The 127,972-nt window shown below is 45.4% G+C and overlaps 2 protein-coding genes across 4 annotated transcripts; one reads left to right on the top strand and one right to left on the bottom strand.

The window, feature by feature from the left end:
- Positions 1-18,983: 18,983 nt before the first annotated feature.
- On the top strand, positions 18,984-23,913 carry LOC115092166. The gene is made up of 2 exons (XM_029602786.1): positions 18,984-20,714; positions 22,521-23,913. The coding sequence occupies exons 1-2, from the start codon at positions 19,647-19,649 to the stop codon at positions 22,527-22,529; spliced, it is 1,077 nt and encodes a 358-aa protein (XP_029458646.1). The 5' UTR covers positions 18,984-19,646; the 3' UTR covers positions 22,530-23,913.
- A 15,115-nt stretch (positions 23,914-39,028) lies between these two features.
- CKAP2 (cytoskeleton associated protein 2) lies at positions 39,029-122,708 on the bottom strand. 3 transcript variants are annotated; one of them, XM_029602783.1, is made up of 9 exons: positions 122,508-122,708; positions 114,897-114,975; positions 108,908-108,974; positions 100,072-100,847; positions 93,576-93,786; positions 92,597-92,767; positions 62,450-62,516; positions 50,542-50,812; positions 39,029-39,495 (listed from the first exon to the last, which is right to left on the bottom strand). In XM_029602783.1, exons 1-9 carry the CDS (start codon positions 122,572-122,574, stop codon positions 39,258-39,260), a joined length of 1,947 nt encoding a protein of 648 aa, XP_029458643.1. In that variant the 5' UTR covers positions 122,575-122,708; the 3' UTR covers positions 39,029-39,257. The 3 variants fall into 3 exon arrangements, with proteins under 3 accessions (XP_029458643.1, XP_029458645.1, XP_029458644.1); XM_029602785.1 differs by having other exon boundaries at positions 114,897-114,970; positions 122,508-122,654; XM_029602784.1 differs by lacking the exon at positions 122,508-122,708 and adding an exon at positions 121,366-121,429.
- Between the last annotated feature and the right edge of the window lie 5,264 nt (positions 122,709-127,972).

The following is a 127,972-nucleotide window of genomic DNA, read 5'->3' as shown; positions in this document are numbered from 1 at the left end:
CTATCTCCTCAGTAACCCGCTGTTTTGCCACGGCCTTAACGTGTTAGTTTACCGCCTCCCCCTAGTAGGCGTTAGTGTAGTGTAAAAAACATTGCTTACCTGCCCTGGTCCCATCCGGTCTCCGGTGTAGCCCCAGTCCGGTCTCCTGCAGCCCCGTCCGGTCCCCTCCTCCCGAAGCAAAAAAAAAAACGAAAAAGTAGCAAGGCTCGGGCCTGCTACGGTAGTCCCTTCTCCCTTCCTCCCGATTTCGCCAAAATCGCACGGCCTCCCGAAATCGCACAGCCTTCTCCCTTCCTCCCGATTTCGCCAAAATCGCACGGCCTCCCTTCTCGACTTCCTCCCGATTTCGCCAAAATCGCACGGCCTCCCTTCTTGACTTCCTCCCGATTTCGCCAAAATCGCACGGCCATTCATCCAGGCAGAGGGGGCCAACGACCGCCGGCTCCCTCTGCCTGGATGACCGCACAGCCCCCGCCGGAATGAATGCCCGTGCGATTTTGGCGCTCATGCCATGAGCGCCAAAATCGCACGGCCATTCATCCAGGCAGAGGGAGCCGACGACCGCCGGCTCCCTCTGCCTGGATGACCGCACAGCCCCCGCCGGAATGAATGCCCGTGCGATTTTGGCGCTCATGCCATGAGCGCCAAAATCGCACAGCCATTCGCCGGAATCGCACGGCCCCCGCCGGAATGAATGCCCGTGCGTCGTGACGTCACGGCAGTCACGTACTACTCGTTTGATACGGGTTTGACTAAGCAAACATAAATCACGCTTACTTGTTTCTGATTGGTCACGGCAGTCACCGGCTCCCTCTGCCTGGATGGACGCCCGTGCGAAATCGGGAGGAAGGGAGAAGGGCCTTGCTACTTTTTCGTTTTTGTTTTTTTTTTGCTTCGGGAGGAGGGGACCGGACGGGGCTGCAGGAGACCGGACAGGGGCTGGACCGGAGACCGGACGGGACCAGGGCAGGTAAGCAATGTTTTTTACTACACTAACACCTACTAGGGGGAGGCGGTAAACATATTTTTGGTTTTCTGTTTTTTACACTTTTTTACACTTCCTGGTGCCTGTCATTTCAAATGTCATTTGAAATGACATTTGAAATGACAGGTACCAGCGCACCCAGGTTACTGTATAGGCGCTGTACTCAGCGCCTATACAGTAAAATGGGTTGCGCGGGCATAACCCTTCCCTATCGCTTCACAGCCGCGGCATGCATTTGCATGCTATTAGAAGAGAGTATCAGGCGCTAGGTCTAGAGAACTGTGCGTGCGGGGAGGAAGGGTGCGCTTGACACTGCCGCACTGTTTCTACCGCGGCCTTACTGTATCAACCCGTAGGTGAACTTAATAGCAGGTAATGGACTTCTCCTCCAAGAACTTATCCAATCCTTTTTTAAACACAGCTACACTAACTGCACTAACCACATCCTCTGGCAACAAATTCCAGAGTTTAATTGTGCGTTGAGTAAAAAAGAACTTTCTCCGATTAGTTTTAAATGTGCCCCATGCTAACTTCATGGAGTGCCCCCTAGGCTTTCTACTATCCGAAAGAGTAAATAACCGATTCACATCTACCCGTTCTAGACCCCGGTGTCAACAACCACTAAAACCACAATTCACTACAGGAACTCTTGCTCCATAGAAGACCTAACCTCCCACCTCTCATCAGAACTCTCTAACCTCGACCTCTCAGATGCAGAAACAGCCATCTCTACATGGCATAGCATCACAAACAAGGTGGCAGAAGAACTATGCCCCTTAAAAACTAAAGAGCTCGACCCATCCTGTAAAAACAAAAAACCATGGTTCACGCAAGAACTAAAAAACATTAAACAAGAACTGAGAAAAAAAGAACACACATGGCGAAAGAGACCATCCAACGCCTCACTAAATGAATACAAAACCCTCATGCACAGTTACAGAAACATCATCCTTCGCACAAAGAGAGATTTTTATGCCCACAAAATTCACAACTTCTCCTTTGATGCCAAAGCGCTGTTCTCATATGTCTCAGAGCTCACAAAACCCACTTCCCCAGTTATCCCTGACGATCAGGCTCAATCCAGATGCACTGAACTGGCACAATTCTTCGAAAACAAAATCCTTAAGCTAATAACACCCCTGGCTACACACAATATAGAACCTCCTTCTCTCTTCTTGCCCCCCTCCAGCCAGAAAGCAAACCTAGATTTATTCGAAACCACTTCCTCACTCGAAATTGTATCAATTCTCAAGAAAATGAAACCCTCCACGCATCCAACAGATGCCATTCCTTCGAAATTACTTCTCACATCCCAAACATCATTGCAAAGCCCTTAGTAGAGATCATCAATTGTTCGGTAACCCAAGGATTCGTTACTGACACATTGAAAATAGCCACCCTCAAACCTCTCCTCAAGAAACCAAACTTGAACCCAGCAGACCCAGCCAATTTTCGCCCCATTGCTAACTTACCGTTTGTAGCCAAAATAATGGAGAGAATAGTCAAACAGTTGTTGGAATTCCTAGAAGATCACAAGATTCTCACAACAGCGCAATTCGGATTCCGTAAATCCCTCAGCTCGGAATCCCTCTTAATCTCTTTGACAGACAGAGTACTCTCTGGACTGGAGAAAAAGACCCCCTACCTCCTGGCACTTCGATATATCTGCAGCATTTGACACTGTAAAGCACTCTATCCTCATCTCCCAGCTCTCAGATATAGGCATCTCTGGATCAGCCCTCGAATGGTTCAGATCATTCCTTAACAACAGGACATACAAGGTCAGAATTAGCAACAAGGACTCTCACCCGGTCAAGTTCACTCTCGGAGTCCCTCAAGGATCATCTCTCTCCCCAACCCTGTTTAACATCTATCTTCTCCCCCTATGTCAGCTCTCTCAAGTCTACAGATCACACACTTCATATATGCCGATGACGTCCAGATCCTGCTACCAATCACTGAATCCATCTCCAACACCATCAACTACTGGAACAAGTGTCTACAGTCCATAAACTCCCTCCTCACTAGCCTCAAATTAGTTCTCAACACTTCAAAAACGGCGCTCATGCTGATCTCCCTTGATGACAATTTTCAGGCCACCAACAACCTAATCACACCGTTAAGGTCCACCCCCACACACGTAAGAGACCTAGGCGTTACTATCGACAATAGGCTGAATCTCAAACAATTCATCAAAAACACCACGAAAGAATGCTTTTACAAGCTACACATTTTGAAAAAGCTGAAACCTCTCCTTCATTTTCAGGACTTTAGAACAGTCCTCCAAACAATTCTTTTTTCAAAAATTGTTTATTGCAACTCTCTGCTAATAGGCCTCCCAGCTGTCACTACCAAACCACTACAAATGTTGCAAAACTCAGCTGCCAGGATTCTAACCAACTCTAATAGAGGTGAACACATCACACCTATTCTAAAGAACCTACACTGGCTCCCCATTAAATCTAGAATCATATTCAAAGCCTTAAGCATAACACACAAGACCATTCATTCACAAACATCGCTAGATCTGAGCGACCCACTTCGTCTTCACGCACCACTGAGACCCATCAGAACCAGCTATTTGGGCACCTTATATACACCTCCAGCCAAGTCACAGCTCAAGAAACGAGCTTTCTCGACTGCCAGCCCCTCTCTTTGGAATGCACTCCCCACGGACCTTCGTCTAGAAACCTGTAATCGAACATTCAACAAGGAGCTTAAAACTTGGCTTTTCACTAAAGCCTTCACTTAAAGGTCTCCCCCTTAGGGACTAACTTACGCATTTCATACTCCAAGACGCTAGATGCCGCATGCTGTAACCTTAAATCCTCCTAATTAGTTAGATTTTATACTGTTAGTTAGGCCATAAATCAGAACTCTAAACCTTTATTGGTTAGCTGATATCTGTAATAAGTTATAAGTTATCTGTAATAATTTATTTTAATTTTAAGGTCTTTCTTAGCTTATCTATTAGTTCTGTTATAAGTTACAAGTTATATGTAATAATTTAATTTAATTTCAACTTTTAAGGTTTTCTTATCTTATCTACAAGTTCTTCGAAGTTAGCCCTATTAATTGTTCCTTACTGTTCGATGTAATTTCCAACTTAGTTCTATGTAAACCGACGTGATATGTACCAATACATGAACGTCGGTATATAAAAGCCTTTAAATAAATAAAATAAATAGACCTCTCATGATTTTAAACACCTCTATCATATCCCCCCTCAGTCGTCTCTTCTCGAAGCTGAAAAGTCCTAACCTCTTTAGTCTTTCCTCATAGGGGAGTTGTTCCATTCCCCTTATTTTGACAGAGAGCTAATTTACTTATTTTTAGACACTTCAGCTACAAATGTAGAGCCTTTCTTGCAGCTCAAATTTCCATTGGGTTCCTTACTTTATCTAGAAGTGGAAAGATGCAATAGAGTTAAGATTTTATCTGGCTAGTCCTGTCCCCCTATCCCTTTACCACATCCCTTCACAACAGGCGATGCTGGTTTAGTCTCTTCCTCCCCTCCTTGGAGAATCTGACAAAGTGAAAGGCCCCCCCCCCCTCCCAACACACTCTGCTGGAAGGAGAAGCAGATCACAGCAACAAGAGAGACCAGGAACTGGAAGTTTTTCATGTACAAGCGGGATATCAGTCACCAATGGGTTATGTCATCTGACAGCATCGCGTTGGGCCTGATCAAGAGTTGAAACTTCTCGAAGCACCAGACACTGGTAGAGAAGATCGGCACCCAGGGTCCTTAGACGCTGCATACTCCTCCTTCCCAAGTCTTCTGGCCGCTGGCATGAACATTTGGGTCTAAATCATCTGCCCTACTCTAATATGTCTGAGGCAAGTTCTCACAAAAGGGTTGGCCCATTCCATCTCTGTCCTCAATACAGTAAGATGTCATAAGCGAGGGACCTACACAATCTCTATCTTCATTGCTTGGGATCTCATCATGACTCTTCTAACTGCAACATGTGCAGTTGCATGTCTCCCAGCGGGCCGTTGCTACAAGGATCTTAAGGTAAAGTATGAATCATTGCATGTAAAGACTTCAAAACGAAAGCCGTACTCTTCTCCACCTCATTGGAGTAAGTCACGTTGCTTGAGTGGCCACGACTCAAGGGATCCTATTCTTCACTGCCGTAGTGGACGTTACCCGTAGACTGTGCAGGCCCCATCGTTCCTCCTACAGTCAGTCTCTCACAACTGAAGAGCGATCATGGCTCTTTTCTCACATTTCCCTATACGCCAAAGAGCCTCCATCTCTGCCTGTACCTCCATGTATTCCTCTGGACACAGGGATTCTGTATTCTAGGGCCCATATAAGCTCGAACCTCGGCATTCGTGTGCCCACTGCACTTCTGGATGGAAAATCAAAGGTCTCCAGTCCTCAAAGTGCCGAAAGATACTGTGCACGCACCGATGTGCTTGTGCCAGGCGAAGAAGGAACCTATGCCATTTAAGGTGCCAACTTCAGCACCAAGGCACCACATGCATTAGTTCCATCCAAAGTGCTCAAAGTTGCTGCGCCAGCAAAGGCACTGAAGGACATATCGTCTCAGGCGCCTTCAGGCTCTGCACCATCAAAGATGGAGAAGAGCACCACGCCATCCAAGGCGCCTAAGGAGTCAGTGCTATCAGTGGCGCCGCAGACTCAGCCAGACACTGCACCAAGAGAGGTGGCACTGTCACCCTTCCCAGGGCCCTCCCAGTATCATTCTCTTCTAAGTTTACTGATGTCAGGGCAAGGATAGTGCATATTGCACCTGTGGTGTCTCCTTCCGATTTGCTCATGAACCACCTCCAGGATTCCGGGCTATGTTTCCCATAGAACCTGTTCTTGAATAGACCGAAGACTGCTTTGCTCCTTTGGATCATCTGTCTGATTAGTCTCATTCTCATCCCTACTCCGACAAGGACTAGAAGTCGCCAGAAATCATTGGCAGACTTTCGTCATGCATTTCTTCTTGGATACTCCGAATCCTCTAGCATCCTCTGTTCCTTGCACACCACCTACACATTTAACACCTGTGCCTACTACATCTCTCTCGTTACCTTCACTACATTCTACAAGGCTTCCGGACTGTGATAGGCTTCAGCCATCCTCTCCCCTGCTTCCATTGAAACCTAGACTGCAGTCTAGGTCACCAGACTCTCTCTGCTCTCCAGTCTGTTCTTTAGTTCCAGCCTCACTGGCTTCCCTGGATCTTACTGGAGGTTTTATGCCCCAGACAGTTCTACCTCTTCCCTATTCCTGGCCAAGCTGGCTGCTACAAATGGTTTTAAGCTATTGGGGCAAATGGTATTGGATTAAATTTACGAAGCCGTGTTTCAATTTCTGCACTCACCCAAGAAAACCAGAGCAGTTCTGATCGAGGATGCCCTCCTGGATGCTGAAACAAATTTGGTCTACCCCCTTCACAATTCCGCTTGTCCCTAAATCAGTGTCCTCTAGCTTCCATCCATGTGGGGGCAGCATTGCTTAAAGCAAAGAGGTCCTTGTATTTGGCCTCAGCCCCTCCAGGGAAGGACCCAACAGGCAAGAGTTTGCCAGTTGGTGGTCCTAATTGCCCGCATTGCCTCTCACCAGGTGAAGATAGCTCAATATCTGTACAACCTCTTATGCCAAATCCAAAATGTTACCTTGCAACTTCCTGAACCAGTGTCTGCTGAGGCCCAGCATACACTGATTGGGTTTCATCATCAACTTTCCAAAATCTCATCTACATCTGACCAGGTGCCTGATTTATTGGCATGCTCCTGGAAATGTCTGTTCATACTGTTCTTCCTCTTCACCATGGCCTGGTCCTTTGCAACCTCTTCAGTCAACTGTGGAGCCACTAATCAGTGTCGGCTCGTCTATTCCGCAAATTGCTAGGTCGCATGGCATTTATGATTGCCGTCATTGCCCTTTCTCGCCTCTACATGCCTTGTCTTCAGTGACACCTCTGCACTGGATCCAGCTCCTTCAGCTTCTCACACAAGCTGCCTGTTCCTCATCTCCTTCTGGAACTTCACTGATGGCTCTCACACAATTTTCTCTTCTTCAGGAGTAATCATATGCTGCCAGTGGATGTCCTTCTGATGACTGATGCCTCCCAGGTGGGTTGGGGGGTGCATTGGCAGCATCTTACCAGATAGGGTATCTGGACTCCATTGGAACAGAGCCTTCACATCAACCTGCTCAATATCATGGCAGTTCACCGTGTGCTTCTGACCTTCGCACCATGGTTCCTTACCAGTCTGTCCAGGTCCGTCTGGACAATGTACTATCTGAACAAGCAGGCTGGCACTGGCTTCCTGCCATTATGTGCAGAAGCACTTCTCATCTGGCGATAGATAAATCCCTCAAGGAAGGGCCCATCTGTGATCTACCTACTATGGAAGTCAAATGTTCTTGCGGACACACTGTAGTCACCTAAAGCCTCACGAATGGTACCTACACCCGGAGGTTGCCAGTCACCTTTTTCTACACTGGGGCCTTCCTCAGGTGGACCTGTTTGCCTCTCCCATGAATCATCAGCTGCCCTAGTGCTCTGCAAAACTGCCAGCCTGAATACACTGTCCCAGGAATCATTTGCCATTTCCTGGTCCAGTCAGCTCCTATATGCATTTTCTCCCCTCCCTCGTCGCCAAGACCCTCAAGGCTTCATTGACCAGGCTTGAGTGATCTTCATCACTTCAAACTGGCTCCAGGAGGCCTGGTTTCTTTGGCTTCACTGTCTGTGGTGCCACCACTCCTCCCCAGACATCTAGATCTCCTCACCCACAAGGGTATCCTTCTCCACCCCAATCCAGGCAGTCTCAAACTCACAGCATGGCTTCTACAAGGGTCTTGACTAATTTTCTGGGTCTGCCTCTGCAGATTCAGGACATTCCCCTGGCAGCCTGGAAACCTTCCACCCAACCTTCGTATTCCTGCAAACGAGAACACCATAAGGATAAATGCTTCCATCTGGTAATCCCTGACACCTGTCCTCTCTCTCTGCTACTATGCTATCTCCATCTCTCCAACTCTGGATTGCAGATCTCCTTGGTTAAGAGTTCACTTGACAGCCAGTTCAGGATAAACATAAGAACATAAGAAATTGCCATGCTGGGTCAGACCAAGGGTCCATCAAGCCCAGCATCCTATTTCCAACAGAGGCCAAACCAGGCCACAGGAACCTGGCAATTACCCAAACACTAAGAAGATACCATGCTGCTGATGCAATTAATAGCAGTGGCTTTTCCCTACGTAAACTTGATTAATGGATGCCGCAGACTTCTACTGCACCCACATCTTCTACAAGGGAGAGAGTCATCTACATCCTGCACTGGAACCATTTTCTGAGGCATCCTGCTTCCACGTCTCTGTCTGCTCCATGGACAGTACCTGCGGCTGTATAATAGAGATATTCCAGTGTGTCCGCTTTCTCAGGAGTCTAGCCTATTGCTGTGGTTCCCCCCACAGGGCCCCCTCCCCGTGGGAGGAGTCATCACCACACGACCAAGAGTCCACAAATATGTCTCAAACACAACAGGTAGAAAGGCACAGATCTGGGGATGGGTATAAAAGAATTGCAAAGTTCTTGAATATCTCTTGGAGCACGGCCAAGACAATTAAGTGGAAGGTGTATGGCACCACCAAGAGTGCCTAGATCAGACAGACTCTCCAAACTGGATGATCAAGGAAGTTGATCAGGGAGGCAACCAAGAGGCAAATGGCAACTTTGAAAGAACTACAGGCTTCCATGGCCCAAAGTGTGCATGTGACAATATCCCAAACACTCCTTAAACATGGCCTGTATGGTATGGTGGTAAGAAGGAAGCCATTATTTTAAAAAATCTCACCTTGAATCCCATTTGAAGTATGCAAATGAACACTCAGGGATACTGTAGCCATGTGGTAAAAAATTTTTTTTTTGATTAATCTAAAATAGAACTTTTTGACTTGAATGCAAAGCATTAAGTTTGGTATAAAACATTACCCAGAAAGCATCATCCCTACTGTGAAGCATGGTGGCAACCAGTTTGGGGTTGTTTCTCATCAGCAGGGACTGGAGCTCTTGTTAGGAAAGAAGACAATAAATGGAGAAAAGTATTTGAGGAAAACACACTTCCATCTGCAAGAAAACTGAAATTAGGAAGGAAGTTACTTTTCAGCACGACAATGACCCAAAAATAAATAGCCAAAGCTAAATGGAGTGGCCTAGTCACAGCCCCAATGTCAACTGAAAATATATGGCATGACAAAGATTGTTGTCCATCAGTGCTCCAAGGAATTTGACAGAGCTTGAACCATTTTGTAAAGAATGGTGTAAAATCTAGGTGTGCAAAGGTTGATTGAGATCTATGCCAATAATCACAGCTGTAATTGCTGCTAAAGTGCTTTTACCAAGTATTGATTCAGGTGGAATGGAGACTACTCAAAGGGATTTCAGTTTTGTATTTTGGATCAATACATGCTTTGCCCCAAATTTATTTATATTATTTTGTATACCGATATTCTGAATAACAATGTTATTTATTTATTTATTTATTTATTATTTTTATTATACCGAGTTTCGTGACTTGCATCACATCAACCCGGTTTACAATTAACAATGAGTGTAAGGCAGAGAGTAACAATGTAAACAATATTCCCCAATTCAAACTTCAAATACAGTAAAACAATAGTAAGGATGTGAGAAAGTTACAATAAAACAGGGAAAATTAACTAGGATCCAGAAAGGGGGAGAAATAAGACAAAGTAATATTTACATTTCAGCCAAAAGCATCAAATAATATAGTTGTATAGCAAAATAAATAAATATGATAAAGTTGTGAAGGATGCTACTATGGTGTTGAATGAGGGTAGGTGGTTAGTGGATTTATATTTTGAACCAGTTTTTGAATGCGAGTTGGTGCTGCTGGGTAGAGGTTTTAATCGAGACCTGGGAATGCTTTTTTGAAAAGCCAAGTTTTTAGTCTTTTTCTAAATGTTAGGGTGCATGGTTCTTGCCTCAAGTCAGGTGGAATAGAGTTCCATAGAGTTGGACCTGCTGAAGAGAAAGCTCTGAGACTCAAGGATTTATGTTGGAAGGTTTTTGCATGTGGAATCTGGAGTGACTCTTTGTAGTATTCCCTGATGGGTCTGGCGGATGTGTGTTTTTTAAATGGGATTTGTAGGTCAAGTTGAGTGTGTTGGTGGATAGCCTTGTAGATGATATTGATGGATTTGTACATGATTCTGTAGTGGATCGGTAACCAATAGAGGTCTTTGAGGATAGGGGAGATGTGATCGATTTTCCTTGAGTTTGTAAGGATTCTGGCTGCTGTGTTCTGTACCATTTGTAGAGGCTTGGTGTAAGAGGCTGGGAGGCCTAGTAGTAGTGAGTTGCAATAATCTAGTTTGGAAAAGATTAATGCTTGCAGGATTGTTCTAAAGTCCTGAGTGTGGAAAAGTGGCTTTATTCTTTTCAGGATATGTAATTTGTGGAAGCAATCTTTGGTGGTTTGGTTAATGAATGGTTTGAGGTTAAGACGGTTGTCTAAGATGGCCCCTAGGTCTCTTACGTGAGCGGTTTGAAGGAGGGCTGGTGGCTTTGAATGTGTGTTGTTGTTTTCCGGAGATATGAGTAGGTATTCCGTTTTCGAAGCATTGAGGACGAGGTTTAGGCTGGTGAGTAGATGTTTGATTTCTAGTAAGCAACTATCCCAGTATTCCATTGTTTTTGAGATTGATTCTTTTATGGGGATTACGATCTGTACGTCGTCTGCGAAGAGGAAGTGTTTCAGGCTTAATTTTGTGAGTAGTTGGCAGAGGGGAAGCAGGTAGACATTAAAGAGTGTAGGTGAAAGCGATGAGCCTTGCGGCACCCCTCGGTTGGAAGGGTGATATTGGGATTCTGTATTGTGAATTTTGACTCTATATCCTCTGTTTTCCAGGAATGTTTTGAACCAGGTTAGTGTAGCACCTGTTAATCCAATGTTTGCCAGTTGTTTTAGAAGTAGGACATGGTTGACGGTGTCAAAGGCCACCGAGAAGTCAAGGAGGATTAGTAAAAATGCTTGGCCTTTATCGATTCCGGAGATGAGGAAGTCCGTGAGTGAGAGGAGTAGAGTTTCGGTGCTTGCGGCTTTGCGAAAACCATATTGGTTTGGAGACAGAATACTGTGGTCCTCTAAGTAGTTGGATAGTTGAGTGTTTACCAGTTTTTTCCATGATTTTGGCTATGAATGGGAGGTTGGAAATAGGGCGGAAATTGTTGGGATCGCCTGCATTTAGATTTGGTTTTTTTAAGAGTGGTTTAATTGAGGCAGTTTTTAGGTCGTCTGGGTAGATACCATGTGACAGGGAACAGTTTATGATTTCGGCTAAGGTTTTTGAAATAGTATCAGGGATGAGAAGAAGCATTTTGGAAGGGATTTGATCAAATGGGTGAGATGAGGGGTTCATTGTCTTCAGCACCGATTGTATCTCTGTGCTTGTGATGGGTTCGAAAGTGTTAAGCGGAATGTCTTTGTTTGGGAGAAAATATGCGTTATCTGGGGCGGTAGTGTTTGGTATCAGCTGGTTGAGGAGGTCAGATATTTTTTTGTTGAAATGAAGCGCCAGTTCGTCTGCTTTAGTCTGAGATAGTTCGGGTGGTATATCAGGAATGATAGGTTTAGTGAGACTGGAAACGAAGGCGAATAGAGCTTTTGAGTCAAAGATGAGGTGGTGCACTTTAAGGGCATAGTAGTCTCTTTTGGTTTTCAGAGTGATGGTTTTGTATAGGTGGAGTGAGCGTTTGTAATCCGAGATTGAGGCCGGTGAAGGGGCTTTGCGCCATTTTCTTTCTTTCTGCCGAAGTAGTTGTATGAGCTTTCGCAGATCATCATTAATCCAGGGTTGTCTTTTGGATGCATTTGAAGTCTGTTTTTTGGTTGTCAAGGGGCAAAGAGTGTTTGCTATTGATTTTGTTATTTTGGACCAGGATTGGAGTGCAGAGTTGGGTGTAGAGACATCGATGAGAGGTAGATCTGGGGCTAGAAGTTTGCTGAGCTGTTCCGAGGTGCAAGGTTTTCTGTATAGGAAAGAAGGTCTTGAATCTAGATTAGAGTCTGATCGTGGTATAGAAAAGCTGGTGGTGATTAGAGAGTGGTCTGACCATGGAACTTTTTTGCAATCTGGTTGTTTTGTTTGAGAAATACCGGAGTTTGTAAAGAAGAGATCAAGCGTGTGGCCTGCTTTGTGAGTGGGTTTGTTGATTTGTTGTTTGAAACCCATCGCTGACAATGCGGTGAGGAAGGCTTCACAGTTTGTTGAGCGAGGGATTTTGTCAACATGTAAGTTGAAGTCACCCAGTATTATAGCAGGGGAGTCCAGGTTTAGGTGTAAAGTTATGGTTTCGAGAATAGGGGAGGTGTCTGACTCTAGCAGGCCTGGAGGGGCATAGACTAGAAGGATTTGGAGATATTCTGATTTGAACAATCCTAATTCTAGTTTGGTAGCTGTGTTGATAGGGTAGTGTGTGAACCTTAGGGATTTTTTGGCTGCTAAGAAGATACCCCCTCCTCTTTTTTTTTGTCTTGGGATAGAGAAAAAATCATAAGTCTGTGTTGGTAGTTGGTTAATGAGGGTGATGTCGGTGGATTTGAGCCATGTTTCTGTTATTGCACAAAAGTCTGGGGTTGTGTCCTGTAGTATGTCGTTAAGTATAAGTGTTTTGTTGGTGAGCGATTGGGCGTTAAATAGGATGATGGTGAACAGGGTGAGACCTAGGAACTGTGTGGTGGGGGAAATCATGATTGGGATGAGGGATTTGTAGGTGCGTGGGCGGTAGTGCATAGTTGATAATGTGTGAGTGCTGCTGGAGTCTGGATGGCTGCTTGATGGAAGCTGCTGGATGCTGGATGGGTGTTGCTGGAGGTTGGATGGGTGCTGCTAGAGGCTGGATGGGTGCTGCTAGAGGCTGGATGGGTACTGCTGTAGGTTGGATGGGTGTTTGATGAGTGCTGCTGGAGGCTGGATGGGTGCTGCTGAATGCTGGATGTGTGCTTGATAGAAGCTGCTGGATGGAAGCTGCTGGAAGCTGGATGGGTGCTGCTGGATGCTGGATGGGTGCTGCAGGGGGCTGGATGAGTGCTGCTGGAAGCTGGATGTGTGCTTGATAGCTGGATAGGTGCTGCTGGATGCTGGATGGGTGCAGCTGGAGGTTGGTGAGTGCTGCTGGAAGCTGGATGTGTGCTTGATAGCTGGATGGGTGCTGCTGGAAGCTGGATGGGTGCTGCTGTAGGTTGGATGGGTGTTTGATGAGTGCTGCTGGAGGCTGGATGGGTGCTGCTGAATGCTGGATGTGTGCTTGATAGAAGCTGCTGGATGGAAGCTGCTGGAAGCTGGATGGGTGCTGCTGGATGCTGGATGGGTGCTGCTGGATGCTGGATGGGTGCTGCAGGGGGCTGGATGGGTGCTGCTGGAGGCTGGATGGGTGCTAGAAGGGTATTATTGGTGGCTGTGTGGGTGTTGCTGGAGGCTGGATATCCCTTGCCTGTGTGCCAATGTTGAGGTAAGGGAAATTAGAGTAGGCCTTAGTTATGATTCCTGGGGCTCCTGGGACTCTCCAAGGGGCGCTCTAAGGGGCAGGCCCCTTAGGTCGCGCCCCTTCGGGCACGCAACGCCGGCGGTAGTCGCCTCGATTTAAAGTTCTAGTTGGCTCGCTCTGATAGGCCTAGTGCCTCTCCAGGGGCGCGGCTGACTCACCGGGTGTGTTCAGTAATTGCTGTCGGCGGGGATTCCTTCCACTTTTATTTTTTTCAGTTTCTCCTTTTTATTTTCAATTTTTAATTCGGCTGCCTTGTCAGAAAATATCTTAATATTTTGTGCTTTATTGATAATTACTTATATTTAGTGAAGTCAGTAATCAATTAGCCATAAAAAAAAACATGTTAGCATTTAATACCCATAAGCCTTTACTTTTAAAAGCCATGACATCGGTCATGGCTGTGCTGAAAAAGCTTCAGCACATAGCTTTCACCTTTCCCCTACTTAAAACCTCAAGATTTCACCTTTGTCCCACTTTCAGACTTTGAGAGTACAGTTGTTTACCACTTTCTCTTATCTCAAGTAAGAAAGCACCTGCATTTTATGACATTGAGCATCCTAACGCAGGTGTCATGATTGACCACCCTAAAAACAGATGGCCAGCCAATTAAGCGTGACAGAAGGGAGTGAAAAAGATTTTCTCTTAGAACTACAAAAGAAATCCAATTAAAAATCAAAAATGGGCGAAGCTATAAACAGAATAAGAATAAATCCTATATTTTACTGTTCTGATATGAAAAATTGATTGAACCATAGTCAAGGTCTTCTTCAAAGGCTAAAATATAGATGTGTTGATGGAAGTGTAACAGCGACACTGGATCAAAGGGTCTTAAGTGTATAAAACAGTGGCAGTTTGAGGGAGAGGGAGAGGTGCTACTTAGACTTTCTTCGCACGTGATTGAGAGAGACACAGAGCGGGGTGCTTCAGATAAATTGGTAAATATAATTTTTATTCAAGTATATGAGAACCTTTAAATTGCTATTGTTTCTACATTGGCAGATGTATTAGAAATGTATTAATTTCTAAAAAAATGACATTAATAGACATTTATCTGATATTAATAATTTCAATTACTTTTTTAATGGTTCTTGCATTGATTGTAGGATATACTCTGGTAAAGTTAAGATTTGAACATAAAAGTGATTCTTAGTCATTTAGAGATATTTATTCATGCCTTTCTGTATCTGTGAAATAAAGAAAATATTTTTACAATAAACTGACTGGTTTATTTATGCATGATGTGCTGCAAGAATTAAAGGTTAATAAAAAATTTCTGTGGTAGATTCGAACACACCTCTGAAAGTAAACTTTTTGTCTCAAGGCAGAAAGGGTAGAGAAATAGAAGTGGAAGTGGGATATTTTATCCAGGCAGGATTCCCTGGTTTTAAATTCTGCTAAGGGTAGAAGCCTCAATACTTCCATTCAAAATTTACCACATGGCGCCCAACGTGGTTTAAATCTCCTGTAGAATTAAACATTATTTTCCAGTCTTTGTACTTCTGCCTTTTGCAGCAGTTTTTATAATTGGTTGCAATGGCTGACCCTTATAGAATTAGAGCTTCTCAAGAAGCAACGTTCCGTAAGTGGGTTGAAGCCAATCATATCAGGGAAAATCAGTCCTTTGTCCTGCATTTACAAGTGGCCAGTGACTCGTCACCGTGCTTTCATGTTGACATTTGTCGTTTAAAAGCTCTTACTGCACAGGGCAGACACCAGGGGCTAAATAGAAGAGCAGAAGAGGATTTTGTTCCTTTTGCTCTCCCTGATTGTCAGATGTCTTTTTCACTTGGTAAATGCTTATTTGTAGAGAATCCGGTAATTCCGGTTTCTGAAAAAAGAGGGGGCTTGGCGTTCACTGAACCGCGTCCGCCTCTTGATGCTATTTTGTCCTTTGATGCCCCGCCTGTGGATCAAATTCCGGCGGGGAAGAAGAATGCGTTTTACAATGCCCTATTGCACTGCTTTCAAACGCTCAGAGATCATTACGGACAAACCTCGTTTTCTTTGGGGACGCCTGGAGAATTCGGGGCCCGTAGTGAGATTGATCGAAAAGCAGATAGAGTAAGGCGGGCTTTGGGGACGCTTCCAGCTGATGTTAATTTGATACCTGAACATCTGGCCACTAGACTAGTCGCGCTTGAAGCTGTCACTGGTGCCTGTAATTCTCGTACCAGACATTATATTATTTCTACTCTGATGCCACAGAATTTGGTTCCTCCCCCCTCATTCTGCGAAAGTTGGGGGACTTATTACGGGTGGACTTATCGTTCGATCTTTGGGAAACCGTTAATCACAAATCTCGGTGAAGTGCTGCGTCATATTTTACAAAAGTTTGGTATTTCAGCTGCATATTCTCTTGGCATGCTGGTTACTATGAGTAATTTTGATCAAGTATGGGAGATTTTAAAAGACGTCATGCCTGACACCTCTATTCGTATTGATCTTAGTAATCGTTTAAGTGCATTGGCCCCGGCAGATCGACATGAGCAGTTCCCATTCATTATCCAGCAAGTCTTCGAGGCGGCTGGTCGTCCATTAATCCCTTCTAAGCCACTTAAACAGGCTCAGCCAGGGTCTGACAGACCCAGGGAAAGGGGCAGAGAGATCCAGCGCACTCCGCCTGAGAAAGCTTCCAGACGGGTGAGTTTTAATTTCAGAAATCCTTCTTCCCAGGATAGAAATCAGAGGGACAATAGGGGGTTTGGGAATTCTAGACAGGATTATACACCCCCCCCTCCACGAAATCCCTCTAATACTGGGTGGGTTCCCCGCTATCCTGTGAGGGATACTCGTGGGACCCCTCCTGCCCGCTTTCCAGCTCCTGAGAAACCTCCTGCGGTGTCCGGAGCTGTAACTAAGGCAGACCGCCCTCCCCCTTCTTCTCACAAAAAGCCTGTGAAGCGAGCCACTTTCCATGGCAATGCTGGCTCCACGTCTAAACCCCCTGTGGATCCAGAATAGGGAGCAGGGTGATCTATTTGTGGGCATGATGGACTCAGGTACTACAATTAATATCCTGACTAGAGAATGGGATACAATTCAATATTTAAATGAAAATGTCACAATTACTATGTTTGCAGGGAAGCAGTCTCAAGCTCCCTTAGCGACTGTAGAAATCTTTTCCCCTTACTTCAAAGGGTCCCGTACCATAAAAGTGGCATGTTTATTTGATGAGGAGGATCCTTTCGCAGTTTATTTCACACAGGCTGCTGTGCCTGTTTTGCCTTCTATGATGTTGGAGGACCCCCTTTATGGCTTTGAGGCTGTAAAAGCTTCAATTTCTCCTCAGCTCAAATCCATCATTGGAGAGGCTGAGCTGCAGAATTTGTTTACTGAATGGCTTAAGTTAGGAGTCGTTCAGCTCTATCATACCCACACTGGTTTAGTGCAGACCCCTAAGCCGATAGAGATAGTTTTAAATAAGCCTTTCAGTCCTCAAAAACAGTATCCTGTCCATAAGAAATTCTACAATGATTTAAATATTATTATTTCTCAGAAACTTACTCAGGGTGTTTTAATTGAGGAATATTCTGAATTTAATTCACCCCTCCTTCCTGTGCCCAAACCAAATGGGAGTACTCGTATGGTCATTGACTATAGAGTACTTAACGCCTCTTCTGAGACAGTTGCGGCTCAGACGTTGAATCCTGCGTCTACAATTGATAATTTGCCACGTCCTAGGTGGAAAGCCACCTTGGATTTAGCTAATGGGTTTTGGAGTATTCCGATTAGCACTTCCCCTGTCACTGCATTCACATTCAGGGGTAAGCAGTATCAGTATACCAGGCTCCCTCAGGGTTTTAAAAATTCCCCTGTTTTATTTTCTGCTGCCGTTGAGGAACTCCTTCAACGACATAACATTGATAATGCTGTTCCTTATGTTGATGATATATATCTGGCTTCTGATAAGCTGGATGTGCTTTGGGATTCTGTAGTTCAACTAATACAGGTACTGGGTGAGGAAGGCTTTGTAGTTAATTTTGCCAAAGCCAGAATTGGTTTTGAGGAAGTTAAGTTTCTGGGATTTTTAATCGGGGTGGCAGGTGCTAGCCTTGCCCCCACCCTCCAAGAAAAGATTATATCCTTCCCGGTGCCTAAGACATCTCGCCAATTGCAAGTAATCATGGGGACACTTAATTTTGCACGTAAAACTGTGCCTAGTTTTGCCTCATTAGCAGCCCCCTTGTATGATTTGCTTAAAGGAGATGCCGTTGTGGCACGTGATTGGACTGCTGTTCATTCTGAATGTTTGAGAGCGCTGCAAGAGGCTGTCAAAGTTTCAGCCCCTTTGGCGCACCGTAAATCATCTAAAGATTTAGATGTCACGTTGCAGGTTTCTGATTCTCATTTCTTGGCTACAATCAGTAACCATGCTGAATCTCAGCCCATATGTTATATTACACATACTTTCTCTCAGCCTGAGAGGAAATTTAATATTGTGGAGCGTACACTGACGGCTGTCAGATATTGCCTGTCTAAAGTCTCTGCTCTTGCTCAGGGTAAGATTATTCATTGTTATACTGGGATTCCTCAGTTACAGGCTGTCACTCGCCATTCCCTCCCAGAGAGTAGGGCTCTCTCCACACGCTGGGTGCAATGGCGTGCTGATCAATATAGAGACGATGTGCAATTCCATTATCAGAATGGTTTGGCTGATTCTGACATTATTTTAACTTGTGAGGATCTTTGCTTAACTACTGAGACGGATAGGCTCCTTCCTCCTATTTATCGGAAGGTTCAATTGGTAATTTTTACTGATGGTTCTGCCACACCCTCGGGTGACTATCTTACTGCATTTTTTGCTGGTGCGGCTAATGTTATTTTAACTCCTAATAAAAGGGGTCAGTGGAAAGTCTTTGCCACACATACATGGCGATTAGGTGATATGAGTTCACAGCAGGCGGAGCTGATTGCCTTTCAAAAGGCTTTGACACATATTGAGCAAACGCCCAATTTGGATCCTGAAAGATCCGTTATGGTTTGTTCTGATTCTACATATGTGGTGTCTGGGTTTAATTCACATATGAAAGTGTGGGAAAACAGTGACTTTTTAGATGTTACAGGCAAGCCTATTGCACACAGAGCTCACTGGAGATTAATTTTTTCTATTTCACAGAAACTTACTGTGCAGGTGCTTGTCTTGCATGTGCCTGCTCACCAGACCGTGGGCTGGTACTCTCGTTACAATTCTTTAGCAGATGAAGCAGCTAAATTGGCTGCCTCTCAGCAAGAGATAACTGTAAGGGCACGTCTTGCTAGGCATGGCTCCTTACATTTGAATGCGGCTACTTTGTGCCAGCATTCAGATGGGGTTTTGACTAGAAGTCAGGCAAAGAAAATGGTCAGTGACTGTTTGGATTGTCAGCGCACAAATCCCAAACGGACTGGACACCCTTATGTTGAAGGGACACTTCCACGGGGTATTAGACCAGGGCAGGTGGTCTATATGGATCATGTTGGTCCCCTTACTTCTTCCCGTGGTTACAGACATATTTTGGTTGTGCTTGATTCCTTTACTGGCTTTGTGTTTCTATTTGCACAGAAACGCATTACTGCTATTGTAACTGTTAACCGTCTGGCTATTGTATTTGGTATTTTGCCTTTTCAGTTTCTTTGCACCGACGGCGGTCCAGCCTTTAAAAATGCTGAGGTTGAGACCTTTTGTGCTGATCATAGCGTTACTCATCGATTCTCCTACCCACATCGTCCAGAATCTAATGGAATGGTTGAAAGGATTAATGGTGAGGTTAAGCGTAGTCTGCAAATTTTTGCTTTGCAATCTACCCCCAGTAATTGGTACCTTCATCTTCCGGAGATCCAAATCCGGATTAATAGTACCATAACTGCCAATCATGAAGCTCCCGCTATGTCTCTCTTTGGGTTCTCTATGCTTGAAAATATGGCCTCCTCAGATGCTATGGTTACTTCTGACAAGGCCTCTCGGAGTCCAAATCCTTTTCAGATTGGTTCCGTAGTTTTGAGCAAAACGCATGTTCGTGGCTCTTTAGAACCATACTGGTCTAATCCCTTTATTGTTACAGAACTTCTAGGTGACTCGGGACTGTTGCTTTCTGACTCTGAGGATCCAAAGAATAGGAAAGTTGTGTCCATTAGAGATGTCAAGTTGGTATCCGAGACAATGGGGTTTTCCGGTACCAGAGCCTCGGTTCAACCCCCAGCCTCTGCTGCATCCGCAGTTTCCGCTGATGCCAATGGGTCAGGAGGATCTGCCGCTGCCCAGCGCTCCCAATGCTCCAGCAATTGATGTCATTCTCAGCGGTGACATGGCTGTGCCTACCCCGGAGCAGGAAGATCAGGTCGTTCTCAGTGTAGCTTGTCCCGCATCTGAGCGTCCTCCATGTTTAACCCGCTTCCAGCAGAAGCTTCTGCTTGCATGCTGTATGGTTTGTTCCCCAATCAGTACCTTTTTGCATGCTGTGTTTCTTTTTTACAGACCTTATTGTAAGTATGTTATTGCTTGCTGGGTGCTTTTAATTATTGCATCTCCTATCTCACTATTTTATCTCTTATCTAATACCCAGCTGCATTCCACCTTTTCTCCCGCAGCTTCACAGGAGCTCCGTTATTCACACTCACATGTCAGTAAGCGCTCACCTTCTGAGCCTTTGTCTCTTCTGGCAGTGCCTTTGCCTTCTGGTGTTATTCTTGTTCCATACCATGGCTGGCTGGTGCAAGATCCTGTTTTATTGCATATTGATGTTCCTTTCAGGTTTTACACTCACCAGGTTTGGCAAGGCATCTCTCCGGAGTCCCTGCCTGCGGGTCTAGAGTCCAGACTTGTTGCTCTGTTTCTGCAGCTGGAGCGTTCCTCCCTGCAGCTTTCTTCCATCACTTCGGAATCTCCTCTTGATGGCTTCCGTGCAGAGTTCTGTTCGATTAGATATCAAAACTTGTTCCTGGGTTTCAGAGCAGTGAGTGTCAATCTTACTGGGATCCTTGAAACTCCATCCTGGAAGCTGCAGCACTGCTCTCAACCACATATTGGTGCTTCTGAACAGTTCCAGCGGCTGTTTGCCCTTCGTCCTTGTTTTCATAATGGATCTTGTGCCTGCATCAATCCCCTTTCGAAGGTGCCTCTGGGGGACTCCTTGTCTGGCTCTAATTATGAATTTTCAGGTTTGATTAAAGGTCTCATTTTCTCCTGGATGGACATCTTTCCTGAGGTAACACTTTCTTACGCTAATTATTCCACATGGGGGGGAGAGGATACAGGATTCCCCCTTCCAATGATTAAGGACTCTCTGTCTTATGTTTGTAGACTACCTTATGAAATTCTGTTTTTAAATAGTACACATTATCATGTCTTTTGTGATGAATTGCCTGTCTCTTTTACACATTGGCGTGGAATTTCTTTTTATAATTTATCTTTGTGGAATAATGCGTGTGGGAATAATCCATTCTTTTGTACCCGTTCCTCGTCCACCCAGACAAATTGCTTTTGTTGCCCTAGTTGGCAATATCAGGTTAATCTTTGTAATAAAAGGTTTTCTAATAGGGTATGGGGACCCTTCTTTACTCAGGAGGCTAATTTTTTTCAAAATGCACCTGTGCTAGGCCGGTCTTTGACCGCTGCCTGTATCAGGGGTTTAGCTGAGGGGTTAAATGACACTCAGGTTACTTCTGTGTTAGATTTAATTGTACAGACAAAATGGCTGAATGACTCATTTCCCTTGCCCGCTTGGGTGATGAGAACAGCCAACAGAAAGCGCAGGAATGCTTTGAAACAGGAGGTTCAAAATACATTCCTTAATCTTAATGATAGAATTAAAACTGCTATAAAAGGTATTCAATCCAATGAATATCAGCTAAGAGCAGGTATTTTTCAATTAAGGGATTACTTAGCTCAAACCTTACAGTTAGGGATTGATGCCATATCCACAACTGATGAGAAAATACAGGTTCTAGCAAGAATAGAACAGCTTACTCACTTTATTGATGGTCTTACTTCCCCAAAACCCAAATGGGGAGACCTTCAATTGGGAAAAATATTAGAGGAAATAAACCTCACAGCTGAGCAAATTCAGTATGCCCATGTTGAGGCTTCACAAGTTATTTTGCAGGTCAGCAAACATGAAATGGGAAAAGAACCATGGGCAACCTTAGGTTCAACCCTAGTACAAGGGGTCAGACGTATCTTTCTCCCAATCACTACTCAGGTCTATAAACGTTGCTGGGAAATCCAGAACTTTGGTCAGTTCTTGGAAAGCTCAAATGGAAGCAACACCTGGATTAAAACAATTAAAATCTTTGAACCAACCCACTTGTGTATTAATAATGCTGGTTATCACTGGATCATAGCACAAGGTTGTCACAAAGTTCCTGTAACTGTGTGTAATTCCCTGGTGCAGGTCTCTAATACTTGCCTCACACTAGAGGGAGAAGCTGATTGTCCTCTAGAACCGAATCCCGGTCCTCTAGTAGAAGTTTTTTTGAAATTACCCAATGGATCTTATATCCTTCGGTCAAACAAAGCACAGTGTGGGTTTCAACCGGGAATATTGTATTTAGTTACTGCACTATCTGTCATTAAGTGTGGACCGTGGGAATTTTTTCCTACACTTAGTGCCCGGTTAACTGAAACAATAAAGTACATGGAATTTAAACCAGTACAATTCACTGAGTTAAAAATGTTATTGACTCATGTTTTAAATGTAAATGTATTATTAAGAAATTTGTCTTCACTTTGGTTAATGTCAGAGGATGAGTTTTTACAGCATCTGAGAATGATAGAACTAACAGCTAGTGAATGGGAGCTGATCCTAGACGAGCTACTGAAGCCAGAGGTATTTTCAAATGCCCTGGGTCGTGCTTTTTCTGGATTAGTGGGTGGAATAGCTAAAACAGCTGTTGGTGTAGTTAAAACCATAATGGAAGGGGCAGGTGGACTCCTTCATGACTTAGGGATCAATTTATTCCCATTAATCCTGGGAATCATAGTAATAATTGGTGTTCTTTTCTTCTGTCTTAAGAGAAATTAGAACGAAGAGCAGCGAACCAGAAATGGCAGGTGTAAACTCAAAGATACATATTCCAGCTAATCCTAGGAAGAATGCGATGATTGTCTGCCTGGGACCTGATCTCATAAATGAGTATGCTGATTATGGAAGCTGGATGTATTCAGAAAACAATCCTGATACATGTGCACCTTATTATCTGCATAAAAACTGTGATATTTTATTTAAGTTCCCACAATATTCCTATTGCTGGACTTGGCCAAGAAGACTGGCATCTGTTCGTGAAGCACTACGAAGAACCTTGAGTGCTCACATTTGTCAGTGTGCTCCCTGGGAACTTGTGCCCTGCTACTTCAATATCTACTCTTTGGCAGAATATCAATTAGGATATGGACATGGCCTATCAAATGCCAATCCTGTTGCTTCAGATGGAAATTCAAGAGCCTCCAGCCCGGGGTTAAGCTCGAATTGGTTTCCAGTACCTAGTCCACCGTCTTTTGTGACGGATGAAGAATTAGATCCAATACACCTTGCTCCGGCTAATTCTCTAACAGACGAAGGACAAGACTTTATGCTTTGGCTGAATGCAGCTCTCTCCTCTGAGGATGATCAATCAGTCATTCTCCAACATCAGCAACCAAATCCTACTCAAGATTCTGCTCCGACTAGACCAGCAGTGGAAGGCGAGCAAACAGATTCCAATATCTATAATTAGTCAGACTGACTTCACAGATATCTGAAACGTCTGATCCGGCTGATCTACTGAGAACTGTGAATAACTGTCTATTATTGACTGGACTGGTATGTGTCTTATTCAAAATGCACCTTGCCATTTCAGGATCGTAGCTCGTCAATTGGTAAGTATAATAGGCATTTAATGCCCACAGATCCCTACACATGATGGTATCAGTGATGTCACATCACAGATTTCTGACCCATAGAGATTATTTTAATTATGAACCCTCATCTTACTTGACTGGATGAGCAGCTTCAAATTTAAAATTTACATTCCCTGGGTATGAATGTTCTCTATTTCCCATAAGGAATTATTGAGAAACTCTTTATATCTGGTTATTATTAGAAACTAACTCAGATTTGTCAACTCATATCTCTTTATATTCAATTTGGTAATGTAACCAATTTTTATTACACTTGTATTATTACATTTGATTTTCACTTGTATCTATGCAATGTTGAGCACTGACACAACTCATTATATGTAGTTTATTGTGTGATTATTTTCCCCCAGGCTTATTAGTGCCTTACTGATTTATATGTATCTAGCTATGTCTAGTATTTGTTTTACTGACTCCATGGGGGGGTGTCAGAAAATATCTTAATATTTTGTGCTTTATTGATAATTACTTATATTTAGTGAAGTCAGTAATCAATTAGCCATAAAAAAAAACATGTTAGCATTTAATACCCATAAGCCTTTACTTTTAAAAGCCATGACATCGGTCATGGCTGTGCTGAAAAAGCTTCAGCACATAGCTTTCACCTTTCCCCTACTTAAAACCTCAAGATTTCACCTTTGTCCCACTTTCAGACTTTGAGAGTACAGTTGTTTACCACTTTCTCTTATCTCAAGTAAGAAAGCACCTGCATTTTATGACATTGAGCATCCTAACGCAGGTGTCATGATTGACCACCCTAAAAACAGATGGCCAGCCAATTAAGCGTGACAGAAGGGAGTGAAAAAGATTTTCTCTTAGAACTACAAAAGAAATCCAATTAAAAATCAAAAATGGGCGAAGCTATAAACAGAATAAGAATAAATCCTATATTTTACTGTTCTGATATGAAAAATTGATTGAACCATAGTCAAGGTCTTCTTCAAAGGCTAAAATATAGATGTGTTGATGGAAGTGTAACAGCGACACTGGATCAAAGGGTCTTAAGTGTATAAAACAGTGGCAGTTTGAGGGAGAGGGAGAGGTGCTACTTAGACTTTCTTCGCACGTGATTGAGAGAGACACAGAGCGGGGTGCTTCAGATAAATTGGTAAATATAATTTTTATTCAAGTATATGAGAACCTTTAAATTGCTATTGTTTCTACATTGGCAGATGTATTAGAAATGTATTAATTTCTAAAAAAATGACATTAATAGACATTTATCTGATATTAATAATTTCAATTACTTTTTTAATGGTTCTTGCATTGATTGTAGGATATACTCTGGTAAAGTTAAGATTTGAACATAAAAGTGATTCTTAGTCATTTAGAGATATTTATTCATGCCTTTCTGTATCTGTGAAATAAAGAAAATATTTTTACAATAAACTGACTGGTTTATTTATGCATGATGTGCTGCAAGAATTAAAGGTTAATAAAAAATTTCTGTGGTAGATTCGAACACACCTCTGAAAGTAAACTTTTTGTCTCAAGGCAGAAAGGGTAGAGAAATAGAAGTGGAAGTGGGATATTTTATCCAGGCAGGATTCCCTGGTTTTAAATTCTGCTAAGGGTAGAAGCCTCAATACTTCCATTCAAAATTTACCACAGCCTCCTCTGTGCGGCTCATGCTGGAATCAAGCGGGCTCTGGCCCCGATTGGGCCTCGAGAGCCCCGACAGAGGAGGAGGAGGTAAGGGGGTGCCGGAGTCCGGGATTAGAAGAGGGCTGCCGGCGGGAGTCGCCTCGATTTAAAGTTCTTGTTGGCTCGCTCTGCTAGGCCTAGTGCTTCTCCAGGGGCGCGGCTGACTCACCGGGTGTGTTCAGTAATTGCTGTCGGCGGGGATTCCTTCCGCTTTTATTTTTTTCAGTTTCTCCTTTTTATTTTCAATTTTTAATTCGGCTGCCTCCTCTGTGCGGCTCGTGCTGGAATCGAGCGGGCTCTGGCCCCGATTGGGCCTCGAGAGCCCCGACAGAGGAGGAGTTGGTAAGGGGGTGCCGGAGTCCGGGATTAGATGTTAACGGCTTACAGCATCAATATAAATAAAATCAAACATAAAAAATACAAAACCATATAAGCATTACAATTAAAATAAATCTTAACCTAAAAATAAAATAAGTACTAAATTTAATAAAACAAATAACATACCATAAAGGTTCATAAAGAACGTAAGGACAAAAGCCTTACCTTCTCATTCGAAAACAGCTCTGATAAATACAACACCTTTACATTGCTTGCTTCCTCTCCAAACGCTCCTCTAAATAAGCAGGTTTTTAAAACTTTTTTAATGGTTTGATAATTTGACTATAGTGTTCACTCAATTGGAAAGGAACTCCATAATTTAGGCCCAGCTAAAGATACAGTTCTTTCCCTGACTTTGTTCAAATGGGCTGACCTACTGAAGGAACAGGTTAAAAAAAAACCCAAAAAAACCCACAACTTTGTTCGCTGATCGTAGATTATGCTGTGAGGTATGAATCTGCAATGATGCATTTAATCATTCTATTTTCTCATTATTTAGTGATTTGTGTATTAGATAAAGGACTGTGTACTCTATTCTATATTTTATCGGTAACCAATGCAATTCTATCAAGGTGGGTATAATTTTTTTTTTTTTACACCCGTAAGGACTCTAGTAGCTGCATTCTGTAATAGCTGAATCAGTCTCAGGGTATTCTTAGGATGATCTAAAAGAAGAGCATTACAATAGTCCAATTTAGAAGAGTTCAAGTTCTGCAATACAGTCCTAAAGTCACTAAAATATAGTTTCAATTTTTTAAAAATGTTTAGTTTATTAAAGTCATCTCTAATCATGTTGCTTATGGCTTTCTTCATATTTAACTCACTAGCCAGAATCACCCCTAGATCCCAAGCAGAATTATCATCTTCTAGTCTATTGCTTAGGAGCACTATTTCAGTCTTTTGATGATTAAGTGCTAGTTTCAAATATGCAAGCAATTGTTAGATGAACCTTTTTTTTTTTGCCCCAAAAGATGTGGCTTATGGTGTGCTGATGAATGGAAAACATACCCATTTGAATGCATGAAAGTCTGATGCACTTACAATGTGTAAAAAAAAAAAAAAGCTCAAGGGGGTGTAAATTTTATATAGCCATTGCTGCCCCTGGCTTGTAAGGCAGTAAAAAATTACCTATCCAAAATTTATCCTATAGCTGCTGGAAGCTTAACTGACTTCCCAGTCAAAACATTTCCAGTACAGCCTCTAATACTTCGCAGTGCTCAAATATCACATTCTGGACACCAGCTGGAAAGTTTAGATTTCCTCTCAAAAGGTAGAAAAGTTGAATTATTATGTGGCAGTCCCAGCTTCCTTCTGTAACCCCACCGCGGTGTACCTATCCTGCACAGGTGGGGCCATAAAAGTCTCTCTCTTCGGGTCTGGAACCACACACCAGCTAGCTCTTTCCAAATCTCTTACTTCCAGGGCTGGATCCTTTATAGGGTTTGTTTGGGGTTTGTTTGTTGTTTTTTTTTTTTTTGGGGGGGGGGGGGAGATTTACTTCCAGGATCCAATGTCACAGGGGTGTCCTTTCTACCCATTTCCTTTTCTGGGTGTTCCCTTGGGAGAAGAGACTTGTCCTTATAGTGGATGCAGTGAATGCAAAGAATTACTCTGGAGTCACTGATTCAGTGCAAAATTAAAGTCTTTACTGTTCAAACAATGGCAATGAATGGCACAATAACAAACTGCAACACCACACAATTCTCTTGTTTTCTTTTATGTACATTTTATTTCCCTCTATATGTGAAGGACTCACATCAGGGCCAGCGAAACATCCACTCTTCAGAGCTTGGTTAAGTGGAGCTCCCAGGATGGCAGAGTCTCTTTAGAATGGTCAAAAAACCTCTTCCAATCTGATAAAAAGGGTAGAGTCTATAGCACAGAGTAAAGGAAATCTCTCTCCCCCCCCCCCCCCCCAAGGGTAGTGAAAATACCAGCAATCTTATTACTTTTATTTTTGGTTAGCATATCTTCAAGACCTCCTTGGTTCTTACACAGTCTATTTCTGGTTTCTGATGGGAGGAATCCCCTTGAACCAAGCAGCTCTCTTTGCTTCAGAATAGGAAGGAAGGGCAGCCAAAACTTCCTCCTGGATCTTGAACTCAAAATCTTTTATCCCCAATTGAATTTAAACCTGAGTTCCTCCTTTAAACAAGTCACTGACATCTTTCCTCATGGAGGGTTTTGGAGGGCAGGTCTTCCCTAATCTGCACAGCTCCAGACACAGGGTTCCTCGTGCCCAGATGCTGTACAGGCTCTCATGAGGTTCCTACAACTTAAAATCTTAAAACCCAAAAAATAGATTCAGAGGGAAAATTCCCAATCAGCTAGTGAGTGGACTGGAAAAAGAAACCCTTCCCAATCCTGGTCAGGACCACTAGGCAGGGTTTGCCTGGCTCCTCATACTGGGCCTGAAAAAAAAACCCCACAAAACACTCCTCTCAACTTTCTAACTCAGCAAATCTAAAGGGACTACCCTCCTGAGCTCTCTGTAGAGAGAGCTGCTACATAGACTCTCAGGGGGATGGCCATTCCAGACCCTTCAAAGGGAGGGGCTGTATTTGAATGGTAACCTCCTCCTCACAACTAACCTGCACTCTCTCTAGCTGAATTATAGGCTCTCCCCAGGTCTTAATGGTGACATAACCATAGGGTCTGTCACAAGCACCTGTCTTATAAGGCAGTAAAAAAATACCTATCCAAAACTTGAGCATCCAACAGCTACAGCATAACTGACTTCCCATCAGTCAAAACATTTCCAGTACACTCTCTAAATCTTCAGTGTTCAAATATCACATTCTGGATGCCAGCTGGAAAATTTTGATTTCCTCTCAAAAGGTAGAAAAGTTGAATTATGTGGCAGTCCCAGCTTCCTTCTAAGAGTTTTTTAGGATCATCTCACTGGACTAACCATTAAGTAGATATTGATAGGGATGTGAATTGTTTTTTGACGATTTAAAACAATCGTCAGATATATTTTAAATCGTCAAAAATCGTTAGAGCCGCGATACAATAGCAATTTCCCCGATTTATCGTCAAAAAATCGTAAATCGGGGGAGGGCGGGGAAACCGGCACACCAAAACAACCCTAAAACCCACCCAGACCCTTTAAAACAAATCCCTCACCCTCCCGAACCCCCCCAAAATGTTTTAAATTACCTGGGGTCCAGTGGGGGGGTCCCGGCACGATCTCCCGCTCTCTAGCCACGGCTGCGTTAATAGAAATGGCGCCGGTGGCACTTTGCCCTTCCCAGTCAAAACATTTCCAGTACAGTCTCGAAATCTTCAGTGTTCAAATATCACGGGCGACGTCGGCCCGTATGACATAGTGAGGGCAAAGGTAGCACCGGCGCCATTTTGAATATTAGCAATACGGCCCGCGTGCAGGAGGTCGCTCCCGGACCCCCGCTAGACTTTTGGCAAGTCTTGTGGGGGTCAGGAGGCCCCCCCAAGCTGGCCAAAAGTCCCTGGGGGTCCAGCGGGGGTCCGGGAGCGATCTCCTGCACGCGTGACGTCGGGTGCCAGGAACCAAAATGGCGCCGGCGCTACCTTTGCCCTGTCACATGGTAAGGGCAAAGGGCCACCGGCGCCATTTCTATTAACGCAGCCGTGGCCCGAGAGCGGGAGATCGCGCCAGGACCCCCCCACTGGACCCCAGGTAATTTAAAACATTTTGGGGGGGTTCGGGAGGGTGGGGGATTTGTTTTAAAGGGTCTGGGTGGGTTTTAGGGTTGTTTTGGTGTGCCGGTTTTCCCGCCTTCCCCCGATAAAACGATTTTTTAACCAAAAAAACTAAGACGATCAGATTCCACCCCCCCCCCCCCCGAGCTAAAATCGATCGTTAAGACGATCGATCACACGATTCACATCCCTAGATATTGAAGGCCTAGCCAGCTAAGTAACTTAGCCAGATATAGCTTATCCAGCTAACTTACAAGAATATTCACCGGCACGGCTATGCTGCTGAATATCCACATACAAAGTGCTACTTAGCCAGAGAAGTGTTATCCAGCCAAGACTAGACCTGCTATTGAGCCAGTTAACTTATCTGGCTAAGTCTCAATATCACTACTTAGCTGAATAAGTTATCCAGCTAAGTAACACCACCCCAACCTGCCCAGTGCTCACCTATAAGTTAGCCAGACAGCCGGATAAGTGACATCCCAAAGGTGAAGGGAGACTGCTAAAGTTGGTGGTGCATAAAAAATTTTGCTTCTGCCATGTGACCAATTCTCTGAGCTGCCTTCCCAGCCTGACATTATCAATAAAGGATAGGCTCAAAATGTCTCTTGACATACTAACATGTACGACAGTCAGCTCTCCTTTGATGATAATAGACTGTGGGAAGTAGTACAGAGTGTTGGCAGCCCAGAGCAGGAACAAAAACTTTGCTTTATCAATAACTGATGCCAGCAATTAGGAACAGCTCATGGCAATCTGCTGCCTGATGGGAGGGATAGGATAGGATGAAATGCCCACACCAAGCTGCCACCCCTGCTAAGGTACCCAAAAGGGATATACTCTGATAGCCCACACCAACTCATCATACAAAAGAAAATTCAAATTCTGGCGTCACCTCAGTAACAGCCACACAAACATCTTTCACTGCCAAAACATTTTGAAGTAACGTGGGAACTTTTGATTTTCACAGTCACCCTGAAATTGGCATGGATTATTGGAGAGGAGGTAAAGGGGAGCAGGGAACATAAAAATTCCCTCCTCTTACAGACACACAGAACCCTTCTATCCTCTTCTTACTCCCCTCTTCTACTTTTTCATTCTCTTTCTTCTTCCTCACTCACCCCATCTTTCTCTCAGCCACTCACCCCCCTTCCTTTCCTTCTCAGTCACTCAATCCCCCCTCCTGTAACCGTTAGATAGGAGGCAGCAAAGAGGTCCAGACAACTGATCCGCAAAGAAAAACTTTTTATTGCCAGCAAGATGCAGCTAAGACAAAGGCTTAGAACAACTGCATGCCACTCCCCTAAGGGAGCAGAACTTTATACATTCTTTCTAAGTAGGCGTAACTTACAATCAGACCATTGCATATGTCATTTGACAGACATAATATTAGACATTTTCTAGCAGCAATTATTATTACAATACAAAAATGTAATTAAAATGGCAGTGCGTTTCACTGCGTGTCAGTACGTCAGACGTCAGTACGTAGTGCATTCCAGTGCGTGTCAGATATTAGTGCATTCAATATGGTGCGTTTCAATGCTGGCGTTGTTAATCAGAGGTTTTCAGTTTTTCTCACATTCAACGGTGTTTATAGGAATCTGAACTCCTACATTCCCCTCTTTGATATTTCAACTTCTTTAGAAGGCGTAAGTATCATCTTATGAGGTAGCTGAAAAGACAAACAATAATTAGTTCAACATTTATTGTTAAGGACCCTAATATTCTGTCAGGTTGTTGTTCTCTTCACCGGGGTTGAGACGAGGGGTCCCGAGAGGAGCACCCCCACCTTTGTATCCGGACTTAATCCTAACAAGAATGGTGGTCCATGTTAAACTTAACTTTATTATTATTTAAAAGAAATCTTCATAATCTGAATCTGAGGGAAGTGTTGAAACTGAAGTATACTGATTCATCATCATAATATGAGCAGCTGCTCTTCGGTCAGCTATGGTTTCCATCATTGTACGTAAGTATCTGAGAAAAAGAGGAAGACAAAGGGATTAAAATACAAGAGAGTAAACAGAGTATGATAGGAATAAGAAATTCCTTAATTCCTGGGATGGAAGATATCCAACTAGGCATTGATGAAGTCCAATCAAAGGCTCCAGACCAGGTTTGTACAGGAACATGAGCTAATCATACCATGCGATCAGTAATTTCTTCAATAACTTGACTTTTATCATCAATCTGTAAACAACAATTAGAGAGATTAAATTTTCCACATACTCCACCTTCCTGAGCCAAAAGATAGTCTAGCGCTAATCGATTTTGATATACAGCAGTGATGAGTTTAGTGATTTGTTTGGCTAGAATATTTAGGGCCATTGCTGAGTCATTGGTAAGCAATTCAAGTACTGCCTGAAGTCTGATAATACGATTTAACATGTAGATTGGTGTTCTGTATCCATAAGATCCGTCTTCAGCCCATGTTGCTGGTCCATAGTATTGCACAATGCGTTCTGGTGGCCATTCTTTATCAGTCCAATCACCAACTGAAACTTTAGTATTTCTTCTTCGTCGTTTATTTGGTTTCATTGAAATATATATAGGAATACCTAATGTTTCACCTACTGAAAGTGGTAGAAGAAAGAAACTAGGGCGTATTGATGCCAGGAAACATGTACCATACCAATTTGAAGGTAATTGTTCATAAGCTCTTCGTCCACATACAAAGTAATATCCATCAGGGGCTATAAATTGTGTTGAGGGTTTTCCAGCTTTTTCCCATGTAGAATTTAAGATTGGTTCAGTCCAGAAGGAGGTAGGTATGGTACGATTCTCAGTTTGCCACCATTTATAATCATCTGCTGAAACTGTGAGAACTCCTGTACATGGTGAATTGCCAACTAGTTCAGTATATTCATTGGAATATTCACGAGATAAACATTGCATTCCAATTACATCGGTTTGAAGGGCCCATTCATAAGGTTTATTTTTCCGATTAAATGTTATATTGGTAAGATTTAGAACATTCCAATCAGATTGGAAGATTTCTTTAGCTTCCCAAGGCCATTGTTCTCCAATCTTTGTACCTCCGCATACAAAACAATTCTTTACTCCTAGAGAAAGGGCTATATTTTCAGCTAAGTTTATGAACATGTTCTTTGCTTGATAAGAAGTAGTATGTTTGAGGATTTCATCAAGATGAGAAACTTCATCAAAGAATGATTGACAACCAACTATTGTAGTTTGGTATGTAATAGGACACTGTTTTTCTCTCCATTGTGTAATTGTGATATAAGTTTTAGGGTCTTTAGGGAGACCTGCTGCAATTGTGATGTTGTAATATCTAGGAGTAGTCTGAGAGTGACAAATGATTTTATTGTTTGAAGAACATCGATGAAATGATTGATATCCTTGAGTAGATTTAAGGAACAGGCAGATTTCGATATACAGGATGGTGGAGGATGTGATTGATGTATTATTGTAGACACAAGTTGAAATCCATCTTGAGTTGAAGTACGTACTTGCTTGATGCATTCAGAGCAGTTTTGGCTTAATGAGGAGGTAAAAGATCCTGTTATTACACATATTGTCAACCTCTTCCTCTATATCTAGGGTATCCTTGATAATAATTTCTCTGGTCTCTCTGGTTGAAATTGGTTTCTTCTAATGCTGCAGCAAGAAGACTGACACTCTCTCTCTCATTCGACGTCCAGCTTCTCTTTTGTCTTCTTTTTTCTCTTCTATTTCCATAAACTCTATCAGCCATTGCCTTTAACTGACCAATAGTCATTCCTTCGAATCCCTCTGTCTTCTGGAGTTTGCGACGTATATCTGGATATGATTGACCCACAAAACTCATTACTATAATAGAATGGTTTTTTAGATCTTCAGGATCAAAAGGACTGTATTTACGATATGCATCCATTAAACGCTCTAAAAAATCTTCAGGAGTCTTCTCTTTTTTGCACAATATCTTGTATTTTGCTCATATTCATAACTTTTCTTTTTCCTTTTTTCAAAGCTTCCAGAAAAGCTTTTTGATAAGCAGCTATGCGTTCCCGTCCTATTGACGTCTGATAATCCCAAAAAGGATCATAAAGAGGGGCAAATTCTCTCATGGCTTCATCTGGGTTTCCGTCAGATCCAGCTCCTTCTTTTGCTGATTCCTCCATGTTTTGTTGAATCTGTCGCCGTTCTTCTGTGGTTAAAAGAAAGGAGGCTAAATGACGAATGTCAGCCCAATTGGGGTTATGAGCTGTAAAAATTCCAGATAAAAAATCAATCTGATCTGGTTTCTCTGCATATGAAGGACCATGTTGTTTCCAGTTAAAAAGATAAGCAGATGAGAAAGGCACATATGTATAAAGTTTTATCGTTTGTGTAGTATTAAAACCATTCTCCTCCGTTGGTGGTACAGGCACTATTGTAGCGGTTTCTCTAATAGGTAGCTGTAAACTAGCGGTTTTTGTTTTATTTCGAGTATGCTCCGAAATAGAGGATGTTTCTTCATTTTTCTTTATTTCCGTTACATTTTCTAATTAGACTCCTGCCTCGAGTGTGGATGTTGAAGAATCATCTTTTCCATAATCAGGAATCAATAAATCAGTTAATTGTGGATATATTGGAACGTACGGTGGAGGTTGGTCTTCCAGTTCATCTGTTAATATAGGTTTTACTAAGGGAGGCTGTACTTTCACTTTTACTTGATTTTCTTTATTATCTTTAGTTACAAAGATGGCCGACGGACTTTCTTTCATAACTAAGATGGCTGAATCCCTTCTCTTCCGGTTTATGTCTTCTTCCCTTCTCTTCCGGTTTGAAGACTTCCGGTCTTTCGTTTTTTGTACGTGCGCCACCATTGTTAAAGCGGCTCCCTCCACTAACTTTTTAGCCCATGACGGGGGATCAAGAATTACAGTAATCCAGGCATCAATATATGGTATGTCTTCTGGACATCCTGGATTTCCTTCGACAATTACTATATTTTGAACTTTTGTTGCTATCTGAAAATCAAAAGTTCCTTCTGAAGGCCAATTAACGGATTCTCCTAAACTTGGCCACTTATATGCACATCGCTGAATCATCCCTACTTTTGTGCATTTATGCTTATCAAACACTTCGCTAAAGTGTTCCATCATGGTTTTTAATGGAGTAGAACCTCCCCCTCCCATTTTAGAATAGAAGACAGACAAAGAAGGGAAGGGAAAGCGGACAGGTAAGGGGGTCCGTATCCGCCAGACACAATAGGATCACAATCGCCTCAACTAGAACGCGGTCGCCCGGCCTAGAACTGCGAGGCCATTCACTCTCTTTCACACAACAAGAAACTTATTCCTCCCAAGCCTCTGTGGGGTTTCAGAACCTAGTTCTTACTTGGCGGGGTTTGATCAAGACCCCCTTCGATCCGTTAAGGGATCGGACTAAAATTCCCAATACTCGCCTGCAAGGTTCCAGATCCCGGGTCGTCAAGAAGAGCCTTCTTTCCGGATCACCAATCCCAGAGGTCTCAGAAGATTTCCGTGGAATGGTCCCCTCAGAAACCTGATCACTGAACTCAGTGGTGGCCACTCACCAGGTAAGTCTGGGGGATCACTCCGCCACCAAACTACCGGACCAACTGGGGGGCTAAAATAGCGCTCCCCGAACCTCCTGGCTGGCTCGCCAAATGTAACCGTTAGATAGGAGGCAGTAAAGAGGTCCAGACAACTGATCCGCAAAGAAAAACTTTTTATTGCCAGCAAGATGCAGCTAAGACAAAGGCATAGAACAACTGCATGCCACTCCCCTAAGGGAGCAGAACATTATACATTCTTTCTAAGTAGGCGTAACTTACAATCAGACCATTGCATATGTCATTTGACAGACATAATTAGACATTTTCTAGCAGCAATTATTATTACAATACAAAAATGTAATTATAAAATGGCAGTGCATTTCACTGCGTATCAGTACGTCAGACGTCAGTACGTAGTGCATTCCAGTGCGTGTCAGATATTAGTGCATTCAATATGGTGCGTTTCAATGCTGGCGTTGTTAATCAGAGGTTTTCAGTTTCTCACATTCAATGGCGTTTATAGGAATCTGAACTCCTACACTCCCACTCACCACCACGCAGGGTCTCTTCACCACAGAGTGCTGCTGTGCAGCACCAGTGCTAGCTTTTTTGCTGCCCTGGTGAACAGTTACTGTGCTGGCTCCTCATTCTATGTTTTTAGTTTTGTTTTTTTTTCATTTTAATTTGTATTCTTTTTCTAATCAGGGACAATGGAAGGGTATTAGGCACCCTAAGTGAATCTTACAGCTTTATGCCTGGCCCTCTCCACACAATTTAAAATTATGCATTTATAGTACAAGATTTTACATATAAAATGACAAAGTGCAGTCTTTTGAAGTAAAAATATAGCATTAGATTATTTTTACATATACTGCTGTAGTGTCAACCAGAAAATCCTGCATAAAAGTCAAAAAGACACATGGAACATATGGTATTAGGACTAGGTGTGGACTTGGTCCTCAAAGCCATGAGCAAACTAAATTACAATATAATAAACATCCCATTCCAAAAGAGCTCTAACTGCCAAAACTCAGTTGCAATCCTACCTATGAAAAGGCAGCATTGCAAATATTACAGCAGGCCTTAAAGCATCAATACACCTCCTATTAGGAAAACAAACTAATCTGCTATAGACCCTTACATAGAAACAATACGTTAGCAGAATACTTAACCTCACTCACACATGCAGAACACAGACCCTCACCAAATATAGAATAAAGTGACCATAAAGTATAAATGGAAAAGTGCAGACAAAAAAACTGAACTATGTATCCAACGGAAAACAGTCACCATTCCTCAGAAAACTTCAAGCAATAAAATCAAGAAATATAAAGCATCAACCATTATAGTAAAACCATACTCATAAAAATAATTACTATTTCAAAACAGCTGAACAGAACATCCAATAATTAAAAACCTTTTTAAAATTTCCCAAAAACCAATAAAATATTTCAAAACATCATACAGATCAACCCCCCCCCCCCCCTGACTAATTAAAACAAAATCACTCTCCCCATACCTGGGAACTTTTGACATCCAGTCACCCTTAGATTGTTATCCTTTAAAGGGAGGGGAAAGGAGGTACACAAACATTCCCCTCTCTCATATACACACACGTTCATTCTCATATTCACACAAACACTCTTTCAAAACTCACACATGCTCATGGACAAACACACTGGCTCCCTCCCTCAGGTACACACATACACACTTGCTTCCTCTCCCCCAGCTATGCACATGTACACCCCTCCACACATTTTGGCTCCCTCTCAGGCACACACTCAGGCATGCATGCATGGCACACATGCTGGCTCCCCCTATCAAGCACACCCATCTCCTCACAAAAGCTCCCTCTCGCACATATATTCTCATACCCCCACACAAGCTCCATCTCTTTCTTGCAAAAACATTCTCACAGGCTCCTCTCTCTTGCACACTCACCTCCCTTTCACAAACATGCACCTTCACAAAATCCCTCACATTTATTTAAAAACTTTTCTATACCACCGTTTAGTAGTATACCATCACAACGGTTTACAGATAGGCACATAAATAAGTCTGGTTAGGATTATAAATTAGCTAGTAGGTGTCAGTTCTTGGTTACATGATTCAAATAATATACGCTATTTGGATTGTGGATTGGAAATTCCATTTATATGAATAATAGGATATCCATATGAGAATACTGTACTCTTAAATTAGAGAGTAGGACTAAATGGTCAATTTTCTCAGTGGAAAAGGGTAAACAGTGGAGTGCCTCAGGGATCTGTACTTGGACCGGTGCTTTTCAATATATATATCAATGATCTGGAAAGGAATACGATGAGTGATGTTATCAAATTTGCAGATGATACAAAATTATTCAGAGTAGTTAAATCACAAGCAGACTGTGATACATTACAGGAGGACCTTGCAAGACTGGAAGATTGGGCATCCAAATGGCAGATGAAATTTAATGTGGACAAGTGCAAGGTGTTGCATATAGGGAAAAATAACCCTAGCTGTAGTTACACGATGTTAGGTTCCATATTAGGAGCTACCACCCAAGAAAGAGATCTAGGCGTCATAGTAGATAATACATTGAAATCGTCAGCTCAGTGTGCTGCAGCAGTCAAAAAAGCAAATAAAATGTTAGGAATTATTAGTAAGGGAATGGTTAATAAAACGGAAAATGTCATAATGCCTCTATATCGCTCCATGGTGAGACCACACCTTGAATACTGTGTACAATTCTGGTCGCCGTATCTCAAAAAAGATATAGTTGCAATGGAGAAGGTACAGAGAAGGGCAACCAAAATGATAAAGGGGATGGAACAGCTCCCCTATGAGGAAAGGCTGAAGAGGTTAGGGCTGTTCAGCTTGGAGAAGAGACGGCTGAGGGGGGATATCATAGAGGTCTTTAAGATCATGAGAGGTCTTGAACGAGTAGATGCGACTCGGTTATTTACACTTTCGAATAATAGAAGGACTAGGGGGCATTCCATGAAGTTAGCAAGTAGCACATTTAAGACTAATCGGAGAAAATTCTTTTTCACTCAACGCACAATAAATCTCTGGAATTTGTTGCCAGAGGATGTGGTTAGTGCAGTTAGTGTAGCTGGGTTCAAAAAAAGGTTTGGATAAGTTCTTGGAAGAGAAGTCCATTAACTGCTATTAATCAAGTTTACTTAGGGAATAGTCACTGCTATTAATTGCATCAGTAGCATGGGATCTTCTAGGTGTTTGGGTAATTGCCAGGTTCTTGTGGCCTGGTTTGGCCTCTGTTGGAAACAGGATGCTGGGCTTGATGGACCCTTGGTCTGACCCAGCATGGCAATTTCTTATGTTCTTATGTTTAGTTATGAGAAAAAAAAATAAAGGAGGGATAACTATTTGTTGACTTTTAACAGTGTCGGAGTTCTCTTTCTTGTCCGCTGGTATTCCTTACTCCCCACTTTCATTGTGAAAAGCTTTTTTGAAGAGCCATGTTTTTAAACTTTTTTTTTTTTTTTTAAAGAGTTTTAGATCTTTCAATAATCTTATTTCGAGTGGCAGTGTGTTCCATAATATTGGACCGGCTAGGGATAGTGCTCTCTCTCTTACTTGCGTCACTTTTGCTGTCTTTACAGAGGGAATGGTTAGTAGAGCTTTATTGGCTGATCTTAGATTTCTCTGGGGGACATGTAGTTGTAGTGCAGTGTTTAGCCAGTCAGTATTTTCCTCATAGATTAGTTTGTGGATTGTGCATAGTGTTTTAAATTGCACTCTTTGTTCAATTGGCAGCCAGTGTAATTCCGCGAGTGTTTGAGTGATGTGATCTCTTCTGCTTTTTCCAGTTAGTATTCTGGCTGCAGAGTTCTGTAAGATTTGTAGTGGTCTTAGTGTTGTGTATGGTAATCCAAGCAGAAGTGTGTTACGATAGTCTGTGCATACCCCCCTCACTCAGCTCCAAATCACATACACACACACAGGGCCTCCATAGTCTTCAGCCACGAGTGGGATGGGCTCTGTTCGCGGCCACCAGGGCCTCAATTATCTTTAGCTGTGAGAAAGATGGGCTCCACTTGTAGATACCAGGCCTCCCTCCTCTTCAGCTGCAAGCGAGATGGGCTCTGCTTGCTGCCACCAGAGCCTCCATCTTCAGCTGCAACTGGGATGCGCTCTGCTTGCGGCCCAACTGGTATCCCCAAATGCTGCGCAGTAAGAAACTTCTGCACAGAATTCCCCCAGGAGTAAAATCGGTGGTGCATGGCATGCCCCTTTCTAAAGTTGGTGGTACCTGTGCACCACTATACACTATGGACGTTAAGCCCCTGAATTAGAGGGAAATCACTATTGGGAAAAAGGGAGAATCTAGGAAGCACTCGGCCCTCTGTATAAAATTCTTATCACTGAAACATGGTAAACCTATCATGAGGAAGCGTGATGGAGACAGAAAGGCATAAGTAGAACAAAAGGTTTTTATTGTTAATATTTCTTGGCTGATGTCAAGATTTTCTTAACCTCTAGAAATTCAGTAAGATACAATCTTTAAAACTTTTTAATTAATGAGTCACTGCAACCACTGATAAAAGGAATATAAAATATTTCAACAAAACTAATCCTAAAAAGATAGCTCAATACAACTTAAAACAAAGCTATACAAGGTGCAGGTTACAAATGTTTGTCTCATTACCAAATGCAACCATTTCTTTTTAGTGCATTATTCCGTCTGTAGATGAAGGCATCCATTTCAGCTCCTAGCTCAGACAGCTGCTCAATGGAAGAAACACAAGGATCAGGATCTTGTATCATTTTTGGTAGGCGATTTTTGATTTGCTCAATCCGTCGGGACCGTCTCACTGGAGTCAAAAATTTAAAGTCCCTGATGGTGGAATCATTTTCTTGAAACTGCATCTTTTTCTTTACACTACAAAAAAGGGCAAAACAAGACAGGATTAGCTATCCCAAAAGCCCTCCCCACCTTAAAACATTCAGAATATGAAAAGCTTTGAGTAGCTTTGCGTTAATAGCTTAGCACAGTGGTTCCCAAACCTGTCCTGGAGGATCTCTAGCCAGTCAGGTTTTCAGGATATATGCAATGAATATACATGACAGATTTGCACGCACTGCTTTCATTACATGCAAATTTAACTCATACTTATTCATTGCAAATATTCTGAAAACCTGACTGGCTGGTGGGCCTCTAGGACATGTTTGGAAACCACTAGTTCAGTAAGTGGCCCTCAAGATAATCTATTAGATTTAACTTGCAATTCACAGCACAATGCTGTCAAGGCAAATATATAACACACATTTAGAAGATTCTTTAGCTAAAAACGTAAAACTATTCGCTTCCTTCTATCTCCTCCACATAAGACTGGAGATGTCAAAAGTGGTCCATCTCCTACTAGAATGAATGCAAGCTTACTGTGACATAAATGACTGTTTAAAAAAAAAAAGAGCGGTTTGCATTTAATACACATGGACAGACCGGCAGAGGTCAGCCACGCTGGGCCCTGACTTATGAGCCGGGGGGGTACTGATACAGATATTACGGAAAAAAATGCAGGGCTGCTTCTACAGCCAAGTCCAAAAGCAAAGCATGTTTCAAACAGCATTGTCTGAATTATCAAGAAGGATGAACACCCTGTAAAAATGTTGCTAGCAGCAATTTTGTTATGGGTTTGACAGTTACTTGATTTTGATTATTATTACTTCCCTTAACATAAGGCTTCTGGGTAATCTGCACGGAACAGCAGTTACTATCATAGGACCGAATGGACCAGATGGTCTTTTTCTGTCATCGTTACTATGTTACATATATGCTCTGGCTCCCAGATAAGATCTGTTTTCTAAATAAAAGGTGATAATTTCCAGCTAAATGGGTTATGCATGTCAACCAGATGGTGACAGATCAAAAAGCTTGCTGTCATCACTCATATACATCCATGCTGACACCAGCCTGCCAGTATTCCTGTAACAAGCTGTGGACAATCTCAATATAATCAACTATCAAACCATATTACCAGTTTTAAGTGTTTATTTTTAAAACAGTAGACTTTCAGAGGAAGAAGGAAGCAGAAATTGAGGAAAAATTCTGAATAAGAAATAACTCACATGCAGCAAAGCATAGATAACCATTATGTTTTCATATTATATTCAAATATAATCCTCTGCAAGAGTGTATGAATACTCTGATACAGGCACCATAGGGAGGGTCCTGAACTAGTCTGACTATTCAAGTAAAGAAAATCATGAGGTAAGAAGTTTCACCCTCTTTTTCATCCAGCCCGACCAATCCAAAACAGGATGTACCCAAGCTATTCCCAGATAGGGGAGGACACTGCTCGAGCCCCTTGCAAAATTGCCAAGGCAAGAGATGTTTCCTTTCTAGCCCCGACATCTAATCGGATAATGCCTAGAAAAAAGTATGTAAGGACGACCAAGTCACCACCTTATAGATCTTCACAGGAGAGACCAACCGTAACTCTTCTCACAAAGAAGCCTGCACCCTTGTGGAATGAGACTGTATGTGCTTCAGCAAGGAGAGTCAGAATCTATTTAACCTGCTACAACTGCCTACTTAAGCCAGTGCACCATTATAGCTCGAGGTCACTTCATCCTACTGTGTTCCACCATACAGAACAAAACTACTTTTGATAGAAAGGAAGTAATTGTATGAATCTGGAATCTTTTGTAAGGATCCCAACAAGAAAAGTGCTTGCAATTCGGATATTCTCTGAGCCAAACAAATGGCGATTAGGAAGTCTGTCTTCAATATGAACAGCCTTAATGAAAGTGCAGTTGCTTACCTGTAACAGGTGTTTTTCTAGGACAGAAGGATGTTAGTCCTCATGTGGGTGACCTCATCCAATGGAGCCCAGCATGGAAAAAACTTTTGTCAAAGTTTCTAGAAACTTTGGCTAGCAGACTGAGCATATCCAGCCTGCTACTATCAGCGCGTCCATGCGAGGTCCTCCTTCAGTCTCGTAACAGCAAAAGAAATGAGCGAAAAATAAAAGAAACCGAAGGTGAACCCAACATCATGGGGATGCAGGTGGGATTCCTGAGGACTAACATCCTGCTGTCCTAGGAGAACACCTGTTACAGAAAAGCAACTGCGCTTTCTCCTAGGACAAGCAGGATGGTAGTCCTCACATGTGGGCGAGTACAGAGCTCCCAACTTCCTCATTTAATCAGAGAGACCAACAGCAGTCAACCAAGGGCCAATGGGCACAACACAACTGCGGCGCTGTGGGGAAAATGGGGTGGTCTGGTCCCACAAGGAGCACGAGTAGAGAGATTTGGGTTCAGGTTTGGAACAGGTTGCATAGGACGGACTGACCAAAGGCACTGTCCTGGTGGCTATCCCTGTCAAGGCAGTAGTGAGCTGCAAACGTGTGGAGAGAGCTCCAGGTTGCAACCCGGCAGATTTCTGCAACGGTGACTGCCCGCAAATGGGCCACAGACTCTGCCTTGACCCGCACAGAGTGAGCTTTCATTCTGCCGGCCAGCTGGAGGCCTGCCTGTGCGTAGCAGAAGGCGATGCAATCCGGCAGCCAGTTCGAAAGGGTTTGTTTACCCACCACTGCTCCCAGTCTGTTGGGGGTCAAATGACAAAGAGCTGGATGAACTGTGACTCGCTATGCAATCTAGGTAGAAGGCTAGCACCCATTTGCAGTCCAGGGTGTGGACAGCACGTTCCCCAGGGTGGGAATGTGGCCTCAGAAAGAAGGTGGGTAAAACAATCGATTGATTGATGTGAAAATCAGTCACGACCTTGGACAGGAACTTGGGCATATGCAGGACCTCACGGTCGTGGAAGAACTTAGTGTACAGTGCGTACGTAACCAGGGCCTGAAGAGCAAGTTCGCTTACCATAAACCGTGTTTTCCGTGGATAGCAGATGAATTAGCCATGCTGTCTAGGTATGTCTTCCGTGCCACTAGGTGGCAGAGCTCTTTAAGCATAGCAAAGTCTTTCAGCCAGATGCTCCTTCTTATATCCTCTCTGATTCACCTCGGGCTCCTCAGTCAGTATTAAAGCAAGTGCAGCAGGTGTTGCTGGAACTGTTCGGGGAGGCGGGTGGGTCAGCAGGGCTAATTCATCTGCTAACTACGGAAAACACCTTTACGGTAAGCAAATTTGCTCTTTTCACGTAGATAAGCAGCTGAATTAGCCATGCTGTCTGGGAGTCCCCAGCTGAAGTATTGAGCTGTCATGTATTTTGATTGGTAATTAGCTCAATACAGAGTTTTTAGGCAGACAATTCCTATGAAGGCTGTATATGCGATGAACATGTGCTCTTTTGTAGGATAGTCCTACTCATTAGTGCATCATTCATAGTTTGTTTGTCCAAACAGTAATGGGATGTGAAAGTATGCAGTGATGACCATGTTGCAGCTTTGCAAATATCTATGATGGGAGCTTCATGGAGATGAGCCATTGAAGCTGCTAGTGCACGAACTTGGTGCGCTTTTGGATTAGAAGAAAGAGTTTGTGACCGTTGCTGATAAAATTGAATACAGTTGGAAATCCACATGGAAAGTGTTCTTTTAGGCACCGGACGTCCTTGTGCGTTTAGGTTGAAAGATAGAAAGAGTTGTGAAGGTCGGTTAGGTGAAGTAGTGCGCTGCTTGTAATAAGCCAGTGCACGTTTACAGTCCAAAGTATGGAGCTTCTTGTCATTTTCGTTTGCATGAGGTTTCGGATGAAAAGTTTGTAAGGTTATGGTCTGGTTAATGTGAAAACTGGAAATTACCTTTGGTAGGAATTCTGGGTGAGTTCGAAGAGTCACCTTGTCATGGTGAAATTGAAGATAAGGCAGGTAGTGGACTAGACTTGCAGTTCACTTACTCTTCTTGCTGAAGGTAATGCAACTAGGAAAGGTTTCGAAGGTGACAAGTGTCCAGTGGTTCAAAAGGGGGAAGCATTAACGTGGTCATTTAACAACTAATGTCCGATGGTACTGGTGGTTTTTGCAATGGCGGGAGTAAGTGTAACACTCCTTTCATGAATCTGGAGACTAAAGTATGACACGAAATGGGTTCTCCATTAAGGTAATTATGGTAAGCTGCAATAGCGCTTAGATGGACTGAGTGAGGAAGTTGCCAGACCTTCATTATAAAGTAAATGGAGGTATGAAAGAAGCTGTTCAGGTAGACAAGTGAACGGATTTGTTTCTGTTGACCACCAAGAAGCATAGCGAAACCACTTTCTTTTATAATTGAGTCGAGTGGAAAGCTCTCTCAAGGATACTAAGATCTCGAGAAATATTTAGGTGTTGATATGCGATCCGTTCAACCGCCAGGCTGTGAGATGTAGGGAGGAATGAAGAGGATGTAGGAGAGATCCGTTGTCCTGGGTTAGAAGCTGAGGGCTGTTTCCCAGGGGAATGGGGTTGCATATCGATAGATGAACTAGGTAACTGTACCATGGTTGTCTTGGCCAAGCTGGTCCTATTAAGATCAAATCGGCCTCGTCTTCTATGCATCTTTGTGTGGTGCAGGAGATGAGGGGTATTGGTGGAAATGCATACAGTAGATTGTGAGACCAATTCACGAGAAAGGCATCCAATGCGATCCTTTTCGAGCTGGGGTATATTGAACAGAGGTTTTCCAGCTGTGTGTTTTCTGTTGCAAAAAGGTTGATGGAGGGGTGACCCCAAATCGTGAATAGGCAGTGAGCTACTTCCCTGTGCAACTGCCATTCGTGAGGATGAAATATCCTGCTGAGTTTGTCTGCCCTGGAGTTCTGAATTCCAGGCAGATAAGTTGCTTGAAAAGATATTGATCTTTGATGAACCCATTCCAGTAACTGTACTGTCTCCTTGCAAAGGTTCCAAGAACCAGACCCTCCTTCGTTTATGTAAAACATCGTGACTTGGTTGTCCGTGTGAATCATGACTATCTTCCTTCGAAGAGATTCTTCGAAAGCTCGAAGGGCATTTCTGACTGCTTTGAGTTCCAGTATCTTGATGTGTTGAGTCCTCTCGAATGTGGACCATAAACCCTGAGTTGTCAATTGATCTAGATTAGCTCCCCAACCCTTGGGGTAGGCATCTGTGGTGAGTATTAGATGTCGTAGTGGTCTCAATGGCACCCCTGTCTGCAATGTTGATGGAGAATTCTACCACTGAAGATCTGTTTTCATACTGTTTGTCATGGTAATGAGAGTGGATAATGGATGGAGGAACTGATTCCATTGGTTTTTCAGTCCCCATTGAAGGCAACGCATGTGGAGTCATGTATGAGGGACTACATATATGGAAGCTGCCATGAGACTGAGAAGAGTTAGAATATGGGGAGCTGATATCGAAGTCTGAAGGAGATCTGTAGCCAGAGTAGAGAGAGGCACTGCTCTCAGATGGGGAAGGAAAGCCTTGTCTTGTATCGTATCGATGATGGCCCCTATGAACTGTAAAGTTTGAGAGGGCTGCAGATGTGATTTTTGGTAATTTATGAGAAGGCCTAGATTGTCTAGGCAAGAAATAGTTTGTAGGAAGTTGGTCCGTAACAGGGTCTGATTGGAGGCTACTAGGAACCAATCGTCCAGATAAGGAAATATTTGCACCCCTTGACAACGAAGGTGCGCTACCGCCACTGCTAAACACTTGGCGAATACTCTGGGGCAGAGGAGAGGCCGAATGGGAGAACCTTGTATTGGTAATGTTGACTGTCCGCCTGGAAACATAGGTAGCACCAGGAACTGGGGTGCATTGGAATGTGTACATAGGCATCCTTTAAGCCCAGGGAGCACATCCAATCCTTTGGTTGAAGAAAGGGAAGGATGGATTTGAGAGAAGTCATTTTGAATTTCTCCCTGTAGAGATGTTTGTTCAGAGTATGAAGATCCAATATCGGACACAGTCCTCCTGATTTCTTGGGAATTAGGAATTATTGGGAATAGAATCCCAGACGGGATTGTTGGGAAGATAACCTCTGAATGCAGTTCTGTAGAAGATTCTGAATTTCTTTCAGTAGAGGTTCTTTGTGAGATGTTACTTGTTTTTGCGGAACCCAATGTGGAAGGGTTGGGAGGGATGAGAAATGAAGCTGGTAACCGTGGGCTATGATTGATAATACCCACTGGTCCGATGTGATATGAGTCCAGGCGGGAAGAAAGTTCGATAATCTGCCTCCTACCGTGGGGTGATGGAACAGTGGCGGAATTATTTCTAAAAACTGGTTTGAGTTTTCGTGGGCTGAGGGTCAGCCTGTTGTCTAGGCAGGCGAGAAGCCCTTGTTCTTTGCCGAGAGGCTGCAGGTTGGTATGGCTGCTGCCTTGAAGTTTGGTAGGGTTGAGGTTTGTAGTATGAAAATGGTGATCGGTATGACCCTGTAGGAGTGTATTGCCTTCTTGAAATAGATGGCTGATGTGGTGAAGTTAAGGAAAGGACAGCAGTCTTCTGTTCCTTAAGCTTTGATACAGTTTCCGTGAATTTATCTCCGAAAAGGTTGTCTGGATGACATGGCAAATTCGCTAATTTGTCATGGACAGTCTCGTATGGCGCTAGATCGAAGCCATGCGAGACGGCATGCAGCCAAAGCGTTTGCTGAACCTCTGGATGAGATGTTAAGAACAGTCTATGAAGGATTTGACAAGTGCCTTAAGCCTTCCTACATGCTGTGATATTGAGAATGCAAAGCAATATCTGGAAAACTCTGTTGGAGATTTGTTTTAAGTGCCTGTAAATTGTTAAACAGGTACTGAGTAATATAAAATTGGTGGTTCTGAATTCATGTATTTAACATTGCTGAATTAAAGAATTTCTTTGCAAATTCATCCAACAATTTATGATCTTTGTGAGGTGGTGTATTTGAATGAATACGGGATTTTCGTGCCTTCTGCATCGCTGACTCAACAACGACAGAGTTATGAGGAAGCTGAGAAGTATGAAAAGGAAAATCTCTCATCTTATATTTTACATCAATTTTCCTGGAAGTTGGAAGCGTGGACAATGGAGTGTCCCAGGATCTCTCTATCAGCTGTGTCAGAACAGAATGCTGTGGAAGGGCTATTGGTTCTGTGGGGGCATCAAAATCTTCAGTATGCCCATCATTTCCTGGCATGGATCAGGCAATTTCCTGGTTTCTACATTTAAATTTTCCAATCTTCTCTATGAATTGAGCATAAGATAAGTCTTCTGGGGGGTGAAGATGGTTCAGGAGGTATCTCTGCCGGGTCAGACGGATAACCCGTGGAAGTGTCTGCAGAAGTATCTGTATCATATTCAAGTGGGGATGAATGTGGTACTGGATGAGCCTTGGGTGCTGGACATGGTGTGACAGGAACCACTGGAACTGTTGGTAAGGTAGTAGGTTGGGTTTGAATATTTGATTTTTCTACTAACTGTAGAAATTGAGACAGAATGTTGGTAATTTGGGTCATGGCCGGAGTAGCGAGACCCAAAGTGGACGGTACCTGTGTTGGTTCCGTACTTGGTGGTAGAGACAAAAGGATTACCTCTTCTGAACCGTTCCCTGGAGTGGGTTGAGATTGGCCTGGACTTGATGCCCCAATGGAAATTATAGACTCAGAAGTTCCAGGCGAGGTAGGAGATGTGGGCGAGATATGAGGCGGCAAAAACTTTGAATCCGATTCTAAATTTGGAAGAGGAGATACTTCTCTTCGCCTCTTATGGCCCGAATGGTGTTTCTTATGCTGTTTGTGTGTAATTTGCGACAGTTGTGTGCAGATATGCGTCGACGATGCACCTATTATATGAGATGTTAAGACAGGAATAATCGTATGATGCGATGGTATAGTTGTTGCGTCGGAACGATGCAGCTTTGACGCAGAGGCGTCCGTGCGCCGATGCGCCGGACATGTTTTGATGCTTCGATGCAAACATCCTTTGCTCCGGTGCACCGTACGTCCTGCGGCGCGATGCTATGGGTTTTTTTTAGACGTTCCTACACACCCCACTGCTGGCCGTCGATGCGTCGAGTCAGTCGGTGATCCCACCAACGCATCCCCGGCACCGTGCCCTGGTTTTTCGCGGGTAAGCAATAGTTGGTGTTCTGACCTGGGGGGCTCAACTGAGGAAGCTCTCCTCGATGAGGGAGACATTTTTCTTCTTTTTGGTCCTGGTGATGACCTTACTGAAGCCTCAGAAGGTGCATAGGAACCTGAAGTTCTGGATTGAAGGTCCTGTATTTTCGCTACCCGTTGACGCTGGGCACGTGGGGACATGCGTCCACAGTCCGCACAATTAATTTGGTCGTGGGAAGGTCCCAGACACAAATAACAGGAGTGGTGGCCATCAGTGGCTGACAATCTTACCACAAGAGCAAAATTTGAAACCAGGATGTGGATTTTCACTGGTTTCTTTCTCTCTTTTTTTTTTTTTTTTACTTCAGAAGTTTTCTCACAGGAGAGCAGAGCTCCGCGTGCCAACTGCTGTGCGGAAAAAAACTGACTGAGGAGCCTGAGATGAATCAGAGAGGATATAAGAGGGAGCACCCGGCTGAAAGACTTTGCTATACTTAGAGAGCTCCGCCACCTAGTGGCACAGAAGACATACCCAGACAGCATGGCTAATTCAGCTGCTTATCTACGTGAAAAGCTCATTGACCCTGCAAGTGGATGAGATCGCCAACAGAAGCATGACTTTCCAGGTGAGGAACTTCAGATCACAGGACCGTGGAGGCTCAAAGGGAGGCTGCATCAGTCTCACCAAGACAACGCTGTGGTCCCAGGATGCTTCCGGTGGCCGAAGAGGGGCTTCATTTGAAGGAGACCCTGCATAAAATGGCCAATGAGGGGCTGGACCGAAACGGGCGTACCAGCAACACATCTGTGGTACACGCTGACAGCGCCGAGGTGAGCCCTGATGGAACTGGTCTGGAGCCCAGACTCAGACAAGAGCCACAGGTAGTCCCAGCAGCCGGGGGAGAGGGCCCGAGAAAGGGTTCAACCCACGCCCTCAGCACCAGATGGAAAAATTGTTTCCACTTTGAGGTGTAGGACTTCCTGGTCGAAAGTTTCCGAGATTTTATCAGAACCTGGGAAACAATCTGAGAGCTGCAAGGGTTGGAGGATCATGCACTCAGTACCCAAGCCGCTGCCACCCTGGAACCATGTCGGGATTGTGATCTGTGCTGGTACTTCCGGGATTGCTTCAGATGCTCAGCCTGGTCTTTCCCCAGTGCAAAGGAGGTCAATGACCCTGAGGTCTGGGGGAGGGGAGGGGAGAGACCAGAGGATCAATCTCTCTCTCTCTCCCCCTCATCCTTGGGGGTGCTAACTAGAGGGGAATGCAAGGTAGAGACTGAGACAGCTCCCCGCGATCCTAGGGCATTGAAGAAACTGACACAGGAGTAAGTTTCTCCATTTTGTCGAGGCGCGCTAACGCCCCTTGGGGGGTCATTAGATCACACAGACGGCACCCACAGATATCATGTGAGGCCCCCCAGCAGAAAATGCAAACCTCATGTGGATCTATGATGGACATAGCCCACGGGCACTGACGAAAACCGGTCAACAATATGAAAAAGCCCCGGCTTGCAGTTGATGGCCAACGGGCACCGGGAGATGGAGAGTTGGGATCAACCTCAAGATTAAAGAAAATGGCTGAAAAAGGACTTCATATCTATCAAACATACCCGTATAACATTTTACAAATCTTTATTCATTATTATTGTTTAAAACAAAACAAATATAATTAATATATATAACATTACATGTCACACACGTATACCAACAATACCAATACATGTAAACAATACATATAGTACAACAATTAAAATACAAGTTCATTTATTATATTTTCCCAATATTAAAAAGTATGATTTTTGAGATGGTATTAATGAACTGAATGGTTTAAGTATAGAGGAGATATATGGAGTGATACTTTAATAGTAAATGTTATACGGGTATGTTTGATAGATATGATGTAATGGTAATACCTGTTTAATTTACCCTCACATGTATGTGGATATTTGACCATTGTGGTTACCCTATTGTATAAGGGAGGTCCGGCTACAAACATAACTTGTGTTTATAATATTGGCTTTAAGGTTGCTAAGATACAGTGATAATATGGAGGGATTTTTTAGTTTTTCAGAACAGATAGCATCATCCATTATATCTAATTTTAGTGTTTGTTCAACACAGCATCTCCAGTTATGGAGGTGGGAAATTTAGAGAATTATACTGGTTTGAGAAAGAAGTTAATTCGTATGGAATTACACGCTGCCTTTTTGTCAGAGTATTGTAAAATGAAGAGAATCCCAAGGGGTTTGAGAATAATTAAGGAACCTTTATTTGCTGATCAAGAGGATTTTGTCTCCAAGTGGAATGGAGTGTTGAACAAATGTTCTTATGATCTGATGGTTTTAATTGTTGAGAGAATCCAACATTCTTTAGGACCTATTCAGAATGAACTAGATGTACAAATAAAGCTTTTACAGGAAAGCTCACAAAAAGAAGTGCTAGAAAACCAAATTGAGCAATTACAGATTCAATTAGATAAATTGAATAAGGGGTAAAGCTAGCGCGTCGAAAACACGTTTCCAATCATGGGTTAACAGTGCGCTCCGCCGGAACGCACTGTACTGTATCGGCCTGTTTATTAGCACTACCTGTCTTTGACTGATTAAGGACTCCAATATTTTGTGTATTTGGTCTGAAGGTGCATTTATGTAACCCTCTAGGTTGTGTAGGGTCCCAGTGTCTTTAGAAACCATCAAGTGGCATCCAGTCAGCGGGTGGGAGGCTGCTAGTGTAGAAGGGCCTGGATAGTGCTTGGCAGGATCCTTAAAGTGGCCACAGGGTTTAATGCTAAAGCTTCACATGACAAACATTTATGCAGAACTGAAACATTTCTTTTTCATTCAGTGACTTAGCAACAGAGATGATTTAATACAGCTTCAGTAGGCCAACAGAAGAATATAATGGGCTTTGGGTGGTTCTTGGACTAAATTCACATTTTTTGCATTTTGGGAGGGGAAAGGCATTTAACAGTCCTTACCTTTGCAAGTATGGTGTAGTGCGCACACTAAACTTGATCAGAGTGGATTCTTCATTTTCCTTTTCAGGAGATCCATGGTCTCCTGACAAGTCTTTTATTGAATCTTCTATCTTACAGGCACCTTTCAGTTCTACTTTGCATTCCCTTTTTCTTCTGTTCTCGCTTTCAGCTTTTGGTTTCAACACTTGCTCAGATTCCTTCTCAGCTTCACTTATCACTTCCTCTGCTCGCTCTTCATCATTCAAAGTCATCATGTCTTTAACACATGCTCCTAAAGGAAAAAGCAATTATACAAAATTCTTGTTCAGAATGGCAAGTGGATTAGGTCATTAACATTATACATTAGTAAACAGTTTGAGTAGTTGTAGTAGTCCTGGAGAGAGGGGGATGGGGGAATTCTGATTCTTCACAGGTTGCAATTTGTTTGGCCAACAGACAAATTTCTCAAGGATGATGTACATAAGCTTGAGGTTATATAGGTCTTCACACATCTGAAAACAGGATGTATGTGGTTTCAAAAGCTCATACAACAAACCACAGGAGAATTCTGTTGGTCCTGTAAAAACAATCCTACCATAAAGTTGAACAACAAATCCTGTATCAAAAGGGAGACAGGGAAAATGAATGAGCAGTAAAACATCCAGAGACTTGATGCCTGGATGGAGATATGCTCAAGGATTTATGGAGAGTTTGGAAGGAGGAGAGAGAAGGTAAAGAGGCAAGAGTGTTATTTAAAAGTACCTGAGGGGATGGGGGATTTTGTTGGGAGAAAGGAGGAGGGTAAAGGGATAAAGGATTTGAAATGTTTGTTTTATGCTCAATTTAGAAACATTGGATTTTTGTACATGATTTAATTGTGGATAAGAAAGCAGATATAATTTGGATAAGACTTGGATTAATAAGCAGGTGTTAGCTATTTCACAAAGCTGTCCAGTGGGGTATAATACTGTTCTGCAGATCAGGCTGGGGAAATGGGGTGGCTATTATTTTTAGGGAGTAGTTACCTGTCAAACTGTTCTTTTTGGAATTAGTTGTGGGATGTGAAAGTGTTGGTAAAACTGGGATTTTTAACATTCCTGTTCTCTCCCTGTAGTATTGTCCACAGATAACTGCAGAAACACTGGAACAGGCTGCAGAAGCTTTAATAGCACAATCTTTGAAGCTCTCTTTTGGTGATGGGGGAATTTTAATTTACTTTTTTTTTTGTCAATGCTACTTGACCAACTCAGAAAAATAATTTCTTAATAAGCATCCAAAGATACCAGTTTTATATATAGTTCCTAAGATACATAAGATACTACATGACCCACCAGGAAGACTGATTGTCAGCCAATGAATTGGTTCTTGGACCCATATCTTATTTTCTTGGATAAGATCTTACAACTTTTTGTATCATCTGCCTCCTCATTTGTTAAAGATAGTTCTAACATGCTACAATTCTTGGCTTCCCTGATCATCAAACCGGACAGTTTGCTGGTCACTATGGACATTGAGTCATTGTATACGATGCTACCGCAAGAACAAGCGATTGCAGCAGTTTCTAACATATTAACATTGCGTCCTCTTCCCCAGCAGATACCTACCCATGACATTATTAAATTATTGAGTTTGGCTCTACGTAAAAACTTTATTTGAAGAAACATTTTTCCTTCAAATAAGGGGTACAGCTATGGGTGCCACAATAGCACCAGATGTTGCCAATATCTTCGTGGCAGCCTTCGAGTCTACATATATCCATCATTGTGCATGAAGCCAACATTGTAACGCCTCCAGCAGCTCAATCAATATTTTTATTATATGGGACGGCTCGGTATCCACATTAATGGAATGTCATGCATGGCTCAATTCATTAAAAACATGTCTTAGATTCACTATTAACAGATTTCTTATTTGGATATACTCATTTCCAAACAAGGGAATTCCTTACGAACCAGTATATATTTTAGGCAAAATGAACGTAATAATTTACTACGATTTGACAGTTTTCATCCAGTAAGTTTTAAAATCAATTTGCCCATAGGTCAATTCTTGAGAGTGTGGTGTCTGTGTACAGATCAAATCAACTTTAAAGCACAAGCGATATACAACCGATTATCCTGAAGACACCCTAGCTCGTACTAATAGTTGCCTTCAGAATGCATGCGCTTAGTTAAAGTAGAATGGTTTGGTTCTGAATATCAACAATATGTAACTTATTTTGGGAGTCAGGTCCATGTCAACCACCATTTTTTTTTATTTAATATTTATTAGAGAAAAACCAATATAGTAACATATACAACATATACAATATTGCCAGCTGATAATAAATGGTATCTGAATGATACTTCAACAGGGTATAACAAGAGATAGCAATATTATAGAATTCCATTCGTTGATCAAGGGATTTCTCGTGGTAGTATAGTCCATGATGTTCAGTTTGTAGGCATGTCAGATCGTATCTCTGAGGCTAAGCTTGGTGGCGCTTGAGAGAGGCCCATCATGATGTCTGGACATGTAGCAGTGATCAAAGTTGAATGTCAACAATGCTACGCGAAGGAGCCATAGAATGGTCGGACAGAAGGTGGTTTTCTCTAGGTTTTAATATTTATCCCCCATTCTCAACCCTCCCTTCCCATTCCCCCCTATTTACCTGCCCCCCCCCCCCCGTCCCGTCCCTTGGAGATGGTCAGCTGGTATTAAACATGATCTCCATTTAAACCCATGAGTAGTGTGCCAGTAGGTCCCCTGGTGGTAGGGTTGGGCTAGTTCAGGCAGGGGACAAGATTCTGTCCAATCACCCTGTCCCTCAGATCCAACGGAGTCATCAGACCCTATAAGGGCTGCAGAGGTGCTAACTAAGGAGTGGAGTAAGGTGAAATGGTGGTAGGCAGACCCAAACAAGTCCCAACGAGATTAATCTAGTCGGGTAAGCATCTGGCGAGGCGAACACGGAACTTAAGCAGATCCTTAGGAAAAGGGGGGGGGGGAAGCCAGTCTTATGTGGGAACCAGTCTCTATAGGGACATAAGTCTGATGTAGTAGGTATCATGTACTGAACTCGTTAGCTGTCCTATACTTTCCAAATCACTACGAATTTTTGGAGATAGGGGAGTAGCGACTGGATCCCACATCTTCATAGTCAGGCCTAGCTGTCTGGGTGAATTTTGCTTGGACGAAAGATATTCATTTGTAAACAATCAAAGCAATCACTGAAACCAGAGTTCGAAGGACGGCAGTGTTGAGAAAGTTCAGTTTAGTAATATCATTTTCTTCCCCACCAAACTCATCTTAGCCAGTAATAAGCCCAGATAATTAGTCTCGCCAATTGTGATCCGGTCCGTACGGCTAAATAACGAGAGGTTTGGATCAAAGCGGAGTGGCATGCCCGTAAGTTTGATAACCTCATTATGTATCGCTTTCCAGAAGGTCTGGGTGTGGGGACATTGCGGTGTGGCATCCGGAGCTGCACAGAGCACGTCCTACTTTGCCGAAGCACATCACATGACCTTCAACAACCATTTTTATTTCATGATCGGTTGCTGGTACTAGCATAGGAAGTGAAATCCTTGGGAGAGAAGGCTGGATCCTCAGTTAACTTTGGACAGAAATCTTGGCTGTGGCAAAGAGGGTATTCTTGAGTTGAAAACTGGTGAGGCAGTTAAAACCTTTTCTGAATATGGATGCTTTCAAGGTCACATATGTCTTAGTTATGTCCCAGTCTGACTATTGTAATGCCCTATATATTTAGGGCTACCACGAAAAACCATGAACTCCTGCGCCACCTATGCTATACAGTTACAATGGTCTTCAATTTCTTCAAATTGCCAGTTTCTAATGTTTGGTTTTGGTGGTCAAAATTCTGAGAGGTAATTGCTCTCTCTTCCCCCTCCCCACACTTAAAAGAAAAGGACAGGCTGGTATGAGGTCTAAATCAAAGTTTGTGTTACAACTTCCAGTGGCGTAAGACTTTAGTCATGTGCGGCTCCAAAATAGAGCCTTCTCAGCATGCCTTGCTTTGGTTATGGAATTCTCTTCCAAGTGAAGAAATCAATCTTTTAGAATTTAGACAATGGCTTACAACATGGTTAATATCATAAGAGTAAATGAGAATAAGAGGTGAAGCAGGGTACAAGCTATTTAGTCTTGGTAGGGCAGGTTGCAGTGTTGGACTGTGTCTTATAAATTCTTTGTTTTACTTGTTTTTGTGGTTTACTTTTATTTTACTATGGTATTTTATTCTTATCATCTGTTTCATTATATATAAATCACTTTGGGTGATTTTATCTGGAAAGAGATTCAGAAATGAAATGAAACTACCTAGAACAAGGGGTCACAAAAGGAGGCTTAAAAGGGTAGATTCAAGAATAAGGAGACCATCTTTATTCATAAGAATGATGCATGAAAGTGCCTCAGAGGCAGAGTAAAAAAATTGGAGAAATTACCTGATAATTTCGTTTTCCTTAGTGTAGACAGATGGACTCAGGACCAGTGGGGATTGTGCTCTTCTGCTAGCAGATGGGAGACTGAGTCAGATTTCAAAGCTGAAGTCTCTCTAGATATACCCCTGCAGTAACCTCAACTCTTCAATATTCTCTTCGAAAAGCCATTGTGGATATATCTTTGCTTAAATAACCTGATTAAAAAACTTGAACTGGTTCAATTAATTTCCAAACTGGAGAACGCCAGTGCACTCAAACAATTAACGCCAACACCAGATAAACTGTGGGTATCTTGAACTAGGGGGTCGGCCGCAGCTTACCCGTATTTGCTTAGTCTCGAGGTTTGCTATCCGATGTTCTCCTTCTCAGGGGCAATTATGGGCAGGATGCTGCCCGTGAGAAGGAGAACCTAAGGAAAACAAAATTATCAGTTAAGTAATTTCTCCATTTCCTAGCATGTAGCCAGATGGTCTCAGGACTAGTGGGATGTACAAAAGCTACTCCCGGACAGGACGGGAGGCTGCCCGAGGCCCACTTAGTACTGCCCTTGCGAGGCTGCGTCTTCTCGGGCTTGAACAGCCAGGCGGTAGAACCTGGAGAAGGTGTGTATGGAGGACCACGTTGTCACCCGACAGATCTCTGTGGGTAACAGTAGCTTGGTTTCTGCCCAAGAAACTGCCTGTGCCCTCATAGAATGAGCCTTAACCTGTAGTGGTAAGGGCTTCCCTGCCTCTATGTAGGCTGCCTTGATTACGTCCTTGATCCAGTGGGCTATGGTCGCCCGCTTCTCCTTGTTTCTTCCTGCTGTGAAGAACGAACAAGCGGTCCGTTTTGCGCACCGGCTCCAATCTTTCCAGGTACTGCACTAGGAGTCTGCTGACATTTAGATGGCAAAGAAGGCGTTAGTCTTAGAGTGCTTATGTTCATCCAGAGATGGTTTGGTTCAAGTGAAACTCAGAAGCCACTTTCTGTAGGAAGGAGGGGACAGTGCACAGTTGTATGGTTCCAGGCATGAACTAAGGAACGGTTCCCGACAGGATAGTGCCTGTAGTTCGGAGATGCAACAAGCTGAACATACTGCCACCAGGAATGCCATCTTCATAAGAACATAAATTGCCATGCTGGATCAGACCAAGGGTCCATCAAGCCCAACATCCTGTTTCCAACAGAGGCCAAACCAGGCCACAAGAACCTGGCAATTACCCAAACACTAAGAAGATCCCATGCTACTAATGCAAATAATAGCAGTGGCTATTCCCCAAGTAAACTTGATAAATAGCAGTTAATGGACTTCTCCTCCAAGAACCTTTCCAAACCTTTTTTGAACCCAGCTACACTAACTGCACTAACCACATCCTCTGGCAACAAATTCCAGAGCTTAATTGTGCATTGAGTGAAAAAATGTTCTCCAATATGTCTTAAATGTGCTACTTGCTAACTTCATGGAATGCCCCCTAGTCCTTCTAATATTTGAAAGTGTAAATAACCGATTCACATCTTCTTGTTCAAGACCTCTCATGATCTTAAAGACCTCTATCATATCCCCCCCTCAGCAATCTCTTCTCCAAGTTGAACAGCCCTAACCTCTTCAGCCTTTCCTCATAGGGGAGCTACTCCATCCCCTTTATCATTTTGGTTGCCCTTCTCTGTACCTTCTCCATCACAACTATATCTTTTTTGAGATGCGGCGACCAGAATTGTACACAGTATTCCAGGTGCAGTCTCACCATGAAGCGAAACAGAGGCATGATATTTTCTGTTTTATTAACCATTCCCTTCCTAATAATTCCTAACATTTTTTGCTTTTTTGACTGCTGCAGCACACTGAGCCGACGATTTTAAAGTATTCTCCACTATGATGCCTAGATCTTTTTCCTGGGTGGTAGCTCCTAATATGGAACCTAACATCATGTAACTACAGCAAGGGTTATTTTTCCCTATATGCAAAACCTTGCATTTGTCCACATTAAATTTCATCTGCCATTTGGACGCCCAATCTTCCGCTCTTGCAAGGTCCTCCTGTAATGTATCACAATCCGCTTGTGATTTAACTACTCTGAATAATTTTGTATCATCTCACTCATCATATTCCTTTCCAGCTCATTTATATATATATATATATTGAAAGCTCCGGTGCAAGTACAGACCCCTGAGGCACTCCACTGTTTACCTTTTCCCACTGAGAAAATTGACCATTTAATCCTTCGCTGTTTCCTATCTTTTAACCAGTTTGTAATCCACGAAAGGACATCGCCTCCTATCCCATGACATTTTAGTTCTCTTAGAAGCCTCCCAAGAGGGACTTTGTCAAATGCCTTCTGAAAATCCAAATACACTACATCTACCGGTTCATCTTTATCCACATTCATTAACCCCTTCAAAAAAATGAAGATTTGTTAGGCAAGACTTCCCTTGGGTAAATCCATGTTGACTGTGTTCCATTAAACCATGTCTTTCTATATGCTCTACGATTTTGATCTTGAGAATAGTTTCCACTATTTTTCCCAGCACTGAAGTCAGGCTCACTGGTCTATAGTTACCCAGATCACCCCTGGAGCCCTTTTTAAATATTGGGGTTACATTGGCCACCCTCCAGTCTTCAGGTACAATGGATGATTTTAATGATAGGTTACAAATTTTAACTAATGGATCAGAAATTTCGTTTTTTGAATTCCTTCAGCACCCTAGGATACATACCAACCGGTCCAGGTGATTTGCTACTCTTTAGTTTGTCAATCTGGCCTACTAGACATTCCACTTTCACAGTGATTTGGTTCAGTTTGACTTATCACCCCTGAAAACCATCTCCGGCACTGGTATCTCCCCAACATCCTTATTAGTAAACATGGAAGCAAAGAATTCATTTAGTCTTTCTGCAATGGCCTTATCTTCCCTAAGAGCCCCTTTAACCCCTCAGCCATCTAATGGTCCAACCGACTCCCTTACAGGTTTCTTGTTTTGGATATATTTTAAAAAGTTTTTATTACGAGTTTTTTTTTAAGAGGTGTAGTGACAGATCATGTGTTGGTTTGAAGGAAGCCCCAGCTAGGAAGTCTAATACTAGATTGAGATTCCATAGAGGCACCGGCCACTTTAGGGGTGGTTGGAGTTGTTTAACCCCTTTCAGGAAGCGGGACAAATCCAGATGAGTTGATAGCTGGATACCGTTCACTTCTGCTCTGAAGCTGGCCAGTGTGGCTACTTGGACCTTGAGGGAGTTGAGTGACAACCCCTTCTTCATACCATCCTGTAGAACTCCAGAATCATGGGAATTTTGGCTGTCTGCAGGATTATCCCGCAGTCCTCACACCAGGCTTCGAATACTCTCCAGATCCGTATGTATAACAGGGATGTGGAGAACTTGTGCGTTCAGAGTAGGGTGTCAATCACGGCCTTTGAGTAACCGCGCTTCTTCTGGCAAGTCCTCTCAAGGTCCAGACCATAAAAGAGAAATAGAGACAGATCTTCGGAGAATCGGGCCCTGCATGGAGGTAGGCACAGAAGGTTCCCAAGGAGTCTTTGCATGTCTGCGTACCATGGTCATCTTGGCCAATCCAGGGCCACTAGTAAAACTAATCCCCTGTGATGTTCTATCTTGTGGATGACCTTGCCCAGTAGTGGCCTGGGGGGGGGGGGGGGGGGGGGGGGGGGGAGATGTACAGTAAAAAAGTCTTCCTCTGGCCAAGTCTGGACGAAAGCATTGATTCCTTGGGAGTGTGGCTGAAGAACCTGGGGACTTGGGCACTGAGACGGGTGGCCAGTAGATCCATGGCTGGAAGGCCCCAGTGATTTACTATCAGTTGGAAGGCTGTGGTCTACAGTGTCCATTCTCCTGGGTCCAGGTTCTCTCTGCTGAGGAAGTCTGCTGAGACGTAGTCTTTTCCTGCGATGTGGGAGGCCAAGATCCCTTGTGGTTTATTTCCGCCCATGCCATGAGAGGGTCCATCTCCAGAGACACCTGCTGGCTCCTGGTTCCTCCCTGGCGGTTGATGTAAGCACCCGTTGTCACATTGTCAGACATTACTCGAATTGCTTTGCCTCTGAGTCTGTGGCTGAATCACAGGTACGCTAGTCTGACTGCTCGAGCTTCCAGACGATTTATGCTCCATTCCACCTCTTCCTTGTTCCATTGTCCTTGGGCTGTCAGTTCCTGACAGTGGGCTCTCCACCCTCGCAGGCTTGCATCCATGGTGAGTAAGGTCCAGTTCGGTGGGGATAGGCTTACTACTCTGCTTAGGTGGTCTTCCTGTAGCCACCACTGGAGCTGAGCATGTACCTCTGCTGGTAGTTGGAGGCAAATTGAGTAGTCCTGGGACAGTGGGTTCCATCATGACTGTAAAGAGCGCTGGAGCGGTCGCATATGGGCCTTGCCCACGGGACAACCTCTAGGGTTGATGCCATGAGGCCAAGGACTTGAAGATAGTCCCATACCTTGGGGCATGCATTGGTCATCAATAATCGTAATTGTTCCATCAGTTTCCTTCTCCTTGGAGGAGGAAGACTCTGTTCTGTTTGGTGTTGAAACAGGCCCTCAGGTATTCTAGCAATTGAGAGAGCTGCAGACTGCTCTAGTTCACGCCCCAACTGAGTTCCTGCAGTAGGCACTTGACTCTGCTGGTCACCTGCAGGCTTTTTTCCAAAGACTTTGCCCTGATCAGCCAGTCGTCCAGGTAAAGGTGTACCAAGATCCCTTTCCTTCCTCAGTGTTGCCACCACGACCACCATGATTTTGGTGAAGGTTGGGGGGGGGGGGGGGGGGGGGGTTTGCTAGGCCAAAGAGTAGCACTCTGAACTGGTAATGTTGACCCAGTATCACAAAGCACAGGAAGCGCTGGATATCCTGATGGACTGGGATGTGAATGTGTTATGGTTTTGAGGTGTTTGAGTGGATTCTTGGGTACTGCGGTGATGGCCACTCCCACAGGGAGGAGCCCCATGAGGAACTGCAGTACTAGGCTAGACTCAAGACACACAAACACAGAAGATTGTCTTATTATACAGCTTGAAGATACTACCAGAGGTAGCAGTAGTGTGTTGATACAGTAGAGACAGTCTAGGGGCCCTCGGCAGAGGAGACCCATCCCACAATAGTGGTATAGGGAGTTCCGATGCAGATTCTCAGTATGGAGCTGTAGGTGAGACAGACTGACAAAGGTTAGATTACTCACTAAGTTGTAGCTGTATAGATGTAGATCCCAGCAGGCAGTAGTTGGAATACAGGCACCAAGGTAGACAGCGAAGGCCCTCGAGGAGCGAGTACCTGGTTTCCCGGATAGGCACCTGGAAGAAAGCATAGGGCCCCCGAGGAGCGGGTACCCAAGTTAGGTGAATGACCCCAAAGGGCAGAGAGAGCTTCCAGCTCTAGCAAGGAAGCGGCAGAGTAGCTTAGACCAGAGGCATTCCAATCCTTGCTAACTCAATCTGTAAGCAAACGAAGGGCAGGCTAAATACCAAGATGGCGTGATGTCACTCGAGGGGGATGCCCCCGACCGAGTTCACGCCCTGACTTGGATAAAAACATGGGTGGCGTGCGTGAGCATACCCTAGGAGGCCCTCAGGAGAAACATGGCTAATTGCTTTGCCATAGCCATTCCGGGTATAGCGGCTTGCAGACGCGGCGGTAGCCATCTTCCCGAGGCTAGTGGAGAAAGCATGAAGAAAGGTGAGGCACAGAGGTCGAAGCCGTCTGAGACCGACGGACACAACATAAGGTAGGCTTTGGAAAGGTCCAGGGAGGTTAGGAACTCTCCCTGTTGTACTGCCATTATTATGGAGCGAAGAGTTTCCATGCAGAAGTGTAGTACCCGCAGATGACAGTCGATGTTCTTGAGATCCAAGATGGGTCGGAATGATCCTTCTTGGGAACGATAAAATAGATGGAATAGTGCCCCGTATTTTGTTGGGGCGTGGGAACCGGAGTTATTGCCTTCAGACTGAATAGCCTTGTTAAGAGTGTTTTCTACTGCCAGTCTCTTGGTGTGGGAGTGGCAGGGTGACAATTTGTCTCGAGGGATGCTGCGGAACTCCAGAGAGTAACCTTCTCGAATGTTTAGTCTGATATTATCTCGACCCATCTTTGGTAGAAGAGGGTAAGCCGACCCTCTACCTTCTCTTCCTGTGGATGGGTTGGCCCATTCTCATTGTGGAGCACGGATGGAGCCTGCCCCTGGGCCTGCTCCCCTCTTGGTCTGTCGGTTCAGATAGGGCTGGGACCTTCTGGAGGGACGAGATGCCTGGAACTGCGAGTTCCTGTAGGGTCTAAAGCGCTGCGATCCTCTGCCCTTGGTTCTTCTGGGGGAGGGTCACCGAGATATTTTACTCCTATCTTTCAGTAGCCGAGGCACTGGGGATTTGCCCCATTTTCTGGCTAACTTCTCCAATTCGCTTCCGAACAAGAGAAATCCTTTAAAGGGCATTCTTGTGAGATACGCTTTAGATGTCACATCTGCAGACCAATTCCGTAGCCATAGTTGTCTTCTGGCTGCCACTACCGAGGCAACGCCCCTGGCTGAGGTGCGCACCAGGTCTGAGCTTGCGTCCATCAGGAAGGCTGCTGCAGGTTCTATCGTCTCACCGGTATACGTTCTGGAGTTATTTGCTTCTCTCGAGAGGAGCAAGCAGGAACGTGCCACCAGTGCGCAGCAGGAAGCAATCTGCAGTGTCATTGCTGTTGCGAAGGCCTGCTTAAGGATGGATTCCAAACGTCTGTCCTGAGTATCCTTCAATGCAGCCCCACCCTCAACGGGAATCGTTCGCTTTCAAATGGCACAGACCATAGTGTCCACTTTTGGGAAATGCAGGCGTTCCTTAGTCGCTGATTCTAGAGGGTATAGGGCTTCCAAGGCCCTACCCCCTTTGAAGCTGTGCTCCGGGGCATCCCACTCCAGGTCAATCATTTCCTGGATGGCTTCCATCATTGGACTGTCTCCCATCTGTTAGCAGAAGAGCACATAACCCACTGGTCCTGAGTCCATCTGGCTACATGCTAGGAAAAGGCACTTCTGAAAGTGAGTATCTCCCCACACACATAGCTGCTCCCACTGCATCCACCTACACAGTCCCCAGAGACAAAGAAAATAAAATGATACAGCTTAATTCACCCTCCTCTCCCACATAATCCCTATGCACAACTCCAGCCTACACACTACTACTACCCACACACTCCCTTACAACCACATCTGCTACCTTCACACAATCATATCAAGACACCTCAAGTCCATACACAGCCCCCTCTAAGCCCTCCCAACCAAAAATCCATCCACCTAAATACTGTCCAAACACAGCCCTATGCTCCCCACATAACCAAATAGACACCACCCATTCATACCCCCCCCCCACATGCCACCTATACAACAAAGCACCCTCTCCACAAGTCTCCCCACACTCATAACTCCCCCCTACACTTATGTTAGAAAGAATTCCCAAAGTCATGCCTCTGCATGCTTCCCAAGTTTTCAATCCTCTTCTAAGACTAGAAAATGCTCACTTACCAGCATCAGATTTCTGGAGATTGTTCTTTAAAAGATCAGCCAGAGTATTCTGCAGTTCTTCTGCAGGCTGGAATCCAAAAGAAAAGAAAATTTAACAGAATTGAACATTTTCTGGTCTTTACATCTAAAGATCACAGAAAAAGGTGTGCAAAAGGTTTGTATGTATGCCCCAACACAGGGATAAAACTCTGGGACCTTCCACATGGAAATGCATAGTACTGCCACTGAGCCACTGCCCTGGCCTAGTGGCTTAATTTTAGAATATAAGAACATACGTTTTTCCATACTGGGTAAGTCCAAAGTCCATCAAGCTCAATATCCTGTTTCCAACAGTGGTCAATCCAGGTCACAAATACCTGTCAGGATCCCAAAAAGTTGACAGATTACATGCTGCTTATCCTAGGGATAAGCAATGTCTTTCCCCAAGTCCATCTTAATAATGGTTTATGGACTTTTCTTCCAGGATCTTCTCAAACTGTTTTATACCCAGCTACACTAACAGCTTTTATCGCAATGAATTCCAGAGTTTAATTATGCATTGATAAAAAAATATTTTCTATTTGTCTTAAATGTATTACATAGCAACTTCATCACGTCACCTAGTCTTTGTACTTTTGGAAGAATAAACAACCAATTTGCATTTACCCATTCCATTCATTAATAGATCTCTCCATCATATCTTTCCTCAGCTGTATCTTCTCCAAGCTGAAGAGCTCTAACCTCTCTCATAGGGGAATAATTCTATTCCCTTGACCATTTTGGTTGCCTCTGTACCTTTTCTAATTCTGCTATATCTTTCTTGAGGTGTGACCAGAATTGCACACAATACACAAAAGTGTGGTCGCACCACAGAACAATACAGAGGCATTATGATATTCTGTTTTATTTTCCATTCCTAAATTCCTACACTTAGTTTTCTTTCTTTTTTTTAAACTATTTATGTTTTACAGTAGAACAGAGAATTACAATTGTCTCAACATAAAACAAAGATAAGGACCCAGCATATCCATGTCAAGGTAATAGAAAAAAGTAGTATACAGCAACATTCACCAAAGTACCATTAAAACAAAAGCTTGAAGGATACAAACACAAACAGTATAAAACATCAGAAAGGTTAAACCACAGAAGGGTCAGCCTCTAGGTGTGTATATTATGGTTCCCAAATTACAGTATATTTAAACAGTTCATGTTTGAGACTATATCGGAGGTTTTCCAAGTCTGCAATAGTGCGAACCTGCTCCTTCCAGTAGAGAAAACAGGGAGCACGTTTCCAGAAGGTAGCTACAGTAAAAAAGGCAGCTAACAAGAGGTGACCCACTAATCATCTGTGTTTCTGAGGCATTAAAGAATCGTCCTATCTACCCAGTAGGCTCCATCTAGGGCAGGGGTCAGGAACCTTTTTGGCTGAGAGAGCCATAAACGCCACATATTTTAAAATGTAATTCCATGAGAGCCATACAATATGTTTAAAACTAAATACAAGTAAATGTGTGCATTTTATGTAAGATCCCACTTTTAATGTACAATAAGTCTCTGAAAATATTACACCAGGCCTTAAGACACCAATAAATCTCCTATTAGGAAAACGGACCAAGTCAGGCTGCTATAGAGTCCTACACAGAAACAACACGCCAGCAGAAAACCTCACCTGAATCACGTGCTGTCCCTCACCTAACATAGAATAAAGAGACCAAAACGCATAACAAGAAGCATGCAGAAAAAACTGAATTGGAAACTGCAACAAGCCAGAGTCTCTGTATGCAGTGTAACAAAGGAAAAAAGAAACATCACCCATCCTTATAAAACAAATCAAGAAATATAAAATCATCAGCAGTAAAACTGTACTAACAAAAAGAACATATTTCGAAACAGCTGATGAGAGGAATATCCAATAATTAAAACTCATATAAAACATTTCCAGATACCAACAAAATATTTCAAAATAGCAGACACAAAGATCCAGTAATGAAAAATAATAAGGATACAAAAATTTTTTTGCTCTGCATACCTGGGAACGTTTGATATCCAGGTGTCCTGAGATTGTTCTGAATTAGCAGGAGGTGGGGTGGTTTGCTTGGAACTTTCTCCTCTCTCAGTCACATACCAGCGCTCTCTCTCACACTGGCTCTCAATGACACACCTATACACACATGCTCTCAGTACTCACATATACACATGTTTTTTCTCACTCACTTATATAGGCTCTTAATTACACATTTACACACATGCTGTCTATCTTTTCACGCTTACACACACACACACAGGCTTTCAATCACATAAATACATGCTGTCTTTTTCTCTCACACACAGACTCTCATTCACATGCTTACAAACATGTCCTCTCTTTCTCTCATTTACACACAGGCTCTCAATCACATACTCACATGCTCCCTCACCTAAATCAGCTCTCAATCACACACAGACACACATGGTCTCTCTCTCTCATTTAAACACAGGCTCTCAATCACATACTCACATGCTCCATCACCTAAACCAGCTGTCAGACACAGACACACATGATCTCTCTCTTACTTATACACACAGGCTCTTAATCATACATACACATGATTTCTCTCACACACAAAGGATCTCAATCATACACACATACTCTTTCACACAAACAGGTTTTCAATCACAAACTTACACATACAGGTTCCCAATGGTAAACTTACATTCATGCTCTCTCTCTCACAGGCAGGCTCTCAATCACAGACATACTCTCTTTCACATACACAGGCTCTCAATCATTCACATACATGCAATCTCACTCACACACACAGGATCTCAAACACACACGCTTGCTCGCTCATTCACTCTCTCTCTCCCCCACCCCAGGAACTCGCGGCAGCAGCAGCCTCCTCCCAACACTAACCTCCTTCATTTTCAGCCCTCGCGGAGGCGGAGTCCCATCGGCCGCGGTTGAAACTCTTCATTTTCCTCCGAGCCGCGCTGCAGTCTTCTTCCCACAAGCGTGGCCTCTTCTTCTCGCGCAGGCACCCGATGCTCACCACTTCCTCTTCCGGGCCGCGGGAAGAAGAGAGCACGCCGGTGCCGCTCAGCACCGGCGTGCTCTCTTCTTCCCGCGGCCCGGAAGAGGAAGTGGTGAGCATCGGGTGCCTACGCGGGAAGACTCCCGCGCAGGCACCCGATGACTCCAGCGCTGGCACCCGGCTGACTCCAGTCGTGCCGCTGCCGGCGTGCTCTCTTCTCCTCCTCCCCCCCCCCCCGCGGCCCGGAAGAGGAAGTGGAGAGCATCGGGTGCCTGCGCGGGAAGAAGAGACCACACTAGCGTGGTCTCTTCTTCCGCGCAGGCACCCGATGCTCACCACTTCCTCTTCCGGGCCGCGGGGGGGGGGGAGGAGGAGAAGAGAGCACGCCGGTGCCACTGACTCCAGCTGTCCCGCCGCGTTCCGCCCGGGCTGACAGCATTTTAAGCCCGGGCGGCAGAGGACCGGGGAGCAGCTGGGTCAGCGGGGAACCGCGAAGTGTGGCGACACTTGTCTGCGAGCCAGATGCAGCCCTCAAAAGAGCCATATCTGGCTCGCGAGCCATGGGTTCCCGACCCCTGATCTAGGGGATAGGAAGTTGTAGAATATCAGCAAATTCATCCACAACTTTTCTCCAAAAGAATTGGACCCCAATACAATGCCACCACATATGCATGTAAGTGCCTCATTCACCACAGCCCCACCAGCACTATGAGCTATAAAAAGGAAAAGGAAAATTAGGTTCTTACCTTTGCTAATTTTCATTCCAGTAGTACCATGGATCAGTCCAGACAGCTGGGTTATGCCTCCCCTCCAGCAGATGGAGTCAGAGAGAAAACTGAAAGCACCCCCTATATACACTGGTGTGCCCCCTGCGATCCTTCAGTATATGTGATATCAAAGCAGAAGTAATTGACGTAAGCACGTTCAACACCGCCCTCAAGAATCCCCCTTGAGTTTTTTTTTTTTTTTTTTTTTTTTAAACAAGTGACCAGATCACGGAGAAACATCCTTGAAAAAACAGATAAAACAACCTGACACAACAAATAGAACAGTAAAAATGTACAACCACACACGATACACTGGTATAACTGTCACAGAAACCACAATCGTGCGGAAACCGTCATAAAACCACTGAAACGGAAAAACAAAATTGCAGAGAATACGAGCGGAAACCTAGAACTCTGTGGGCGGGCGTCTGGACTGATCCATGGTACTACTGGAATGAAAATTAGCAAAGGTAAGAACCTAATTTTCCTTTCCCAGTACGTACCAGGATCAGTCCAGACAGCTGGGATGTACCCAAGCCGCCTTAACTGGGGTGGGACCCTGAGAGTCCCGCTCGAATCACACTGCTCCCAAAGGACTCTGCAGGAGGTCCCCGGACATCCAGGCGATAATGCCTGGAAAAAGTATGCCATGATTTCCATGTGGCCGCCCTGCATATCTCTTGGCAAGAAACCAAGTGATTCTCTGCCCATGAAGTCGCTTGAGAACGCAGAGAATGAGCCTTAAGCCCAGGGGGAACAGGCTTACCGCAGCCAACATACGTGGCCGCAATAGCACCTTTTAACCAGCGTGCAATCGTAGCTTTGGACGCTTGAAGACCCTTCCTGGGTCCATTCCACAAGACGAAAAGGTGATCCGACTTTCTAAAGTCATTCGTAACCTCCAAATAGCGTAAGATAATCCGACGGACATCCAAACGCCTCAAGTCCCGGCCCTGAACCGACTGTAGCTCCTCGTCCGAAAAGGAAGGTAAGTCCACCGTTTGGTTGACATGAAACGGGGAGACCACCTTAGGTAGAAAGGAAGGAACAGTTCGGAGGGAAACTCCTGACGCCGAAATGCGCAAAAACGGTTCCCTGCAAGAGAGAGCCTGAAGCTCCGACACCCGACGAGCCGAGGAAATGGCGACAAGGAAAACAGTCTTGAGCGTGAGATCCTTCAAAGAAGCCGCCTTAAGAGGTTCAAACGGAGCCGCACACAATCCACGGAGAACCAAGTTCAAGTTCCAAGACGGACAGGGAAGCCTGACGGGAGGACGCAAGTTTCTAACCCCTCGCAAAAACCGAGCCACGTCTGGATGACTCGCAAGGGAAGAGCCTTCGACCTTACCCCTCAGGCAGCCCAAAGCCGCCACCTGAACTCGGAGTGAATTATATGCCAACCCCTTCTTTAAGCCATCCTGTAAGAACATAAGGATATCCGCCACTGACGAACGTCCGGCCGAAGTCCCTGCCGTGTCACACCAATCATGGAAAACCTTCCAAACCCTCGTGTAGGCGAGCGTAGTGGAAGACCGACGCGCCCGGAGGAGAGTAGACACTACCGCGTCCGAATAACCTCTCTTCTTCAACCGCTTCCTCTCAAAAGCCAAGCCGCCAGACAAAAACGATCCGCCCGATCGAAAAATACTGGACCCTGCCGAAGAAGATTGGGAAGATGACCGAGACGTAGTGGGCCGTCGACTGCCAGGTTGACCAGATCCGCGAACCACGGGCGCCGCGGCCATTCCGGAGCCACGAGAATCACTGGACCGTAATGGGACTCTATGCGCCTTAACACCTTCCCCACCAGCGGCCACGGAGGGAACACATAAAGAAGAATGTGACGAGGCCACGGAAGGGCTAGCGCGTCCACCCCTTCCGACGCGTGCTCTCTTCTCCGACTGAAGAAGCGTACCGCCTTTGCATTTTGGCGAGTCGCCATGAGGTCCAAGCGCGGAGTCCCCCAACGCTGCGCGATGAGAGCCATCGCCTCCAACGAGATCTCCCATTCTCCTGGATCTAGGTGCTGCCGGCTGAGGTAATCCGCCTGAACATTGTCCACGCCGGCAATGTGGGTGGCCGCGAGACGCTCTAAGTGCCTTTCCGCCCAGGACATCAACAGCGCCGCCTCGATCGCTACTGCTTGGCTTTTTGTGCCTCCTTGTCGATTTATGTACGCCACTGTGGTCGCATTGTCCGACAGAACTCTTACTGCTCGACCACGTACCAGTGGAAGGAGACAACGCAGGGCCAGGCGGACCGCTCTGGTCTCCAATCGGTTGATGGACCAAGTCGCTTGGAGTGCCGACCAGTTGCCCTGGACCGCACGGGACTGGCAGACCGCACCCCAGCCCGACAGGCTGGCATCCGTCGTTACCACCAACCAAGACGGGGGTTCTAGGTCCACCCCCTGTAGGAGATTGGCTGGGGTCAACCACCAAGAGAGACTGGAGCGAGCCGGTTCCAGCAAGGGCAATTCCATCCCGTACTCCTCCGAGCGGGGATCCCAACGAGATAGAAGTGCCCTTTGTAACGGACGCATATGCGCAAAAGCCCATTGTACCATTTCCATAGTAGACACCATATGACCAATGACTTGTAAATAATCCCAGACCGTGGGAATCTCGAGCTCTAACAGGCGCCGTACCTGAGTCATGAGATTGAGCATGCGTTGCTGCGAAAGAAAAACCTTGCCCACCAAGGTGTCGAACCGGGCTCCCAGGAACTCTAGCTGTTGGGTCGGTTCGAGTCTGCTCTTCGCGAAGTTGACTACCCAACCCAACCCGCTGCAGCACCACTAAGGAGACCGCCCGGTTGCATGCCGCGTGCGACTTCGCCCGAATGAGCCAATCGTCGAGATAGGGATGTACCAGGACGCCTTGCCGGCGGAGGGAAGCCGCTACCACCACGAGAACTTTGGTGAATACCCTCGGCGCGGTGGCCAACCCGAAGGGGAGGGCGCAAAACTGGTAGTGGTCCCCCATCACCATGAACCTCAAGAACCTTTGATGCCGTTCTCTTATTCCGATGTGCAGATAGGCCTCTGTCAGGTCCAAAGAAGCCAAAAATTCTCCCTTGTGGACGGCCGCAATAACAGACCGGAGGGTCTCCATCCGGAAGCGGGGCACACGCAACGCCTTGTTTACTCCTTTGAGATCCAGAATGGGTCGGAAGGTGCCCTCCTTCTTGGGCACCAGGAAATATATGGAATACCGACCCGTCCTGAGCTGGTCCCGGGGAACCGGAACTACCGCCCCCAGAGCCTGTAGATGGGCGACCGTTTGGGCTATAGCTACTTGTTTTTCTACGGGGCCGCACGGCGATATCAGGAAGAGATCCCGGAGGGGACGTACAAAATCCAACTCGTAGCCGTACCGAACCACATCGAGGACCCATTGATCCGAAGTAATTGCGGCCCACTCCTCCCAGAACCGGGACAACCGACCTCCGATAACGGGCACGGAGGAGTGGGCCCGCGCACCTTCATTGTGCGGGCTTGATGGCAGGAAAACCTTGGGAAGATCCCCCGCGTATAGGCCTCCTGCCGCGAAAGGAAGAAGAAGACCAGGCCTGGGATCTCGTCACCTGCTGCCGCTGGGGAAGGGAACCCCCTCTTCCCCCACGGAACCGCCGTTGCCCCCGAAAGCGAGCCCTAGCGTTACCAAACGACCGAGGCTGCCGAGGCTTATCCTCGGGCAACTTGTAAACCTTGTTGTCACCCAGGTCCTTAATGAGCTGGTCCAGCTCCTCGCCAAACAGCAGCTTGCCCTTAAAGGGGAAGGAACCTAACCTCGCCTTAGAGTTGGCATCCGCCGACCAACGACGGAGCCAGAGCAACCTCCTGGCCGAGACCGCCGAGGACATAATGCGATCCGATGTGCGCAACAAGTCATACAAGGCATCCGCTGTATAAGCGACCGCCGCTTCAACACAATTCGCCTGCTCAGCCTCGCCCGGAGGGAGCTCCTGCATGGTCAGCAGCTGCTGAACCCAGCGGAGGTTGGCCCTCTGTACAAGGCTGCTGCAAGCCGCCGCTCGGACCCCCAGTGCCGCCACGTCAAAAATGCGTTTTAATAAAACCTCAAGCTTGCGGTCTTGGAGGTCCTTTAACGCTATACCCCCCGTCACTGGGATAGTTGTATGCTTCACCACCGCCGTGACAGCCGAATCTACCGCGGGTGTCTTCAAAAGCTCCAGGGAATCCTTGGGTAAGGGATATAGCCTTTCCATGGCTCGAGTTACCCGCAGAGAAGCCTCTGGGAGCTCCCATTCCTTTGAAACGATCTGTAAGACCTTGTGGTGAAAAGGAAAGGTCTGCGGAGGAGCTCGAATCCCTGCCATTGCGATATCCCCTGTAGACGTGTCCGCCTCCTGAGGCGGAGTCGTCAACTCTAGCTCCTGCAACACGTGGAGAATAAGGGAGCTTAATTCTTCTTTCCCAAACAAGCGGAGTACCTGGGGATCATCCCCAGCTACAGCCCCCGGATCGTCGGCCATCAGCAAGTCCGGAGCTCCCGGGGATTCCGGAGCGGCTCCTGTGCCTCCCAGGTCCTCAGCCCCACCCCCCCTCGGGCGGGGACCCTTGATCCCGGAGGACCCCACGTCCGGTGGACTCCCCCCCGAGACGGGGGCGGCCTTGGGAACCTTCGGGGGAGCGGGAGCCTCCGCCTCCCAGCCGGATTCTGCCTGTAAAAAGGCTTTGTGCATTAACAGCACAAAATCAGAAGAAAATGGCACTGACCGTTTCAGACTCTTCTTCTGACCACCCGATGCAGGGGGGCCCCGAGGAGACCCCGAATCGGCCTGGGAGCACGGGCTCTGTGCCTCAGGAGAGGGAGGAGGGGAGATCTCCTCCTCCGACGCTGAACAGGCAGCCTGCCGCGTGTTCAAAATGGCCGCCGCACTCCTCCCCGGTGGAGGAGGGGCCGAAGGACGACTGCCTGAGGCGCTGCTGTGCCGCTCCGGAGAAAGGCGAGACGATCGGCTGCGGGCAGCGCTCGGCCCCCCCGAGGGTCCCTCGCCCCCGGGAACACATCGGGGGCAGAGACCCCCGCGGGAGAGTCGCGCCCCCGCCTCTCCACAGGTCAGGCAGACCGAAGATCGCGGCATCAGCACCGCGAACGGAGCAGCACGACCAAATGGCGCCAAAAAAAAAAAAATCTCCGAGAGGAGAGCCTCACAGAAAACGCGCGCCGGGTGAGCTAGCCACCCCCTCCGGGGTCCGAGCAGGCACGGGCAGGCCGGGGCAGTAGAAAAACGAGCACACTGCCTGTCTCCAACAGGACTTAAACTGCTCTGCAAGTAAAAACTTTTTTTTTTTTTTTTTTTTTTAAACCCCCTTCAGGACTAAAGCCTGGAATTTGGGGGGGGAGGGTGACCGGCCCACCGGTAAGCTCTCCCCCAGGCTGCGGACACACTAACCCGGGAATATCAGAAGGGTACTACCCTCCGAGCCTGCCTCACACTAATGCCTAGCTACGCAGCGCAATACACTCACACAGACATTCACACAGACCGACAGGCAGACAGAGGAGAGAAAAGGAAGCATCCAATGATCTTGCCCCCTGTCCTACCTTACTTTTTATAGTGTATTTTATTGTTTTAATTTTACCCCGACCGATAGATAGAAACGACCGGAGCAGGACCGCAGGTTATGCCTCTCAATCTGCTGGAGTCAGAGATTATACTGAAGGATCGCAGGGGGCACACCAGTGTATATAGGGGGTGCTTTCAGTTTTCTCTCTGACTCCATCTGCTGGAGGGGAGGCATAACCCAGCTGTCTGGACTGATCCTGGTACGTACTGGGAATATAGTTGCAAAATAGACTGGAGTACGATATGTTCTATGTAAGGAACTGGAGAAATTACTTACCTGATAATTTCATTTTCCTTCACCGCCGCACTCAAGGTTGCACCCGCTGCCTCTCAGCCTCACCCGATGTCGGGGGCTAGGTCCCCGCTGAGGGTCTGCCACGGAACGAGGCTTACCTCAGAAGGATCGCGGAAATCACCTCGGGATATCTGAACTGGGGGAGGGACCCAATGGGTGTCACCGCAGGAGAGCACAGCTTGTCCGTAGAGGTAAGATTTTCTTCTTAATTTGGTTTTCTTTGGTAAGATTACGCCAATGCTGTGCTAGCGTGCGGAGTCCCTAAAACTCAGGGGTCGGGAACCTTTTTGGCTGAGAGAGCCATGAATGCCACATTTTAAAATATAATTCCGTGAGAGCCATACTAACTACAACCCCCCCACCCTCCTGACCCCCCCCCCAAGACCTACCAAATTAATTTACTACAACCCCCTACTCTCCTGACACCCCCCAAGACCTCCAAAATTAATTTACTACAAGCCCCAACCCTCCTGACCTGCCAAAAGTCCCTGGTGGTCCAGCGGGGGTCCAGGAGCGGTCTGGGAGCGATCTCCTGGACTTGGGCTGTCTGCTGCCAGTAGTCAAAATGGCGCAGACGGCCCTTTGCCCTCACTATGTCACTGGGGACGACCAATGGCGGCGGTAGCCCCTGTGACATAGTAAGGGCAAAGGGCCATCGATGCCATTTTGATTACTGGCAGCCGACGGCCCTTTGCCCTTACTATGTCACAGGGGCTACCGCCGCCTCTGGTCGACCCCAGTGACATAGTGAGGGCTAAGGGCCGTCGGCGCCATTTTGACCACTGGCAGCCGACAGCCCAAGTCCAGGAGATCGCTCCCGGACCGCTCCTGGACCACCAGGGATGTTTGGCAGGTCTTGGGGGGGTGGGGTCAGGAGAGTGGGGGGGTTTTGTTAGATTTTTACTTTTTTATTAAAGATTTGTCTGCAAGCCAGATGCAGCCATCAAGAGAGCCACATCTGGCTCGCGAGCCATAGGTTTCCGACCCCTGCCCTAACTGCTATGGAGACAGAAAATACTGAAGAGCTGCACTTCCTGCAGGGGTATATGTACTAGGGCTGCGTCAGATTGAAATCTGATCCGTCTCCAACTGCTGTCAGGAATACACTATACCCATTGGTCCTGAGTCCATCTGCTACACGCTAGGAAAAGACCATTAACTAAGAGCAAGAAGCCTGGCAGCCCAATAACAGAGTCAAAAATTAGGAAGAGTCATCCCTCCTTGTCGCTTAGGAAGCCATAATTGGCAAAGTTGAATGCTGGGACGACGAAAAGTTCCAAATAAATTGAGAAACAATGGAGAAATTACTTACCTGATAATTTCGTTTTCCTTAGTGTAGACAGATGGACTCAGGACCAATGGGTATAGTGTACTCATGCTAGCAGTTTGAGACTGATCAGATTTCAATCTGACGTCAGCACCTAGTACATATACCCCTGCAGGAAGTGCAGATTCTCAGTATTCTTCCTTGCAAAGCATTATGGATATATGTGTGACTGACCGATTGATTAACTTAATGTGTTTATTCTGATTGGATTGAATTGGTTGATCGACTATAGCTGGAGACCGCCAGTGTCCTCAACCGGAAGGCGTCGAAACCCGGCAGGGTGGATGCCCTATGATGAGTAAAACAATGGCTTACCTTGATATGATGAACGACCATGTGTAATGGCAGCCAAGGGTGGGCTGCTGAGTCCATCTGTCTATACTAAGGAAAACAAAATTATCAGGTAAATAATTTCTCCATTTCCTAGCGTGTAGCAGATGGACTCAGGACCAATGGGATGTATAAAAGCTACTCCCGAACTGGGTGGGAGGCTGCCCGTGGTCCAATAAGGATTGCCCTTGCAAATGCTGTGTCCTCCCGAGCCTGAACATCCAGACGGTAGAATCTGGAGAAGGTATGGATGGAGGACCACGTTACCACCCTGCAGATCTCGGCAGGTGACAGCATTCTGGTTTCTGCCCAGGAGACTGCCTGGGCTCTGGTGGAATGGGCCTTGACCTGTAGAGGTGGTGGTTTTCCTGCTTCTACGTAGGCCGCCTTGATGACTTCTTTGATCCAGCAGGCGATGCTTGCCCGTGAGGCCGCTTCCCCTTGCTTCTTCCCGCTGTGCAGGACGAATAGATGGTCCGTCTTTTGTACCATTTCTGACATTTCCAGGTATCTGGATACTAGTCTGCTGATGTCGAGATGGCGTAGAGACCGGCCTTCTTCCGACTTCTTCACACCTTCCGTGGTTGGTAATGAAATGGTTTGGTTGAGGTGGAAGTGTGAGACCACTTTGGGTAGGAAGGATGGGACCGTGCGTAGATGGATAGTCCCTGGGGTGATTCTGAGGAATGGATCACGGCAGGACAGTACTTGTAGCTCTGAGATGCGGCGGGCCGAGCATACAGCCAGCAAGAACACCATTTTTAGGGTTATTAGACGGAGAGACAGGCCTCGGAGGGGTCTGAAGGCAGGTCCCGCTAGGAATTCCAGAATGAGGTTGAGGTTCCACAGGGGCACTGGCCACTTTAGTGGTGGGCGAATGTGTTCGACCCTTTTCAGGAATCTTGATATGTCCGGGTGCGCGGCAATGCTGTCGCCCTTGTTCCTGGGGCCGTAGCATGACAGCGCTGCCACCTGTACCTTGATTGAGTTGAGGGACAGGTCCTTCTGGAGTCCATTCTGTAGGAATTCTAAGATTATTGGGACTTTAGAGGCGTGTGGTTCGATGTGATCTTTGCACCAGGCCTCAAAAACTCTCCAGGTACTTATATATGTTAGCGATGTGGAAAACTTGCGTGCTCGGAGGAGGGTATCTATTACTGCCCCCGAGTATCCCCTCTTCCTCAGTCGGGCCCTCTCAATGGCCAGACCGTAAGAGAGAATTGAGCTGGATCCTCGTGAAGGATGGGACCTTGTTGTAGTAGGTCCCTGTGTGGAGGCAGGGGCAGAGGGTCCCCTGCCAGTAGTCTTCTCATGTCTGCGAACCAGGGTCTTCTTGGCCAGTCCGGGGCCACCAGAAGAACTAGACCTCTGTGTCGCTGAATCTTGTGAATGACTGCGCCCAGCAGGGGCCATGGGGGAAAGGCGTATAGGGTCCCCGGTGGCCAGGTTTGTACCAGGGCGTCGATCCCTTGTGACTGCGGATCTCGCCTGCGACTGAAGTATCTGGGTACTTGGGCGTTGGATCTGTTTGCCAGAAGATCCATGTCTGGGGTCCCCCACCAATCCACTATCATCTTGAAGGCTGTGGTTGACAGCTTCCATTCTCCCGGGTTTAGGCTCTCTCTGCTGAGGAAGTCTGCCGTGGTGTTGTCCTTCCCTGCAATGTGGACGGCGGAGATGTCCTGGAGATTTGCTTCCGCCCAGGTCATCAGGGGGCCTATTTCTAAGGATACCTGTTGGCTTCTGGTTCTGCCCTGCCTGTTGATGTAGGCCACCATGGTGGCGTTGTCCGACATCACTCTGACCGCTTTGTTTCAAAGTCTGTGGGCAAGCTGCAGGCAGGCTAGCCGGACTGCCTGTGCCTCTAATCGGTTGATGTTCCACCCCGACTCGACTTCGTTCCACCGCCCTTGGGCGGTTAGCTCTTCGCAGTGTGCTCCCCATCCGCGTAGGCTGGCATCTGTGGTGAGCAGGGTCCAGGTCGGGGAGGATATTCTTGATCCCCGGCTCATGTGGTTGGACTGCAGCCACCATCTTAGCTGGATCCGAACTCTGGTCGGTAGAGAAAGATGCACGGTGTAGTTCTGGGATCATGGACTCCACCGTGATAGGAGAGAGCGCTGCAAAGGTCTTATGTGGGCTCGCGCCCATGGTACCACTTCCAGCGTGGATGCCATTAGACCGAGGACTTGTAGGTAATCCCATGCTGTGGGCCGGGTGGCGCTCAGCAGGGTCTGGAGTCGGTCCCGCAGCTTTGATCTCCTTGTGGGGGTCAGACTGACCTTGTCCTCCTTGGTGTCGAATCGGACTCCTAGGTATTCCAGCGACTGCGATGGCTTAGGGAGCTCTTGTTTGTATTGACTACCCATCCTAGGCTTTCCAGTAGAGTTATGACTCTGTTGGTTGCTCGGTGGCTCTCCTCCGGTGATTTTGCTCTGATCAGCCAGTCGTCCAGGTAAGGATGAACAAGGATTCCTTCCTTCCTGAGTGTCGTCGCTACCACTACTATTACCTTGGTGAAGGTCCACGGTGCGGTGGCTAACCGGAAGGGTAGTGCCCGGAATTGATAGTGGTGATTCAGGACCTTGAAGTGTAGGTAGCGTTGGTGTTCCTGATGGATTGGGATGTGCAAGTAGGCTTCCGACAGATCCAGGGATGTGAGATATTCTCCTGGCTGTATTGCACGTATGACTGACCGCAGGGTTTCCATTCGAAATCTTGGGACCCTTAGGTGTCGGTTGACTGACTTGAGGTCCAGGATGGGTCTGAACGTACCTTCTTTCTTGGGTACGATGAAGTAAATGGAGTATTGCCCAGAATTTAATTCCCGTGCTGGTACCGGGGTTATGGCCTCTAGGGTCAGGAGTCTGGACAGGGTAGCTTCCACTGCCGCCCTCTTGAGGGGGTCGTGGCAGGGAGATTCCACGAACTTGTCCGGAGGGGATCGGAGGAAATCCAGGTAGTACCCTTCTCTGATGATGGCTAGGACCCACTTTTCCGAAGTTATCTCGACCCATCTGCGGTAGAATAGGGATAGTCTGCCCCCTATGGCTTCTTCCCTTGGATGGGTCGGCTGAATTTCATTGTGGGGTGCGCCTGGGCCCGAGCTGGTCCCCTCTTGCTGTGTTTGTTCCGAAAGGACTGGTTCCTGCCCGTAGGGCGGGGTGCTTGGAAGTTATTCTTGTAAGGGTTGAAGCGTTGAGAACTTCTGCCTCTGGAAGGCCTGGGGAAGGAAAGCTGGTTTCTCTTAGACTTGTCCTCTGGTAGGTGAGGAACTGGAGAGTCGCCCCATTTGTTAGCCAGCTTCTCTAGTTCGCTGCCGAACAGGAGGGATCCCCAGAAGGGCAGTCTTGTGAGGCGTGTCTTGGAGGAGGCGTCGGCCGACCAATTTCGCAGCCAGAGTTGTCTCCTGGCTGCCACTGTGGATGACACTCCTCTGGCTGCCGTGAGTACTAGGTCGGAGGCAGCATCAGTGAGGAAAGAAAGTGCCGGTTCCATGTCTTCCCCCGGGGTGTTGTTCCTGGCTTGGGATAAACAGGAGCGTGTCACCACGGTACAGCAGGACGCAATTTGGAGGGACATGGCTGCTACCTCAAAGGCCTGTTTCAGTATGGCTTCCAGGTGTCTGTCGTGTGCATCCTTGAGGGCCGCTCCACCTTCCACTGGTATGGTGGTGCGCTTAGTGACCGCGCAAACCATGGCGTCCACCTTGGGGCACGCCAGAAGCTCCTTGGTTGCTGGGTCCAGGAGGTACATGGCCGAGAAGGCTTGACCCCCTTTGAATGAGGATTCCGGCGTATTCCACTCCAGGTCAATTAGCTGTTGTGCTGCCTGTAAGAGGGGAAAATGGTGGGACGTCTGTCGAAGGCCCTCCAGCAGGGGGTTCATTCTAGGTTCCCCTGGGGTGCTTTGGCCCGGGATGGCGAGCTCCGACAAGCATTGAGATACCAGGTCCGGAAGCTCATCCTTTGAGAAGAAGCGTCTCATGGTTCGATGTGGCTCCGTCCCTGAGCTGAGTTCTCCCTCCTCGGAGAAATCAGTGTCCCCGTAGGTGGGGTTTCTGGGTGGTGGGAGCCTGTGCCTAGGCCTCGAGGGTCCTGGGGTATGGAGCATATGGATAGCCAACCCGGGGTTCAGTCTGCATCTTGATGAAGGCATGAATCCCTTTAAATAACTCCACCCAGGAGATCGATGCCGGGTCCAAGTTAAGAGGCGCCGGTTCCCTGGGGTTCCCCGTCTGAGGGATGGAATCACTAGGGCCAGCTAGGTCCGGGGTGCCTCCCGAGGAGCTAGCACTGGGACCCGAGTGGGGCTGGCCCTGGCCTGGGTCTCCCAGGGCCTCCTCACAGTGTGGGCATAGGGCGTCCGCTTCCTCGCTCTGTGCGGCTCTGAGATGGCATTGCAGGGCAGAGGCCTTGGGCTTTTATGTCTATTATTGGAGGTGCCGCTTCTGTGGACGCGTAAGCTCTTATGCGCTCCATTGCGTCTGGTATATGCGCGCCGGTTTTCCTCTGCGGCGTAGGTATGCACCTTGCAGTGTGCGCCTAAGGAGGTGCGCCCAAAAATTGTGCGCGCCTATAACGCGCGCACAACTATCTGCACCTATTCAAAAATTGGCGCCTATAATATTTATTTATTTATTTTTTGTTTTTATATACCGGAAGTTCCTGTATAAAATACATATCACTCCGGTTCACAGGTAACTGAAATAACTACCGCTGTGTGGCGGTTTACATGGAACATATCAAATGATTTACATAGAACATATCAAACGATTGCTTTATAGTAAGTAGAAAAAAACAAACTAAGTTCACCTATGAAACATATAAATAAGGCCAATAATAAATAGTGTAAAATAAACATTGCATTAATGCTATAGGACAGTGGGTTGATTATATCTTGTTCTTAGCTCTCTGGGAATGCTTGAAGGAAGAGCCAAGTCTTGAGTTTCACCTTAAAAGTGGTATGGCATGGCTCGAGGCGGAGGTCTGGAGGTAGTGAGTTCCAGAGTGACGGGCCCGCTGTGGATAAAGCGCGTTTTCTCAGGGAGGATTTTGCGGGTTGGGTGATCAATCTGTTTTGGTATGCCCTTCTCGTCGGCTTTTTAGAAGTGTGTAGTTGGAGCTGGAATGTTAGGTTGAGTGGGGAGATGTTATGTAGGGCCTTATGAATCATCATGCTGGTTTTAAACTGTATCCTGTATTTGATGGGAAGCCAATGGAGGTGCTGGAGGATCGGGGTGATGTGGTCTTTTTTTTGGCATTGGTGAGAATTCTTGCTGTGGCATTTAAGACCATCTGTAGGGGTTTTGTGGAGCAGGCGGGAAGTCCCAGCAGGAGTGAATTGCAGTAATCCAACTTCGGGAGAATGATGGCTTGGAGTACTGTGCGGAAATCTCTGTAGCGCAGAAGTGGCTTTAGTTTCTTTAAAACTTGTAATTTAAAGAAGCATTCTTTTGTAGTGTTGTTTACGAATTTACTGAGGCTGAGTCTGTTGTCTAGGAGTACACCCAGATCTCTGACTTGAGGTGAGGTGGTGTATCCTGATGTGTCTGGAGAGTTGCTGGAGCTAGGTGTAAATAGTTCCGGTGCTATTATTAGGATTTCCGTTTTGTTAGTATTTAGGACCAGGTTGAGGCTGGTTAGAAGCTCGTTGATGGTTGAGAGGCATTTATTCCAGTAGTTCATGGTCTTGTGTAGGGTGTCTGTTATGGGGATGAGAATTTGTATATCATCCGCGTATAGGAAGTGGGTAAGCTTGAGGTTGGTAAGAAGTTGACAGAGTGGGAGAAGATAAATGTTGAAGAGGGTGGGGGAGAGTGAGGAGCCCTGTGGTACCCCCATTTTGGCTTGTATGGGATGAGACTCCTCGTTGTTTATCTTGACTTTATATGTTCTGTTCTCCAGGAAGGATTTAAACCAGTTGAAGGCTGCTCCTGTGATGCCGATGTCTGTTAGACGTTGTAGTAGGCTAGAGTGATTCACGGTGTCGAACGCTGCGGAAAGATCCAGAAGTGCGAGGAGGCAAGGTTGGCCTTTTTCAAGATTGAAGATAATGGTGTCCGCTAGTGTGGCTAATAGCGATTCGGTGTTCTTTTTCTTCCGGAATCCAAATTGGTTATTTTAGGCTAGGCGCCCAATTACTGGGCGCCTAGCCTAAAATATGCGCTTAGCTTAAATTGTGCGCTCGATCGGGCGGCGAAGAAAGACAAGATGGCGACGGTGAGCGTGTGGGCAATATGGCGACCTCCTTAGAGGGTCTCCACATGGGTAGACCCTGCTCCTCCTCGATCTTCGGAGACCGTTTAAAGGAAAATGTACGCCTTACCTTGTGTTCGGCGCTTCCTGATTTCGACCCGGGCGGTCTCCGGCTGCGGGGGGAGAGGGTAAGTACCTTCACCGCCGCGCTCGAGGGGATGCACCCGCTGCCTCTCAGCCGCGCCCGAACTCCTCTCGCTCGGGGGCTAAGTCCTAGCCGCGATTCGGCTCCGGACCGAGGCTGCCTCTGTGCCGCGCCCGAGCCCTTCTCGCTTGGGGGCTAGGTCCCTGCCGCGATTCAGCCACCGGACCGAGGCTCTCACTTCCGAGGGACCACGGAAATCACCTCGTGAAACTCAACTGGGGGAGGGACCCGAGGGTATCACCGCAGGAGTGCGGGGCTCGTCTTCAGGATGATTTGTTCTTTAATTTTGTTGTAACGCTCGGTGATCGTGAAGATAGCTCCTAACTGCTTTGGCGACTGAAAAATACTGAGAATCTGCACTTCCTGCAGGGGTATATGTACTAGGTGCTGACGTCAGATTGAAATCTGATCCGTCTCCAACTGCTAGCACGAGTACACTATACCCATTGGTCCTGAGTCCATCTGCTACACGCTAGGAAATACTGTGGTGTGAATCGCAAAATCTTAGCGGGAATATGTTGAAATAAATACAAAAACTTTGGTAAAATAACCATCTTGACCAGATTGATATGCCCAGCCCAGGAAAGCGGCAAGTTGGCCCATTTTTGTAATTTTGATTTAGTGAAACTCAGTAGCCCATCGTAATTTTTGGAAAAGAGGGAAACAAAAATCCCCAATATAGGAAAAACCATCTTGAAACACTGAAAACTCTGCCAAGCACGGTGGGATCACTGAGCAAGAGCCTTAGAGAAAATCTCAGATTTGGTCAAATTAATTTTATAGCCAGAGATGTGACTAAAGGAAGCAAGAGCTGTACCAGGACCAGAAACACGTGGGTTAGAGAGAAAAAGAGAAGCACATCATCTGCATACAAGGAAATGGAGTGCATGACAGATCCAAGTTGAAAACCTTGAATATCCCAATTTTGCCCAATATGAGCGGTCAACGGTTCAATGGCAAGGTCGAATAAAAGAGGGGATGGGACAGCTCTGTCTTGTATCACATGCGATAGAAAACTGCGGAGACAGAGCTCCATTTATAAGGAGTTGGGCCTGAGGTGTTTCGTACATGGCCTTTATCCATTGCAAGAAGCACTCCGGCAACCTCAAAAGTGTACAGTTAAGGCCAGGAGACACGGACAAAGCCCTTTTCCGTGTCTAGGGAGATAATTAACCCAGTTTTCCCAAACATTTTAGCTAAGTGATAAATACCCGTCGGGTGTTAGATGTAGACACCCGACTCTTGACAATGCTAGACTGGTCCAGGTGTACCAGGTATGGAAGGACAGTTTCCAAATGAAGTTGCAAAATGTTTGCAAATATTTTTAAATCTGTATTTAGTAAAGAAATGGGGTGGTACGATTCACAATCGGGTCTTTCTCTTCTATGTGAATAAGAGAAATAGTGGCATTACCCAAGGATCCCAGGGAAAGAGCGGATAAACCAGCTTGATTATTCAGAGGAAGCAAAAAGGACCAATGTCCAAAAAACATTTCTTAAAAGAGTCAATAGAATAGCCATCTACCCTGGACATTTTGAACTGGCAGCCCACCCACCACCTTTGGGCACCCTGCGGCACTTCTCCATCGCCATGGGAACAGAAGAGAAGAAAAAAATATCACCTGAAACTGAAAAAGGAGAAAAAACAGAACTGCAATGTGAGGGAGAGACCCAATTGGAAGCCCTGCCCCCCCGACGTCAGAGGCAGCTCCGACCGTTGAAAGGCGCCCTGCCACCAGCACCCTCAAACTGGCAGCCCACCCACCATCTTTGAGCGCCCTGCGGCACTTCTCCATCGCCATGGGAACAGAAGAGAAGAAAAAAATATCACCTGAAACTGAAAAAGGAAAAAAAAACAGAACTGCAATGTTAGGGAGAAACCCGATCGGAAGCCCCGCCCCCTGATGTCACCAGGGGCAGCTCCGACTGTTGAACGGCGCCCTGCCACCAGGTGCTGCATGCCATGCGTCACGCGCCCAAGGGGCACGACAAAGTGGCCCTCCCCTCTGTGCACCCCTTAGTGCAACCTGTAGTGCAAATGCCAGTTAATATCTTTGCAATTGAATATCTCTCCTTTGTTTAATATACTTCCTGTTATCCCTTTTTGCTCAATTGTTAAAAATCCTGCATTTGAGCTTTTGTAAACCATTGTGATGGCTTTACCAAATGACAGTATATAAAAACTCACTAAATAAATAAATAAGGGAGAGCTTGGATAGCCGTACAAATTTCACCCATCGTTATAGGGACAGCCAGCATTTCTCTCTGCAGCTCCTCAAGCATTGGCAAATCCAGCCAATCTAAAAACCCTTGCATGAGCGAGGGGTCACAAGGCGTAGTGGATGAGTATAGGTCAGAGAAACAGCTTACCATCTCCTGCTCTATACCATGGGGATCAGTTGTTAATGACCCAGAGGCATCTCACAATCTGGCAATGTGAAATGCTCTTTTTTTTTTTTTTTTTTTAAACTTAGCCAGCAGGGCCCCTGCCCGATTACCATGCTCATAACGCAATTTAGTGAATTTAAGAGAACTTTCTGTTTTGGCTAACTTCCAAGGACCGAAGGTCACATCAAGCTGTCTCGAGTTGTTTATAAGTTTAGGAAGGCAATCCCTTTTATGTTGAGCTTCCAACCGTTCAATCTTGGAGCACAAGATAGCTAGCTTATTGCAAAAATCCCTCTGAATGTAACTAGCATAACTAATATGGCCCCTCAAATAGGCTTTGAATGTTTCCCATCTAAGAACCGGAGAATAGTCTGAGGCAGGGTTGTGTTCATTGAAGTCATGAGTTTTTGTCGTAACCATATGGAGAAAGTCTAATTTCCCCAAAAGGGGTGTGTTCAACCTCCACCTCTGAGTACGCTCCCGGGTATCAATAGGCTTGAGTGTCAATTGCATGGCTTGATGGTCAGAAATAGTACAAGGAAGTATCGTACAACTTTGAGTTTTGGCCAGAAAAGATGGGGAGCACAGAAAATAAATCAATCCAACTATAAGATCCATGTCGAGGGGAGTAATAAGTATAATCCCACTCAGTTCCATGGTAGGACCTCCATACGTCAAGGAAAAAAGAAAGAACTAAGCAAGCTATGTTGCGCCAGCCCCGATGTGAGAGAGTGAGTGCTGCCATGCGATCGATCTAATGAGGGGTCTATGCATATGTTCCAAGCTCAGTCCACACAAAATCCCACCCCCCAGTGAAATAAGAGTATGCAACAATGTGTGATAAAACCCCCTTCCTTACATAGTTAGGGCCATACACATTAACCAACAGAAAAGCGTCAGAACAAGGAACAATCTGGAACATATCGCCCATCAGGGTCTTTTATATATTTACGAACCATCAAGGGCAAGGACATGGCTATAAGAATAATTCTAAAAGTACAAGTATGTAAAGAATGAGTAATAAATTTCACCCAGCCCTGTCGAACCTGCTCATGCTCAGCATTAGTAAGGTATTTTTCTTGTAAAAAAATAAATAAATAAGAGATGCGCTCTTTGGTTTTTGGCCCATAATATACATTTCCTCTTCTATTTTACTGATCTGAATTTTATGTATTATGTAACTATGTTTTATATTTTTAATTGATATATTTTACCCAACTTTTGCTATTTTTGTACTTAAATTATGTGAACCAGCATGATGTCCCACAAATATTCTGTATATAAAAATAAAATTCACAGGGGAGGAGATGCCTTGAACATTAAGGGAAAGAATTAATCTCAGAGGACATGACAGAAGGTACGAGATACATAAAAAAATAGTGGCCTGCACCCAGAGGCTACATCCAGAAAATGGTTCACACGTATGCAAATGAATCTCCAAAGAAAAGAAGGGAGACACCTTGGAAAAACAAAAATCATAAGTTTGGATCAGATCCTGTATACAGGAAACACTATTTAGCTGGGTCAATACAGCCGAAAAGTTATCCAAGAGATCAAGTACTGTTAGTAGCTCCCGTTGTTTAAAGGTCTGACACCAGGGCCTCTGCCTCTTTAGGTGTAGCACAAGATTTTACTTTACCATCCAGAATAACTTGCAATCTGGCAGGGAAAAGTAACGCATAGGAAGCTAAGTGGCTGAGCTCTTTCTTTATTGGCTGAAATAGCTGCTGTTGCCATTCTGTGGAGAAGTCGGCAAAAATCATAATTTTAGCGCCATCGAGAAGCAAGTTCCCTGCCTCGTGTGCCGCCCGCAGTATTTTCTGTTTGTCCGAAAAGCTATGAAGTCATGCAGTCAGAATTTGCGGACGTTGAGTTGTCAGCTTGCGATGTTGCCACGTGGTGAGCGCGATCAATTTTTAAGACGCCATCTTTGCCGGGTAGGCCCAAGAGCTGTGGTAGCCAGCGGGAAACAAAAGCAGCAGTGTCTTTCCCCTCAGCCCTCTCCTGAAGGCCAAGTATCCTGATGTTGTTCCACCTCGATCGACTCTTGAGGTCATCCATTTTATTAATCGCTGCAAGTTGTTGTGATGTGTGTGCCTGAGCTTGAGACCAACATGGAGATGGCAACTGACCCAGAATCATCTGCTATCTTAGCCTTTCTGGCTATGTGAACTTTAAATGCCCTACTAAGCCTGACCTGGAGGAATTCCAAGGACACCTGGACAACAGTTGAAGCTGGCAACAATTTGTGATACCTAATTATAGGGTCACAAAAGCAGAAGGCAACAGTTAGAACCTCAGGCTTGAATGTTGGTTATTAGGGCATCTGAATACATAGCACACAGCCTAAGATATAACGATTGCCCTGATCAGCAAGATTTTAACAGAACAAAGGATTATCTAAAGAGTGATGGTAAATGGGCCCCAACTTGGAGTACTGGTCAGGGTAGTTTAGGAATACTGTATCATGCTGTTGACATGACAACTTACGTAAATGATACTCCATGTGGTCACGCAAATTAAGAATTTCTGACCTAGTACTGTATTTTACCTATAAAAGAAGGATCAGTTCATGCATACAAAGAGATGCTGGTGGTCAGTGTGTCAGAGAAAGGGCATCCAGCATCTCCCAAGAATACTTATATTGCTCAGTAAAAAAGTTATGCTTTCTACAAAATCTAAGTGTTCTTTTATCCATGGGTAAGCGCCATAAAGCGTGTTGTGGCACTTAACAGTTGACGTTCCAATTTTTCGACTTTTGCCTGCATTGATGTGCGAGAGTCCACGAGGTCCGAAATGCGAATGTCTGCCTAGTCAATGCGGCCGCCATGATTGCACACTGTTTCCAGCAGTCATGCGATCTTATCGACAATACCGAGCCTGGTGTCCAGTCTCTTAGTAACGTGCGTGGCAAATTCCTCTATTAAAGCTGACATTCGATCTTGGTCGCCGGCTGCAGCAAAAGTGTCTCTCTCTGAATCTTAAGTCAGGAGAGGGGACATTGGGGGAGAGGCACACTCAGGCAATTTCCCCCTCGGAATTTTAGAACATTTCTGACCACAGATCGGACAGAGAGCTCTGGCTAGAATCTTCAGAAAGCCATCAGTGTTTAAAAAAAAAAAAAAAAACCCAGGGAGGGGGGGGGGGGCGCTATGCTGTGCTGGGAGGGGATAATTAGTTTAGGCCCCACGAGAGCTCAGCGAAGGGATGTCTGGCTTGCTCAGAGCATACCTGGAAATCCCCCTACACCTAGTTTTCTAAAGCAGCCAGAGGGCAGATTATGGCACGATAGGGACTTTTTCAGCAAGTCTGCTACATAAATAGGGTCCTTCCTTTTCAATTTTTGTTTTGCTTGGGAATTTCAATGCTATAACAAAAAAGGCAGTAGAAAAATGACTGATATAACAGGAGAAAAATGAATGGAAGAGTGTTTTAAATAATGAAATTCTCAAGCAAAATAAAATAAACTGAAAACAAAGGCCCCCTAAACTTAAAAGATCATTTACATACCGAAATGAAACTTGTTGCACACGGAAGGAAATAAATATTGAAAAACACTGCAAAGTTCAGTAAGAGTAGACAAGTCTTGGCCAGTCCAGTACTCCTGTTTCAATTATATCTTTATTAAATTTTCCAATTAATATAATGAAAAAGAAAGCAAAACCTCATACATATCAGGAAAAAAGAGAAAAGTAAACAAACAGCATAGATGCACGTTCAGCATCTTTATTATAAAAGTCTCTAAATGCAAAGGGTCTATGAAAAACTTTAGACTGAAAAAGTAATAAAACATCTACACAGGCATTTCAAAGAGAAAGGCACCCAAGGCCAAAACTTTACTTTTCAAAGAAAGGAAATGTCTCCTTCGGGCCTCAGTAGCACGGGAGATATCAGAAAATACATAGACTTTCTGCCCACAGAAGGTAATACCATTGTTTTTGAAAAATTTAGAATACACTAGGATCCTCATCCTGTTCGGCACAAAAGGAAACAATTAATGTAGTCCTATCTGATATCAAATCAAATGACTTCTAAAAATGTAGTTATACCAGGACTATCTTCTTCATTATCAATCCTTCCTTGATCAATAACATTCACATTGCTCTGTCTTGGTAAATAGAATATTTTAGATATAAGTGGCATCCTATCTTCAAATTATAGAAGCTTTTAAGAATTTTTTAACAATTCAGATGCTGACAGTTAGCCTTGAACAAGGAAAATTAATACGTAAATTTCCAGCTCTAAACATTTTCTAGAGTCTCTCTCACTATGCATAACCAGACTATTTTTACTATGAGCAGTTCCAGCATTTTGAAATGATGAAACCTGCAAAAATTCAAGATCGATGTTTATAATTCTTCCAAATTTTTCCCCTTGTGATTCATAGGAGGATCTATTTTCCCATTACTAAGGAAGTCAACTGTGAGACTGATTGAGAGAAGTCAGGAGAGTCACATTGGATGGTTCAACTAAATCCCCAGCGCCCAGGATAGTTACCCTCATGGCTAGGCAGGCCCATTGGGGTGAAGTGCACTGATGTCATGTGACCCAGCAACTGCAAAAGCAGGGGGCTGAAGCCTCTGCCAGCAACTAATGGACCTGGCTAGACTCATGGCCATTCGATTGCTGGGTAGGAATGCTCTGGCCACTGTGGTGTCCAGTTCTGCTCCGATGAAGCTGAGTCGATGGGATGGCATCAGCTGGGATTTTGGGAAATTGATGAGAAACCCCAGCGATTGGAGGACTCGAATGTTGAAGTTCAGGGACTGTAACTCCTCAAGGAACTCCTGATGAGTCAGTCATCTAGATATGGGAACACATGTACCCCCTTGCGGTGCAGGTGTGCCCCCACCACTACCAAGCACTTGGTGAAGACTCTAGATGCGGCGGCAAGCCCAAAAGAAAGAATCTTGTACTAGAAATGCCTCAGGCCTACCACGAAGCACAGGTATCTCAGATAAGGCGGAAATATGGCGATGTGTGCGTAGGTGTCCTGCAGATCAAGAGAACAAAGCAGATCCCTCTGATGAAGAAGCGGGATCAATATGCCCAACGAGACCATTTTGAACCGCTCCTGCTTGAGGAACCTGTTTAAGGCCCAGAGGTCGAGGATGGGTCAGAGTCCGTCTGTTCTCTTTGGAATGAGAAAATATCTGGAGTAGAACCCCTGACCTCATTGGTCGTGGGGGAACTGGTTCGACAGCTTTTGACCGCAACAGGGCTGAGAGTTCTAACTCTAGGATCGTCACATGCTCCATGAGGCTCCACCCCGGCGAGAGAAGAGAGTCTTGGTGGGATGCTGAGAAGATTTAGGTGGTAGCCGCATTTTATGATGTTTAATGCACAGTGGTCATGGGGGTCCAGCAGTCTACGAATAAGCAGAGCCGGCCCCCGACCAGTGAGTCACCTGTGAGCACCAGGGTTAGGCTGCTGCTCTCTCGGCGCCAGTCAAAACCCCAATGCAGGGCCGGGCTAAGGTGCGGGCTGGGCATGATCCTTCGGTGCAGTCCGAGCCGTATGAGTTTCAGAGACCAAAGGATAGTATCTCCGTTGCCTGTGGAAACTTTTTCTGGGGTCCCTATGGTGTGCCCCGTGGGTCGCCAAGGGGTCTGAGGTGGTAGCGGACAACTGATGCAGGGTTTCATGATGATCCTTTAACTAGGCTACTGCATCTCAGACTTTATCCCCAAACGGGTTTTCCTCTGTACAGGGGAGGTCGGCCAGGGTGTCTGAGACAGCGGCTGCCGACACCCTCGCCACTGTCTCAAAGACATCGTAGGCCGCTCGTACTTCGTGCTTGCTGGCCTCAAACCCCTTTTGCACAATGATTTCCAAACTTTCTTGGAATTGTTGTGGGAGACCCTCAGCAAGCTCCTGGACTTGCTTCTAGAGGTTATGTCTGTTCTGGTTCATGTACAACTGATATGCCGCTATTCGGGCAATGAGCATCGCCCCCTGGAAGACCTTGCAGCCCAGGGTATCCAAGGCTATTTGATCCTTCCCTGGAGGGGCAGAAGAGTGAGTACAGGCTCTCTTGGCCTTCTTCTGATAGACTCCACTACCACAGATTGGTGTCAAAGCTGGCTCTTTTGGAAGCAGAGGGCCTGCTGCACTAGATAAAGTTGTCAGTCTTCCTGTTGACCGGAGCCTCGGAGCCTGGGTGTTCCCATAACTGGTAGAGAAGGTCTAGGACAGCAGCCACCTCTTTAGGTATATCCACGACTTGGAGGACCTCCAACATCTTATGGCAGGCATCCTCTTCCATCCGTAGTTGGAAGGGAAAGTTTCCACCATCGCCCGAACAAAGCTGGCGAGAGATAGGTCCTAAGAGGGTGGCAAAGGCTCTGACGGAAAGTCAGAGGCATCCGAAGAATGTGCGGAGGAAGCATCGCCCCATGGATCATAAGGGGTCTCCTCCTCACCAACGAGCTGTCTGGGTCGAGGAGGGAAGCCAAACTCCGGGTCTCCGGCATTGATGGCCGCTCAGAGGGCCCGATATCGGCTGCACAGGCATAGAGGGCATCGGGACTTTTGAGGGCCTCGATGGGAGTCAGGGCACTGGGGGGACTCAATGGTCCGAGAGCAGGATCTGGCACCAATGGTGCTGCCCATGGTGGCAGGTGTGGAACCACATCCTCCTCTGAAGAACCCGGAATCGGGATAGTATTGGAAGGAGGAACCAGTGGCGGAAGGGGCACCTGAGGACCTCTGAGCACCGGCTGCGTCGGTAAGGCACCAAGCAGCACGTCCAACCTTTCCAGCAAGGCACCAGAGGGTGCCAGCTCCATTGCAGATATGGGGGCTGGTGTTGGTGCTTGCTGGAGGCCCTGGAGGGCACAGAGTACTGCCTCCCGAAAAGCGAACATAGTAAGCACCGATGCGGAGCGTGACCGGAGCCTCCACAGGGATCCAGGGAGGCTCGGTACCCAACAGACACCAAGATTGGTGGGGAATGTCCTGGGCTCCTGGCTTTGGAAGAGGACGGGGCCTCCTCGCCTCGGGGCCACTTTGGAGGGAGTTCAGCCGGAGCTGGTGCCCCCCCGGCATCTGTACCAACACTGTGCGATGATCACCGGTACCGTTGTTCGGACCGGTCCTTTCTCTGGCGCCGAGAAAGACGATCCCAAGGCCTTGGATTGGCCAGACACCGGTGAAGAGCGATCTCCTGCGCCTTTTTCATCAAGGCGGGGCACCAAAAGCGAAGGTCCTAAGTTAGATCGATCCCCATGACTCTATGTACCTGGGACTGGAGTCGATTGTTTGGAACTGAACAAGTGCTCCATCTTGTCCAGGCAGGCACGCTGGCCTATGAGGGTCATCTGAGCATAGCTGGGACACTGGACATTGTGGGAAGGCCCCAGGCAGAGGATGCAGACGTCATGCGGGTCTGTAATGGACATGGTCCGCAGGTACTGGGGACACTTCCAAAAACCGGTTGCCATTGTAAAAAGGGGGGGACGTGGTCAGTGGCCACGGGGGGGGGGGGGGGGCGCAAACGCCCAGGAACCGACCGCAACAACGCGAAAAATAAGCCTATCGAATGGAGAAACCAATTCGCGAAGGGGGACCCCGGGGGGGGGGGGAGGAGTGAATGAATTCTTCCATGAGGAAAACACCGTGAAGAGCTCCACAAACCGTGAGGCAACAGCACCGCAGAAAAAAGGAGACTGAACGGGGACCCCGTGTGGCTGTGGGGTTAATGGCATACTGGGTATTCTGTGCCGGGCTCCATCTGATGTCGTCACCCATTTGTGAGGGCTACCATCCTGCTTGTCCTGGGAGAATATTTTAGATATAAGTGGCATCCTATCGTCATCAAATTGTAGAAGCTATTAAGAATTTATTGAATTCAGATGCTGACAGTAGCCTTGTACAAGGAAAATTAACAATATGTAAATTTCTAGCTCTAAACATTTTCTAGAGACTATCTTGCTATGCATAACCAGACTATCTTTAATATGAGCAGTTCCAGCATTTTGTAACGCTGAAACCTGCAAAGTCAAGGAGATCAATGTTTACAATTCTTCCAACTTTTTCCATTGTGATTCACAGGAGGATCTATTTTCCATTACTAAGGAATTCAAATGTGAGACTGATTGGGAGACCTACATATTTAGCTTAGCAATCAGCCTCCACAAGTCAAAATCACATTGGGTGGTTCAACTGAACCCCCATTTCCCAGGATAGTAATAGGTGAACAACTCACAGGTTCTGTTGAATTAGCAGGTACTAACACAGGCTGAACAGTGAAGATATCCAATGCAGCCTCAGTCCCACAAAAAGATTCTAGCACATCTGTTGGTCTCAACTCGTCGGGCTTAGATCCTGGTGGTTGTGGAGGCAGTTGGCAAATGTCAGGACACAGAGGCATCCAAGGTACCCTCACTGCAGTCACTCATTGGCAGCTCACCCAGTCTCATTAGGTGAGAATCCATGGGCCAAGAATAGGGGAGGGAGCAGGTGACGAAATAAATTTTGGTTTTCCTTTTCCTCCACATTTATGCAAAGCTGAGCGCCACACTGTCAGCAATTTTAAAGAGCCAACCAGATGCGTAAAGACAACATCATTCCGGCGACTGATGGGGAGGGGCAGGTAACTTGTAGACTTTCCCGGGCAACGCAAAGTTTTTCCACTCTTGGCCCCACTGGCTCACCTCCTCCTCGCAGGCTCCCCCCCCCCCCCCAGTACTCCTGTTTCATTACCCATTTATACACCATATTTTAAACCTTATTTCCCTTCTTCCTTTCATGTATTTAAGTACAGTAATGTTCTCTGATTCTATTTCTTTCATAGAAGAAAAGTATTGCCATTTATTAAAAATGTACTTGCACCATTAATCTACCTAATAATTTCTGCAAATGTGTCATAAGTGCTCTAAAAAATACTATTTTTGCAGAAGAAACCTTTTGCATTTGAACCATTTCCAGTTATGTTTTTACTTCACCAATTTTAGATTTAATATATAAAAAAGTGATGAAGAATCTGAGGCAGGAAGTAGATTGTTTTCATAATCACTGAAAATTAGAAGTCTTGCTCATGTTACTTCATTTCAAATGTAAAATAAACATTTTTCAAAACGTAGTGGGCCGTAATTGCATGCGATACCGCCCTAACACACGCGGTAACGACCGCATCATGATGTTAAAATTAAAATGAGGGAAAGGGGAGGGGTTAGGGCAGGGTTAACAAAATTTTGGGCCTGGTATTGCTGCGGGCGATAATGTTTTACACATTATCACCGGAAGTAGCACTGGAAATAGCTACCCCTTTTGCAGGGGCACTATGGGGGTGATAAGTGTGCGCTGTGGCTGCAATTGCAGCGGGCAAAAAAAAAAAACCCCAAAAACACACCACTGCAATGCAGTCAGGTGCACACTATTGCCCACCTCCCCACCCCTTTCCTGGCCACAACTCTTCATTCCACAATATTTATAGCAGAATAAAGAAATCTAGGTCATAATATGCTATTTTTGTAGTGGGCTTATGTTTTAAGGAGAAAAAGACAAAAGTGCACAAGTTAAACTAGCAATCTATACATTTTCAAAACACTTCCTTTGTTTCTTCACCTACGTGAAGAAAAATGGTAAACAGTGAAAAATCCCACTGAAGTGAGATTAACATGATCACACAGCAACTTGGAGAAAAAGACTAAAGGGACCCCACGTGGACATGTGGTATGGGCATGCTCAGTGAGGCTCAGTCAAAGTTCTAGAAGCTTTGACAAGTTTTTTGTGATTGGCTCCATCGGATGTTACCCATGTGAGCACTGTCATCTTGCTTATCCTCAGAGAATTTCAAACGCTTTCACCTAAAAGGAGGGTGTGCATGCATCAAAATCCCACAATGCATTCCTAGTTTGGTGTTCTATATCACTTAGATTATCTTAAGGCCAAAACTCCACATTTGGATTTGGAAATGTTAAAAAATGTAACACTTTACTGAATGTTCAAACAATCCTGTTTCAAATTCCGGTCATTGTTAAAGCTGTTTTGCCACTGGTTAGCACACGAGATTCTGCTCAAATCTCTCAAAACGTAAAGTTTGGAGTCTCACCTGAGCACCTGCCTGAATTGCTTTCTCACAAATTGAAATCACATTCTCAATGGGACCTCTCTGTTGCTCCAGACGTGCAAGACACACCCAATATTTAGCAAGTTTTTTTGCATCTGGAACATTCTGAACCAGATTTTCCAGTGTGGCAAATATTTCTTCCAGAGGACATCCCTGGAAATTAAGACATACAGTGTAAACATGCATGCAAAATGGTAGTACGAGAATGGTTTTCTTTTCTAAAGAGAAAATAGAACACCTCCCTCTCTCAGCGACAAGAAAAATAGAGATGGACTTTCCCAATTTAAGTTGATGAAACTTAACATTAGATCATTACTAGTTAGGATGAAAAATAGTTTTGCTGAGAGTCTAAAAAATCTATTTCCCTGCTCATCCCAGTGCCTTGGCCCCAATCTGGGCTACAGCAGGTAGTGAGAAAGTAGAGGAGAGAAAAAAGAAGGGGGGCTGCACTTAGGCAACAGGGCAGAGAAAGAGTCGACACTCTCCATGTACTTCTGCCACCCAGCCCCTTCAACCAAGTTATTGCAGGGGTGGGGGCATCAGTATGGTATATGACAAGAACATTTTATCTGATATAAGCCATGGAAAAATGTTTCATACCCTGATTATTTTATATACTGCCACATCAAGCCAGTGCTCTTTGTGGTTCACAACAAACTAATACAAGAGAACAAAATGGTCTGTGTAGCCTAAATCAGTATAGTGGTGCCACCTGAGTCAGTATAGGTGGCTCTCAATTAGTTTAGGTCTGTAAAATTATTAACAGGCACATTACAGTGAACAGTTCTGGGGAGGGATCCATATGGAAATATTAGATTTACAATATACTAGGTTAGGCATACCAGAGAACTGAATCTGGGAAGGGGTCAGCATGGTGGTATAGGCCAGTACACATTGCAGTGGTTCAGGATTACACACATTTATTGTATACATTTAATATAAATCAGTGGATAAATTATACCTGGTCAATTAGCTTAATGTATTCTGCAATTGTCTTATTAACTTTTTCTGTGAATAGTCCTTGCTCATCCTCCTCTAGTAGGGTGATCCAGAATGGCTGAACTGGTGGGTCTTTTGGTGCCTCTTCCTTAGGTGGCATTACCTCTGGTGCTTGTACAGGTGGCCTCTTCATCACCTTTCCTTTTGAAGTCCTCCATTCAGCTAAACGAACTCTGCATGGGTAAAAAAAAAAAAGTTATACTTTACCTTAGATTTCAGAATAAATTCTAATCTAACTTGTTTATACTTACAAAACAAGTTTTCTTTTTTTTTTTTTGGTAAATCACATCTGAAAATTTGAAGTCATTCTTCAAAGTAAGATGTTAAGCCACACAAATCTTTATTCAGTTCATAGAAGAAATTTTTATAAATACTTTGTGTAAAGCCAGATGCTTGACTTAGTAAAACCAGAAGTGTAATTGCTTACCTGTAATTGGGAAAGGGGTGTTCTCCATAGATAGCAGGATAATGGAGAAATTATTTACCTACTAATTTCATTTTCCGTAGTGAAGACAGATGGACTCAAGACCAGTGGGGTTTATGCTCCCCTGCCAGCAGATGGAGACTGAGCAAGCTAATGTCACAGAACATACAACCCTGCAGTGACCCCAGCTTGCCAGTATTCTCTTCAAAAGCAAGTGAACAGACTAGCAAAAAACTTGATTAAAACATGATTTAAGCAGTCAACCATAACCATACTCAAACAAGAAACAATGAACTCACATAAGATTCTAGGAGCTAGGGACTGGATGAACACTTACCAGTAAGCCCTTGGGATCTGTATCCCCACAGGAGGACTACTGACAAACTCAAGTGGCAGCTGAGGGCGGGAAGCTGAGTCCATCAGTCCACACTAAGGAAAATGAAATTATCAGGTAAGTAATTTCTCCATTTCCTAGTGTGTAGACAGATGGACTCAGGACCAGTGGGATGTACCAAAGTTACACCACACATGCAGAGGCTGCATCCTCTTGGGCCTGCACATCCAGATGATAAAACCTGGAAAAAGTATGTAAGGAGGACCATGCCGCAGCTCGGCAGATATCGATGGGAGACTACAAACTAACCTCCAACCTAGTGGAATGAGTCAAACTGCGTAGGCAATGGCTTTTCAGCATTCACATACATGGCTGTCACTACCTCCTTAATCTAGCCAGCTATGGTAGCCCGCGAAGCCGGAACATCCTTACTCCCGCCATGGAGAACCAAAAGGCGATCTATCTTTCAAAAAGGTTCAGAAACCTCCAAATACCGCACGGCAAGTCTCTTGACATCTGAGGGGCGCAAGAGGCAATACTCCTCCGCATTCATGACTATATTCAGGGACGGCAAGGAGATAGACTGATTCAAATTAAAGCCTAGAGACTACTTTGGGCAAGGAGGGAACTGTATACAGCTGTAATGCACCCGAGTCACCCGAAGGGAACAGCTCTCAGCAAGACAAGGCCTGCAGCTCAGAAATTCAACACACTGAACATGAAGACTGTGTTCCTGGTGGCTTTATGTTCAACAACCATAAGGAAAGGCTACACAGAAGTCAGAACATAGGGCCTGCCAAAAAATCAAGCACCAAGTTAAGACTCCACAAGGGAACGGGTAACCTCAAGGGGAGTCTAAGATGCTTCACTCCCTTCAATTACATCAAGGTGAGACAATGAACATGCACATGACCCCTGAAACAGGTAAGAGTCGCAACCTGCATCTTCAAGGAATTAAGGGCCAATCCTTTATTCAAACCATCCTGCAAAAAGAGCAGAATAAATGGGATCTTAACTGAATGAGAAAACACCAGGCCTCAAAACTCTCCAAACCCGCACATAAGCCAAAGAAGTAGAGAACTTGCAAGTGCGGAGAAAGGTGACAATCACTGCAGAGGAACAACCACGCTTCAAGGGCCAAATTGTAAGACAGAACAGAATATGATCCTCATGAAGAACTGGTCCTTGCTGTAACAGATCCATGTGTAGTGGAAGGCAAGAGGGGGTCTCCACCGGGAGTCTTTGCAAATCTGCATACCATGGATGCCTGAGCCAGTCTGGCACCAACAGGAGCACTAGTCCCCTGTGGCCTTCAATCTTGTGACTTATCCTGCCCAGTAAGGGCCATGGACAAAAGGCAGAAAGTAATTGTCTTCCAGCCAGACCTGTATGATACCACAGATCTCTCCTGCAACTGTAGAATTGAGGAACCTTTGCATTGTGAGAAGTCACCAGCTGGTCTAGGAACGGATGGCCCCAGCAATCCACAATCAGCTGAAATGCCTCGGCTGATAACACCACTCTCCTGAGTTCAAACTCTCCCTGCTTAGAAAGTCCGCTCCCATGTTGTCTTTTCCTGCAATGTGCGAGGCAGAGATCATCTGCAGATGTCCTTCCACCCATATCATAAGCTGGTCTATTTCCTGTGACACTGGTTAGCTCTTAGTTCCTCCCTAGCGACTGATGTAGATCATCGCACTATCAAACATCCTGTGGCTGAACTGCCAAGACACCAGTCACACTGCCCGGGCTTCCAGGCGATTGATGTTCCAACGAGACTTCAGCAGTCCAATGCCCTGGGGCCATCAACTCCAGACAGTGAGCCCCCCCAACCGCAGGGACTCTCATCTGTCATGAGCCCCAACCAAGTCAGAGAGGCCAAGGGAACTCCCTTCCTTGGAGGCAGGAGCAGATTTCTTTCAGCAAGTGGAGCCGAACCGCATAGTCCTGAGACTGCGGATTCCAACGAGACAGCAGGAAGCGCTGAAGAGAACGCATATGCACCTTCACCCACGGCACCACTTCCAGGGTTGCCACCATCAAGCCAAGTAGCAGTAGGTAGGACCTCACATTTGGATGCACAATATTCACCAACTGACGCACTCGAGACATCAACTTCTGAACCTGAACTTCCGGCAGGAAAATTTTGTTCTGCCCTGTGTCGAATTGGACCCCCCAGACTCCCAGCGACCGGGATGGCTGAAGATTGCTCTTTGTCAGGTTCACCAGTCAACCAAGGTCCCGCAATGAGATTAACCTTGTGTGTCACCAGGTGACTTTCTTTCTAAGATTTGGCTTGAATCAGCCAGTCTTCCAAACAGTGGGCACCAGGATACCTTCTCTTCACAAGACCACCACTACCACTTCTATAAACTTGGAAAATGTACTGGGAGCAGTGGCTAGCCCAAAGGGCAGCACCCAAAACTAAGAATGGCGCCTCAACACCTCAAAGTGTAGAATGCGGTGGTGCTCCAATTGGATGGGAATATGAAGGTAAGCCTCTGACAGATCCAGGGAGGTCAGAAATTCTGACTGAACTGCCATTATCACAGAGTGTAAGGTTTCCATGCGAAAATGAGTCACAGGTAGCCCTCCGTCTGAGGAGCCTCTGACGTATGAACTCCACTGCCTGTTTCTTCTGTGGGGAGTGGCAAGGGGACATCATGAACACATCCCAAGGAATACTGTGAAATTCTAGCAGATATCGAGAAAGAGAAAGAGAAGAGAGAAAGAGAGAAAGAGAGAAAGAGAGAAAGAGAGAGAGAGAGAGAGAGAGAGAGAGAGAGAGAGAGAGAGAGAGAGAGAGAGAGAGAGAGATATAGATTTTTGGATGTTTTTCCCTTTGAGGTTTCCTTCTTGTGAGAACCCTGAGAGGATCACCTTGCTGGTGGCTGGAAAGAATCAGTAAGTACTGCCTGGAGAAATTTTAAAGACTTAAAAATATTGGGGAGAAGTAAACTATGTGTGTACATTCTTTAGTGTGTTCATGTGTTTTGTTTTAAATAGGCAGAGAGAAAGTCAGGCAACAGAGCCAGGGGTTGCATGATCAACCTCTCAACATCCACATCGTGAAGGACAGGACACAGGATGTTGGGGTGGCGCAGTCCGCCCTGGTCCTGGGAGAGGAGGTCCGGAGCCTTCCCCAGAGGGATCGGGTTCTGCCTAGCCAGATGCTGCAGAAGCGGTAACCATACTGGTCGTGGCCAATTCAGGGCGGTAAGGATCATGGATCCCAGTCTTGGCAAAGTTTCAGGAGGGTCTTCAACACCAGTGGAAGAGGCGGATAGGTGTACAGAAGGCTCAATCCCCCAGTGGACTGCAAAGGCGTCCATGAGCAGCACGTTGCCCAATCTGATCAGAGAGCAGTATCGGGACACCTTCATGTTGCTAGGAGAGGCAAACAGATCCACTTGCAGGGTCCCCCAGAGATGGAAGAGCTGATCCGCTACCTTCTGTTTCAGAGACCACTCATGAGGTTGGCAGGTGCAGCTCAGCCAGTCCTCCAGGACGTTCTGAGTGCCTGCGAGGTAAACTGCTTGGAAAAGCAGTCCCCATGCCAGTGCCCAGCTCCAGATTTGTACTGCTTCCTGACACAGGAGGAAGGACCTGGTTCCTCCCTGCTTGTTGATACACCACGCTAGAGGTGTTGGAGTCATGGACAGAGAATCGTTCCAAATGCTGGTCAGAGACTAGTTCCAGATGCTGGTCAGAATCTGTTTTCACTAGGTTTTGAAGATGTTAGGTGTTTCGTTTTTTGTGACTTAAGAGATTCCTGACTTGGCAGTATAGGCTGCGTCAAGACTGGTGCCCCATGCGTTGGAATTAGAGGCTGAATCGATAGCTTCGCACGTTTTAAGTCATGATGCTCCATTGCGTCGCGTGGCAGACACTGTACGCTTAGATGCGCCTTTGTGCGCGTCACTGTGCGCCGATGTGTTGTGTGTGCAATTGTGCGCGCATCTGTGCACTGGTGACGTGCGCAGAGCCGTGCGCCAATGAGTTATGCGCCGGGCTAAGCGCCAAAGCGCCGTGCGCGCATCCTGGTGCCATCCAGCTTCAGCCGATTTGATTTTTTATGACCCGACTTCTTCGGTGTCGATGAGCGGGTTCAGTAAACTGAAAACCACATGGCTCATGAGGGGATTTCTGTGAAAGAGGAGTTGCAGCCTCAGCTCCCTTCACTGACCTTGGTGGATTGACCGACCTGGCCGAGGTACCTTCTAGTGACGCAGACCTTTTAGACAAGAGTCTTCGGTCTCTTCGACTGTCCCGGCAAAGACTGTTGACGATACCTTTAGGCGTGCAATTTTTTCTGCACGCTTCCTTTGGGCTCTGGGAGTCATACGAGCACAGTCCTGGCATGAAACTTGGTCGTGTTCCTGTCCTAGGCAAATATGGCAGTAATTATGTCCATCTGTACTATTTACCGCACTAGCAGTACTTAAATCCGGATGGCTTAGGAGCCATCACTGCCTAAAAGAACTTCAGACGAGGAGGAGAAAAACCCCACATGCAGACTGCTCACGGAAAAAAAAAAAAAAGACTGAGGTAACAAGGCAATCCCGCAGGAAGCTCACCGCACAGCTGTACAGAGTTCAAAGCTCTATACTAACTGAGAAAACTCTGCCTACTGACCAGTCGCGAGACGCTCCCAGACAGCATGGCTAATTCAGCCCTGCTATCGACGGGAAAAGTACACCCGGCACGACTCACCGCTGACCAGGGCCTCCCTGCGGCTAGCAAAATCTGCCGCACTGCCTGTACTCAGTTTTTTTTGTTTTTTTAAGGGCAGAGGCTGTGAAGGGGGGGGAAGGAGGGAGGAGGGAGAGAACTGGACCACCAGTTATCATCCCCTTATACCCTAAGGAGCAAAGGAGAGGGTTCCCAACCCCTGCTCATTCCTTGCCTGCGACCAGGGAGGATGGTCCCACCAGGACCTTACTACTCCCCGGGAGGCCACTGCATCCTTAGGACATCTGTTCCTATCTCTTCTTTTTGTAAGCTTAGGTCAGAACCACCGGTTTTGCACCACCTTCATCTGCTGGAGACAGAGAAATACTGAGGAACATCAGGTGGCACACCTGGTTAAGAGAGGGCTCTCTAAGTTTTTCTCTGTCTCCATCTGCTGGAAGGGAGGCAAAACCCAGCTGTCTGGACTGATCCGGGTACATACAGGGTATAAAGGGTTAAAGCAATGCCACCAAATTCCATGGGCAGGTTCATCTTTAGAGCAAGGTGAATAGATGTGATCCTGTTTATCTACTCCACATCACCTCTTTCTATGCGCAGGTAGACCCAAAGTTGCAGCAGCCTGCACACAGAAAGGAGACCTTCTTAGGAGCAGATCCAGATGCAGAGGCCTTCCCCACCCCTTTCCTCCAGTACTCTTCAACCTCCAGGGAAGGCCCACTCTGGCAGATTCACTCCGGCTTCACACTAGCTTAGAATTAGCCTTACCCATGGACAATATAAAACTGTCTGGACTCTTGCCAAACTGAGAATTAAAGCCTCTTTGAAGAAGGAAGCCAAAATATCACACACACACATATACATACAGGGTGGTCCATGGAAAAGCAGCCTGCCTGTGTGGCACTGGTATTTGAGCTGGGCTAGTTTTCCATGAGCCACCCTGTGCGTGTATAAAAAATAATAATAAAAGAAATATATATCTATATTTAACACACTAGCATAAGCCCATACCTTCGTTCTTCCGCAGACTCTTTGGGTCTTTGGTTTTTAGTACTTGCAGCAGTTTTAGGATCCTGGGTCAATTTAACATGCGAGGTGGTTGGAATAGTCTTTGCTGAAACTCCTAATCTTTTGGATCCAATTTCTACTCCCTTTGCTCCAGGTACAACACTTCTAATGCTGTGAGAAGGAACTGATTTTGTAGATCCGTTTCTCTCAGGCTGTCTTTGGCCCATAATGCCAAGAGATGTAGTGCGCACACCTTGCTTTTCTGTACTTCTTGAGAAGGTTGAATAACTGCTGCTAGGTCTTGGAGCATAACCACTCTTGGGAGGAACAGAACCTTTAGGTTTGACTTCGATAGCCTGAGTTTTTGTTTCTGGTTTTGAAGCTGTGGTCACAAGTGGCTTATTCTCCAGAGGACCTTTTACAACCCCAGCTGAAGTATTTCGGAAGGAATTTACCTTGGACTGAATAATTTTTCCTCGATATACTCCAAGTACAGGTTTCTTTGACAAGTTGACATTTGAATTCTGCTTCTCTGTGATCAGCTGTTTCTCATTTAGGAATTTCTTTTGGAGGAAAGTCTGGCTGAGAGAAACACGCTGAGTTCTTCTTTCAAATGCAGCAGGTTCAGTTTTACCTTTCAAAGCAGAGTTCATAGGATCTCCATTTGTTTCAGAAGATGTGGTCAAATTGGTGGATAGGACAGACTTGGTACGCACAGCTGGAGCTGTATTGCTACACCTATTCCAGGCAGATCTCTTTCTAACATTTTCCTTGTCTTCCTAGAATCAAACCATTATCCAAATTAATGGAATACTTTAGGAAGAAATCTTTAAAACAAAAAAAAATTATATCTTCTGATTAAAGATAGAACACACCTCTCTAAAAAAGATAAAAATGCTAAATCAACATTTTAAATAGCTGTGGTAATGGAAAAGTATAAATGTATGCATGAACTTCAAAGTAACAAAACTTGTAGCTAGTTTCAGATATTTTACTTTAATAGTCATACAGCTCCTCACTGAGTGAATACCTTAAGGGCAACTCACAGAGCCCAATAAAGCAGAGTTGCTTACCTGTAAATAGGTGTACTCAAAGGAAAGGAGGGTGTCAAGTCCTCACACATGAGTGACATCGGATAGAGTCAGGCATGGAAAACTTGTGTCAAAAGTTTCTAGACCTTTGACTGAGCATGTTCACACAAGCTGATGCTTGCTGGCTCTGCTATATACATGTCCACTTGGGGTCCCTTCAGTCTTACATCACAGAATTCAAAATAAGATACAGAAGAAAATCCATGTAGTGGAAATCTAACTCCACGGCATGGTGGGCAGGTTTCATTAGGACTGACATCCTGCTGTCCTCAGAGAACACTTATATGTAAGCAACTGCTTTCTCAGAGGACAAGCAGGATGGCAGTCCTCACACATGGGTGAATCCCTAGCTACAGGCACCCTCCCAAGATAATAGGGAACCAACAAAATATCAAAATAAGTGCCAATGGGCACAACCACAATTAGTTTTGTTGGCAACAAGGGGAGGGGCAGCCTGAACAAAAACCAACGGGCCCTAAGCAGGAACACAGTTGGGTTCTACACCTCAAACAAATTCTGAAAGATTGGCCAAACCTGCTGTCATGCCCATCATCTCTATGCAAATAATGCGATGTTAATTTGTGGAGAAAACGCCATGTCGCAGCTATGCAGATCTCCATGAGAACTGTTTGCAAGTGGGCCATGGCTCGAACAGAGTGAGCCTTGACATGACCCCTAAGACGCAGTCCTACCTGGGCATAACAGAAGGAGATGCAGTCTGATAGCCAATTAGAAAGTGTCTGCTTGCCAACGGCGATACCCAACTTATTCCTATTAAAAGAAACAAATGTTGGGTGGACTATCTATGGGCTACTGTCCATTCCAAATAGAAGGCTAAGGCTTTTTTGCAGTCCAAACTGTGCAGGGCTTGTTCACCTTGGTACAATTTGGGGGCCTGAGAAAGAATGTTGGCCAGATGATGGACTGGTTAAGATTGAAGTCCAACACTACTTTGGGCAGGAACTTACGGTGTATACATAAGACCGCCCTGTCATGGGGGGGAAAAAAATATCCACCTTACACTGTGTGTGGGTTAAGTCACTAAGGCCTGGAGCTCGCTGATCCTGCATGCTAAAGTGACCGCCATAAAAAAAATAGGACCTTCCAAGGTCAGGTACTTCATGTCACAGGAGCACAGTGGATTAAAAGCATCTTTCACCAGTTGTGCTAACACCATGTTGATGTTCCAAGACCCAGCAAGAGGCCTTAAGGGAGGCTTCAACTGAAGCATGTCCCATATGAAATGTACAACTATAGACTGTAGAGATGTCTGTACCATCTACACCACGGTGGTATGCACTAACTGCATTTAATTGAACTATAAGGGAGTTGGTCTTCAAGCCAATTTCCGATAGGTATTGAAGGTAGTCAAGCAGTTTTTGTATGGAGCAGAAGAAAGGATCTAGGGCATTCAACTCATACCACACAAAAAACCTCTACTTCAGACCGTAGGACTTTCTAGTGGAAGTCACCATGACTTGAGATATCTTCTGAGAGATAGAGTGGTGGAGTATCAACCTCTCAACATCCAGGTTGTGAGCGACAGAGCATGGAGGCTAGGATAGTGTAACCAACCTAGACGCTGGGTGAGGCGTGGAAACCAGATCTGTCTCAGCCAATAAGGGGCTATGAAAATCGTAGTCTGTCCTCACAAAGCTTCAAGAGAGAGTCTTACTACCAGTGGAGCTGGAGGATATGTATACAGGAGACCCTCACCCCAATGGTGGATGAAGGCATTAGAGTCTGATTTGCTGCGTATACTGTACAGGGAGAGCTAAGGCTTCCCCAGAGGTGGAAAACCCAATTTGCCTTTGTTCTAGAGACTAATCAAGGGATCTGAAGGCACGACTCAATCTGTCTGCAAGTATATTTTCCGTTCTGGTCAGGCACACGGTCCTGAGCACCATCCTGTGGGAAAGGGCCCAAGACCAGATCTGGATCACTTCCTGACACAAGAGATACGATCTCGTACCTCCCTGTTTGTTGACATACACACAGACAACCAAGTGGCAGTGTAGTATCTGAACAATTTTGTTGGCCAGCCTATCTCTGAAAGCCCACAGCACGTACCTGCTTGCTCGGAGCTCCAGGAAATTGATTTGACAGAGACATTCTTTGGCCAACCTTAAGCCTCGGTGCTGAGTCCATCTACTAAGAACATAAGAAAATGCCATACTGGGTCAGACCAAGGGTCCATCAAGCCCAGCATCCTGTTTCCAACAGTGGCCAATCCAGGCCATAAGAACCTGGCAAGTACCCAAAAACTAAGTCTATTCCATGTAACCATTGCTAATGGCAGTGGCTATTCTCTAAGTGAACTTAATAGCAGGTAATGGACTTCTCCTCCAAGAACTTATCCAATCCTTTTTTAAACACAGCTATACTAACTGCACGAACCACATTCTCTGGCAACAAATTCCAGAGTTTAATTGTGCGTTGAGTAAAAAAGAACTTTCTCCGATTAGTTTTAAATGTGCCCCATGCTAACTTCATGGAGTGTCCCCTTGTCTTTCTACTATCCGAAAGAGTAAATAACCGATTCACATCTACCCGTTCTAGACCTCTCATGATTTTAAACACCTCTATCATATCCCCCCTCAGTCGTCTCTTCTCCAAGCTGAAAAGTCCTAACCTCTTTAGTCTTTCCTCATAGGGGAGTTGTTCCATTCCCCTTATTTTGGTAGCCCTTCTCTGTACCTTCTCCATCGCAATTATATCTTTTTTGAGATGCGGCGACCAGAATTGTACACAGTATTCAAGGTGCAGTCTCACCATGGAGCGATACAGAGGCATTATGACATTTTCCGTTTTATTCATCATTCCTTTTCTAATAATTCCCAACATTCTGTTTGCTTTTTTGACTGCCACAGCACACTGAACCGACGATTTCAATGTGTTATCCTCTATGACACCTAGATCTCTTTCTTGGGTTGTAGCACCTAATATGGAACCCAACATCGTGTAATTATAGCATGGGTTATTTTTCCCTATATGCATCACCTTGCACTTATCCACATTAAATTTCATCTGCCATTTGGATGCCCAATTTTCCAGTCTCACAAGGTCTTCCTGCAATTTATCACAATCTGCTTGTGATTTAACTACTCTGAACAATTTTGTGTCATCTGCAAATTTGATTATCTCACTCGTCGTATTTCTTTCCAGAGCACCCCAGCGCAGGATGGCCTCATTCATGGTCCGGATAATTTGGGCAAAAGGTGTTGGAAAGAACACCCCCCCCTTTCCATATTTGAAGTTTCCTGCCAACAGGACAAAGTTTAGGAGAAATGGAGTGACTCAGATGTGACTCTGGAGGTCCTGAGTGGCTTGCCACTACTGTGACCTCAAGGTCCATTGGGCCTTTCACATGTGTAAACATGCCAAGGGAGTGGCATGTACTGCCGTGGTCATATGGTTCAACGGCCTCAACACGTGCTAAGCTGATGCTTGTTGGTTCTGTTGAATCCCTGCCGCGACAGCCATTAGGTTGATGGCCCGTTGACGGGGCAGGAAGGTCTTGGCCTGAGCCATGTCTAGCAGGGCTTCAATAAAGTCCAATTGTGGTGACAGGCTGAGATGGGATTTGGGATAAGTTGACAACGAATCCAAGTCTCTCCAGCACCCAGATGGTCAAGTACATGGACTCTTCAGCCCTTGCCTGAGAGGTGCTCTTGATCAGCCAATTGTTGAGATACGTGAAAACTAACTTCCCATCTGTGAAGATAAGCCGCTACCACCACTAGGAGTTTCGTGAATATGTGAGGGCGGATGCAAGTCCAAATGACAGAACACTAAAGTGCTGCTTTCTCACCATGAATCTGAGACTTCTGGTGGCTGGGGAAGATCTTGATGTAAGTGTCTTTTAGATCCAGGGAGTATAGCTAGTCCCCTTTTCTCAAAAAAAAAAAAAAAAAAAGGGAGGGGACAGGGATCAGGGTACCCAGGAAACCATGTTGAACTTTTCTTTTTTGATGAACTTGTTCAAGGACCTTAGGTCTTTGATGTTTCGGCTTCCCCTTGTTTACTCACAGTACTTCCCGATACCAAAATAAAGTCCCTGCCCTCTTTGCCCTGGGGGAGGGTGGGGGGGTTTGACTGCTCTGGCCATTATTAGGGAGAAGAGTTCAACTACTAGTACTCCCTGATGTGCTACTGGGCCTTAGAATGGACTCTGGGAGCAATTTGGCAGGGTATCCAATAGATTTAGTTTGTACCCTTTGCGAATGATGGAAAGAACCCACTAGTCTAAGGTTATACTGGGCCACCGGTTCAAAGAACCAAAGCCTTCCCCAGATTGGCAGGTCCATTGCTCTGGGTACTGGCGACTTAGTTACATTACCCGCAATCTAGTCAAAACCCCATCCCTAGAGTTGACAGAGGCACTGGTTGGGGCTTCAGAGTTCTCTGCTGCCTGGAAAGGCCACGAGAGCCCTGGTGTTGCCGAGGCAAATGAGGAGGCGGAGGGGTAGTACCTCTTTGGACGGGTCCTGTTTGCCAGTGGAGAGCTGAAGGATTGCATGGGGGTCCCAATTAGGGACACCTCAGCCTTTAACCTATCTCCAAAGAGATTCTCTCTCGGCATGTCAGCAAGTCATTACTGCACCTCTGGTCTAAGATCTCGAGCCTAAAGCCATGCGAATCTGTGGGCACCAATTCCTGCTGCAGAGACCTTCAATGCCGTTTTGAAAACATTGTAGGTGGAATGGACTCCATGTTTTCCACATTCCATACCCTCATGCACCAGTGAACAGAAGGTGTCTTGCTGCTGCTGCGGCAGTTGCTCAGCAATGTCCCGCATGTATTGGCTCATGCAGAGCTGGTAGGCTACTATGCAGGCAATAAGCAGGGCACCCTGAAACACCTTCCTCCAAAGAGCATTCATCGCTCCGAGATCCTTCCCTGTGGGTGCCAAAAAAATGGGTCCAAGAGCGTTTGGCCTTTTTAAGGGCAGATTAGACCACCACCTGTTGGTGGGGTAGCTGATGTTTGTCAAATCAAAGAATCTTTTGGACGCGATAAATTGCTTCTGCCTTCCTGTTCATAGAAGGCACTGTGACAGTGTTTCACAAGGATCTCATGTACTGGACTGCCACGATTTCCTTGCGAGGCTCCACGTACTAGAGAATACTTAGCATTTTGTGCCCTGTATCCTCTTCAGACATCAATTGAATTAGGGTGGCCTCTGCCATCACCCGAACAAAGCCTGTGAAGAAGAGGTCCTCCAGTGAGGACTCCCTTCGACCATCTGGAGGAGAATGTTCCAAGGATACCTCATCCATAGCATCATCAGAAACCACAGAAGAGTAATTCTCCTAGGGGTCACAGGTGCCCTTGTCTCCGCTGCCACTGTCCGGTAATAGGGCCCAGGCACTCTGCCACGACCAGCGGTGCAGGTACCAGTGAAACTGGTCACTTTGGCTCAGGCTCCAGTGCTATATCCAGTATTAGGGGGCTTCCTCCTCTGAGGAATCAGAGATGACTAGTGGATCAGCTGGTGGCAGCACCGGTGCCCCTGCAGGACATCAATGCTGCTCCAGAAACAGTCACTGGCTGGGTCGGTAACTCGCCGATAAACGTGTGTAGAAATTTCAGCAGCTGTTTGAGGAGTGATGATGCCGGAGCACTGACACAGAGGCTGAGCATCGCCTTTTCCATGGCCAGCTGCACACACCTCTCCAATTCTTCCTCTATCATCACTGATGCCAGAACAGGCTGGGCCAGAGGAAGTGTAACCAGATCCTCCTCAGAACCAAAAGGAGGATTGATGGCTGGCATCGGGATCGATGGAGACCATGGCACAACCCTGCCATCAATGGAGAACTGGTTCTCTTTGCCATGGGTTTACTTCAGGGACATCATAGCAGAAGCTGGTGCATCCTAGATCCCTCGATGCTCAGATCGGTCTTTCCCCCCCGATACCAAGGTCACATGAAAAAACAGACATGATCTACCTGGAGAAGCCCGATGATGGTCGGTCTCCAGCCTCCCTCTCTCAGCTGATGACCTCGCCGATGCTTGGGTTCCTATCAATGCAGCTATGAGGTCCCTTGCTGCCGACAGATGAGTCTTCTCCAGCTGAAGTAGTGCTCCATCTTACCTAGCTGGATCTTACGTCCCTTTAGGGTCATTCTGGCACACTTGCTGCAACCCCATACGTCGTGTGATGCCCCAAGGCAGAGGATGCATCTATCACTGGGACCATGACAAATGATCCACGTATACCTGGGGCATCGCTTAAAATCCAAAAGCAGATGACATGTCACTAAAGAAAAGGGGCGTGAGATTGAAATAGATGATGATGGCCATCAATAGCAGAGTGCACCGCCACCCTAGGGGATCGACAACAAAAGAAAACTTAACCCAAAATGCCGAGAAACCTAACTAGGACACTAACGTGATAACTGTAAAGACCCCATGTTGACCGTGTGAGGAAAATACGAAAAAAGTACTGGAAAACCAGTACAAAAACTCTGAGGTTCACCCGACTGCAAGACATGAGGCTCCGTGGAAAAGAAGAGACTACCACCCAGGAAAGAGATCTGGACGTCATAGTGGATAATACATTAAAATAGACAGCTCAGTGTGCTGTGGCAGTCAAAAAAGCAAACAATGTTAGAAATTATTAGTAAGGGAATGGTGACTAAAACAGAAAATGTCAATGCCTCTCCATGATGTATCACTCCATGGCGAGACCGCACCTTGAGTACTGTGTACAATTCTGGTCGCCGCATCTCAAAAAAAGATATTGTTGTGATAGAGAAGGTATAGAGAAGGGCGACCAAAATGATAAAGGGGATGGAACAGCTCCCCATAAGGAAAGGCGAAAGAGGTTAGGGCTGTTCAGCTTGGAGAAGAGACGGCTGAGGGGGGATACAATAGAGGTCTTTAAAATCATGAAAGGTCTGGAACGGGTAAATGCGAATCGGTTATTGACTCTTGGATAACAGAAGGACTAGGGGGCATTCCATGAAGTTAGCAAATAGCACATTTAAAACTAATCAGAGAAAATTTTTTCACTCAACGCTCAATTAAGCTCTGAAATTTGTTGCCAGAGGATGTGGTTAGTGCAGTTAGTGAAGCTGGGTTTAAAAAAGGTTTGGATAAGTTCTTGGAGAAGTCCATTAACTGCTATTAATCAAGTTGCCTTAGAAAATAGCTACTGCTATTACTGGCATCAGTAGCATGTGATCTACTTAGTGTTTGGGTACTTGCCAAGTACTTGCAGCCTGGATTGGCCACTGTTGGAAACAGCTGGCCTTGATAGACCCTTGGTCTGACCTGGTATGCCAATTTCTTATGTTCTTAAGGGGACCCCGCATGGACGTGTGGTATATAGCATGTGTGAACATGCTCAATAGAGGCTCAAAGTTCTAGAAACTTTGACATAAGTTTTCCAGGCTGGGCTTCCTCCGATGTCACCCATGCGCGAGGACTGCCATCCTGCTTATCCTCAGAGAAAGGAAGATCCAATTAGTAAGAACTCAGCAATATTATTCATAAAGGTGGTAACACAAAGCAACATTAAGAGATAGTAGAAAGCATCTTTTATTTACACTAGCTCAGTTTATTTTTAAAACCAGAAAGTGCACTAGACCTACCATCACTGGGTCTATTTTTAGACTTTTATTACAGAGTGTAGCAATTAAGCACAATTTAAAAAAAATAAATAAAATAACCCCACACAAACTCAGAGCATAGGTACAGCAAAAAAACAAAAAAAAATTAGAGGGCAAACTGTGGTAACTTACCATATCCTGGGTTAAAGGTTTCATGACATTTAAATTGAGTTTATTTTCTCTCTTTTTCCAATTATGCCTTTAAACGAAGAAGCATACAAGTTAAGTTTAAAGCATTTACTTCAAATAAAATGCACAAAATCCCTTTTGGTATCGGGAAAGCACTGCCATATGATTGTAAATATTAAAGTATGCCAGCCAGGGCAGAATTACCAGCAAGCTATTAATCCTCAATCTAGTGCAATGGAGCAACAAGCAGCAATAATAAAAAAAAGAAAAAAAAAAGCTTCATTATCCTTAAGATATGCAAGTGTAACCCACAGTTATTTACAACAATGTTATATTCCATGTGGTTTAAATATGTCCTGAAGAATTAGCTTGTGTTTGTTTTATTTATTTATATTTTAAAAATGGAGTTCAGTTTTGAGTGTGTTCTCCATTTGGAACAAGAGGACATGTGTTGGGAGTTCTGTTAACAAGCAGGCCTGTAAGTCATGTGTGAGCTCCAGAGAGATGTCAGAAAATCTTAATTGGATCTCTCCTAATCTGGAGGTTTACATGCAAGCCATCTGCACGGAGTACCACGGCTGTGCACTAAATTGTTAGTGGTTAATCTCAACAAGTGAGAGCAAAATGCCTGGGTTTAGTAGAGTATCATAGCCAGAGCAGCGTCTTTAAAGAATTCATCAACTGATCGACTTGTCAGGTTTCCCCCGTCATCTTGTGTTATGTTTGATTGTGGACAAACAGGACATTTCAGTTGAATCTAAAATATATATCTTATGTGGTTTAATGGAAGTGCATACTTCTATCTGAAATACATAGTTAAGAGACCAGAAGAGATCTGCCTCTTAGCTTTGTTAGGGCAAGTGGCATCTAAGAGGGTAATTTAGATTACATCAAGATGCTCCGGTGAAACTATGGAAACTACACTAAACATGCCAGATATGGGATACTGGCACAATTTAAGGCCAAGAAGCCAAATATCTACTCACATTTCTCTACACAATATCAATTGCATTCATGATGGCTCCAAAGGAGAACACACGAGTACTTATACACATTAAAAGTGAAAAAGATTACAGGGTTATCACCACCAACAGTAGAAGGTACAAAATCTTATGTGCTGCAGTCTTTACAAACCCCTCTTTCTACCATTACAGGGTAACAGCATACTCAGATTGTTAAAACACACCTTTCATGGAAACAGAGGAAGCACTACTACACTTTTCCAACACTCTGTTGCCTTAGGAAAAAAGCCAATGGACACAAATGCGTAACATGTAGCACATAGCAAATGCCTTGCTGATTTCCACTTTGAAAGGTCAAGAACCTTGCTCCTCACACCAGGCCTTGAAAACCTTTCAAACTAATGTAAGCCAGAGATATAGAAACTTCCTGGCCTGAAATAAAGTGGAAATCACTGCAGTAGAATAATCACACTTCAACAACCGAGCCCTCTCAAGGGCTAAACCGCAAGACAAAATCAACCCAGATCTTTCTGTAGAATGGATCCGCACTGCAATAGATCCTTCCAAAGCGGCTAGTCTCTGCAGATCGGCATACCACGGCCTCCGGGGCCACCAAAAGTATAGTGTCGTCCTGACTTGCAATCTTCTGAATGATCCTGCCTAACAGAGGCCAGGGCAGGAAGTCATACAACATCCTGCCGCGTGGCCACACCTGATTGAGAGCATTGATGCCCAGAGCCTTCAGATCTCGTTTGCAATTGAACCACAAAATTTTCGCATTGCCGGAAGTCACCAGCAAGTCTAGGTACGGGTGTCCCCAACTCTCCACTATCAGCTGAAAAGCTTTGACTGCTAACTCCCACTCTCCTGGGTCCAGGCTCTTCCTGCTGAGAAAGTCGTCCCTTACACTGTTCTTTCTGGCAATATGAGAGGCAGATATGTCTAGCAGATGTTGCTGTGCTCATACCTTGTGCTCATTTAACTCTGACTCTTGTTGGCTTTTGGTTGCACCCTGGTGTTTGATGTAGGCCACAGTTGTCGCATCATACGACATTGTCCTGACTGCCCGAGCCTCCAGACGCTCAGTGAACTGCAAGCACACCAGTCATGCTACCTGTGCTTGCAACTGATTGATATTCTATTGCCGTTCCTCGGCAGTCCTGTGACCTTGCACCAGTAACTCCTGACAGGGAGCCCCCCCCCCAACCCAGGAGGCTCGCATCTGTCGTGAGTACTAACCAAACCAGTGTCTCCAAAGAAACTCCCTTCCTAAGATGATTCGCCTGCAACCATTGCAATTGGATGCTCACTGCCAATGGTAAGTGAAGCCTCATCGCATAGTCATGCAACCGTGGACTTCCTCTGGAAAGTAATGCGCGCTGAAGAGACCGCATATACACCCTCACCAGGAAACAACCTCCAATGTCGCCGCCATCAAGTCAGGAGCTGGAGATAAGGACTATTAGCCCAACAGTGTGGTCTCAGCGCTTGAACTTTGAGCTCTCAACTTCTGAATGCAACTTTGGCAGAACAACTCTGCCCTGCTTTAAATCAAAAAGAACACAGATACAGCTGTCTCAAGATGCTGGAGTAAGTTGCTCTTCTCCAGTCTCTCAGCACCACTCCCATTTCCAGGGATCTATCGAACAGGTCACTGAGCGTACTCACCAGCACATCTCTGAGCTCCCGCAGTATCATCAGGCCCCATGGCTTTGTCCACTTTAAGTTTTCCTAGCTCTCCCCATACATTCTCTTCTGTAAATGGGGTTTCGTCTACTCCACCCTCATCCACAGCCTTAACTAGCGACTGTCCTTCTCCAGGATCTTCCTTAGTGAACACCGAACTGAAGTATTTGTTTAATATCTCCACCTTTTCTTTGTCTCCTGCCACACATTGACCCTTCTCACCTTTCAGTTTCACTATACTACATTGGACCTCTCTCTGATGTATCTGAAAAATGTTTTGTCACCTCTTGGGCAATCCTTTCTTCTGCCTGACTTTTTGCTTTCCTGATTACTTTCTTCATCTCTCTCAGTTTACCCAGATATTTTCCCTCTGTTTCTCTTTCTGGGATCCTTTATAATAAAAAGAACAGCATTCAAGAAATATAATCAGCCAACTACTTTGAAAGCTAGATAGGTTTATTTCTCCTGCTTTTGTTTTCTTTTCTAACATATAGCTTAGTTGCCTTTGAAATTGCTTCTTTTAAAGTTTGTCCCACATTTGCTCCACTTCTTCCATTTTCTTCAAGTTCCACCTCCAGGAATTTCCCCATAGTCCGTATTTTTCAAGTTCAAAACTCAGGTCTTTGTGTGATTTCTCTGTACCCTATTTGTGATATCAGACCATACCATTTGATGATCACTGGTGCTGAGGTGGTCCCCCCCCTTGGACATTTGAGACACTATCCCCGTTTGTGAGCACTAAATCAAGTGTAACTCCCTCCCTCATGGGTTCCATAACCATTTGTTTGCAGGGCATCCACTAACTCTCTACGTCTGTTAGATTACGCAGAAAGGATCCTCCAGTCTACAGCTGGCAGATTAAAATCTCCTTCAACACCTCTCCTTTCCTTCCAACCTTTGGGATGTTTCCTACCAGCTCTGTCTAGTTCTGCCATTTGAGTCGGAGATCTATAAACCATGCCAGTAAAAATGGAAGCTCCATTTTATTTATTTTTTTTATTTATTTTTTTTTAAGGACAGCCCAAAATGCTTCTTCTCTAACCCCTATTCTTTGAAGTTCAGTTGCTTGGATATTATTTTTGACAAAGAGCTACTCTTCTCCCTTTTCTGTCATCTGTCCTTCCTCAACAAGTTATAGCCCAGTATGGCTGTATCCCAATCGTGAGATTCCATGAACCATGTCTCCAAAACAGCAACAATGTCCTAGTCTGCTTCCAACATTAGGGCTTGCAGGTCTGGGATTTTAGTGCCCGGATGATGAACATTTGTGCTCAAAGCTTTCCAATGTCTCTTCTTCAGTTTACTGCTTATCTGACTTTTTTGCCTTATTCAGCTGACATCCTTTTCACTCATTTCCTTTGTTTTTCTTTTTGCTTTTGGGGGGGTGACATTCCAATGTCCTTCTGCCACCCCCATCTAGTTTAAATGCCTTATGGCATAGGATTTGAATTTATCCTTTAGTATCCTTTTTCCTGCCAAACAGATGTACGCCATCTTTGACATACAGTCCTTTTCTGTTTCATAAATTGCACCAGCCTCCAATATATTCAAAGCTTTGATCCTTACCCCAAGTTTTGAGCCATGTATTGAATTTATGCATATGGCTTAGTCTCTATTTCCCCTTTCCATGAACAGATAAGGCTTCTGAAAAAAGCAAGTTGGCTTACCGTAAACTGTGATTTCCATAGATAACAGGATGAATTAGCCATGCCATCTGAGAATGTTCTTCCGGGACGGCTGGCCAGAGCTTGACCAAGCTGACAGAGCTTTGCTCTGTGGATGGCTGCATGTCCTTTCCCGAGCGGCACCATCTTCTCAGTCTATTCCAAAGCGTGTCTGCGAAACGTGATATGGAGACTGTCCGGGGAGGTGGGCGGGTCAGGATGGCTAATTCATCCTGCTATCTATGGAAAACACCATTTACGGTAAGCAAACTTGCTTTCTCCCTGCAGATAAGCAGGCTGAATTAGCCATGCTGTGAGCCCCCAGCTGAAGGTCGTAAGTGCAACAAGATGGGTCCTTGCCGGAAGATGGCACAGTTCAAGGATGAGCGAGACATCAGCATTTGACCTGAGTCCAGAGCTGCGGACAGTCTCCTTCCTGTGTTCCTGACTGGAGAATGGACCTGACCACCACAGCAGCAGCTACTCGTTGGTCAAGACAATAATGGGAAGTGAAAGTGTGGAACAAGAACCATGTGACAGCTTTGCATATGTCCATGATTGGAAATCTGGCAGCATCAGTAGCCTATCTGTGCATTGCTCTTACTTGATATGCCTTTGGTAAACTGGGCAGAGTCTCTGATCTTTTACTGTAACAGTACTCTGAGTTCTTTTAGAGACCGGTAGATCCAGAACAATTGAGTTGAAGGAAACAAACAGCTGAGAGGCTCTAGGCTCCGAGTGCATTCTATGTTTATAGTAGGCCAAGGCTTGTTTGCAGTCCAGTGTGTGGAGCCATACAAAAACGAGGGAGAGAGGAAGCTTTGGGAAGAAGGTTGGCAGAGTGATTGTTTGGTTTATGTGGAAAACAGACCACCTTGGGCAAGAACGAAAGGTGTATCCGTAAGGTCACCTTGTCATGATGAAATTTGAGGTATGGTGAGTAGTGAACCAGAGCCTGGAACTCTGACTCTTCTTGCAGAGATCAGGGCAACTAAAAACAGAACCTGCCAAGAGAGATCTCTCATGTGAGTGGCCTCCAGAAGCTCAAAGGGTGGAAGTGTTAGCTGTTCCAGAATTAGGTTGAGATCCTACAGGACCGGTCATTTGTGCATGGGTGGCCTCAGTCACAGAATGCCCTTCATGAAGCGGGAGATCAGTGGATACCAGTAGGCTAATGAGAGGATGATGGTAGGCAGCAATTGCACTGACATGAACCCTCACTGAAGCAGTCGCCAGTCCCGCCTGATAAAGGGAGTGGAGATATTCCAACAGGTGCTCTGGTGAGCAGGAGAAGGATCTTTGCCCTTGACGCACCAAGCAGCTTATCGCAGCCATTTGCCCAGATAGTTACACCTGATGGAAGATTTCCAGAATGATAGCAGCACCTCTTGAACCTTCGAAGGCAAGCGCAGATAATTTATTACTATCCTTTCAACCTCCACACTGTGAGATGCAGTGAGGAGTGCATTGGGTGAAGCAGGGTGCCTCGGACAGTAGATCTGCATTGTGGCAAAGGGGAATGGGCAGTTTGACGGAGAGATGCACAAGACTGGCATGTCCCAGACAAACGTGGTACACCTGAGCAACTAGAATGAGGTTGGTAACATCCACTATACACTTCTGTATGGTTCTTGGAGATGAGTGGGATTGAGGGATAAGCATAGAGAAGTTATACCCAACCTTTTTTCTGTTGAATTCTTCTGTAGACGCAAGTTAGTAAAGGTTTTTGAAGGATGTACAATTTTCTCCAGTTTCTGCTCTGAGAAGGAAAAAAAAAAGGTTAAGAATGTATTTCTGTAATTTGTTATGGATTGAAAACAAAATCACTGCTACCAATGCGTGTTTTAAAATTATATCCACACCCTTACTTTTAAGAATATTTTGCTGAGTTCATATTTCAAAGGGAATCACAGTGATGTTAGCACAGTCTTGCAACAGAAAGAAAAGCTGACAGCAGATACGAACTGTAAGGCTTGATCTAGTCTATCCACTTTTTTCCTGGTACAATATTAGATACAGGGGTGCAAATACATTTTGAAGAAACTTAGCTGCTAGGCAAATAGTTTAGAAGCCAGGGTAAAGTTTGTCCTTGATTAGCTTTTTTGTTGTAACTATTTGCTTATTGTTTGGATTTTGTGTTTTGCTCCTTTTCACGTTTTGCTTTTTTCCCCTATTTTTAAAGAATGAGTTATAATAAACATATACATGTTTTAACTACAATACTTTTCATTTTTATTAAAATGTATTAATTACCTTTCACAAATGGTCAAGGCGATTTACAATAAACATATATAAAATAACTGAGAAACATAAAACAAAACATAACATGAATTTCATATAGAAAATGGAGAACATTGAACAGTGTCAACAAAACATTGCCCATATTCAAACATATAAGCAATTGTTGAAAACATGTCAATATCCACAATCAGTGTTGCACTTACTCTATAAGCCATAATCACAGACTTCTAAAAGGAGTAATTAGATTAAGGCAGCTGAATATGGTTAACAGATATAAGCACGATGGAGCAAGAAGTCTTTCAACGAACGTCTGAATTTTTTTTTATCATCATCAATGGCACGGAGCTCAAAAGGAAGGAGATTCCAAACTGCTGGGGCAGCTACCGAAAAGGATGTCTCTCTGGTAGTAGATAGATGTGCTAAACGGACAGATGGTACCTCGATTAAACAGTTTTGAGAAGATCTTAAGCTTCATGTAGGTTTATAAATACGAAGCAGAGCCATTAGCCCAAGTTGGAAAATCAGGGCTCAAGAGTTTAAAGATTGTCATGGCTATCTTATAATTAATATGTTCAGAAACAGGTAACCAATTGAGAATGGCAAAAACAGGAGAAATATGATCATTCCGTTTGGAGTTTGACAATAACCGAGCGGCTGCATTAAGCAGTAACTGAAGCGGATAAAGCTGAACTTTTGGTAAACCTTTCAAAAGACCGTTCTAGTAATCCAAATGAGGAAACAGTATGGCACGAATCACTGAATGGAAATCATTTGAAAACAGTAAATACCGTAAACTGGAGATTAGACGAAGTTTAAAGAATCCTGTTTTAACAATTGTTTTAATTTGAGGCTTAAATGAAAGAGTTTCAGCTAGAAGAACTCCCAGACTCCTAACAGGCTTATTCAGAGAAAAAGTATGGTTTTAAAAAAAGACAGAATATTATTTGAAGAAACAGAATGAGAACAATGAATTAAGAGAAATTCAGTTTTGTTGGTATTAAGGGATAATTTATTTTGATGCAACCATTTCTTGATTGAAGTCATGCAGAGATGAAGGTGGTCCAAAGTTTTTTGCCATGATGTTTGAATTTTAATAAAGAACTGAATATCATCAGCATATATCTTAAAGCCATCCGTGATGGTAGTTAATTTTGCAATAGGAGCAAGATAAAGATTGAACAGCATTGCTGACAATGCCGACCCTTGCGGGACTCCAGAGACCAGTGGTTGCAAACAAGTATGTTGATTAAATTTTAAGAATTGAAAATAATTACTCAAATAATCATTAAACCAAGCTAAAAACAGTCCCAGAGACTCCACACTCACGAAGACGAAACAATATATCGTAGTCGACCGTATCGAATGCAGACGATATATCAAGAGAAACTAGGAGAAATTGTTGACCACCATCCATCCCACGTTTAATAGTATCGATCATGGATACAAGCAATAATTCAGAACTCATATTCCTCCGAAAACCAAATTGATGAAGATTCAAAATTTCATTGTCCTCAAGAAAATCTACAAATTGCTTCAAAACTACACCTTGATAACATACATGTTGTGAATCTTATGTAATCCCAATTCTCTAGTGCCTATTCAGCCTCTGATGTTTTCCTTCCCCCATCACATATGTGGGCATTTACTCTTTCTGCATTTTCTTTTCTAGATTCTCATATCTTCAAAGGCTTTCCAATTTCATGAAATGTTTTGCTTTTCTGAATTTTAGGTACCCAGGCAATATAATTCCAGGGCATTTTCCAGCACTAATTAGACAATGGTTTAATGGTTTATTAGGTTTTATATACCGATACATCAGACAAGCCTTCACATCGGTTTACAAAAAATTAAAGCAAAATCCAATATTCATAAAATAGTAACAGCTAAAACTACACAAAGTAAAAGAATAAAATTAGCTGTTAAGACAAGAAACAAAAAAAGTCCATAAAGTGTATACATTACATAAAAAAGAGTGGACTGTATCACACAAATATTCAATCATGGAACGTACAAACCTCTTAAAATTGTCAACAATGCACTCACTGAAATGAACTGTGTTTGCATACAGTTATGGGCCCATGTATTTATTAACTAACAAGGTAAGAAGGTACATCAGGCTTCAGTGTCCAATATGTGAAGCTAGTAAGACTGAGATGCAGCCTTGTCAAAGCCATTTTGACTTTAGTCTACCTAGTCTGAAAAACAAGCCTCTTGCGACTCCACCTCCAACAACCACCACCTAAAAGGCACAATAAGTTCTCCAAGCTGACAAGTCCCAAAATAGCCTGAAGACTACCACCCCAGACTAAAAACTTACCCCCCCCCCCAACCCCATTCCCAACAGATCAAAGTTTTCAAAATAGTCACTGGCAGATGGTGTCCAGCATGATTCACCAGCCCTGTCAGCATCTCTCATTGTGTCTCAGCCCTGATTTTTCCAGGTCTGTAGGTCCTTGTTTCATGTCAGAGCCTGTACCAAAAGCTCTACACAATTTTTTTTTTAGCCCTCTGAGTTACTGTAGCTTCTCAGGAGATACAGCCTCCAGAACTGGTGAGATCTCACCAAAGTGCACACAGTTTTCTCTCCTGCCATTAGCTTTTCAGGATCTGCAATAGTACAGACACCTCTTAGGAAGTTGGCAGAATGAGAAGTAGTTAGGAAACTGGTAGCTAAGTTTCAATGCAAAAAAAGTGTGATCATGCATTTGGGGTGCAGAACTCCAAGACAGCAATATGAAATGGGGAATAAAAATGATTTTCATCAAGCAGGAGAAAGACCAGTGTATGAATATATCAAATGATCCCAAAGAAAGCAACAGTAGCAAGACAGTGCCAAAGCCAGAGGAATGTTAGGGGCCATTGGGAAAGGCATAAACAGTGGGAGGGGAACAATGCATCTATGTAGAGAGTTAGGTCATTAATCTCGCCAGGAATAAGGTATCCAATTCTGGAGGCCATGGACAATGGTCCAGGCAAGAGCTACTAACATGGTACATGATATGCATGAAGAGTCCTATGAGATAAGTCTTGGGACCCAAACATGTATACTATGCTAGGAAGACAGACAGGAGTCAGGAATTGAGATGATATAAAGACTTAATACAGTCATTGACCTAATATTTGACCCCATTGGGCCAAGGTGACCAACTCTGGTCCTCAAGATCCACAAACAGGCCTGGTTTTCAGGATACCCACAATGAATATGCATGAGATATTTGCATATAATGGAGGCAGTGTATGCAAACCTCTCCTGCATATTCGTTGCGGATATCCTGAAAACCAGGCTGGTTTGCGATTCTTGAGGACAGGAGTCGGCCACCCCTGCCTTTGGGACTGGAATTGGGTCCAATAATTGGAATGTCCAATGTCTGGTTGTTACCTAGAAGGCATGGTATTATAAGGCAATGAAAGGTTTAGGCAGGGTGCTGGATGGCTGCAGTCTCAGAGGTCCAAATAAGGCACCTCATTTATCAGAGGGATGCAGCCCTAGTGACCAACTGCAAGGTCATGTATCTGGACTATTTTGATTATCTGACCTTTGGACATCCATCATTAAAATGGTTATTTGGACATCAGATAATAGGTCAATAATTGCCTGTCAAAAAGTATAAATAATGCACAAGAACCAAGACTTTTCAAGTGGAAAGATTTAGAATAAAAGTTCATGGCATGAGCCTCCAAGGGCACACACCCAGAAGTAACATCAGAATACTTTTTTTTTTTCACAGAAATGGAAGTGGATACCTTGAACAGACTCTCAGTGCAAGTAAAAACAGAGTTCAAAAGAACATGGGTTAAAAGTACAGAGGATCCATAGCTACAAAGTGGTGAAAGAAAAGCCAGAGAAACGGGGTGGGGGGGGGGGGGAATTGTACCAGGGAGTAAATTAGACTGAGAAGGCAGCCCATACTTCTCTTCTGCCCTCTTCTCTGTATATTTCTTTTTACTCCAAGAGGTAAAGAACTTAATCCATCAACAAGAAGAAAGTTTCAAAAATGCCCTCTATATTCCTTGTCTTCTTATTCTCAAGACTCCTTTTTACTTAAAAAGGAACCCCAAGATCATTGCAAGAATGTACTATAAATTTATAGCTTATATATTTCAGGTTTGATACTTACGAGGATTCTGATAAGTAGCATAGCAGAAACCAGCTTTAATTGGGTACATAAAGGTGAGCAAGTGTTACGTGCCCCGCCCGCGGACGTCCCGCACACGGAACTGCTCACCTCCGGGCCAAGTTCCAGCGCTGCCTCCCTCGCGGCCCTAGCTAGCCCAGCGAGGCCACGGCGTCCCGCAGTAATGACCACCAGGCCTTCTGCGACACGCCAGGCCTCGCGCCATCAGCCTGCCTAACCACGCCCCCAGGCGCGCACACGGACCAGCCACGCTGAAGTAGGAACCAGGGCGGGGCCTAGTTCCGCGGCACGCCCTGATTGAACCCGATATGGGGAAGTGATTGCCTTCACTTCCTTGTCTTGGCAATCGGGTCATCTTGTTCCTGAGATTTGTCACTGCGTGTTCCTGCTTGCTTCCAGGGGTCCTTTCGTTCCAGTTTATTTATTTATTTAAATTCTTTTGCTATACCGATACTCAAGACGAGGTCTTATCGTACCGGTTTACAATAGAACAGGGGAAAACCACTTAACAATTAAGTAGAAGGTAAAGTTACACTAAACAGGGAGCAAAAACATGGGAGATGGAAGACAGGAAAGATTTTAAACAACAACAACTGGAGAGTGTTAAAATAATCAACGAAAAACCATAGAGTAGCGAGACATAAACAGATTTATCCTAGGCGATTATTAACATAATATGTCCTGTGGGAGGAGGAGACATGGGGCGGTTTGCAGGGAGGGGGGGGGGATTAGGGAAGAAGTCGAAGGGTGAGAGTCAATGTTGGATGATAGAGGTTCCTTCAATGGTAAGCTTGTGTGAACAGCCAGGTTTTCAGTTTCTTTCTGAAGGAGAGATGGTATTGTTCCTGGCGTATATCTGGGGGAAGCTAGTTCCAATGGAGCGGACCTGCTGTCGAAAGTGCTCGCTTGTGAAAAGAGTTGCGGACCGAGGATTGGGGGGGGGGGGGCGGCCTTGAGCGAACCTTTGTAGGCGGTTCTGATCGGCCTTGCGGAAGTATGTAGTTCGAGAGGGATGGCGAGTTGGAGTGTGGATTGCTGGTAGAAGGATTTGTGGATGATGGTGAGAGCCTTGAAGAGAATTCTATATTGGATGGGTAGCCAGTTCTGTTCCTGTTGTTCCTGATTCCTAGTCCTGCTTGTTCATCTGTTCTGCTTTTTGCCAAAGACCTCATCTTGTCCCTGACCAGCCAGCCAGCCAGCGACCTCAGCTTGTCCCTGACCAGCCAGCCAGCCAGCCAGCGCCCTCAGCTTGTCCCTGACCAGCCAGCCAGCCAGCCAGCGCCCTCAGCTTGTCCCTGACCAGCCAGCCAGCCAGCGCCCTCAGCTTGTCCCTGACCTGCCAAGCCAGCCAGCCAGCGCCCTCAGCTTGTCCCTGACCTGCCAAGCCAGCCAGCCCGCGCCCTCAGCTTGTCCCTGACCTGCCAAGCCAGCCAGCCAGCGCCCTCAGCTTGTCCCTGACCTGCCAAGCCAGCCAGCCAGCGCCCTCAGCTTGTCCCTGACCTGCCAAGCCAGCCAGCCAGCGCCCTCAGCTTGTCCCTGACCTGCCAAGCCAGCCAGCCAGCGCCCTCAGCTTGTCCCTGACCTGCCAAGCCAGCCAGCCAGCGACCTCAGCTTGTCCCTGACCTGCCAAGCCAGCCAGCCAGCGCCCTCAGCTTGTCCCTGACCTGCCAGCCAGCCAAAGACCTCAGCTTGTTCTAGACCACTGGACCTCTGGCTCTTGACCCTTGCTTTGACTACTCCTCGGAATGATACCTGGACTTGGCCTTGCTTACCTGACCAAGTCTTAGTACATGGCTCTGTTCCTTGCCTTGTCTTCACCATCCCTGTTCTGGTTCTCTCTGCTGCCTCCTGACTTCTGTCTCAAACCCTACAGTGCTCCCCCAGTTCCTGTGGGCACATTGGACTTCCATTCTATTGGAGACCCTGCGAGGCCCACCTAAGTCCAAGTGGCCCCGTTCCTATGGGCTCCGGGGGGGGGGGGGGGGGGGGGGGACAAGGGACGGGAAACCTCTGCCTTCTAGTGGTGAAGCTAGACACTGCCTCTGTCTCCCTCAGTGCTCCACCCTGGGGCAATCCCTGGGCTGTTCCAGGACAAGGGTTCCATCCCCAAGTCCAACAGCAAGGGATACAGGCAAATCCAAACTATTTAAACACAAACAGTTCATTAAGAATAAAGGAATCTGGGCTTAGTTAACGAATCTAACTGAAATTGGTTAACACAATATCTGCGCTGCTCTAAGGAAGGCCAAATGCCAGAAACATATTAAAAAGCCATCTATCGCAGAGGAGGCAGCCCAGCTAATAAAAGTTATTGCAATCCGGTTTAGACAAAACAGGCAATACAGTTTCAAATTATTAACCTCCTCCTAAACAAGTATTCAGAATGCATCCATGTACAGGAAGTCTACCTAGATAAAGAGTATGTGGGAAAGAATATTGGCCCAATGATCAGAGTAACGAATTGAAAACCAGGGTTCAAATCCTGCTTCTCCCACTGACGTCCCTCGAGACTTTAGGCAAAACAATTTTACCTCCAAACGCCTTAGGTAACCACTTAAGCTGTTTTTTTTTCTTTTTAGAAAGCAGGACCTTATTGTACTTGAATAAGTTAAAATTCTACAATGCTTATCAAACCCCGCCCACAGGAGAGTCAGGTTTAGTTTTGCTAACTCTCAACCTGTTGCATACGATAACTATTATTAATGCATTGGGGTGGGGAGAATCGCATGTTTCAAAGGAGGAACCCCAGCAAGAGCTCTGCGACTACTGACCGCACAGAACGACTCCCCCTGCCCTAGAATTCAAACAGAAAAAGTAAAGCATGGCTCGCGCTGTCCTATCACAAACTAGCTCCGCTTTAGTAAACAAGTTATCAAAAGGAACAGCAAGTCTCAAAGCCCTGTCTACCACTCACCTTTACTAACAGCGGTAGCAACGGTATTCACGCTCATAATTGAATCCGCAAGCACTTTCTGTACCATCCGCTCACTTCGGCAGGCACTGGGACACTCCCACAGCCGCCGCGGCTCCACACAAACTCTTCCCAAACAGACGTCTATGCTTTCACAAGATTGGCTGGGAAGCAATTGAACTCGCCAATCAGGCGCTTAGAAGCATTTGACCCTAACCGTTAAAGGAACGCCTCTAGGCATTCACCGTCTAAAAGTGAAGGTTGGGAGTAGATGACGTTACGTGGGAAGGGCGAACTAGTCTAAACGGAGTTTTATGCTTGGACCGTTGGAATGCGATCGCTCATATTTAAAAAGAGATTCGAATTATGCTTATTATTGCCAAGTTGGGTTATTTCACATCCAGATGAGTTTTGTTTTTTTCTTACTACGTGGGAAAATATATTGTGTGGGGGTTGAGCTACCCATCCTCTGTAGCACTAGCAGCCAAGAAACCAAATGGTCAGTATTGTCAATGGAGGAAAGTAAACAGTGGAGTAAGATCTGTATCTGGACCAGTGCTTTTTAATCTTTATAAATTATCTGGAGGTTAGGTGAGCACATTTGCAGATAACACACAGTTATTCTGTTTGTGAGAAACTGAAAGAGAACCTTGGAAGACTGCACATCCAAATGGTAAATGAAATTTAATTTGAACAAGTGCAAAGTGATGCACCTAGGGAAAAGTTATCCAAACTGTAGTTACATGATGTTAGGTTCCATTACTAGGAGTTACAACCCAGGAAAAGAATCTAGGTACAGTCAGCAATAGTTTGAAATCCTTGGCTCAGTGAATGACAGCAGTCAAAAAAAAAAAAAAAAAGCAACCAATGTTAGGAATTATTAGGAAAGGAATGGAGAATAAAACACAGAAAATGTCATAACTACTCTGTATCACTCCAGGATGAGACTGCAACGAGGATACTGCATACAATTCTGGTCACCACATCTCAAAAAAGATATAGCTGAACTGGAAAAGGTACAGAGATGGGTAACCAAAATGATTAAAGGCATAGAATGGTTCCCCTCTGAGAAAAGGCTAAAGATGTTAGGGCTCTACTGCTAGGAAAATAAATGACTGAGGTGGAATATGATAGAAGTCTATAAAATCAGGAGTAAGGTAGAAAGAGGAGGGTAAATGCAAATCGGTTTACTCTTTAAAAAAAAAAAAATACCCTAGGGGACAGTATGAAGTTATTAAGCACATTTAAAACAAATCTGAGAAACTATTGTTCTCACTGAATGCACAATTAGCTTTCAAAATCACTGCCAGAGGATGTGGTAAATGAAGTTTGTGTATCTGAATTTAAAAAAAATATGAACAAGTTCCTGGATGAAAAGTCCATAAATAATTATTAACCAGGTAAATTTGGGGAAAGCCAGTACTTAAACATGGGGGTTAGCAGCATGGGCTCTATTTGGGATCATGCCAGGTACTGCTATTTTAATTAAAAACAAAATAGGGAAATATTTTCCTATGCATATGTAAGCACATTTTTTCATAGCCAGCAGTTTGTTTTTGATGTATTAATGTGTGTGTCTTTTATGATATCTACTTAGTATGACTGGTTCAACATAAGCAGACTATAAGAAATTTTAATAATAAAAGTACCTGTAACCTCCAGAAATCCCTTCTTCTGCCAGACATTCAACCAGTAAAGACCCTAAAAAGCCATTTTATCGCCCATGCAGATATTATCCACCTGCATCTCGTGGACGTACAACTAGACCATCTCAAAGAGGTCATACTCGGCAGCCTAAAGCATCCAGACCTCCGCTTCCTCCACAAACAGGCCAAGCATCTGGATTTTGAAGTATTCCCAGAGAACAGCTGTTGTGCTCCGCGGCCCTGGCGCCCCACGACCGCGTTCCCCTACCTGAGTCTCAGGCCATGAAAGCCCCGGGGGAGGGCTCCGACTTGGGCCCGTGCTGCCCGCTGCAGGGGAAGCCTCCTGCTTCCCTCAGCGGCGTCTCTCCTCCACCGGGAAATCCAAGATGGCTGCCGTCAACTCATTTGCATTTAAAGGGACCTGGTCCCTTTAACTAGACTCACCTGCTTCCAATGATCAGAGCAGAGGAAGTATATAGGGAGGCATCCTCTGCTCATTCCTTGACTTGGCAACGTCTCTTGCGAGTGTTGTTTGAGTCTGCTTGCCTCAGTGAGGTCCTGCTTCTTGCTCCTGTTACGTGTTGGTGTTTCTGGTTCCTGACCTCGGATTGATAGCGGCGATTCTCTGGTGCACGACCTTGGACTGGTGAGCGACGACCCTCTGGCACTCGACCTAGGACTCCTCCAGGACTCCGTCTCCAAGGGCCCAGCGGCCCGGGTCCCTACGGGCTCCTCCTGGGGGGACCGCGAGCTTCCAGGGCGAAGCTCCAGTTGGCCTTTGCACCATTGCTCTGACCTCCCTAGGTCCACCTAAGCCCCAGCGGTCGGGTCCCTACGGGCTCCTCTCGGGGGGACCGCTGACCACCAGTGGTGAAGACTCAGCGCCTCATCTCGTCTCTGCATCGCCTCCGTATTCGTCTCAGCCTCCAGTGCCAAGGGTCAGCTGGTCCCGCCTCCTGTTCTGCCTCGCCACCTGACAAGAGAACCTACAGACCCTCCGAAAGGTATACCATCCTCTTGTCGGCCAAGGGTCCACAAGCCTGAGCATAACAACAGCAGCCCCTCCACAAATCCAAAACCAAATTTGCCGGTGGGAGGTCGAATTTATCATTTCATAACCAATTGGCTCAACATCACCACAGACCAATGGGTTATTTCCATCATAACCCAGGGATACCGTCTAAACTTTCTCACGGTACTCCAGGATTCACCACCCAATCTATTATGGGTGCACAAAGATCACACAACTCTTCTACAATCAGAATTGTCCACCCTACTGAGTGCCAGGACCATAGAACCAGTTCCCAGACCTTAGCAGGGCAGATGATTCTACTCCCGCTATTTTCTCATTCCAAAGAAAACAGGAGGCCTCTGCCCATCTTAGACCTCTGCAATCTCAACAAATTTCTACGAAAAGAAAAATTCAGGATGGTGTCCTTGGGCACCATGCTTCCCCTTCTACAAACAGGAGATTGGCTCTGTTCTCTGGATCTTCAAGACGCTTACTCTCACATTCCAATATTCCCACCTCATCGCAAGTACCTGCGTTTCCTAGTTGCCCATCAACACTTTCAGTACCGGGTATTGTCTTTCGGACTTGCCTCGGCATCTCGTATATATACAAAGTGCCTGGAAGTGGCTGCAGCCCATCTACGCAAGAAAAGCATACATGTTTTTCCTTATCTGGAAGACTGGCTTATCAAGAGCCAATCCAAGCAAGGAGCTCTCAACGCTCTCAAGCTCATTATCAATCTCCTACACTCCTTGGGTTTTCTCATAAACTACCAAAAATCCCACTTAATTCCATCTCATCTCCTCACTTTCATCGGAGCAGATTTAGACACCACAGTGGCAAGGGCATTCCTGCCCAATGACCGCGCAGTCATGCTCTCAAACCTAGCTTCGTCTCTGCGCTCAAACAAAACAGTCTCAGCCCACCAATTCTTAACACTTCTGAGTCACATGGCTTCCACGGTCCATGTCATTCCTATGGCCAGGTTGACCATGAGGAAAACTCAATGGACTTTGAAATCTCAATGGCTCCAAGCCATTCAACCACTGTCATCTCAAATTCAAGTAACTCACCAGCTGCACTTATCCCTTCTCTGGTGGTCGAACAGAAACAACTTACTAACAGGTCTACCCTTCCAGCAGCCAGTTCCGCAAGTAACTTTAGCCACAGATGCATCCACCTTAGGGTGGGAGCTCATGTGAACAACCTTCAAACTCTAGGAACTTGGACACCGCTCGAAGCAACTTTTCAGATCAACTTCCTAGAGCTTCAAGCTATACATTATGCTCTTTATGCGTTCAAGGACTGGCTTTCACACAAGACTGTTCTCATACAAACAGACAACACAGTTGCAATGTGGTATTTGAACAAGCAGGGCGGCACAGGCTCTTATCTCCTCTGCCAAGAAGCCGTGCAGATCTGGGACTGGGCCCTTACTCACTCCATGTATCTCTGGGCCACTTATCTTGCCGGCATACAAAACGTAGTGGCGGATCGCCTCAGCCGACAGTTCCATCCCCACAAGTGGTCTCTGGATCCGTTGATGATGATAAGAATCTTTCAATGCTGGGGTCGACCAACAATAGACCTCTTTGCGTTCGAACTGAATCTCAAAGTGGACAGATTCTGCTCCCTGCACAGACAATCGAACAACTTAACCAGGGACGCCTTTGCTCGCCTCTGGAATACAGGCCTCCTATACGCGAATCCTCCATTACCTCTCATAGCCAAAACTTTAGTAAAGCTACAACAGGACAAAGGGTCAATGATACTCATAGGCCCGTATTGGCCTTGACAAGTATGGTTTCCCATACTTCTCGATCAGAGAATCAATTTGCCTAGACACAGCGCCCACTCTCATAATTCAGAACCAAGGCATTTTACGCCATCCAAACCTTCAGACCCTATCCCTCACAGCCTGGATGTTGAAAGCTTGATCCTGCAACTGCTCAACCTTTCAACTAATGTCTCTCAAGTGCTTATAGCTTCACGAAAGCCTTCCACATGAAAATCTTATCATTGTAAATGGAAAAGATTCACCCCGTGGTGCACAAAGAAAAGTATCAACCCCTATTCCTGCCCCACGCCATCTCTATTAGACTATCTCTGGCACCTTTCAGACTCTGGTCTCCAAACGTCTTCAGTGAGGGTACACCTGAGTGCCATCTCAGCATATCACAAGGGAGTAGGGGATGCCCCAAAAACAGCGCAACCCCTTGTGAGTAGGTTTATGAGGAGTTTAATACAACTTAAGTCCCCTCTACGGCCACCAGTCACCAAATGGGACCTGAATTTAGTACTTGCAAGGCTCATGCACTCCCCGTTTGAGCCTTTACACTCCTGCAATGTTAAATACCTTAATGGAAAGTTCTCTTCCTAGTAGTCATTACATTTGCTCGAAGGGTTAGTGAGTTGCAAACACTTGTCACATACTCACGCTATACCAGGTTCCTGCATGACCGAGTGGTCCTATGTACTCACCCTAAATTCCTTCCCAAGATGGTTACTGACTTCCACTTGAATCAGTCTATAGTTTTGCCCACATTTTTCCCAAGGCCTCATTCTCACCAAGGGGAGAAGTTTTTACACACCTTGGACTGTAAACGTGCACTTGTGTTTTACCTAGACCACATTGCAGTCCATAGGAAGTCCACCCAACTCTTTGTTTCTTTTGATAAAAATAAACCAGGAGTCGCAGTGGGCAAACAAACTCTCTCCAACTGGCTGGCGGATTGTATAGAATTCTGCTATGAGAAAGCAGGCCTTCCAATCCAGGGACGAGTGAAGGCGCACTCAGTGAGAGCCATGGC

This window comes from Rhinatrema bivittatum, chromosome 5 (genome assembly GCF_901001135.1).
Source record: "Rhinatrema bivittatum chromosome 5, aRhiBiv1.1, whole genome shotgun sequence".
NCBI classification, from domain to species: Eukaryota; Metazoa; Chordata; class Amphibia; order Gymnophiona; family Rhinatrematidae; genus Rhinatrema; species Rhinatrema bivittatum.
The sequence above is the reverse complement of the archived record's forward strand: the minus strand, read 5'-3'. Positions and strand labels throughout refer to the sequence as shown.

What these genes read in the sequence shown, in the direction of transcription:
- LOC115092166 (XM_029602786.1), top strand. Translation starts at nt 19,647, where the DNA reads ATGTCAAGTTGGTATCCGAGACAATGGGGTTTTCCGGTACCAGAGCCT.
- CKAP2 (XM_029602783.1), bottom strand. Translation starts at nt 122,574, where the DNA reads ATGGTACAGAAAGTGCTTGCGGATTCAATTATGAGCGTGAATACCGTT. An exon ending in CAATTCAGGCAGGTGCTCAG is followed by an intron (nt 62,517 to 92,596) that starts GTGAGACTCCAA and finishes TTTGGATTCCAG; the next exon opens with CCTGCAGAAGAACTGCAGAA. An exon ending in TCTCCAGAAATCTGATGCTG is followed by an intron (nt 50,813 to 62,449) that starts GTAAGTGAGCAT and finishes TTTTTCCTTTAG; the next exon opens with GAGCATGTGTTAAAGACATG.